The sequence below is a fragment of the Oryx dammah genome, unplaced genomic scaffold, assembly GCF_014754425.2.
Source record: "Oryx dammah isolate SB20612 unplaced genomic scaffold, SCBI_Odam_1.1 HiC_scaffold_11, whole genome shotgun sequence".
Classification (NCBI taxonomy): Eukaryota; Metazoa; Chordata; class Mammalia; order Artiodactyla; family Bovidae; genus Oryx; species Oryx dammah.
In genome coordinates this window covers 25,844,805-25,954,455 of record NW_024070195.1, presented here as the reverse complement: position 1 = coordinate 25,954,455, position 109,651 = coordinate 25,844,805, and the positions used below count along the sequence as shown (strand labels likewise).

Sequence of the window (109,651 nt, the reverse complement as noted above, 5' to 3'; positions counted from 1 at the left end):
AATGCTTAGGGCAGAGAAGACATTCAGAGAACACTTGTGGAAAGAAACAATGAATGATGCTTTGGTTTCTAGCTCCATAAAGATTTGGAGGACATAATAATGAATGGGTTTGTCTTTTATTCTCACAAGCCACACACTTGTAAATGTCACTAGACAGCTGAAAGGCCAGTGGGAGGTTAGGGTTAGCAGATATAAGCTATTACATATAGAATGGATAAACAATGAGGTCCTATTGTATAGCACAGAGAACTATATTCAATATCCTGTGAAAAACCATAAGGGAAAAGAATAGTAAGTAAGAATTATGTATAACTGAAGCACTTTGCTGTATAGCAGAAATTAACATAACACTTGTGAATCAACTATACTTTAACTAAAAAAATACTTTTTTTTTTTTACATTTAAAGAAAGAGGCCAGTGACAACTCAGAAGAGAGGACTGAGATGGATTAATCTGGCAGTAAAAGAAAGTATCCAGAAAAAGTATGTAAAGTAAGAAGAAAAGCAAATAAGAACAGCTGGGCACCCCTAGAACTGGAAGTCATTTTCAAACAGGGATAATAGTATATATTCAATTTCATCTTTCTAATTCTGACTTAACACAGACATTACTCAGTTTGACATAGGTAGGCAAGCCATATTTTTCAGACCTGCTGGAGGTGGTGATCTTTATCATTTTCCTGCTCACCTTTCTGCAAAGATTCACTTTCATTGAACTATACAGGAAAAGCACTATTATCAACTTTGTTGATCAGTTAAACCTCTGTATCTATTTGCTTCTTCTAATTGGTTGAACCGTATCAAATTGCTGGTATTTTACTATTGTCTTCTAACCAAAAATAAAAGACACTTATATGTCCAACCTAATAAATTAGAGGTTACATCATCCTAGCAATCTTGTTTACCTGAAAGAGAAACTAAGCCAATGTCATAAGACTCACTAAACAGGTTTGTGGAGAAAAAAAAAAAATCCTGTTATAATTCTGCCATTCTATGAAAGTACCCTTAGGTCATTCTGCTCCTTGGAAGCCCCTGAAATTATTCTGTTCTTGGAGACCCTTGGAGTTGCTCTCAACCTGGGACAGTCTTATTCACCGTGTCTTTCTACCTACTGGATATATATATTTATATTCAGAGGCCATGGGAACTTGTCTCAGCCTTTGACCCTTCCCCCCAGTAGCAGCTAACATTGCCTTAACAAAAATCAAGAGCTTTAAAAATCAGTTTAAGAGGAGCTTTTGTAAGTAAACATTCTAGAAAGAGTCACAATGGTTTAAATTCAGTCTCAGCTGTTCTAACAGCAGGCTTTGATAGCAGGAAGGATGACTGAGAGCTTGAATCTATGGGGCATCTGAAAAGGTGGAGGGAGGGCTGAGGGGAGATGGGGGGTCACTAGACAAATGGGGTGATGACACACTCAGGTTGGGGGTGTTCTGATAGGCGAGGGCACAAGGTTGATTGGTAAATCATTTTCCCTCAAAATTCTTTCAAGGACTCAAAGAATGTTTGGTAAATGAATTTCCTGTGGAATCCTGTAAGGAATTCATGAAGGTAGGAGCTTCTTTTGAAGGTTTATACTGTACATGTTTATATTGTACATGTGAGTGTATTGTGAAAGCTAGAAAAATACAAGGTAGGTATTTATCATGAAGAAATCAGTAAGAAGCAATTGTTTTGATGTGCTTTTTGTTTTGTTAAAATATTCCTAGTCACCTAATTTGCTAAAAGCTAAATTTAAATAGTCTTCACATTGCAAAATACCGCTTCCTACTGCTGGTCTAAGTATATGCTACCAATTTCACCGCAGTAAACACTCTAATAGGTATTAAGTTATATGAAAATTTCAAATTAGGAAATAGTACTGTTATTGTTTGATGGAAGAACATAACAAGAAAAACAGAACACTCAAATCAATTTTTCTTAAACTGTAACTTTATTTGGAGCAGAATTTTCCTTAAGTAAAGTTAACGTTTTTAGACACCTTAGGACAAACTATTCAAAAAGGAACATTTTATTTCAGAAGGGGCTTGAGTACAGAGTTTTCGGTCCTCCTATCTTCTCATCATTATGAATATTTGCTTTATAATTAAATATATTCTTAGTTGCTCCCTTGTAATCAAGTCAAGTGACGAAATTGCTGTCAGTACTGAAATGTCCAAGATCAGAAGACTATTCAGGCCATTTTAAATTCACATTAGCAGTGTCTGTAAGAAACTGATAATACAGATTAATGTGATATTTGCCCCCCAGTTTGTCTTCTGTTGGTTTCCATGAGAAGGTCCTCACAATAAATTATATAAAATACAGTACTTTGGTTGGAAATTGTAAAAATAATTCTAAAAATTAACCACATATCTTAAACAAGTTGCTACAGTATGCTTTAAATGATAGAAAATAATTAGTACATCAAACATTTTCTTATAAACATATTGCTTTGGATCACACACTGAGCTAAAACATACAGCCTGTATTCTTTTTCTCTCCTAAATGGCACAAAACAATGGCTTGATGCCACTTCGTAAGAAAACATGGTGCCTGTGAACTCCAACAGTACTGGTGATTTGTACTTAAAAACAATTCTGTTTTACATGGCTTGTCTGGAGTCAAGTGTTTTTTATCATTCCAGAATATGACACAGCATCCGTTTACTAGATGTTTATGGTCCTTGAAGCAAGAGATCTGTAAGAAACTGCTTGAGAAAATCGGTTTTCTTCCTATTTAAATCATATATGAGCTGGGTGAGGGCTTAGTAATTAATGGCAGCTTACTGTGAAATGAACAATCACATGAAGAATATCTTTTAGCTCATGCAACTTTCCCTGCAGTTCACACACGTACCCTTTGGCATAACCACTGTCACCGAACCCTTGGGCACTATACCATCTCCTGACGTCCCATAAAACTTTATGCCTGACATGAGGTACAGTCATGGATAGGTATAGTTAAACTTATCATTCCTCTTGGTGTCTTGTAGTAGATTTTATAATCTTATAGTAACTAAAAATACAGGCAACAGGCAGTATTTTCTTTTTACTTAACAAAGTATTGGTGACTTTTCCCTTTCTATAGTAAACAGCTTGTATGCTCAATGCATCCTTTACCCATTTCAGGGTGAGAATCAAAGAGAACTTTAGAGGATTTTGCTAGTTCTTTAGAACTGACCTTGTTTTTTTTCAGCCTTCTAGTTTACTCAATGCAGTCAGCTTCTTGACTTTCAAATGAATAAGGGAAACTGCTGATAAACAAAGGAAAGAGGAAGAGGACGAAAAGAAATATTTTCTGCATTGAGGCCCTACAAAAGTAATAGAAAAACAATTTTATAATGTATAGTAACCAGGTAAGTAGGTTTTTCAATTAAAATGTAATGACCTTAACATAAGCTAGAGGACCAAGAATATGGCATTCATAATCCATCTGGTTCTCTAGAGGGTATTTATTATTTTAAACCAGCTTTCTAGCAAGGTGGGTAAGCTTTCAGATTAACTTTTATTCCTAATACAGAAAGGGGAAATAAATATTAACTGCATAGTAAAGGACTCATCTCTGAAAACACATTCTCTGTTGACTGAGATAATGAGAATATAGTACAGAAATAAATTCAGCTTCAAGTTGTGCTTACATATACATATTTATTTCCTGAAGCTTTGCTGCCAGTTTGTTAACAGGAAAATATGACCTCTGAAATGCACATCCATCATTTGCTTTTTGCATGCCCCCAGCAATCATGGTGCTTGGTCAAGTACCTTTTTGAGTCAGATTCTCGAAAACACAAATTGCTCCCTGATTTTAGGTGAGGGCCCTTTGGGAACCTTGGGCTGCAACATATTATTAATACATCAACACAAAAATTTACCCACTTATTAGGCTGAACCCTATCAAAGTACCAATATTCATTTTCATTTAACATTTTAACTTACAAAAATGACAATTTCATTGACTCCACTTGCTATATCCTAGAACCAAACAAAAGTGACTTGAGCCCTGGGAGAAAGTGAGTCTATGCACTCTAGAGATGACGTCATGTTCACTGGCAGTGACCTTCTTTCTTGTCTTTCAGATAATCACGAGTGGAGGCGAGTGTGCCTGACAGAGGTGGATCAGAGTGGACTTCCTTTTTCTGTCTCCAAACTAGCTTTGTCATTTTCAAAACTGCTGTAAACATTCCTCTCAATGGGACAGCCTCTGCCCAATGGAGTTCTCACTGTTGAAAGAAACTACACAAGGGTTTAGAGTTCTTCAAACGTGGCACATGATGGACACTTGACATCATGGTAACTGTGGCTTCACAGACCAGTGGGACCTCTGCCATCTATTTTTTCTTGCTCCCCAAATTGCCCTGATAATTGGACCAGAGGGCAGACAATGATTATTCATCGTCTGTCTCTGGCCAGGCCTGGAGAACTGAGCTAAATGCAACATTCTAAGGGTTGTGCTACTTTGAAACTTTACTTCTGGGTCATGCATCTTGGCAGGGATGTAAGTTTAAGTCACTGTGTTAACCTTTATGTGGAGAACCTTTTGGCTTCAAAAGCTTCCCTTTTATGGGTACTTATAGAAAGTGACTTCAAAAATGGAAGAAAATAGAATGTGATGGCATAGCTTGGTTTCAGCTGGATTATCACCAGCCACCAATACACGTGTTGTAAACATTTCTAAAAATATTTACTTAGACTTCTTTCATCTGGGGAGTAAAAAGAAAACAAAGTGAATTATGTAATAGTACTTTCAGAACAGCACAGCGGTATTAAAAAGTCAAACCAATAACACGGTATTGAGAAACGGCAGATGGTCAGTTTTCTAGCACTGACGTCAGTCCAGAAAAGCTTAAAGTACCGAATATGCCACATTTAAAATTTAACCACTTCACAAATATCCACACACGTTGAGGAAATAACCCTTTATCGCGTAGCTGTAAATTGCACCCCTGTTGCAATACTGCATCAATATTATTATATTTTTAAAAATCTGTATAAAATATTATCTGGAACCCCAAAGGAAAATCAATTAATCTTTAAAAAGTTCCTTACAAAGTTGACTGTATAAAATGCTAAAACATAATCCATATATACAAAATGCTGCTGTTTAAGAAAATAATGGGACCCAGTTTTAGAATAAAATAACTTTGTACAAAAAAAAAGTACTGCATTCAAATCAATATTAAAAAAAAAAACTTTAAAAAAGAATATTGAAATGTCTCAGTTCAGAAGAATAACTATAAAATGTTTGCTTTTCCACCAACTGAAAGTCTCTTGCAGGTGGAATACCAGCTGGCCAAGGGACAGGGTCCTACTGTTCCCTACAAAAGGTTTCATGACAGTCATCGCCGAGACGCGTACTTAGCGATCCAGTCCGTCCTGCCGTGTACAGGCTGGGCGGCTGGAGGCCGGGGCAGCAACCCAGGAGTGCTTCTAGGTTGGGTGTGGAAAAACGGTCGCCCAGGGTGAGGTCTTACAGCCTTCAAGGAAGAATAGCCTGTAGGGAAAGAGAAAGGTGGGTCTGATTGATTGGGCCCACACAAAGTACAGCAAAGAGCATCTCGGTGACATAAATATCAGAAAAGCAGAGCTCAAGAGAAGCCACATTCCTGGAGTTGGCCCTCCCAATTAAGGACAACCTCGTCCTATAGCAGTCAGGCCAGAAACACTCGTGTCATTCCTGCGTGTGCTCAGTTGCGCAGTCATGTCCAGCTCTCTGCAGCTCAATGGACGGTAGCTCCCCAGGCTCCTCTGCCCATGGAATTTGTGGTGGTTTAGTCGCTGAGTTGTGTACAACTCTTGCAAACCCTTGGACTGCAGACCCTCAGGCTCCTCTGCCCAAGGAATTTTCCAGGCAAGAATACTGTAAGTGGGTTGCCATTTCCTTGCATCTGCCAGGCCCGTTCTGCCTGCAGGCCCATGCACTAACAGCCCAAAATACAGAGTTTGCTTGTTCACCTCCTGTAGATTTTTACCCGATGGCCCCTCTGCAGTGAGGTCTCCCTCGGCCGCCCTGTGTAAAATGCCCGTCTGCACCCTACACTCCTGCCCCGTGCTCCCTGTTCCCCGCTTTCTTTTCCCCTTAGCACTGTGGAGCATCTTATTTGGTTTACTTGCTGTCTGTGGAGTACAGGTTCCAGGAGGACAAGGAATTTTGTTGTCTTCTTCATTTGTGGACCCTAGGCCTACCATGTTTGGCACAAAGCACTTGTTTAATAACTATGTTTGAATAAATTCACAAATAATAATAATCCCAAATAGAACTTACCCGGGGAAGGATCGGGAATAGGTGCCAAGTGGACCCTCTGCAGAGCAGAACTGATTTCTTTTTTCAGAAAGGAAGGGATATAGTTTCCAGCCAGTCCACTAGAACTTGTAGAGCTGGAACCAACTGATTTGCAAAAGAAAATGCTCATTACTGGAAAGACATGCACAGGACACCAACAAGGGTAAAGGACAAGGGCACAGGGCAACAGAGAACTAGGTTTTGATTTTCAAGGGGAAAAGCATTAGGATAAAGAGTGAATTCGGAGCAGAACATTCTACCACACCACACTGTTAGAAAGACAGGGGGATGGGGTGTGAGGTGTACAGACAGTGTTGAGACTGTGGCCTGTACCCGCAAGGAGGCTGGTGGGTTGGTTTGTTAAAAAAAAGGAGACATTTAGAATTTTCTTTCTGTTTGTAATAATCAGTTTAGCCTGTTCTGGAATTTTCTTTTTTCCACTCAATAATATAGAAGAGTTAGCCTTCCATGTTAGTATGGACGAATTTCAGAGTATGGTTAAACCATAACTCATTTAACCGTTCTCTTATTGATCAGCATATAGGTTCCTCTTATTGATTTGCATACAGGTTATGTTAATTGTTTAGCCATTATAAGTAATTCTAACCAGAGCTATTCTTGTCCAGAACCAGAAAATTAGTCATTATTAAAATTCACTAAATACATTCACTTTTTATGTCATTTCCGCCTTGAGAGTGTTTTAAGGGCAGGAACTGGGTCCTACTCATCTTAGTGTTCCAGGCGGTCCATGGAAAGCCTTATTCATAGCAAGTAAACAATACATGTTGTATGGGTAAGTATCTATAATGAGCCTTATTACAAAGGCTTAAAGGTGCATGTGGAATAATGAAGGCTGTTATACAAATAACACAGATCCATTAGGAAGTTAGACCCGTTAGGAAGAGCACATGAGAGGAAGAGTTGTTCTGTGTCTTCCCAACACAGAGCATTCTTGGCAACTACTTAAGGCAGAGTGGAAAAAACAGTCTGGAGCTCATGTATCGGGAGCTGTGTTGGTCAGCTGAAGCACCTTTTGCAACTCTGGTGACTAAATAAGAAAAATGGAAAGAGGATCAGAACAAGGAAATCACAGACAGAAAAAAGGTAGAATCAGTAAACACAAGAGAAAATGCTCAACCCTCGTTAGTCAATGGGACATGCGGGTTGACGCCATAGTAAGATGCCATTGCACACCCTCAGATGAGCACACATCTGCAATCCTGACGGTATCAAGAGGCATCAAGGACACGGCACAACTCCTGCACCCTGCCAGACAGCAGTTGGGCAGAATCTGTGAAGTCAAAGATGAGCACAGCCTTTAACCTAATGTGATCATGTCACAAGTGCACACCTATAGGGGGCGAAAGTGTTCACTCCAGCACTCTTTCTAACTGTAAAAATGATCAACAGCCTTCATGTTCACCAAGAAGAGACCAGATGAGTAAATTATGTTCTAAGTGTCCATCAACAGATGAACGGACAAAGATATGGTACATATATACCATAGAATATTCAGTTCAGTTCAGTTCAGTCGCTCAGAACAAAATCTTGCCATTTGTGGCAACATGGATGGACTTGGAGGGCATTATGCTATGTCAGAGAAAGACAAATACTTTATGATATCACTTACACAAACTAGTGAATATAACAAAAAAGCAGACTGACAGATAGAGAGAACTAATCATTGCCAACAGGGAGAGGGAAGAGGAGAGGGACAAGAGAGGGGCAGGAGATTAAGCAGTATAATTATTAAGTATAAAATAAGTCACAGGATATATTGTACATGACAGAGAATATAGGCAATATTTCATAACTATAAAAGGAACATAACCTTTAAAAACTGTGAATCACTATAACACACACCTGTAACTTATATAATATTGATCAGCAACTATACCTGAACTTTAAAAAAAGTTATATTCTAGTATAAATAATAAATGGTATCATACACATATACATTGCATGTCATCCTACACAAATGTGAAATATATTCTATGTGTGTATAATTGCTGTATATATTATTAATGCATATATGCATTATAATGCATTATTAACATGAGTGGAGATCCAGGATTATATGCATATAAATTTTAAAACATGCAAAACCATGCTAGGTATTTCTTGTATCCTAAAAAAAAAAAAGTTGTGGAAATAATAAACACCCAATTTGGACAGGGTTGGGGGTGGAGGGGAAGGCCACAAAGGAAGGAAAGAAAGGCAATCGTGTGTTTGCAGAGGCTGACTTTACACGCTAGGTGGTGAGTACGTGGGTGTGGATATGTTCTTTCTTTCCCTTTCAAACTCCTTAAAATATATGAACACGGAATGGACAAAGGCAGAGAGAAGAGAAGCCCAGGGGTTTACTTGGCATGTGGAAGGGGAAGACGCACATGGTAGGGGCTGCCTGTGTGGGGTGCATCTGAAATTCATTCATCTACTGAAAAAGCGTGGGCAGCGCCTTCCAAACTGTCTACCTTCCAATGATGCCCTGGGCTGAGGCTGAGCCATGAGATGGAAGGGACAAGAACAAGGCAGACCCTGTGATACCCAGAGGTCGCAGACCACAGAGCAGGGCCTCAGAAACCAGCCTCTGTGCGTGCGTGTGTGCATGTAAATCGCTTCAGTCACCTTTGACTCTTTGTGACCCTATCGACTATAGCCCGCCAGGCTCCTCTGTCCATGGGGATTCTCCAAGCAAGAGTACTGGAGTGGGTTGCCATGCCCTCCTCCAGGGGATCTTCCTGACCCAGGGATCAGACCCAAGTCTCTTATGTCTCCTGCATGGGTGGGTGGGTTCTTTACCACTAGCGCCACCTGGTAAGCCCACCAGACTCTGTAAGACTGTTTTTCCCTCAAGCCAGGGAATTCTGCTGTCCTCCCCTGCTACTCCCGATGGCAGAGCCCAAGGGAGCTGGTCAAGCCCCCAGGGCCTGCTCCCATGTGAGAGAAAGGGGCACAGGCCTGCAAAAAAGGTCAGGGTTTCCACACAGAGAGGCCCTCATGGTTCCATAGCTTGTCATCCTGTCTCTCTGCACTCACCCAGCCACACCGGGAGAACCTGCTTCTTATCATTTAGGGAGTAAACGTCATTACTCACCTGAAGTTATTTTGCTGATCACTGATACGGTCCCTGAAGATTTTCCAGACAAACCAGAACTGGACCACGGATTAGGTGGAATAAAATCCTTGCCTGGATTCGGGAGTACACCGTTTCTTATATTTATTCCTAATAGGGCAAAAATGTTTTTTCAAATGCAAAATTTATCTTCAGTCTTGTACTACATGTCAGAGATGAGATGAATGCAGAGTCCAATTTGTCAAAGACCTCCTATGGTTCAACAATCAAAAACTAACCGTGATGATGCCACTGGATAGGTGGCAGAGGAAAGATGCTGTCTCTGGGGTGAGTGGGTTGTCTCACTGGTGGGTGGCCTGACAGAAGTGTCTTCACCATCTACCAACAGATCTGTCCACATCTGCTGTCTTGACCTCCTGGTGCCTTCCTGGGCTCCAGTGCCCCATGGCCTTCCTACTCACCTACCTTCGCAGACCACTGCCTTTCCATCAGCTGCCCAAGTTCTTCTCTGTCCCTCCAGAACCCCACGCCTAGCTCTGCAGACCTCTGCTCGCCTCCTTCTGAATTCTGAGATTCCATCCCCTCACCTCACATGGACCATCATCACTGTGCTGATTCTGGTCTCTACCAACAACCATCACTGACTCCCTCACTTCTCAGGCTGCCTTGATCTCAGCTGCAAGACAAACCGCTGCACCCCCCCCACCCCCCAGACCACCCACTTCCCACGGCCATCGGGCATCACAGCCATCTTTCAGAACAGAAAGACTGAATCCATTCTTTATCCTTCTTCTTCCTCTAGAGTCAAGAAGAAATAGGTCTCCCTTCAGGCCAGTCTCCTAAGGCCACAGTGCCATCCCTGACGAGGTCTGGCAGTATTTAGGAGGCCTGTTCCCAATCAAGGCAGAAGGCAGGGGGTAAGCAGTGAGTCAGCCAGGCCTCCATCCCCTGCCCTGGGACTCCACCCCCTCAACCTGAGCACCACTGCCCCGACCTGGATGACAGTGACAACCTGTGGGTCCCTCGCCCACACAGCACACAGACGTCGCTAACACCGTGTCACTCCTCCAGTCACAACCATTCAAGAGCTTCCTGTTGCTCATGAAATAAAATCCAAATTTCTTACGAGACCCCAAAGATGCCTCCTATGTCCTAACACATCCTCCACCTCTGACAGTGATCGGGCCATGCGGCCTCTCACAAGCCAAGCCCTTTCCTGCCTCCTGGCCTTTGCACTGGCTGTTCCCTCTCCCAGGCATGCTGTTCTCACATCCCTCTGCACATGGAGTTCCCTCCTAATCTCTGGGGCCCAGCTCCTGCCACCATTACATCACCCTTAACAACTGCTGTCACCATCTGCAACTACTGTGTACATACTTATTTAGGGTCTGTCTCCCACCACTAGAATATATGAGGATGAGGATACTGTCTACAGGTTGCTGGCTAAAGTCACTGCATAGACTGTAATGTGAACAGAGACCCTGGAAGATGGGCAACCCAGTGGCCCCAGTTGGCTGTTTTGTCCACCATATTCTCAGCGCCCAGCACAAAATGATGTCAATACAAATTGACTGATGGAATGAATCCGTGAATGAACAGTGGGCTAATGTTATATGTTTACAATACAGAGAAACTGGAGAGACGCTTGGGCACTCTCCAACTAGAGTGTCTTCATTTAACCCCTGGGGTACATAAAGCCAGACCGGGGCGCTAAGCTCCCATCTGGTTCCCTGAGAGCACTCAGGGCTGGAGAGACCCCAGGCGAACTGCCTGGCTCTCCCTGGTTCCTCACTCGCTCGGACTGGATCCCATTTCCTCTACCGAATTTCTTATCTTAGGCAAGAAAAGAATGGGAAGCCTGGGACTTCCCTGGCAGTCTAGTGGTTAGGACTCTGAGTTCCCACTGCAGAGGACACGGATTCCATCCCTGGTCAGGAAACTAAGATCCCTCGTGCAATGAGGTGCAGCCAAAAAGAAAAAGAAAATACAAAGCCTGTGTGTACTAAGTGGCTTCAGTCGTGTCCATCTCTTTGTGGCCCTATGGACTATAGCCTGCCAGGCCCCTCTGTCCATGGGATCCTCCAGGTCTGAATACTGAAGCCAGGTTGACTGTGCCCTCCTCCAGGGGATCTTTTCTATTCCAGGGATCGAACCTGCGTCTCTTACATCTCCTGCACTGGCAAGCGGATTCTTTACTACTAGCACCACCTGGGAAGCCCAGCAAATATTTCTACGGTGGTGCCACCACCGTCCAAAACAGAAGCTTTGCAAAACTCGAGATTCCGGGGACACGATTTCTCATCAGTGACCAGAGCACGGGCAGGAAGTGTTATTACCAGGCAGGTACCGAGAGTGCTTCAGGTAGTGTTGCTTGGCCGCCGACCTCAGGGTGGGCGTGTCACGCCGGGGATAGGACGTCTGGGTGGGGGCGCTGTTTCCGGTGCCCACAGGCTCCGAGGGCTTCAGGTCCAGAATGCTCTCAAATCTGAACGGGGAGAAAGAAGGTTCTGGTCAGCACAAGCTGGGCAGCGCATGGGATGTGAAGACAACCTCACAAACCCAGAGGCAGTCGGTGCGCAGATGGGAGCCCACACTTGCCTGCACAGCGTCTCGTCGCTCTGTCTCTTCTTATTTTTCAGGTCAATCCTGGTGAAGGATGGACTGAAGTCTGAGTCATCCAAGTCAGCCCAGTCATCGGAATCCTTCGTTGACCTGGAAACGAGACCCCACCTTCTCCTACTCTTTGGCTTCATCTCACCATTTTTGTGCTCCAGACCAGTGAGAATTTTCTGTGTATACAAGGGGGTAGAGAGGTGGGGAGGAGAAGCAATACTTGGCATTAGTGAAGCTCACCCATGAGTAAGCCCCATTCTGAACTTCCTCGGTTGTGTAGAGGAAGGTCCTGGGGTGTAGTCTTCCCCAATACGCACTGCTTATTGGAAAAGGCAATGGTGGGAAACAGTCTCCAACCTCTCTCACTTATCCTGCACAGGTTACATCAGTTTCCATTCAATGGGGACACTAAGCTGTGTAAGTAAGGCTTTAAAAAAGGACATTTAGGGTACTTCTTGCATACGAGGAAGGTAGCTGGATTCTCATCCAGGGCTCATCTCTGAAACAGCATGATTGACACTGTCCTAAATAGAATGTAAGAGAATGTAACTAAAGTGTCAATCACCTGCTCTTTTATAGAAAACAATGCAATTAATACCTTATTTGCCTTCTCAGCAGACCTGGATCCTACTTAAATACAGAATTAGCTACAATAGGAAATTTATAAACACACACTGCTGCTTTAGGTGGGTTGGGGTCAAGTGGACAGTCTGCAGACACCACCCCCATAATTCACAGGCAGAGCTAGAACCTGAATTTAGACCTTTAACTACAAAGCCAAGGCTCTTTTCACAGTTCCATGAAATCAAAAAGATCAATCTATTATAATTAGACCTTACATGCTGAAAAGAAAATATTCCATGCAAGAAGTACGGTCAGGGCCTTCCCTGGTAGCTCAATGATGAAGAATCCGCCTGCCAGTGCAGGAGACATGGGTTGGATCTCTGATCTGGGAAGATCCCACATGCCACAGAGCAACTAAGCTGTGTACCACAACTACTGAGCCTGAGCTCTACCAGAGAAGTGACTGCAGTGAGAAGCCCATGCGCGGCAACCAGAGAAAAGCCCACCCAAGCAGTGAAGACCCAGTACAGTCAAAATGAATAAATAAAATTATTAAAAGAAGAAGAAGAAGTGGGGTCAGCAAAGGAACAGCCAGACAGGGCTCCTGAGGGAACTGTCCTGCTTACTGCCTGAGGATGCTTGGGGTGGAGTGACGGCAAGAGCAAAGGGCTGGGCTTGTCCTCTGGTAGGTGGTCCGTCCTGGGAGCCTCGGCTTTATAAGGGTACACGAGATGCTGAGGGGGCTGGCTGGCTTGATGCTGTCTGGAAGAAATGCGTGTGTGTGGCTTGGCTGGGGGCTGGGCAGGAGGGACTGGCTTTACGTGAGGTGGTGCGGCTGCCTTTTCCAGAACGTCCTTCTGAGATTTTCCTGACTCCTGGAGGCTGTGCGTGGTGCTGCCCAGGGGGTGCCCCACCTGGAAGTAAGGATATCGAAGAGCCTGGAATGACACATGAGGCTGTTTCAGAAGAAGAGTCTGGCTGGGAAGGTTGACACCATTCAGGGTCACAGGCTAGGTTTCGCATTAACCAGTCTGCTGCAGTAGTTTGCCCAAACCAACTAGAAAACAGCACCCTGAATCTGTCACACCCCTTGTGAGTCTCCTTGTCCTAAATAGTATAAAATGTATGGGCTGGTTGCCACACTCAAAGTTATCTGGGTAAAGCAGCCAGGTTCACTGCTATGCCCTCTGCTACTTCTGCCAATATTCTGGCTTTGTAACTTATTTGCTTTGTGTCTTAAATACAATATTTCACCATTCTAAGTCCATTTCTTCATTCCATAGAAAGAAAATAAATAAGATGGAGAGAGCCAACATAATGATCCAAGAGGACTCTGAAAATCAAATATAAAATAAGAAGATACGGCAGACAACAAGGGTTTGCCGTGTGTCACAGGGAACTGTCTCCAATATCTTGTATCAACCTGTCATGGAAAAGAATTGAGACAAAAATATGCAAAACTATCACTTTGCTGTATACCTGAAATTAACACAATACTGTAAATCAGCTATACTATAATAAAAATAAAAATAAGCAGGTACATCTGCTTTAACATCAGAAATGCCAAGAGTGTCAAACATACTATAGTTAAACCTTGTCCATCAAGATAACTGTGATTTCTGCATCACCAAGGAATAAATCGTAAAGTGCTGGGGTTTGCAATTCTCTCTGAAATACTCCCTAGTCTTTTTGAGTGGAAGTCACTGAATATAACGTAACCTTTCTCAGTGACTCTGGGACCTAGCCATAAACACCTGTAATGATGATAAGGAAGTGCAGATATAGATGCAAATAACATGGATACTCCCACAGAGGTCCTGGACTCTGACGTCTAGCTCAGGAAGTCTTCTCTTTAGTCCCAGGTATTTTTTGCAAGTCTCAACTGAATTCGGGGTATTTTTAGCTTTTCTGATACTATTCCTAAAAAGTAAACATTCTCTCTTGGTTCCTTGTTACTGAATCTTTTTATTTTCATAGCCCCTGTTTATTCTTTAGAAAGCTGGGTTCATCAGACAGCTTCCTTCCGTGGCCTGAAAACACTTGTGAATTTCATCACCAGAAGTGCATTTCTGAGCACTCTCTAACCTTCTTGAGCCATCTAGAGTTCTTGGCTCTCTCTTCTTTGAACCATTGGAAAGCTGCTTTCTCCCCATACCTCAATCCCCCCCAACTGTCAGCTCTCAGCTCTCACAAATTCTAACATCACATGGGCCCTGTCCTCAAGTGACTCTGTCCGTCACTTTTGCTCAGCCAAGTCGTTGAACCTGATTACAACTGGTCTCCTTTTTCGTCCTCTGGGTATGGATTTATCAATGAGACAAGCTGAGAAGGGGCCAGGTACAACACAAAAAGAGGCTGGCAGGGGGTCTAGGAGTGGTTGAAGTCCACAGCACCACATGCTTCCTTTGGGTGTGCTTTATACTCTAAGTCAAAATGGCCTGAAGGAGGACAGGTTGGAGAAACAGGAGCCAGAAGGCATGTCAGCCACATGACGGAACTGTTGTTGATGGTACACTGTCTGCACTAGCTACTGGTGGAGTTAATAAGGCAAATCACACTAACTTCCTTTTTTTTTTTTTTTGCAAATCACTTAAACTTTCTGAGATTTAATTTTCTCGTTTATAGAATGAAACCAGTAACACCTATCTCATGGAGCCTTCATGGGATTAATATCACAGAAAAACAAACAAAAGCATCTGCAAACTGTCAAGTGCTATAAAATGCTAATTACAGTTATTATTAGCTCTCTCCCTCCGTCATCTATAAAATGAGTGATATGTATCTTACAAGATATTTTCAAACTACCTTTCAATAACCAGTCCTGCGTTATAAACACACTGTTACATATCACCCTAACTCAGAATATATTAGAAAACATTTGCCAAAGACAGATGTATATATCTATTTTCATTTCCATGTATTATTGTTATATGACGTGAACTGTACAGCAATTTTCAAAGGAACTATGTTGTTTACACCTTTACTGCTTTAGACATAAAGAGTTTCAAACTATTTTGAATTCTTACACCTTATATAGTTCACGATTAGTGGTATTCAGTACTATTTTTCACCCATATTACCTAATAAAGCACTTCCCATAATCTATATAGGAATCATTCACAATTAGACATGAACTTCATGAGGAATGCATCAGAAGAAAATGGAAGGAAACCTGACTAGCTGTTGGCCGTTTCTTGGGATCCCACTGTAGCATGTCTCTCAGGAGCTGAACTGCTTCGCTGCTGGCATTTGGAATGAGGGTCTTCAAGTTATTGGGCACACACTGGGGCCAGCGGAAGTTCATCGCATTTGACAGTTGGTAGCCTTCAGGCCAGTCAGTCTGAAAGGAAAAGGTAGAGAACATTCCCTAGCCAGCTGCTGAAATAAGGACTTTATATTCCGGCACACGTGCCCATAACAGACCGGTGACTTGTCACTGCCACACCCTACTCACTATGGTGGGCCATCCCAGAGGCAGGTGTCAATCTGTGACTGGGGTTATAAAGGAGCGGAGGAGGGCTACGGATCACATTAGGGGACTTCTGCATGGATAAGAGATGTGGCCATGAGTGCACAGAAGGGAGCAGAGAGCAGAGAGGCATGGGGAGAAAAGCAGAGGGAGCCAGGAAGTTTTCCACTGCAGGGTAGGAGGAGCAGGCGGAAGACTACCAGGGCGAGGAAGACTCCAGAACGAGCCCGTGCTGCCCAGGGAGGCGGCCGGGAGCACGGGAGGCTGCTGCTTTGGCCCACATCATTTACCTTCTTGGGTGTCCCCAGTACTTGGCAGATTTTGAAGATAGTATCGATCTCACTGGCCCCGGGGAAGAGCGGCCGGAGGGTGTACACCTCTGCCATGATGCAGCCCACGGCCCAGATGTCGATGGGCGAGCTGTAGCTGGTGGACCGCAGGAGCACCTCTGGAGCCCGGTACCTGCAGGACAGAGGAGAAGCTAGTTCCCATCCAATAGCCAGGAGAAAACTAAACACACAATGAGCTCTCCAGGAGAGCATTTGTGTATTTCTGTTTTCTGTCTTGTTCAGGGCGGTGTGTTAACTTGTAAAGCCAACAGCTGTGGCTGCAGCATAAAGCTGGGCTCTTCTATATCACAAAATTTTCTGTTGAGCATTTCTCAACAGGTCTCTTCTCTACAGCATCTTTGAGAAATACAGATAGTGAGAGAGAGCAGGCAGAGAGCGAGCGAGAGAGAATATAGAGCTCATCATCTGTAGGCTCTTCTTGGTCATGGCCAACTGCTTAAATCAAATGCTTAGGGTCTGAAAGTTTTAATAACACCAGTTAGCTGATTTTCCAACAGGCCTTTAGAGAATCTTTTACACAACTCTTTTAGGAAACAGTCTTTAGGATGCTCTATATACAGACTATTTAGATTATAGAAAAGCATAATGGATTTCCTATAATATTTTTTATTGAAGTATAGTTTATTTACAATGTTGTGTTAGTTTCTGGTATACAGCAAAGTGATTCAGATACATATACATTCTTTTTCAGATTCTTTTCTATTATAGTTTACTACAAGATACTGAATATAGTTCCCTGTCGGACTTGCTTCTAAAATTATTTACAACACAAGCTTTTAAAGCTTGTACAATACCAACATTCCTACACATAGGTGTTTTCAAATGGTGCTCTTGGTGGAAAGTTAGTATTTGTGACATTAATACTCTCCTCAGTATAATCGCATGGTCTTTAAATATAAGAAATGCAATTAAATCCTCTTGAGGAAGAGTGTACTCACCATCTGGTAGATACATAGTCTGTGTATGGAGGTCTTGATCGGATTTCTCGGGCCAATCCAAAGTCTGCAATTTTCACAAGTTCGGGTCCCATACAAAGGAGGTTCTCTGGCTTTAAGTCCCGATGGAAAAAGCCTGCAGAGGAAGTAGAAAAGGAATTCAGAGGCAGATCGTGTCTGCATCACTCTTTAAAGCTTTATTGCTCTTTTCATGACAGTGATAGTTTGGTATGACACCGAAGGCTCAGTCCATTCATCCCAGTGATGATAATACAAAGCCCTTTGGGCCATTCATTTTCCTTGGATGAATTCAAAATGTCAAGTCCTTCAAAGTTGTCTTCATAATTTTTTTTTTTCCCCAGAGAACAAACTTCTTTTAAAATACCAAAACTCCATTATGGGCTGAGATAACCTGGCAAAAAGAAATTGTCACTCTAGGGAAAAATACCATGCGTATGTTGCCCAAGTCAGCCAGAAAGAATTTGAGATTAAAACCATTAAAACCATGGTACTGGGATACTAGGAGTTTACACTGCTGCAGAAACACAATTACAGTTTTCGTTTAAGAAACAAGGGATTTACGAATATGACCTACTCATATCTGAGATCATGATGTGTATTGCAAATATGTTTAAATGTCAAATACTGATTACTTTGCCCAGTGAAAAAGCACAATGTGGATCTGTAATCCACATTGTGAAAGGCAGAGATAACTCATCAAGTGTGAAGCCTGTCTCAGCTACAGCAGGGCTTCAGGGGTACAGGCAGGAGAGACCCAAACACCCACTGATCAGCATCACATGCCTTCCTCCTGCAGAGAGTATCACTGGCAGACATCATTCTGCATGAGTCTAAACCTGAATGGGTCACCAAAACAGGGAATACAACTCTGTCAGTGCTGCTGATGGGGTTATTTGTCACCTACTATCACAACCAATGCTGAGAAGCTGGATTCAAAGTAGCACATTATGGGAGGAAGTAAGAGCCATCCCTGACATGCTGACTGTTCCTCAACCACCTCTGTGCTCATGTGGTCACATTTGCATCTCTAATGTGCCTGCTGCCCCTCTTCAGACTCCTATCTTTGATAGGAGGGACAACAGCTGATGTCACCTCCATATTAACCTGTCCCAAACCACTCTTCTCCTCTCCCAAATCATCTCTCATTCTCAAACTTTTGATATGACATCCAGGTTGCTTATAGTTATGTTGGATCGATCTTTCCCCAGACAATAACAGACTTGGGTCACAGTTTTCATCAAAATACTTCCTTTGGGTCCTTTCTGCCCTTTCTATGACTTAAAAATGTGTAAATATGCATGCAGTTATGAGAATGGGATCTTTTGCCAGTGCACCCAGGAAGCCTCCACGACCCCTGAAACATACGATCTATAGATGATGGTTTCTCTTCCTAAACACTCAGAGCATCAAAAGCATGAAAAAAAGAGACCACAAACGTCATTTGCTTACCGAACAGATGGGGAAAGTGAGTCACAAGGGGATGAGGGCTGAATTAGTCACAATCCCACCAAGCAGTGTGTCAGAGCTCTTGTACTCTCTGGCTCTGTTCTGTCCCTCTCAATCCAGATGGCAAAACCTTGATTTGTGGGGCTGGTCCTTTCCAGTCCGGATTAACCCTGTTTCTCCTTAGACTGCCCTTTTCTCCTCTAGTTGGGCTACATTGTTATTTCCAAACTTAAGTGGCATTTCTCCGACACTGAAATGTCCTCCACATCCAGGTGCCACTGCCACCTTCCCTGCCACCAACCATAACACTCACTCAACAATCCTGCATCTTCTCTTATCCAGTGCATCCTATCGTATCAACTGTACTCGGATACAAGCATCATTCCTGCACTCCAGACCCTGTTAACTTGCTTCCACCCAGGTCATGCTCTGGTACACACCGACAAACTGCTCCCATCAGTCAAGCTTTATCCTTTCCTGCTAACTGGTCTTTAATCCTACTTCCACAGAGAAGGTGAGCACTAATGAAATGAGGAGGGGTAAGATTCTGATTCCTCATATCTCCCTCTAAACAGCTTTCCTTTGATCCGGAAGGATCAAACTTCAGACCCCAAATAAAGTATCAGAGAAAAAATGGCTAGGGAAAAAGTTTAATTGCAAACAGACTCTTAAAAATGACTAATGAAAACTGTATTTGTCAGTTGACATATGTCATCTGTCATACAGTATTTGAAGATAAGCCTTTATAACTAGGAAGCATTTGTGCATATGTCTGTAGAATATCTGGCCTGAGTAATAGCAACAACTATGATCAACCTTAAACTCATGAGTTCTATTCATTAATTAAAGGTCTAAGGCCCTCTTGTCAGGTACCTTTACTTTTCATCTCTATTTTAACAAAGCATCACTATTTGATCACTATGAGAGGCAATGCTTCGTAATAGTTAAGTAGGCAGAGTGATTGGGTTGCCTGATTTCAAATCCCAGTTGTGTTCACTGGCTGGGAAATGAGTTGCCCCCCATAAAATGGGGACATAACAGCATCTACTTTGTGGGGTTGTTTTGCAGGATTCATGTGTTAATATTTTGCAGAGCTTTTAGTGCAGTGCTTGGCACATCAGCACCTTGCAGGAGCTTGTCATTGTCTGTAGTACCTCTCCTCTCATTTCATAGTCTCGACAACCTGGCAAAGGGGGCAGGCAGACACCCTAGCTCCATTTTTTTGCAAAAAGAATTAAAGTTCATGAAGCTGGTGATGTGCCGCCCCATCCCCGCCCCGCCCCCCCCCCCCCCCCCCCACCTGTGAGGAGGTGGCGCTAAGCTCTGATCTGATTCCTGGCCCAATCCATGTTCTGCTGCTGTGTGCACTCGGGCTTGTAACAATGAGCCCACGTCTTCCTCTGCACTTCTGATTCACAATGAAAACCCTTATAGCGGGGTTGTTCAGAGATCATGAAACAGCAAAGTGCTATTAACACAGAATCTTCCTGTTCGAAACTGTTTGGCTTTCAGAACACAGGAACAGACCTTCAATTTAATTTCAGGGTACCCCACATCAGTGGAATAACAGAGGGATTTTCTCTTTCATCCTGGCAGAAAATGTGTTGTGCTTTCTTTTTCACTAACAACCCTTGGGCAAGAAAAACATCATGCCACAAAGAAGGCTTTCTCCTCTCCACATTCTGTTCATGAGGAATCTGATAGGAATACGTGAAAATAACCAGAGAATACTTAAACACTATGGATTTCTATAGTGCACTTTCCTCCTGGGGAAGTTGTAATTTCACAGATATTACCGAATTTAAACCGGCAGTGCTTTTATCAAGAAGGCCAGGAGGGATACCAACACACAGAAAGGCCAAGGGCTGACTCAAGGCCATGTACAGCAAGACAGGGCTGAAACACGAAGCAGAGAACCACCTCTTCGGGCCAAACATTTTCCTTTACGCCACCCAAGGCACTTCAGATTCCCTGCAGGGATATTTTTAAGTGCAGGGCAAGGATGAAACTCACTTTGCATTCATTATTTAACTTCTGCAAAGTACATATGCCTTGGCATTGCTCTCAGCACCAATGGAGCTGTGTTTTCATTCCCAGTAGGGGGAGGTAGTCACTGACACGGCCATAGCAACCACCTGCGGCTCTGTGCTCTGCTCCCCAAGGAGTCTGTTCCCAGGGACAGACAGCACCTTCACACAGTGAGAACCAGCCAGCAGGGAAGGGCCTGGAACTCACAGAAAAAAATCTGTGAAGTGCTTTCAATTATTTTTTTTTCCATGACTGGGTGAAAGGAACAGTATAAAGCTCCAAAGTTCAGTCAACACCATACAAACACCATTCAAAAGTTTTCAAAAATCATTTATGAATGAAAAGGAGATAGAACCCGCAAAATAAGTATCTATCCCACCTCCAATTATGTTTAGTTAATTTTAAAAATCAATTAATTGATTTTATTATTTATTTTTGGCTGCACTGGGTCTTCGTTGCTGCGCATGGGCTTTCTCCAATTGCAGCGCACAGGGGCTACTCTCTAGCTGCGGTGCTTGGGCTTCTCACTGCGGTGACTTCTCTGGTTCTAGACAGCCGGCTCAGCAGACACGTGGTCTCAGCTGCCCCATGGCATATGGAATCTTTCCAAGTCAGGGATTGAACTGTGTCCCCTGCATCGGCAGATGGATTCTTTACCACAGGACCCCTAGGGCAAGTTCCCCCACCTCAATTATCATCACGACTTTCTTCACCTCTGATTCTCTGCTCTCTGTGAGAACAGGCAGGTTTTTCTAGAGAAGCATGGCAAATGGACACAGATATGGGAACTAGTCTCCACTCTACTGCTCTAAGGCAGTGGGGCCTTTGGCACGTCTTTAAACCTCTCTGAACCTCTTCCTCTTCTTTGAAAGGAAAAGACGCCATTTGTTCTCTCTACCTGAGAACCTGGCAAGGAAACACAATAGGCAATGGATGAAATAACATTAAGCTCAAACCAGAACTGGCAGTTAGCTGGGGGAGAGTGTCCACAAGAATCTGAGGAAGAAGCATGGTGCTGGGATTAGAAGAGCAAAGGAGGTCTGACCACCATAAACTGAGCCTTCTCTTGCACCATTTCCAAGACAATTCAAGTGTGTAAGGCATGCAAGGGAGACTGATAATGCAAGGTTCCAAAGAGCTGTTTTCACACAATCATTTATGGATGCTAAATTACTAGATATGACTATGCATTGTGTGTGTGTGCATATATGTGCCCTGGTGGGTGTTGGGGGAGAGCATATATGTAGATGCATGTGTGCTCACAGATGTGTGCATGTGTGTGCAAATATGGGTGCATGTCTGTGTGAGCATATGTGGGTTGATTTGATGGGATTTGGTAGAGACCTGAATAAAAGGATGTAAGTTCTTCCTGGCAACAACCAAGCCTCACAAAAAGCAACAAAAAGGAAAGGAAGAGAAAGCCAACACATATTAACTTTCTTACAGACCCACCACGCAGTCCTCTGAGCAAAGAGCCCCGGTAACTGAGACACTCTGATGGGTCCCTATTGGAACATGTCTAGTTGACCCTTCTCTTTGGAGATTCCCTTTGATTTCTCACCATTTCTTTCTCCTGAACTCTCTGATCTAGTAAGTGCTCCTTCTCCTCCTGTCTGTCTGTAAGACACCACACCAGAAGTTTTCAGCATTTTGCAAACTCATACCATCCCTTGGGATTTTTGTGTTACAAGTGTTCCTTCAACCTGTGTCAGTGGAATCAGAGATGATACCTTTTACTGAAGACTTTTTATAGAATTGGTTTAATGGCTTGCATATCACTCTTGAATTATTCAGCACATACCCGCAGCTTCCACAGATGGACAGCCTCTGTCTGTCTGTGTTTCGTTTGACCTCTAAGTGTGAGGTGCTGCTTAGGGGTCTTAGAGAAGACTGGGAAGGGTCCCAGACTTACCATGTGGCACAATGCCTTTTCCCCTCACTGCCAATTTGCGTCAAATCTGAACTGACTATCATCATCGGGCTTCTGCCCAGCTTCCTTGTTGGGTAATGAATTGGTAATATTGCATTTGCTGGTGCAATATTTGCAGTGGCAGTGATACCTTTAGACTGGGAGGGAACAGATTTCTGCCTGTGTAATATCAGCTTGTCCATCTGTCTGGAAGTCAAAGCCACCCCAAATGGCCTCCTGAGGGACTCCTTACTCCCCTGGTAGACACATATGTCCATCTCGAGGCTCTGTGTTCATAAGAAGGTATCAACCCAACCTCAGCTGGGTCTGTGGCCAGTTAATAACCCAGACTAGTAATGCCTACTAATGACTACTAATCCTACTCAATACTGTACAAAAGCCCAGCTAAGAACAACAGTGATAGAGGATTTCCTGATGGGTATGTGACCATCCATTCCTCTGGATGCTCTAAATCTCTCCCTGGGCTAATCAGACCATCCCTAGAGTGAGTCATACTGGACCCCAGTAGGACCATTTTCTCTGATCAGGTGACGTAATTGGCCTGTGTTGAGGGGGATGACCTGGAACTATCTCATGCAACCCATTGCTGTGTTTACTGTGGGGGTAACATTACATAAAGATCCATGAGAGAAACCTCTCTGGTATCAGTACCAGGAACAGCTCTACTTCTCTTGGGCAACTGAACCGTTTATACATTGGAGAGACAAAGTAGGTTGCAATTGGTCGTGTTTCATGTTCTGCATTGTCTGACAACAGACGCAGACTCACAGAGGTAGTCTGTTTCTTCTACTTAAATAAGACTTGCTGACATGTATTTCATGGAGTAACCTCACCCCTGGCTATATCCATGTCTTGTTTTGCTTTTTCTTTGCTTATTTTAAGTGTATTTTATTTTCCTGGTGCATAAATCTTATTAGACCACTTTGCACCCTTCTGAACAAGCTGAAATTAAATATACTAAGAAAATGAGAAACCACAACAAAGCAGTGCTAGTTAAGGGGGGTTAAACATCATATGTGGATGGAGCTTGTCTGAATTCTAAATGAGGCTTCTCATTAATACACCCGTTAATGGTCAGGAATAATTCTTCAACATATAACTAACAAGCTTGATGTTAAAGCCTACAGAATAAGAACATGCAGAAATGATAAATAATGAGGGAAATTCAGAAATCAAGCTACAGGAGATAACATATTCCAAAATCCATTATCAGCCTCACAACTCTTCAACTTCTTCTGGGAGTCAGTTACAAAAGACACTGATGCATCCTACACCTTCTACCTGAGGACAGCATTTCATTGCTATTCAAAAGCACAATACTCCAATCACCTACCGTGTTTGTGAATAAATGCAAGTCCTTGCAGTATCTGATACATGATATTTCTTATAGCAGACTCAGGAAACAACTTATTTCTGTGTGGGGCAGAGGAAAAAAAGTTATAAATCTCGATTTATGAAATTTGTTTATCAAAACAAATCCCCTGTCCTCAAATTCTTAGCATAACCAAAAGAACATAAGAAAACACTTGCTCACATGCTAATTTGTTCAGATCCTTGGATCAGAAAGACCAACGAAAAGCAAATGCTTATCCATGTAACAGAGCATACCTTATAAGTACCAAATATATTCAGTTATGTTACAAAGAAGAAACAATTAAACATTTAATAATAAACCTAGAAAAATTCCTTCCAATATATCTTATAAAAAATCGCCTCTCTCCATAATATAATTAAAGTGTAACCAATTTTTGATGGGCAAGATCTGAGGTCTTTCACTTGAAGGTCTTAGGAGATGCAGTGGATAGTGACATTTTCCCTTGGTTGTGCAAGCCATACAGCTTCATTGCTATTCCTGACAATGAAAATGCTATTTGTTCACTGAAATTACTCAGAGGGATGCTCCAAATGGCATTCACCTGCTACCAAGAAAATGTGCCCAACAGGTTCCACACGGTTCACTTTTAAAGTTCAAAATGACCATTGCAGGTGAATTTTTTATTTGTTTCTTTGTCTTCCCAGCATGCGAGCCCTGAGCACTGTAGCAAGACAGGCACTGTAAGGGGCCTGGAAGTATCCGACGGATGGCTCAGAATGAATGAATGTGCTGCACTTTTCACCTTTAGTCACTCAGCCCATACTATCCCGTGGAAAGGAGACCTGCAGAGTTATCTGCAAAACCTCTGAGTCTGTTTGGATAAATCACCCATTAAGACATTCATAATGACTACTCTGAAAGCAGTTTTCTCCCCAGCTATCCCAGGGCCTCCCAAGCAGGACTGCAGGTGGGGGCCCCTCATCTCCTGGCAGCTTTAAACAGCCAAGCTCAAGCAGCATGCCCACAATAAACAAAAGCAGAAGGAAAACACATGCACATTGCAACATTTATTTCTAAGAATATGTTGACCACCCTGTACCTTTCTTTAATGAGCTGGTAAAGATTCTCCTTCATGTACTCAAAGATAAAATAAAGATGATCATTTTCCCTGATAACTTCTTTTAATTTTACTACATTGGCATGGTTGAGCTTCTTTAAAGACTGAAAGGCAATGAAAAAAAAAACATAAAAATTAGAGTTAATTTTTGAATTTTAATGTTGTTGAAAAAAGAAAAGCAATCCCACAAATCAAATCCAGAGTTGGACTACAAAGAAAGCTGAGCACCGAAGAATTGATGCTTTTGAACTGTGGTGTTGGAGAAGACTCTTGAGAGTCCCTTGGACTGCAAGGAGATCCAACCAGTCCATCCTAAAGGAGATCAGTCCTGGGTGTTCAATGGAAGGACTTATGTTGAAGCTGAAACTCTAATACTTTGACCATCTGATGCAAAGACCTGACTCATTGGAAAAGACCCTGATGCTGGGCAAGATTGAAGGCAGGAGGAGAAGGGGATGACAGAGGATGAGATGGTTGGATGGTATCATCAATTCGATGGACATGGGTTTGGGTGGACTCCGGGAGTTGGTGATGGACAGGGAGGCCTGGCATGCTGCGGTTCATGGGGTCGCAAAGAGTCAGACACGACTGAGCTACTGAACTGAACTGAATCCCACAAACAGGAAGAAGCACCTAATTCTAGAACTGCAGCAAAGTGGCACAATTCATATTATACTGACAATATTTTAATAAAAGGTATTTCTCTGAATTGGTAGTAACTTTACATAGAAAAACTATTTCAATTGATGAACCAGGAGATGAGAACGTGAGAATAACTGGAGCTGCTGGCTTCCCCTAGCACAAGGTACAGGGCCAGGGCTATTTTAGGTGTACTCCCTCCAGGTGATGGAACTCACGCCATGAAAGTGACCAGAGAGGAAACCACTGAGAGTGTGATTGATATTGGAGAGGCAGCTGCTGGGAACTGAGGTCACCAGCCAGCAGTCTGCAGACATGCTGAGCAGGAAATTGCTCAAATAGACAGAGGCTGACAACCCAGTTTTCTCAACTTTCTTCTGACTCATGTGTGTCCCTGGGACGTATAGCTCTTCTTACAAGGTAAGCGTTAAAGAAGAAGGCAAAGAAGGAGAGGAGAAGGAGGAGAAATTTCATTGGCAAGACTGTGAAGTGAGATGAGAGAGACCTTTGCTTCCAAGAACAACAAAGGCAAAAAAGTCAAGCGGGGGATGAGGAACAGAGTGGGTAGCTCAGAAAACGGTGAGTGACCTTCTGATTATTCCCCATGCACATGTGTGGTTTCCTCTTCCTGGAACATACATGTGAGTGCAGCCACGTGCAAGCTACTTTCTGTTTGCATCACTAGCTCTGTCTACAGTGAACAAATATGCTTTCCTAACGGTGAGCAGCAATTCAGTTCATGTGCGATGACCAGACACCCAACTGCAGGTTTGCTCACCAGCTGATCTGAATTTGACGGACCGTCTCTTTCAAGAATGCCTCAAGGAGTCACTGTGGCAGTGGGTTAAGCCCTTTAACTCAAAAACCCTTTTCCTCATGGAGACGTGAGTCTGACAATAATAAATTGTAAAGCCCTCTTTATCTGTGAACTTCCTTCAAAAGAACATTCCTTCTATAAAACAAACAACCAGAACGTTTGAAGATGAAAGTGTTAACGTGAGTGTCCAAACCTGGAAGGGCACTCAATAACAAGGCACCCAAGGGGAATGTGTAATGTGACCGAGTTACTTAAGCAGCTGGGAAGAGGCAGGAAATACGGCCAGTGAACAGGAACAAAATAAGACGTCTGGAACCTCTTCCCTGAAAGACAAGCTTTTGCCAAGCGCCTCTCTGGCAGGAAATCCTCAGCTGTTTTGGCCAAATGGCCAGATCCTGATTACTGCTTCTAGCTGGGTTGGATTTCTGGTTCTCCGCTGAGTAGCAAACATTGCTAACTCATAAGCATTCACCAGACTCTCATGGACTGCAGTGTGCCTTTCCGTCTCTTTGCTTAAAATGCACCACCAGCCATGGCTGAGGCCTCTGGTGGACGAGCAGCAGGATGAACTGGGCAGATTCATTCGGAGGAAGACGAAGTCGGTTTTAGAGCTTTGAGAGAAGAGACTTCCAGGCAAGGAGTAGGGTACCTTCTGCTTTTAGCCAGATGTTTGTTTGAGCGTGAATTACCAGTCCAAGTCTAAGAGTGGCTGCAGCTCTCGCATCTAAGTGAGGTTCAGGGGCCAATTAAAGTCTCTATCAGTTTAACAGAAAAAGAAGTAATATAAAAAAAGGACCAATTTTGTGAAGGACCTCATGTGACTCATTTTCGAGAGACATACTTCCAGAAAGAAGGCATCTTGTTTTGGCTTTGCATCAGGCAGAGAAGGAGCACAACAGAGATGCTTCAGGGAGGAGTAACCTGCAGGCTCTTGAGTGGTCGGTGAGTCTCATCCATATCACTTAAAGAGTCAGGCCCAGATAAGCTAGGTAGGGGGCAACAATGTGTCAGGAGGGAGACCCTCAGAGGTCGGGTGAGGGAGCAAGCGGCCACCCAGTGTCTGACGGAAGAGAACTGCTTGGATGCCAGACCCTGGGCTTGAGACCAAGCCTCGCTGCCGAGAGCTGTGTTTCCCTCCAGCAAATGACTGAGTCTCTGGGTCTCAGGTCTTGTCATCATGAAACTCAAGATGCTAAGACTTTCCTCATCAGGTGGTTGTGGGGATGAAATAAGACCGAGTGTGTAAAGCACCTAAGGTGCTGCCTGGCCCATAACAGCTACTCAGTAAATGGTAGATGGTGTGTGAATAGCTGAGTGCTGGGGAGATGAGATGTGTGGGGAGTGGGGTCACACAGGCCATGCCGTGAGCTGTGGTTTCTGAGTGGAGGAGTAAATGGTAATTAAGACAGAAGAGGGAGCAATGATGAGCCCTGGGGGAGGCAGACAATCTAGAAAATTCAGGCACTCGTGTCCACTAAGCAGTTGGATATATGAAGCAGGGGTCGGCAAACTTTTCTGTCAAGGGACAGACAGTATATATCTTAGGCTTTCCTGGTCATATATAGTCCCCACTGCAACTACTCAGCTTGGCCAGTGTAGCATGAAATCAGCCATTGATAATATGCAAACAAATGGACATGGCTGCATCCTAACGATTTTTTAAAATAAAAACAGGCAGCAGGCTATTTATTGACCCCTGATCTAAACGCATAAGTAAGATAAAAGATGTGAAGGGGCTGCTGAAGGAAGGGGAGTGAATAAAATCCCTTGGGAGGAGAAGTCAAAGCAAAGGAAAAAGAACTGCTGAGAAGAGAGTGTGAGAAATTATCATTATTTAAAGGGTGAACCCATACAACCATTGGTGAAAGGCAAGAAAGAAGGAGAAGAGGTGGGTCAAAGCAGAGTCCACAGACATGGGAGAGGAGGGGAGGAGAGGAGGAAGTGGTCCACAGACAAGAAAATGCCTGAGAAAATGATCCTGGACTTGGCAGCTAGGAGAGCAGCTTGTGGCTGTTAGAAGAGCAGCTTCAGCAGAAGGCCTGATTCAGTGAAGTGGAAAGTCAGTGGTGGGGGGAAGTGATGGCGGAAGGGGAACCTGGAAAGTGAGGTCAGGAAGAGGGATGGGTGGGAGGTCCAGGGGAGGGAGGGTTGAGTCTGGTTAGAGAGAACAATGGGCACATTGATGGATGGAAGACAAGGAGCCAGTGGAAAGGAGTTTAAAGATACAGGAAGGTTCATAATAGGCAAAGGAGTCTCAGTGTCCATCGATGGAGGAATAGATAAACAATATATAACAGATCCACACAATGGGCTGTTAATCAGCCTTAAAAAGGAAGGAGATCCTGACACAGGGATGAATCTTGAAGACATTCTAAGACATTCTGAAATAAGCCAGTCACAAAAAAGACAAATACTGTATGATTGCACTTATATGAAGGACCTAGTGTAGTTGAATTCACAGACAGAATGTAGAATGGTGCTGGCCAGAGGCTGGGGGGAGGGATTCATGGGGAATTTTTGTTTAATGGATGAAGAGTTTCAGCTTTGCAAGATGACAAGAGTCCCGGAGGTGGATGCTGCTGATGGCAGTACAATAATGTATATACTTAATGCCACTGAACTGTACCATTTTTAGGTCAAATATGCAATTCTGAATCTATTCTGAGCCCTCTGGGTTCTAGCATGGGACACTTTTGTCATTCCAAGAGTGCCCGCTATTTCTCCGACTATCTACCTGGCAACCTGCCGTTTTCCTTTGAGTTTCTGTTAACCTTAATGCACAGGCTTTGTTTGTGGAAAATGTGCAAAAAAGCTTTCCTCAGAGACGACTATACAATATGATTACTGCATATTTCAATTTCTGGATGGTACGACAGATTTTCTAATACTGTTTAGTTTTTACTATGTAAACAAAGTGGTGCAAATCTTTTAAGAAGTGTTTAAAAAGGAAAATATTATGTTATGTACATTTCATCATAACTTGAAAGAAAAGGGACATTAGTGAGAAACTAGTGAAAGCTGAATAAATCTGTGGTTAACAGTCTATTACCAAGATTTAAATAAAGTACATGAATACACACGAAAAAAACTTTTACAAAAAGTACACGCACTAATAGAATACCACAATCTTCTTCTCTTAGCTGTTAACTGTATTGTTATCATCTGCCTCCTTTTCCAGCTTCAGTGAAACAATTCTAACTGTATCAACTATAAATCTACTGTGTATAAAGCAATTTTAATCAACCATATGTAAATTATTCCCTCGTGTGTTAATAAATACCTTGACCTCCCGAAGGTTCATGCATTCTTCCCAGGAATAAAACTTTCTTTTCATTCTAAAAGAGAAGAGAGAAACAAACAGCATGCTTACTCCCAGTAACAGGCTATGCTTTATCTTAAAAAAAAAAAAAAAAAGTTTTCATTCTGGACCTAATGAACAGTGCTTAAAGTGGGTTCCAATTTCTACCAAATAGTATACTATCCAAAACAGCACTTAACTTAGAAACCTGGCAGTGCAATCAATTTTGCAGCAGAAAAGTTCCCCAGGAGAGTTAGTACAGGGTACTGCAAAGAGGTCTGGACTGATGTCTTGCTCTGTCACTAATTAGCTGACCATGGGAAAATTCCATGGGCTTATTTTATCTAGACCAGAGCTGTCCAATCGAACTTTCTGTATTGGTGGGAATGTTCTGTGCTGTCCAGTATGGGAGCCATTAGACGCACGTGACTACTGAGCAGTTGGAGTGAGGCTAGTTAAACACAGAAACTGAATTCTTAATTTAAATTTTAAATTTAAATAACACATGATTACTTGTCGCCATGTTGGACTGCACAAGGATAGGCCCTCTGGTACAGGGGTTGGCAAACTATGACCCATGAGCCAGCTCCCCCCGACCATCTAATTTGATATAGCCCACAAGACAAGAAGGGCACTCATCTTTTGTTTTATTTTATTGTAAAAATATGTATTTATTTGGGTCTTAGTTGCTGCACATGGGACCTTCACTCTTCACTGTGGAATGTGGGACCTAGTTCCCTGACCAGGGATTGAACTTGCATTGGGAGCAGGGAGTCTTAGCCACTCACCCACCAGGGAAGTCCCTCACCGATGTTTCTAAATGGTTGTAGAAAACAGAAGAAAAATAGTAAATCATGACATGTGAAAGTGATCTGAAATTCAAGCTTCAGTTTCCACAAATGAAGTTTTGCTGGAACACAATCACACCCGTTTGCTTCTATATGATCTGTGGCTGCCTTCCCACCAGGACAGCAGAGCTGGGCTGTGATGGAGACGTATGGCCTACAAAACCCAAAATATTTACTGCTTGGCCCTTTGCAGGAAAAGTGTGCCAACCCCTGGCCCAGAGCCTGAGGAGAGAGACAGAGAGCCCGGTGAGCTGGCCAGAAAGCTAAGGGTTCCCGCTTTCACAGCACTTCAACCACATCCTCTCATTTGAATCTTATGGCAGCCCCACGAGACAGATGGGATGGGAAGAAACAGAGAAGTTATGCCATTTCCCCAAGGTCTCATCGCTGGCTACTGAAAGACCAACTCTCATCTCTCCTTCTCACTCTGACAAGTCTGTCCCCAATGTCACATTGCTCCTCAGTTCAGTGACCAGTCCCTTTATTCATGCCCTAGGTATTTTTTTAGCCCCTGCTACGTGGCAGAGGCCCAGGAACTAGACAGACATTCCTCATGGCACCGACCTCGGAGCAGGAAGGCAGGTGATCGACCATCGTCTGTGTTGAGTGCTATGGAGGAGAGGGTCAGGGCATCGTGAAACTGGGTCCCAAAGCGACCTAACCTTGTCTAAGGTATCAGGGAACAGTTGTCCAGGGAAGTGGTATTAAACCGAGACCTGAAGGATCAGGGGAATTTGGCCCAGTTGGTGCGTGGAGTAGGGAATTGCATAGGAAGGCACAGGGCAGAAAGGGATCTGCTGAGTTCAAGAAGCCAAAGGCCAGAGTGGCTGGGATGAAGCAGACAAAGTGGTTAGTGGGAGGAGATGCACCAAGGAAAACAGGAAAGGGCAGATTTGTAAAACTGGGGGTTTGATCCTACAACTGACAGGAAGAGATTAAAAGCTCCTAGTTTGGGTTCTTTGAAAGCACAGTCTGAGGCAAGGACTTGGATGCAGGGAGTTTACTGGGAAGTTAATTCCAAGAAACCAGGGCAGGGAGCAGGGAATCTAAGAACAGACATCTGGGGTAAGAACCTCAAGTATGAAGGATAAAACTCACTTTTTAATAGCAATCAGTTCCCCAGACTCGATGCTTCTTCCCAGCAGGACGGAACCATAGGTTCCATCCCCGAGTTGCTTGATGGTTGTGTATCTATTCATGGTGTGCCCGCTCAGGCCGGACACTCATCTCAGGGCCGAGGTGGATCAGTCCTGCAGCCGCAGCCGACCTCCCCAGAGTGTAACCAGATTTTTCTATGGCAGCACCAGCACAAGGTATTCAATAGAACGTGACTATCTTCCAAATACATATTTTCCAAGATGAGTCTTCTGCCTGTGGAGAATGGTAAGAGACAAGGATAAATGTTAATGGACATTTCTGAGTCTGTCTAAATCAGGAGCCGGCTGTAACCCCCCAGCTCACCATCCGTTATTTGTAAATACAGTTTTATTGGCACACAGTCATGCCCACTGCATATTATTGGCAGCTGTTTTCATGCTACACAGCCAAGTAGCATGTGACATGGACTGCATAGTCCACAAAGCCTAAGGGACGTATTACTGTGCCCTTTACAAAAATATGTTTGTCCACTTCTGGTCTAAATAATGCTCTTTTCTAATTTTTTATAAAACAAGAGATAGAATTCTTGGAAAGTGATTTCACCACTGACTCAGAAATTAATCAGCTGCAATTTAATACCTTTCTGCTGACTAACCACTGTAGGCAAATACTACATGGTAACTACAGCCGATGGAAATTGCTGAACTACAAAACTCCATGCTAAATATGCTGTGTTCTGTGTAATTCAGCTACAATTAACAATGTAAACACACAAAAGCCAAGAAATGCTTAAATTAAGGTTCTCCTGGTATAGAACTTACATGTGCCCCATGAACTGTTTGTGGCTAGGCAAAGATAGTATTTTAATATTTTTATTACTAGACGTTTGGAAGCTGAACAAAGAACTAGTAATTTTTTTAAGGCCTGCATGCTGGGTGTGTCTCTTTTAAAGTCATTCATTTGTGTTTTTTTAAAAAGATAAGTCATTGATTTGTTCATTTATAAAACTAAGTGTCATTCAGTCTGCCTATAATGAAGAAAACGTAGTACATAACTTATGTGATTGCAATGCCTTTAATAATAAAATGTAAATACTTTAAATTAGAATGCTAAAGGCATTAAAAATACATCTGTCAAACTAATAATCTGAAAATTCAAAAGATCAGAAAAGAATGGTTAGAAGTACGTGACATTCTGCAACTAAATCCAGTCAATGCAACTTCTTCTTCCAAAAGAATTCCAATCAATAAATGTAGAAGGAAAGAGGGAATTAAGAAATTCACTATTAGCAAACTTCACAATTTGTTACAGACAAGATTCACAGATGGATGCAAATATTGGTCGATGAATGTTTGGGGAGAAACAGGGGACATAAAATCAGGTGAAACAAGTCCGAGAAAGATAAAGACTGTATGATATCACTTAAGGTGAATCAGGGAAAAGGTGTCTAGGTATTCTTTGTACTGTTCCAGCAACTGTGTAGTATGTTTGAATTATTACAGACTAAAAGTTGAAAAAAATTCTCAAAATGGTAGAGGAATGAAATCTTTAAAAAGAAAATATGTATCTTAAGCATTTTTTTTGGCCTAAAATATTTTAATGTAGATTTACTTAATAAAACCTAATGTGAACTTGTTTGTAAGACAGAACACATCATACGTCATGGCTTCTCCACTTCACGATTAGTGCACTATGGACTATTTTGGATTCAAGCTGTGTCTCAACATAGAAACAGCATTTGGGCCACAACATAAGCAATTTGGGGCTCTGTGTTTTTCCTTCTTGTTTATATTTATCTCCATCTATTTTTTATATGGGGTTTCCCAGGTGGCTCAGGGGTAAAGAGTCTGCCTGTCAAAGCAGGAGACACATGAGATTCTAGTTCAGTTCCTGGAGAATCCCATGGACAGACAAGACTGGCAGGCTACAGTCCACGGGGTCACAAAGAGTCAGAGATGACTTAGAGACTAGACAACATTTTTGATACGACAATATGGTTTTTGCATGATTCATAATTTCATTTTCCAAGTTAAAATTCCCAAACCATTGTTGTATGTCATCTTCCTTAAAAAAAAAGAAAATCACTGGAACTTTGATCTGTCAAAAATCAGCTAACTAATAAATTACATGCTTTTTTTTTTTTTAAAGTAGCCTTTGACCTAGAACAGTGGGAAACCATTTTTTTTAACAAGAAAATAACACGATCAGATTTGCATTTAGTAATCCAGTTAGTTAGAATATTCTTCTTAATGTCCAACTTAAACTTGACTATTCTAATTTCTTCATGCTGCAATTTTGGGGACATAAAAAAAAACTATGTCATGAAAATGTGTATGATCATCAAATTAGTAATCAGATGTGTACCTCTCAGTCTCCTCTTGCTGTAATTACACAACCTTTCCTCATAGGACCCATTTTTCCACTCCTTTAATTATCTTTGCATTCATCTCTGAATCCTCACACAGTTTTCCATCTCCTTGATGAACTATGGTGACCAAAATTTAATAACGATCTACATTCCAGTAGCATGTGGGCTTTCCTTTTTTTTTTGGGGGGGGGGGACAATGGGCATTATACTATAATAATAATAATTCATATCTATTATTAATCATAGAAGCCTTTCTTTGATAGTTACTTCCTCATCAACTACAATTGTATAATTGGGAACATGTCTTCCTAGATTACCGTTGAGAAAGCTCTCTGGAAAAAATTAAGAGCTTTATCAAAATCATGATAGAGTGGGTCATTCAGTATACAGTCCCCCTATGATTCCTCCTTGCTACCATCAGTCACATTATCATAGAACAAAACTCAATTACTCTGGCAAGATTTGACCCTCAACACACCATAGCAGTTGCTTTTTAATTTTATTTCGAGTAATCACATACTGTTGTAAAATGGATCCGACTAGAGTCTCTTCGGGCACTGAAGTCAGGTTGACAGAGTCTAATTTTATTCATACCGAGATGTCAAGCACTATGCAAGGCTTCTGGGGTATATTATGGATAAGGGAAGGTCCTTCCTTTAAATGACTCACAACTGTCACGTACGTGGAAGTTGCTGGAAACACTCTGAGCCCACAGTAGAGAGAGCAGCCAATTCTTGGGAGGAGGGAGAGATCTGACAACCCTTCAGAGCAAAAGCAGTATTGAGGTTTGAAGAATGAGCGAAGTTTTATTATACAGAAAAGGGAGAGAAAGGAATTACAGATGGGAAAAAAAACTCTGCCAAAGGTTAGTGGGTATTAGAGCTTGGCATGCTCACAAGGGGGCAAATGCCTAGTCGTTCCTACCCTGTGTAAACTGTAGAATCACTTGGGAAATTTTTAACAGATATTGATGCCCAAGTCCCATTTCTAAGAGAAGGTCAAGGGTAGGGGCTGAGTTCTGGTAGTTTAGAAAGCCCTCCAGGGGATTCCAATGTGCAACCCAACTGTGAAGTACAAGGCTAGGGCATAAATGCCACGGAGGGCAGTAAGGAAATGCAGGCTACTTTGAGTGGGGTCTAGAGAAAAGGTATATTTGTCATGCAGGAATTTGGTCTTTACCCTGCCACAGGGGAACTCTCTGGGGTTTTTAAGCAGGGAAATCACATGAGGAAGACCCCCCTTGACTATTCAAACTGATGTTAGAATAGAGAGACTTGAGGCAGACAGACAAGTTTGAGAGTACTGCAATAGTTAGATGAACTATGTGGAAGGTCTGAACAAAGGTACTGGACAGGATGAAAGTTAGAGTAGGAGATACTATGGGATCTATTTTCTATGCTGTTGAATTTGAAGTGTGTACAAAACCTCTCACTGGAGATGCTCTTAGGCTGCCCTATTTTTTTCCCCCAAAGATAGTGTCTTATTGGAGTTCTTATTAGGAGGACAGCATTCAGACAAGGCTAATATATTGCAAAACTCTGGGGTATCATAGAGCACTACATGAATGGTGTCCACTGGAATTTTGCAACATGGCAGTTGTGGGTCCAGAATAAGGGACGTGTTGACAGTCTGAACATACACCTGAAATACTGTTCAACTCTGGATGACAAACCTCAAGAAAGATATTAAAGAACATACTAAGGGTCTAAATGAAAGCATAAGAAGAGTAGCTGAAAAAACAGAAGAAAAGGAGACTTAGGAAGCCATGTTGATTATTTCAAGTATACAGAGGGGTACTGGAGAGAAGGATTAGTTGCATTATATATGAATCCAGAGGACAGAACCATGACAGCTATCTGAGTTGTCTATGCTCTAGTAAATTATTTCCTATCCTAAAAAAAAAAAAGAAGTGGCATTATGCAAATTAACATTAGACAAAAAGTATCACTTGACCACAGTCAATTCTGAACATAACCTAGCAAGAAGTGGTTAATGACATTTGAGATCAGTATTGTTCAGTTGTTCATCATTTTTGTGGTGGCCTGAATGTAATGACTCACGTTATGCTCTGAAAGGAAACGACAAAAACTCACTGCCACTGATGGACAACACGCTAGGAGAAAGAAGGACCGTATGAGACGCCAACACCCGACAGCCATGCTCCTCTTGCTGCGTAATTTATAGAGCTCTGATTTTATTCAAGATTCAGTATAAGCAGGGATGGCAGCCCCCTACTACAGCCTCAAGGCATGAACTAGGATCAGTCGAAGCCAAGCCAAGCAATTCCACTTCCTACTGAAGGCTGTTTAGGAGTGGGACGATGGGAAGGGAAAAGTGAGCCGGCGAGGGAAGAGAAAGTCTTCTGAGGGGGAGTCTGCTCCCTGATAGACACAGTTGGGGCTTCCCTGGCGGCTCAGCGGTAAAGAATCTGCTTTAGACCCGGGTTTGATCCCTGGGTCAGGAAGATCCCCTGGAGGAGGGCATGGCAACCCACTCCAGTATCCTTGCCTGGAGAATCCCGATGGACAGAGGAGCCTGGTGGGTTACAGTCCACGGAGTCGCACAGAGTTGGACATGACTGAAGCGACTAAGCAGCAGCAGCAGCAGAGACAGTTGACCAAGAGGTTGCCCTGTGTTTCTGCCTTGAACATGGTTGTATAAAGCTGTGATGTTTAGAGCTGAGAGTCTTCTGGTGACGATGAGATGCCAGCTCTCAAGATGAGAATCCCAACTGCTGAGGATGGATGCAAAGAAAGAAGCTGAGTCCTGGACGACACCACTGGGCTACTGCATGATCCCTGAAAATATCTGCTTTACATTTCTTGTTCTATGACCTAATCAAAAGTCTGGGTGCTGAAGCCACCATCAGGTATTCCATCAAGGACAAATGAAAGCATTCCTGTGGAACGCGTACAGTGACCGGGGCACGGCAGCTGGGATAAGTTCCTGGTGGGGTGGAGACGACCACGGTGCTACAGCTGCACAAGGAAGAAGTCACCATGTGGACCACTGGCCAGGAACCTCAAGGAAGGCGCAGGGCCACTGATTTCTAAATAATGGCTCATTTCTCTTGTCAAGGACATGTCAGTTACTGATCCATGCATCACTGACAAAAACCAATTTTTAAAAATTTTCCTTACCAATGACGTTAGTTTCCCACAGCGGCTGTTCACAAATTACCATAAATTTGGTGACTTAAAACATCAGAAGTGTATTCTCTCACGTTTCTGGAGGCCAAAGCTTGCAACCACGATCACTGGACTGAGGTCAAGGTATTGGAACTTTCTCCAGAGGCTCATGGAGGAATTCATTTGTTGTCTCTTCCAGCAACTGGTGGCTGCCGGTGCTCCTCAGTGCATGGCCACATCATCCCAATCCCTGCCTCTGTGGCCGCACTACCTTCACTCTCTGTGTCAAATCTCCCTTTTCTCTCTTATGAAGACTGCTGCTGCTGCTGCTGAGTTGCTTCAGTCATATCCGACTCTGTGCAACTCCAAAGACGGCAGCCCACCAGGCTCCCCCGTCCCTGGGATCCTCCAGGCAAGAACACTGGAGTGGGTTGCCATTTCCTTCTCCAATGCACGAAAGTGAAAAGTGAAAGGGAAGTCGCTCAGTCGTGTCCGACCCTCAGCGAATCCCATGGGCTGCAGCCTGACAGGTCCTCCGCCCATGGGATTTTCCAGGCAAGAATACTGGAGTGGGGTGCCATTTGCTTCTTCAATGCATGAAAGTGAAAAGTGAAAGTGAAGTCGCTCAGTCGTGTTTGACTCTTCACGACCCCATGGGCTGCAGCCTACCAGGCTCCTCTGTCCATGGGATTTTCCAGGCAAGAGCACTGGAGTGGGTTGCCATTTCCTTCTCCAATGCATGAAAGTGAAAAGTGAAAGTGAAGTCACTCAGTTGTGTTCGACCCTCAGCGAATCCCATGGACTGCAGCCTGACAGGTCCTCCGTCCAGGAGATTCTCCAGGCAAGAGTCCTGGAGTGGGGCACCATTGCCCTCTCCACTTATGAAGACTAGTGTTTGCAGTTAGGGTTCACTCTGATAGGGCTTCTTCGGTGGCTCAGTGGTACCGAATCTGCCTGCCAGTGCAGGAGACACAGGAGAGGCGGGTTCGATCCCTGAGTCAGGAAGGTCCCCTGGAGGAGGGCTTGGCAACCCACTCCACAGTATTTTTGCCTGGAGAATCCCACAGTCAGAGGAGCCTGGCGGGCTACAGTCCATAGGGTTGCAAAGAGTCGGACATGACTGAAGCGACTAAGCACACACACTCACCCACTCAGTTAACCGAGGTTTATCTCCCCATCTCAAATAATTTAATCACATCTACAAATAAGCCAAAAGGGTGGTAATAATAATTCTAGAACTTACTATATATACAGTAGTATGATAAGTGCTTTGTATATAATCTATTCAGTCCTCACAATGGTGGCAGGTAGGTACTATTATTATTGCCCTATTTTACAGATAAGGAACTGGAGACACAGCTACTTGTTCAAGGTTATGCAACTAATCAGCGATGGCATTGAGACAGGAACCCAGGCCGACTGCACTAAACTCAAGGGAGCGATTGCAAAAGATCCAAAGGTCATGAAATCTTTTGAGGATCTGAAAACGAGAGGAATTAAAAGGCGTACTTTGTAGCTCAAAGTTCAAATACGGAAACCACTGATGTGGCCATGCTCCAGTTGGCCCCATTCTACAATCAAGCTTCGGCGGACCCAGCGGGGATCTTGCCAGCACCCACTGCTTATAGCAGAAGTAACTGATTGTGGACAAAGAGGGACCGAGTTCCAGTTTCCACCTGGCTCAGACCCCCTGTGCCTCAGAGCATCTCTCGGTCCTCGGGTTAATTTCCGTGAAGTTAGGAAGACAGACTTGATGAAGTGAGGTTGTTTCCTGCTCTAATGCTCTGTGGTTCTGTGACTCTCTGGGTCAGGAATCAAGCTAGCACTTGACTAGGAGGAAAAAAAAAAGGATCGACGTTTCCACCTTTCTAATCACACGCACAAAAGCTAGCGAAGGGCAGATGATTCCCCAGAGGGACCCCATGTCATCGCCCATCCAGAGCGGGACAAGAGTCCCACTGCCTCAGCCAGACCCCAAAGCTCCAAATCTACTCCTTCTCCCCCTCCGAGTCCTGAGACTCCTGTCATATGCTATGACATGAATGAAATTTGAGATGTTCATGCTCAGTAAGTAGCTCAGTTACGTCTGACTCTGAGACCGCATGGACTGTAGCCTGCCAGGCTCCTCTGTCCATGGGATTCTCCAGGCGAGAATGCTGCAGCGGATTGTCATTTCCTCCTCCAGAGGATCTTCCCGACCCAGGGATCGAACTCACGTCTACTGAGTCTTCTGCATTGCAGGTGGACTGTTTATATCACCTCCTCAGGGCCTCCTGTCCCAACCCACACAGACACAGCCAACAGCTCCACGAGAGGTCACAGCACCCTGTCCCCCACCTCCTCAGTGGTCAGTAACACACAACCCCACCCCAGACACTCACCATACTTCCTTCATCTCTGTTCTGACACTTCCTGATTTGCTTTCACCAGCAGGTTCTCATGGTTTGAATGGTCAGAATATGAATTTCAATTGTTGCTAGGTATGTCTTATACCACCCTTGATAAGTACCTCAAAACACAGTGCTTCTATTTCTTCATGTGCAAAGTCATGGCAACCAGAGGGTCTGCCCTGAGCAGCAATGTTCTGAAGTTCTGAGACAGGAGAATAGTAAATACTGCAGAAAGATTGGAGAAGGCAATGGCAACCCACTCCAGTGCTCTTGCCTGGAGAATCCCATGGGCAAAGGAGCCTGGTGGGCTGCAGTCCACGGGGTCGCAAAGAGTCGGGCACGACTGAGCAACTTCACTTTCGCTTTTCACTTTCATGCATTGGAGAAGGAAATGGCAACCCACTCCACTATTCTTGCTTGGAGAATCCCAGGGATGGGGGAGCCTGGTGAGTTGCCGTCTATGGGGTCGCACAGAGTCGGACACGACTGAAGCGACTTGGCAGCAGTAGCAGCAGGAAGATTAAAGTAGGCAGGCTGCCTGAGACCTCTCATCACAGTGCTGGAATTACTGGGTCACAGAGAATCACAGCAAAGCCCCTGCAGGGTAGTCAGATCAGGCCTGTGGCCTCTGGGCTAGGCTGTACCCAACTCACAGAGTGATACAGCTATATTTTGATTTCAAAGGGTTCCAGTCAAACTTTGAAATGAATGCTATGGATTTGGGGGCTAGGTGACTTTGGGGAAACTTCCCTGCAGTCTGTCCCAATTGCCCCTCACTGCTGGTTCCATCCTCAGAAGGACACTCCACCTGCTCATGGCCAGCAGTGCATGCCAGGTGCCCTGCTCATCCCCAGCCTGGGAAACCGTCTGGACACAGGATGGTCCACTCTTTATTTTTGAAAACTTGAGAGCCACTGAGTAAATGACACAATTACTCATTTTTTAAAGATAGGAGGCAGCAAACTATATGCACAAGTGGGCATCTTGGAAATTGCAGTTTACCAGCCCCTCTTCTCCCATTCAGACTTGTATGGCATGCTCTTCTCTCTGAGCCTTGATTGTTTTCCACTGAAAAGATGCCACTGCTTTCACCTGTCCTCACAGGAAAACTGGAACATGTGCAGAATAACTCAAGGGCCCTTCTCCTGGAAACTCTGAGTTCCGTTTTACCACCTCAAGTGGCATGAAGCCTAGGTTCCTTTACAAGAGTAAAGTTAATACTGTTACACTTCTTTTAAAAGGGTACTAAAAGTAGTACATCTATTTCCTTTTTTTTCCCCTGGGACCTAATTCTGCTCCCCATATATATTTCAGCAAAAATGTCCTTTGGGTATTTTGCCTCTTGGACTAGTGCTTTTTTCTGTACTGGGGGCAGCAGCTACACGGCCAAAAGAGTCTTCTTTATTGTGGGTCTTGCTGTGCCATTTCTGTGCCAAGGAGCATATTAGAGATGCTTCCGGGTACTGTCTTGAGCCTCCCTGGTGGCTCAGTGGTAAAGAATCCACCTACAGTGCAGGAGATGTGGGTTCGATCTCTGGGCTGGGAAGATCCCCTGGAGAAGGAAATGGGAACCTGCTCCAGTTCTTGCCTGGAAAATCCCATGGACAGAGAAGCTTTTTGGGCTACAGTCCATGAGGTCGCAGAAGTCAGACACGATTGAGCACCCAATCATGCACACACTGCCTTTAACTGGAAGGATGGAAGAAGCAAACCGTTACCTGGGTTGCCCTCTGCTGTTCCACAGAGGCTGTTTCATACCCTGACCTCCCTTTCCTCCTTCAACCTGAGCTCCTGAGAGAAGAACTCACACACCAGGTCTTGGGTCCCCGGAGAAAGTTCTAGAACCTTCTATCACTTCTCCTGCAAAGGGCCAGATGCGTTGATCCCAAAGGAAAGTCTTCCACTGCTTGTAGATTATTTCTAGACTAGGACCCATAGAAGCTCCAATACTTTGACCACCTGATGCAAAGAGCCAACTCATTGGAAAAGACCCTGATGCTGGGGAAGACTGAAGGCAAAAGGAGAAGAGGGCGACAGAGGATGGGATGGTTGGATGGCATCACCTACTCAATGGACATGAATCTAAGCAAACTCTGGAAGACAGTCAAAGAAAAAGGAGCCTGGTGTGATGTAGTCCATAGGGTTGCAAAGAGTCGAACATGACTTAGCAACTGAACAACAATAGGAACCTTCATTCTATGCAGGTTGTGGGCTGTGAAGAACCAAAGAGAAAGGAAATATTGAAGACCCAGAGGAAGAATAACTTGCCCCTGACTAATGGGAAATTGTGTATGAGCCTGGGTGACAGTCTCCCAGCTTCAGGGAGGCGGTGGTCGTGGTCTGGGCCTCAGCTGCTCACTTGTTGACCACCCTCTGTTCTAAGGCTGGGCAAGAAAGGTTGAGGTGAAGATGAGGGAGGGAGTCATAACATGTCTCATATTCAAGCTCTACTCAAATATCACAGCACGTTTAAATCACAGCAGAGCTCATGCAACATTAAGATGCTTCACAATCATGCATAATAACAAAACAAATGAATGACACGTGTTAAGGAAGAAAATGCTTAACATAAAAATAAAACAGAGCAGTGGTCCGCAAATGTTTTCTGTGAAGGGCCAGTAAACACGTTGGGCTGTGAGGGTGACATGTCTCTGTCACAACTACTCAAGTCCTCTGCTGTAGCACAAAAGCCATCACAGATGACACGCAAACTAATGGGGATGGCTGCATCCAGCACAAGTCTGTTTTCAAAAACAGGCAGCAGGCAGGACATGCAAGGCATGGTGTGTGGACCCTTTAAACACAGGGAAACCCTGCAAGGAGGCAGACGCACTTGAGCCTTTTCTGCATAACCCGCGTTTACCCCTGAGTCACAGGGTTACATATACAGACTGTGTGTATCTTGGGAATATAAGCTCCCTAAGGGCAGAGGTTTTGTTCCTTTCACAACTGTACTCCTAGCACCCAGATAGATACCTGGCATCCAGTTGGCCTGAATAGGTGCTCATAATAATGATGTGTTGAATGGATTAATGAATGAATGAGTAACTTACGGGTTTGTAAAGGGTCATTCTGACTGTTGTAAACTTGGGGGTGCTAGTGGTTTCCCTGGTGGCTCAGATGGTAAAGAATCTGCCTGCAATGTGGGAGACCTGGTTTGATCCCTGGGTCGGGAAGATCCCCTGGAGGAGGGCATGGCAACCCACTCCAGTATTCTTGCCTGGAAAATCCCCATAGACAGAGGAACCTGGAGGTGTACAATTCATGGGGTCGCAAAGAGTCGGACACAATGACTGACCAAGCACAGGTCACAGTGGTAAAGAACCCTCCAGCCCCTGCAGGAAATGTAAGAGATGCGGATTCAATCCCTGGGTCAGGAAGATTCCCTGGAGGAGGAAATGGCAACGCACTCCAGTATTCTTGCCTGGAGAGTCCTATGGACAGAGGAGCCTGGTGGGCTACAGTCCATAAGAGTCTCGAAGAGCTGGCTCTCAAAGAGTTGGAGACGACTGAAGCGACTTAACACAATTTTCCTATACCATCAACCCCACTTCTGCTGCCATCCCTCATATATACTTTGCAAAACTGAACAGCTCTGTAGAGACCAGGGCATAAAAATTATGAATCCTTCTCAAAAGTTTCACAACAATTTAGGAAAACATGTGCTTTTTAACAGCCAAGGTAATATGTATATATGGCTTACTGTTTCCTCACTCACTTTTGTGAGTTAAATCGATCATTAATAAATTCACTTTCAAAGCAAAGGGTGTCCAGGAGGACACTCGGACACTGTTTCCATAGGCGATTAAAAATGCCCACTTCCTCTTTTGTAAAAAGTATAGGAAGGCTCCTGCTGCTGCTAAGTCACGTCAGTAGTGTTCGACTCTGTACGACCCCATGGACTGAGGCCTACCAGGCTCCTCCATCCATGGGATTTCCCACGGAAGAGTACTGGAGTGGGTTGCTATTGCCTTCTCCGATAGGAAGGCTGCTGCTGCTACTGCTGAAAAGTCACTTCAGTCGTGTCTGACTCTGTGCGACCCCATAGACGGCAGCCCACCAGGCTCCCCGTCCCTGGGATTCTCCAGGCAAGAATACTGGAGTGGGTTGCCATTTCCTTCTCCAATGCATGAAAGTGAAAAGTGAAAGTGAAGTCGCTCAGTCATGTCCAACCCTCAGTGACCCCATGGACTGCAGCCTTCCAGACTCCTCTGTCCATGGGATTTTCCAGGGAAGAGTACTGGAGTGGGTTGCCATTGCCTTCTCCAGATAGGAAGGCTACTAACCCTGAAATGACATACAAAAAAAGTGACAGCTCTCCAAAGATGTGTTTTTTTTTCAAACTCTGAGTTGGCTTTACAAGTCAGGGCTCCCAGGATCTGAAGCCAGCTGCACACATGAGTTCAAATCCAGGCGCCCTTTCTATGAAAGTTTCAACTTTCAAATCACAGCGAGCCAGGTACTTAATGCGCAAGGATGCTTGTTTCCTTGCAAGGAATCAAGAAAGGAAGCTCTCTGCTTGGACTGAGTATTTCCCTTGGATTCTAGTAAGCAGCAGAATTTTCCTAGCATCGGACAGCACCTCACGAAGAGCAGAGACAGTGAGTGTGAATTTTACATCAGCCTTGGTTACCATCTCGAAAGGACTCTCTGCTGCTGCTTCTACTTCTTGGCTACCAGTAAAGGTGTTTCTGATTTCTACCTGCCATAACAGCATTTCAATGTAATTTGCCCCTTAAATTTGATTTGCTTCAGTAAATTGTTTTCACCAGGTAATTTTCTCAAACACTCTGTACACATAAAGATGTTAAAACTGTTTCAAGGTAAGCACAGTCAGTCTAGAACCCAGTTACACTGTGTAAGTCACCTGGCACACATCTCTCTTTGTACATTTTCCCAGTCACCCACAGAAACCACAAACACTGAGGTCCACAGATAGGAGGTTTCTGATGCTCTAGTTACAGGCCTTTCTCAGAAGGCCATGGTCATCCAAGAGAGCTGATGAAACAATTTATGGTTAAGTAAGACCCTATCCACAGGCTGACAGATCAACATGCACAGAAAGGTCACTGTGCCCAAAATTCTGCCCAGAAACCGCTAGGCAACTTGCCCTTCCATAAATACACACACTCACACATACCCCCACGATCAGAAAGACAGAAACGCTATGTACAACTCCAACTCAGCAAGATCCTGCAAAATGAAATGGAGGAGCTTGCTGCAAAGAAGCAGTGAAAAAGAAGAAAAAATTTAAAGGCGTCCTTGTTCCTGGCAAGGTTCACATGGAAAAACAGCAGCAGATCCCAGAAACAGAGCTGTAGCCAGGAATAACCTAAGCTCAAGCCATTTTAAGTAAGGGCAGGATAACACTTACTGAGGATTCTACATGGTTGTCATCATCGAGGCCTCCAAGCCGAGCCATGACTTGACTCCAAGTCAGTTGACAAACATCTACCAAATATCTGCTACCTGTTCAGGGCTCTTCCAGTCACTGTGGAGGGATGAGCAGATTTTTTGTCAGGTGTGTTCCAGGAAGTGTTCAGATACCTAGACCATCTCCACACTGCAGCCAGATGGGGAGGCAGCTCCCCTATCTTACATATGACGACTGGCTTCCCAGGTAGCTCAGTGATAAAGAGTCTGCCTGCCAAAGCAGGAGATGTACGAGACCCGGGTTTGATCCCTGTGTCCAGAAGATCCCCTGGAGGAGGAAATGGCAACCTGCTCCTGTATTCTTGCCAGGAAAATCCCAGGGACAGGGGAGCCTGGAGGGCTACAGCCCATGGAGTCACAAAGAGTCCAACACAACTTAGCAACTGAGCATGAACATGCAACCTAATGCTTGAAGAATCCATAAGGCCACACGAGTACAGAGGATGAGCCCCAATCTCAATTCTGCTTGCGTTCAAAGCCCACAACCCCACCTTACCATGCAGAAAAATACCACTCCAACCCTAAAGAGACTTCCCTGGTGGCTCAGATGGTAAAGCATCTGCCTACAACGTGGGAGACCTGGATTCGATCCCTGGGTCGGGAAGATCCTCTGCAGAAGGCAATGGCAACCCACTCCAGTATTCTTGCCTGGAAAATCCCATGGACGGAGGAGCCTGATAGGCTACAGTCCATGGGGTCGCAAAGAGTCGGACACGACTGAGTGACTAAACTAAAACTAACCCTAAAGAGGCTTAAAATAACCTAAATCAATTAGAGATCAATACAGTCAAAATAACAAAGGCCTAACAAACAAATATCTGGAAACTTGCTAGAGAAATGAACAGAGAAGATGTTATAAAAGAAGTGAAGACTTAGGTTCTTTCCCCGAAGAAGGGTAAGATTAGCACAGGAGAGAGGGGAGAAGTGTGGGGGTTTCTAGGCCAGTGATCTAAGCAGGGACTACTCTGGCCCCCTTTAGTAGAACAGGCCAGTGAGAAGACTACGCCCACAGAGTGCAAAGATGTATGCTGACCTGAAAATCAGACTTAGATGGGAAGGGTGAGGCCTGGTTATGAAAGGCTTCAAAAAATCAGGCAAATTATTTTAGACTTGGGATAGTTGAGAAGGGAGAGAACCTGAGGGTTGCAAGGCAAGGAGAGACATGAGGAAGTGATAGTTTTAAGAGACTAGATGGACAAGAAGCTGAAGAGACCAGAAAGGGGGTGGTGTGTCTCACTCATTCATTCACTCATTTATCCATCCACCCACCTATCCATCCACTCACTCAGCAAACATTTAATGAGGACTTATAAGAGCTGGGCTTCCCTTGTGGCTCCGCTGCCTGCAATGTGGGAGATGTGGGTTCAATCCCTGGGTTGGGAAGATCCTGTGGAGACGGGAAAGCCTACCCACTCCAGTATGGGGTTGCAAAGAGTCAAGTGACTCTTAGTTTTACTTTACTGAGCCAGCTAGGGAGGCTGCCCCAATCTGCTGAGGAGGAAGGGTGAGGCTCTGGATTAGAATATGGAGGAAGGGTTCTATATAAACCACAGGTCAAAGGTCTTGATGACTCATTGACAGAAAGGATGAAGGAAATGAAGGAAAAGATGGCTAAAGATAATTCCAAACGTTCAAGACTGACAGGATTTCCACCATTACTAGGAACCTCAAAAAACAATGAGAAGAAAACAACGGGAATAGAAAAAAGAGCTTTGATGATGTGCAATAGTCAACAAATAAAACCCCCAAAGGCTGTTTTTTTTAGCTTCTTTACACACAGAATATAGGTAAGAAGTCTCAGTGAGAAAAACCATTTCTCTGTGACTAAATATTGAGTTCCCTTGGCTAGGACAGACCTCTGCCCACTCAGACAGGCTCCATCAACTCTCCAACACATCCTTCCATCATCTGAAATTAAATTGGTCTCACTTAGAAATGTGGCTGCCCATTCCTGCCCAGCCATTAGTTTTAACTTTGGAGAAGGGGACAAGGCAAAATGGACAGGCAGGGTCAATGCAGAGGGCTGGACCTTAGGGAGCAAGCAGTGGTATATTATTTTAAATAAAGAATCCCAACACGGCTCTTATTTCTACACCCACAATTACTTGTTCTCAAACAGACAGGAAGGCCAAATTCTTTACCAAATTGCAGTGCTTTGTTCAGAACTATTTCAAATGTGCATATTTATGAATACATTAACTTCTAGCACAGCTAACATATGGTTGAGGCACAAATTCTTCTTAATAATTTATATGTTAACTACACAAATTTAAAACTCGGTTTAATTTTATATTCGGCAATAGTACAATTCATTTTGGAGGCACATCCTGAAAACCCACTCACTGGAAAATGTGAGAAATGAAAACTATAGCTATCAAACTGTACAAAAAGTGCTCCAGGCTAAAATAAAAAACACAAGTGCCAATACCTTAGAGAAATCTAGCCCTGGATGCAAAATTCAGGGTGATATTTTCTCTCTATAATCCAGCTTCAGCAAGAGCAGCTCTTTATTTAGTTATAAGTGGAAACGAATACTCTTTTCCGAAAAATAAGGCATTCAGCTACTTTTTTATTTAAAAGTAAAAGCCCTCAATGCTACTGTCAAACTTTAAAAGGTGCATTACAAAAGAAACGGCGGTTCTGAAAAATCCTTCAACATCTCTCTCATAACATCTACTCAGATTAGTAAGAAAGAAATCAGAGCAGAAAGAAACCCAGTGAAAAATGGTTGCACAGAAATGTGTGAAGATTTGCTCAGACCCCTTGCGGGACAGCCAAAGGCCTAGTCGGGTAAATTCCAAAAGCAAGTCCCTCCACCTTCTACTGAAGGGGCTTCAAATCCGGCCGGGATCTTTCCCCTCCTTTAACGCTAAAAGGTAAACACCCAGCAAAATCTTCCAGACTCGGAGGAAATTCGGAGTTTTTCTACCAAGGAGAGACCCACAGGACCGCGGAGAAAAACTACAACCCGAGAGCCTCCCTCTCGCCCTCCATTCCCTCGTGGGGCCACCGCAGAGGGTGGGGTGGGGACCCTCGCGGCTCGGGTCCATCACCCCGAGTGACAGGTCACCCGGCAGAAGCCCCTCATCCCCGACCCCACTTACCGGCGCCGCGGCACAGGAGAGGGCCCGCCCCTGCGGGGAGCGCGGTTCCTTGGAGGGCAGGCGCGGGGCCGGCCAGGGAGCTGAAGCCTGTCAGGGCGACCCCCGCTAGGACGGGCCGAGGGGTCCGCGCAGGGACGCCCGGGGGCGCCGGCGAGGGGCGCGGGCCGCCCGGCGCATGGTGAGCAGCGGGGATCCGGCCGCTCTCCAGCCTCCGGCAGGAAAACAAACAAAAGGCTGAGAGGCTTGTGGTGGGGACGACCGGTCGCTTTCCCTGGGAAAAGTTACCCTGCAGCTCCCCTCGCTGGCCCCGCGCGTCCCTGCACCGCGGCCGGACCGCCTGGGGCGCCGAGCCGCGCGCTCCGCTCTCCACCCGGGCCCGCGGTAGCCTAGGGGCCCTGTGTCCCGCCTACCGCCGAGGAGCTCTCCAGCTCCACACGGCTGCCTAGGGCATCAGGATGGAGAGATGCAGGCCGAGGACGCACGTTCGGACACCCCATTACAGATGATCATGGTGGACACGCTTTCCTGGCTTTAAAAAACATATCTGTAATGCCACCGAAACGTGGTTAAAGATGGCAAATTGCATCATACTTAACCATAATAAAAAATATTTAAAATAAAAACCAGACTGCGTGTTAGCATCCATTGGAACTTCAAGAGCTTTTATGTTGTGAGCAACTTTAGTTTGGAAAACTGGATTGTTACTCAGGTGGAGAACACACTAGGTAACGCTCTACAGATTGGTCTCAGGGTGTAACTAGTTATTTGAAATTTAACACTGCTTAAACGCCATCACTTGTGTCCTTAGTTATATTGCAAAGGTAAATCATCCCTGTGAAGACTGGCTCTGAACCACTTTGAAAAAAGAAATTGCTTTGAGGTCCTCGATTTAAATTCACATAATTGCCCCAAGCCAAGGGTTCTCATACTTTTAACTGGAGGCATCAGAATCACCCCCAAGAGCTTGTGAAAACAGACTGCTGGGTCCTCTCCCCAGATCAGGAGAAACACACTGCCCTAAGTAACACAATTTAAATTAATAAAGCAGTAATCCTTTCTCTGAGTTTAGATCTCCCAGCTCATATCAGTTTTCTCTCACTTTGCTTTTAAATTCTAAGAACTGAAAAAATTATTTCCAAAAAGAATCTATGCAAAAGGCCCAAATCCCTCTTTTCTCTTGCTTCTGTTGAAGAAACAAGATACAAGACTGCCAAGCTTCCTTAGACTTCCTGTACCAAATGGGCAAGGGTCATCTGTCCACTTGGCAATTGTATAACATTTATCTACATTCACGTTTACCTACATAACACCCAAACCATATGGCAAATGAGAACTGAAAGTCATTATCAATGAAAAGATATGGAGACAGGAAGCAGCCTAACAAATCATATAACCACCCCCATGAAAAGTGATTTTTGAAGTATTTAAAATGATCAGTTTTAGTCAAACTCAGTTGATCAAGCAATTGGCAAATGGACTGTCCTGATCTACCTTTAACAAGGGTCCGCTGGGCTAGTAAGTGGCTTAGGTCAGTAGTCCTAGCCTAGGGAAAATTATAACCATGTGAGTATTACATAATATGATGAAATAATACAACCCTGTAAAAAGGTCCAGTAGATAGAGTGGATACTTATCTAAAATTTTAGATAACATAACAGCACTTTAATAAAGTAGATGCTCAATTTATTGTTACAAATACTAATTATTTTATTAAACTTTTTTACTAGAATAATAGAAATAATGTCATGAGCCTTCAACCAGTTTAATGAAATAGACTAGTTCTGAAAATACTTCAATACCCCATTCCTCATTTGCAAAACCGATCTTTTGTATTCATGAATCACATATAGCATTTCCTTCTATTTCTTGACTACATCTAGTCTTTCTCCCATTTTAATTTCAAAATATGATTTAGAAGAGGTCATGGGGTGGAAAATCATCATTAAAAGACCTAAGCCCTAGAGTCTCCTTTAAAAACTACAAACTGGTAAATTTTTAGTCTCCCTTAAGTAAGAACGTACTTTTTACAGGTAGCTGACTTAGGCAAATGAAAACATACCCATCAGAACGATGGATCCTAATATTAAAAGATAGTAGTTGGGGCTTCCATAATGTAGCTCACCATTCTGCACCCCTCACTTTCTTTTGCCTGTTTTTCTGCAGAAAAATGTACTGCATTACTAAGATCTAAATAAACAGAATAAAATAACGGATAAGAGATTTAAACTCTTGTGAATTCGTGCAATTACGAGTAGGGTCTTGGAAACCTGGTGACTATTAGTAACCCACACCTAGTAGAAACCTCAGAAACTCCATAAATATTCGCTGAAAGAAGGTATGACGCTCCAAGGCTAGGTTTACACATAGCATGCCAAAGTCAGTATTTAAAACAATGTCAAGTGTTGGAAAGTAATATACCGCCAGCCAAACCGGAATGCCTTCTGCGGAAGTGAAATCAGCTGTTTGGGCTTTAAGAGGCGGAGCCAGAATAGCGTGTGACTACAGGCGCTCTACGTGGAACGGCTGACTACAAATCCCAGTGTGCCACGGGAGCCGTCGCCTCAGTCTATCGGGGCTGTAGAGCCCCAGCGTCCTCCTCGCGTTGCATGATGGGGTTTGCAGTGCGACGTGCGTTGCGAGGGGTGGGGGGCTAAGTTTTCTCTCCTGCTATTTTCCTGAGTGCCTCTTTTTCTCATCCTCCAGAACCGTGTTTTTGAGAAGCTTAGTAATTATGACAGCCTTACGACAGTGGAATTCCACTGTTTCCTTGCAGTCCTGGATTGGGATTCTAGCCACTGTCGCCGAAAACCGAGTAGCGACCATCCCGAGCACCCAATTCGATGCCTTAGGACCGCTTGCCTGAGGGTCTTAACTCGAAGTTTGAGCACCCCACTCCAGTACTCTTGCCTGGAAAATCCCATGGATGGAGGAGCCTGATGGGTTACAGTCCATGAGGTCGCTAAGAATCGGGCACGACTGAGCGACTTCACTTTCACGCATTGGAGAAAGAAATGGCAACCCACTCCAGTCTTATTGCCTGGAGAATCCCAGGGACGGGGGAGCCTGCTGGGCTGCCGTCTATGGGGTCGCATAGAGTCGGACACGACTGAAGCGACTTAGCAGCAGCAGCAAGTTTGCATAAGTTCACTGAACCGAACACTAGGTCGAGTTTGGCCTTCGGACACCCGATGACCTACCCCGGGCTGTGCCTCGCGCGTAAACCAAGCGAATGTCCCTCACGCTCCACCGGGCTGCGAGGGGGCCGCGGAGCCCTGCGACGGCAGGTCGGCAGTGCGCATGCTCGCCGCGCCGGCGCAGGTTTCCGCAGCAGACGAGCAGCTCCGCTGCGGCGTCCGGGGTTTCCAGCAGGGCCGGCACTCCGGTTCGCGCAGAGTCCTTGGTCTCGGCGGGCCCCCGGCGTCCCTGCGCTCCGCGAGTCCCCGGCCGCCGCCCAGCGCGCCACGATCTGGCCCTCTGCCCCGCGAAGATGGCTGCCGTACGCCGGGCCCGCAGTTACTGCCGATGCCTGGTGCGCTTCTCCGACCGAGAACTCTGCTAAGCCCCGCTGCAGCAGACGGCAGGAGTAGACACCGGACTCCCAGCGCACCTCCTCGCGGGGGCGGTGCCGAGGGGGCGCCGAGAGCCCATCGGCCGCGGCCGGCCGGCCAGCCAGCATGGTAAAGCGCCCAGGGGCTCGGGCGGACGGCGGGCGGGCCTGCGGGGAGCCCCAGGGAAGTGGGGAGGAGGAACCTGCGAGGGGTGGGGTCTGCAAGGCTACCACCATCCTGGGGTCCTGGCCTGAGGGAGAGGGAAAGGATGGTGCCAGCCTTGCTGGATCCCCGGAGTTACTTCTGCGGAGACCCCCCCCTCCCCCCACCGCCCACACACGCCGGTGGGGACTCCAGGTTAGCAGAGAGGGATTGCTGGACGGCCGAGAAAAATGCCTCTCTTCGGCCTGATGAGGACATTGAACCAATCTCTTGCCTTTATTAAAAGCAGCGAACATAGATTGAGGTGAGCCGTCGCAGTATCTGAAATCTGGAGGGAGCTTTGGCAAGTGGAGACACTTGTTGATCTCCGCCCCTCCCCGCAAAAAAAAACAGAAACAAAACCTGCCCAGGGAGCCGCCGTTCTAGCCTTTTAAGGCGTCTTGAGTTTAGGACGCACTTGTCCCAGGACGCGGCGGTGCCTGGGGCAGGGTTTTGGCTGGCGGTTTGAGGGATTCTGTCGCATTTCTATTGCGTGCTGGCACAGGTAGTCTCTGTCCCATGCTACTTTGCTTTGGCTTCCAATAAATTGTCGATGCGAGAAACTAATCTCTGGCCAAGTTGAATCTTCAAGAGTGAAATGATGCCAAACTCATTAGTTTATAGTAAACACCCAGTGTTTATGAATGTATGAATGGTTGAATGAGTTTATGAAGTCAATTTGGAGAGTAAAAAACGCTAATTAACTCTGCTTCTAAACTTTTAGAGAGTTCCCTGACCAGGATTAAGCGCTTAACTTTGAGTATTAACCCCATCTGTGAAACAGTAAAATGATGAACCCATGAGCTACTCTGGTGAAAAGTGGTGTTAGGTCAAACTCAATTATGTAAAACAAAGTGAAAATCTCTTCGTGATAGCCGAAGACCTGCTTATTTCAAGTGGTATTTGAGTTGAAAAATGCAGTAAAACCCCAAATTTGATTTGTTTTTGTCATCGTACTGTCAAAATCAAAGTCACAGTGGATTAGAGCTCTATTATAACACAACTCAGGGAAGAAGAAAGATGCTGTCTGTATTATCCATTTCCTGTCTCCTTACCTCATCCTTGAGATACGCATTATATATTTTCATGGCATTTTATTTGTTAATTCAGCCAATATTTCGAGCACTTATCAGCTTGGCATAGTGCCAGACCCCAGATCTTGTTGCCAGTGCACTAATTCTAGTGAAAGAGATGAAATCTCAACAAAATTCTTCAGTGCTGTGATACCAGCACAAGTGTAATGGGAAAACAAAAGATGCAAGTAAAGGGATCAGAAAATGTTTCCTACTGGGGTAGTCCCTGAGCTGAGTCTTGAAGGATGAGCAGCAGTCACCAAGTGGGAGGAAGAGGACACTGGCATTCCAGATGCTGAGAGAAGGAACGTGCAAAAATTGGGTGAGGGGTGGCAGGAGAGAGAGCAGGGGGAGCTCTTGAGGGCAGTTTGGGAGGACTTGTTGGGTTGGAGGTGGAGGCTGAATTACTGAGATACACCAGGGACTAAGGTCCCCTTCCATTAGCTGTCCTTAAAGTTTACAGTAATAAAGCAGACCCTTATTTGGGAGAGAAATACACTTGTTAGATCTATAAATTCAAACTCTTTTATTGTGTAATTTGCATTAGTGATGTTCTTAGTAAGGGGCTTCCCTGGTGGCTCAGAGGGTAAAGTGTCTGCCTGCAGTGCAGGAAACCTGGGTTTGATCCCTGGGTCAGAAAGATCCCCTGGAGAATGAAATGGCAACCCACTCTAGTACTTTTGCCTGGAAAATCCCATGGACAGAGAAGCCTGGTAGACTACAGTCCATGGGATCGCAAAGAGTCGGACACGACTGAGCAAGTTCTCAGCTTAAAGAGACCGAAAAAAAAAATGTATTTGACAATACTTATATTTTCCAGTTTTCTGGAAGTTCATCTGAGTCTCTGGCCTTTCTCGTTTATTTTTTCACCAACTCAGCCTTCCCAGAGTGCCAAACACTTTAGCATATATTAACTAGTTCACCTCTTACAGGCCCCTCTGTGGTAAGTTCTGCTTGCAAGAGATAAGATGGGAAGCCAGGCTTGTTTGTGTTGTGCTATGAAGTAGTACAAGTGTATCTCGTTGCTGTGCTTAAAGATAGGTGCTAATACAAACATCTTAGTCCCAGGAGCAAATTAGAACCCAAACTGTCAACTGTAAAACTTACTGTGTTTGAAATGAGTAACATTAAATAGATTGTATTATTTTTATTTATAACTAACTTTCTAGATCACTTCCCTGATTGCGGCATTTCTTTATAGGATTGAACACTTAAAGTGTTGAGCAAGTCTTATTTGCTAAGAGGTGTGTTAGGTAACAGACTGCACCTGGGCAGCATTTCATTTTCAGTGGAAGGTAGGATTCAGTTTTATTTAGCAAACGTTTATGGAGACTAAAAGGATAAAATGGAAGGATACTGACCTGGGGCCTCTGTTAAGTCCTAAGCCAGGCACAGTAATTCCAGCCCTTTATTCCACTTTAAGTTAATCCAATATATAATAAACCTGGATTTATTTTTTAAAAAGGAAGGGTCTTCTTTATAAAAAACCTTCACTGTTAACATGTCTTTGATTTTAATGAGTTTTTCTAGTACATTTAAGATATTAACAAAGTCATTCACACATTAATAACATTCCATTTATATAAAGAAAGGACAATCATATATGGGCTATATGTTGTTGTCCAGTCACCCAGTGGTGTCTGACTCTTCACGACCCCATGGACTGCAGCATGCCAGGCCTCCCTGTCCTTCACCATCTCCTGGAGTTTGCCCAAGTTCATGTCCATTGCGTCAGTGATGCCATCCAGCCATCTCATCCTCTAATGCCCTCTTCTCCTTCTACACTCAGTCTTTCCCAGCATCAGGGTCTTTTCCAATGAGTTGGCTCTTTGCCTCAGATCATCAAAATATTGGAGGGCTATATATCCTCTTTTAAATGATCCATGAAACAAAAGCTGTTTGTTGAACTCTGTACTGCCACTAACTGTTACTTTCTGAAACAAATCTGAAACAAAGTGTTCTTTTTAACCACCTACCAAACATTTTAAGCTGGAGACCAGTGAAGTAGTTTATTCTACAGTATTAAAAAGTTAAAGTACCAGATTTTTCCAACTGGAATCATTTTCCTCATCTGTGAAGAATTTATCTAGAGAGAGACAACTATGTGTTTCGCTGGGCAGGTAGCTCAGTAGGCAGTGTAGGTTACCCAGGGAAACTGGTGTCTTGCATGTTCTTCAGCTTTGTTTGTTTCCCTTCTCCTTAGGCAGAAGCTGAGGAAGATTGTCATTCCGAAGCTGTCAGGGAAGGAGATGATGATGATGAAAACGAAAGCCCTGCTGAGACGGATTTGCAGGTATGTTTCTTCATTTGTGCTTCAGTTCTTATTCTGTTGCTTTCCATACATAAGCAGAAGTTGGTCATAATTACGAAGATTCTTAGGTCCTTATTTGCATTGACTGTAGCTGTATTTTCATACTGGTTTTTGAAATGCTTCAGTTATAACTATGTTATGGATTTCCTTTCCTGTAAAAAGGAATATCAGTGGCTACTATGTCATTCAGTATATGGATTTAAAGTGTTCAAGGCATAAGCATGAGTAACACCCATCACCTTAAAAACACTGACAGATTTGACCATCTAAAAGTTTGAGACCTAGGTATAGCAAAAGATCTTCTAAATCAAGAGAAATAATTAGCTGGAAAAACTATTTACCATGTAGAGAGAGAGGGTTGATCTCTCTCATGTAGATATAATATCCTTATAAAATTAGTAAGAACATAAGATAGATGAAAATGGACAACTAATGGACAAAATATATAATTAATTTATAATATATAATATATTAAACATTTATTAAACATTTGAAGAGATAATCAGCCACAAGAAGAATTTTATCAGTCACTGATCACTTTTATTGATTAGTCCTTAGGTGGGGCCCACCTGGGAAGAAGGTGTGGTCTTGCTGAGGCCTTAACCACAGGGCAGACAGCTGAGGGCTATTTTCTGGTAGCATACCCAACAGTTCCAGATGTGGAGGTGGGTATCTAGGCAGCACACCAGAGCCCATCACACTGGAAGGCTTCACTTATTCTATATTAAAAAAATTTTTTAATGATGCATATTTAGAAAAAAATAATTTCTTAAAAAAAGAATGGTTATTACAGAGTTGAGGCTTACCCACAGAATTTTGAGATGATGTATTCCAAGTAGAAAGCTTGAAAACATCAAGTGATGGCTTATATTTTCAATTCCAGTTAAAATTTGATTTCCCTGTACCATTAGATTTCTCCTGTATATAAAATCTTATTTTAGCAAACTTTCACTATTTCTTCAAAGTCTTAAGCAAAAATTATCTTGGAAGATAACAAGTATTTAGTGGTAGTAATTTAAAGACTGTGTTTTCTCATCCAAGAATATGTATGTGTGTGGACATTAGGGTTGGACTATTGACAGATTGTTCCAGAGGTGAGCTCCTCTTCCTCGGCAGGTCCTAAGGCATCCTTCTCCCCGTCCCAGGCACAACTCCAGAGGTTCCGAGCTCAGTGGATGTTTGAACTTGCCCCGGGTGGAGGCTCAGGCAATTTAGAATCTCGACCGTGCAGAGCAGCGCGAGGCTCTTTGCTGAGAGCAGCGGACACCAGAGGAAAGCAGGAGCTGGCGAAAGAAGAAAAGGTGAGTGTTATGGGCGTTGTACATGGAAAGATGTCGACGTGTGTGCCAGTGTCTCCATCCCTCAGGACTTCTTGTAGGTCTTTGGATGATATGTTACTCCTCCTTTGCTACAGGTACACTGTCTTGCTGGGACTCTTTAGTAATACATCTGGTCTCTAAAAGATAGATTCCTTTGAATTTATTCCCCAAAGAGGAAAACTTTGTACAAATGCTAACACCTTCCCAAAGGCCTTAATGTAGTATTTGGTTATATTTTGAATTGAATAAATTTAGTGATGCAGTGATCACTTCTTTGTCTTGGAAAATTTCAGATGCTTTCTAGTGGTTCACCTCTTTCTCATACTTGATCACACAAAGCACACACAGCCCACCATTTCAGATTTCACCACGTTGGTCCCTCTGTGTCCTTGGTTGCTCACCTTCCTTGTATGATACAGTGTAGTGTTTGTGTGTAAGCTTGTAAATCCTCTAGTATATGTTAAATCCTTTCTAGCTTACTTGTAATACCCAGTGCAATGTAAATGCTCTGTGAATAGTTACAAGTACAATGTCAGTGCTACATAAATAGTTGCTAGTGTGCAGCAAATTCAAGTCTTGCTTTTCAAAACTTTCCGGAATTCTTTTCAAACATCTCTGATCTGCAGATGGTTGAGCCTGAGAATGCGGAGCCCAGGGATGTAGGGGGATTACTATTATCCTGTTACTCCACAGGGGCTGTCATCTTCACACTCTTAGACCCAAGTTTTCATTTACAAAAATTTGCTGTTAAATAATCAACATTACCGTGACAACAAAAGGCGTCCATATTTGCTTTATTTCAGTTTAGTTTGGACATACTCACAGGTTCATGACCCAGGAGAGTCTTGTGCACGCCTCCCATCCTCCCTTGACGATGATGCCTTCCTCAGCTAGACTTACTGGAAGTAGATAGAACCCTGGTACAATCCAGAGCTTATTCAGATTTCCAGGCACTTGACTGTGGGAGTGTATATAAATAGTTCTCTGCAACTTTTATTACACACGTCCCTTTATGTAGCTACCATCAAAATCAAGATATAGAACTGCTTTGTCACCACAAGGCCCCCTTTCCCTACCTCCTTAGTTATATGCTCTCTTCCTCACCTCCCCCACCAGCCCTTCCTAACCCCTGGCAACCTCTACTCTGGTGCCTCTTTCTGTAATATTCATATGATATTCAAGAAAATGTGTAATTCCTTTGCGGTCCCTCCCAGTTGTTGTGTGTGTCAGTAGCTTGCCACTTTCTTCCTGCTCAGTCGTGTTGCATGGTGTGTACATACCCCACTTTGAGGGACCCCTCACCTGTTGAGGGACCTGTTGAGGTTTCCAGTCAGGGGCTGCTCTTGCTGGCGCCACTATGAATATTCATGTGCGGGGTTTTGCATGAACACACGTTTTCACCTCTCTGGCCTATGTAAGTGCAGTTGCTGAGTTTTGCGGAAAGTGCCTATTTGGTGAAAAGCAGCTGCACTCTGTTTTCCTGGGCTTCTGCACCGTTTTGTGTTCCCTCCAGCCGTGTATGAGCGACTCAGTGTCTCCGCATCCCCATCACCCTTGGTGTTGTCATTACTTTTTAATATTAGCCTTTCTGATAGGTCCTTGTGTCTCCCTAATGGCTAATGATGTTACAAAACTTTTCATGTGCTGTTTCCCATCTTTATAGGCCCCTCTGTGAAAAAATGTTTGTCTTTTCTAATCAGATTTGCTCATGTTTTTACTGTTGGATTTTAAGAGTTCTTTATGCATGCCAAATACAAGTCCTTTGTTGAATATGTGGCTTGTAAGTTCTTTCACTTTGTAGCTTGTCTTCATTTTCTTAAGAGAGCATCACAGAGCAAAAGTTTTTAATTTTGATGAGGTTCAATTTATTAACTTTTCCTTTTATGGATTGTGCTTTTGGTGTCAAGTATAAGAACGCCTCACCCAAGTCTCCAGGTTTTTTTTTCTTTCTAAAGGTTTTTAAAGTTTTACTTTTGAGTCCTTGATCCATTTTTGAGTTACCTTTTTCTGTAAGCTGTGAAGTTGAGGTTGAAATTCACTGTTTTGCTAGTAGATATGTAACTGCTGTAGCATGATTGTTGAAAAGGCCATCCGTACACCACTCAAACTCATTTTTAATACAGATTTTCAAATATTGTTTTTCACTGCTTGTTTTTATAGGCTCGAGAACTCTTCCTAAAAGCAGTAGAAGAAGAACAAAATGGAGCTCTTTATGAAGGTAAAAAATTCAGATCCCAGGTCATCTTGTCCTGACATTTCTGAATAACATCTCTTCATTACTGACCAGTTTTTTAAAAAACTGGAATATATGAGAACATCAGTCTCTAAATTTGAGATTTTTTTTAAGGCATGCAAAATAAAAATTGTACTTTTATATAACCCATCTCTTTCCAAAAAATATTGCTAAGAAACATTGTCATATGGGTAGAATGAGTAAAATAGCCTTTTCTAATTTAGAGTTTAACATTTATTAATTATTAAAGTCTTAAAAATATTGTTACTTAGTGAAAAATAGGATATGCTTATTTTATAGGTAAGTGTTTCTTCAGAGCAGGAGAATATACAGGACAGGTTGAGGAACGTGTACATTTTTTCTCAATTTTAATTTACATTATACAAAAAGGAATACCCTTTAGCCTTTATTATCTGTTTTTTTGGGTCTGTAGAAATATGTAAGTAAACCAAGAGATGAGGCTGTTTACCAGATTAGGTTTATAATTAGGCTTTCATTTCGTGATAGAAAAGCTATTAATTGGGGCATGGAAAAAATGCTAGTGCTTGAGTCGTTGGAAAATGCCCCCCAGATAACATTTTCAAAATTGTTGCATTTATTTGCAAGTTTCTTCTAGTGGTGTTTTCACTCTGACATATGAAAAGGGCCCAAATGATGACATCCCTCCTCAGTCTTTATTAGCCTGTGAGAGCCCTATCTCTGCGTAGTGTACAGTAACTCACCCCAAGTGGCAGAACACGGTAGAGTGGATGAAATGAATGGGCTTGGTCTGAGGGAAAAGAACTAACCAGCTTCTGCAGCCCCAAGTTATATGATTTCTCACTGGTCTAGTTCTAAACCACTGGCCAGGAGATTTATTTAAAAACAAGTTTATAGGTTATTTAGCTAAATAACAGGCAGCTGGAGTAAAAGAAGATGGAGTTGAAGGATAAATTAAAAAAAAAAAAAAAAACCTTATCCTACTCAGGAGGAAGCATTTGATTTTCCTAAGCTCCGCAACCCAGAAAGTAGTTTGCTTAAAGTTGTTTTTGCTGGGGCTACAGCAGTGGCATTTTCAAAGCCCAGAGAAAGACAACTACCTATAAAATCACTTCTGACAATATGTGAGAGGCTGAGGAAAAAGATGGGCTAAGAGATAAGGGTAAAATGCAACATCTTAAGTTTCTGTAATGTGAGTGCTTCAGAAAAAGACTATTTCTGAACTAGTAGGGTTTGAAAATGAGTTTGTTCACTGCTCATGTTGCATGTAGAAAAGGGGAATTTGGCTGTTTGTAAAGAAAGTTACCAAATTAAACCACAGTTAGCGTAATCAAAGGAAATGACAAAAATGTGTGGTCATAGCTAATTTAGCTTTATTTCTTCTTTTAGCCATCAAGTTTTATCGTAGGGCTATGCAACTTGTACCTGATATAGAGTTCAAGATTACTTATACCCGGTCTCCAGATGGTGATGGCGTTGGAAACAGCTAGTGCGTATATAATTTGATAGACAGTAATATATAGAATTTGTTAAAGTTAAGCGTCTTTGCCCTGTTGACTCTTAGTGTGATAAGAAGACAGTGCTAATTCTGTTAAGTTTCATATTCTTTAGTATGAAGACTTGTTTATAAAGTTGTAGACATTTTTTAATTAGGGAAATTTTAAGATTAAAGTATAGAAATGCACATTTTAAACAAATATAACAAAAATAAGGTAATAAAAGAGGTTTTTTTTTCCTTTTAATAAAAGCAGTGATTACTAAAAAGAGTAAATTAATGGACATGTTTCAACTTTCTGAAATCTATAAAGTCAAATGATTAAAATGTAATCAGGCCAAAGCTGAAAAAGGTTAATAATGGTTGAAATTGGGTACATGGGGTTTTATTACACTAGTCTTTCTCCTTTTGTATCTGTTTGAAACCATACATTTTTAAAAAGGTTTTTTATTAGGAAAATGCTAGACTCTAGTCAGACTTGGTTGTAGATAGAATATTGTTAAGACTAACATCTCTTTAAAAGCACAAGGGCCAGATATGCTTTAGTATGAAGACTTGTTTATAAAGTTGTAGAAATTTTTTAATTAGGGAAATTTTAAGATTAAAATATAGAAATGCACATTTTAAACATACAACAAAAATAAGATGATGAAAGAGTTTTTTCTTTCTTTTTTTCTTGTAATAATAGCAGTAATTACTGAAAGGAGTAAATTAACATATTTTTAAGCCAATACTTTGAAGTTGCTCATAAAAGAAACCTAGAAAAGTAGAATTTTTGTAATAAGATATTATATCAGTCAGTCTTACGTTACCTCTGGCATGAAACGGTTAAGAAGTTACCTTTATCGATAACTTATGCTGACTGCCTTTTTTAACTGCTCATAGTATTAACACTTAAGCTTTGACTAAGCCATATTAAAAATATCCCATTGAAGTCAGCATTTGTTGCCTGTTTGAACTTTGGTGCTAATAATAATTGTTCACCAAGTTAGATTTAACAACATGAGGTAGTTCATACTCAAAAAGACTTGTTCAAGGTTTTTCTAAACCTTCTTTAAATTTAGGGAGAGTCATTTAGACCCAGGTCTTAGCCAGTTTTATAAATAGATGCCAGGTGCTGTTAAGAAAGGTTGTATTAAAACATTAAAACAGCATTTCTTTCTCTCATATCCTGTCATACAGACCCAGATATTCTAAAAATTCTTTCAAAATAATAGTTGTTTCTTATCAGACCTAATAGGCCCTATAAGCCTCTGCTGGTTTTTTGCCTCCTGTAAAGGGCTGGTAGCAGAGCCCTGCAATCCCTCCAGCCTCAGCCACATGTCCATTTTGTTGTCTTTTAATAAGCCCTTCCTGGTTTTCTAACTTCATCCTCATCCAGCTTTTTTGTAAGTCTGATCATTTTTAATGTTACCCTCAGCAAAACTGGAAAGCTAGATATTTTTCTAGAACTCCTAACTACACATTTGTTTATGCTGATAGATTACTCATGGACCCCGCTTTTTTAAATTATATATTTTCCTCTAAAGGAAGGGTTATAAGGTACCTATATTAGAAAGCCTTCCTGGTAAGTAAGTACCTCAGATGACATCTGTATATTTTATTTTTATTCAATTAGAATGGATTATGGTCACTTAAAAGGATATATTTACATATGATTTTTAAAAAATCATTTCAAATTATCTTTTTTACTAATTCATGAAATTCTACCTTATCATAAAACTAATTAATTAAATCTCAACACCTATATCCAAAAATTTTTAATTCTTCCTCTGTGGGAATTGCTGAAGCTTTTTTCTTCAAAAAGTTGGTATGGTATCCCTTTGCAGGGCAGGGTAAACTTTTACCATTTTTTTTTAACCATATTTTTGAAAAAGAGTAGTAAGAAGTTTGCTTTTAGATGACTTTTTCTAAAGCAAATTTGAAAGTACTGTGAAAAATCAGTTTCAAAGCTGTGTTGTATAGACTGGGGCACTGGGTTTATTCACCTCCCTTCTTTTCTTAGCATTGAAGATACTGATGATGACAGTAAGATGGCAGACCTCCTGTCCTACTTCCAACAGCAGCTCACGTTTCAAGAGTCTGTGCTCAAACTGTGTCAGCCTGAACTCGAGAGCAGTCAGACCCATATATCAGGTGTGACTTCATGCTCCTTGTAACTCAGAAATACTTTTCCTTAGATTTGTTTTCCAAACTTATAAGGTCAGATAACTGTCATACAGCTGCTTTAGTTCCAAGGATAGTGGGGAGTCTAATTATAATTAATTTGTGTAGACAAGCTTCTCAAGGTCTGAAGTAGAGTAGAATTTGTAGTGTAGTTGATTGAGGGTGCCATCCTCTTTATGGTGATGGTCTAAGAGGGTGAATATCTTGAGTTGGTGGGGCAGCCCTAGGAAAACTGGAGAAATGCTGGTATCTTCAGGCACTTCAGCCAAGTTGGACAGGAGTCCTGAAACAGGCTGAGTGTTTAAAAATGAATGTTTTCTCTTTCTTTTCATGTGTTGAGTGTTGTTTAATTAGCTATGGGAACTTTTCAAGGGAGGACAATTGAAAATTTTCAAGGAGATGAAAATAATTTTTTAATGTTAGCATATGCAGTGCAGATCATACATATGTATACATACTAGATTATTTTTGTAGCATTTTTATATATCTTGACAATGAAATGATCTTCCACAGGAAAGGGGAAAGTAGCTTCAGAGATGTTATATATTGAAAAGACAAAGATATTTGTGTCTTGATGTTAGGAGCCATTATTTGTTTTGGGTAGTTAAATACACTTCTCAGCTCTGAGACAATCTGAAGGGTGGTTTATAAAATTTTAGGAGTAAAAATATCTGCACTGAGAATGTGACAGTCAAGTGACAGGTAGGAAGGAGAGAAGGAGAGTCACTGAGGATGGTTTCCTTTGCAGCACTGCCAATGGAGGTCCTGATGTACGTCTTCCGTTGGGTGGTGTCCAGCGACCTGGACCTCAGATCATTAGAGCAGTTGTCACAGGTGTGCAGAGGATTCTATATCTGTGCCAGGTATTTACTTTTTTTTTTTTTTTTTTTTAAAGCAACTCTGGCTGTGGTGAAAACCATGAAAAAGCAACCAATGAACTGGGAAAAAATATTTTCAAACCAGATATTTGATGGAGATTGATATCCAAAGCATATAAAGAACTCATACAGCAGTTGCAAAAATCCCCAAGGAACCTGATTAAAAAGTAGACAAAAGACCTTAGATGTTTTTTCAAAAAAAGATATTCATGGCCAACAGGTATACGAAAAGTTGCTTAGCATCAATAGTCATTAGGGAAATGCAAATCAAAACCATAGTGAGATATTAGTTCACTCCTGTTTGGCCATCATTCAAAAGACAAGAGATAAATATGGATGTTGGTGGGATTGTAAGTTGGTATAGCTACTATGGGAAACAGTATGGAAGTTCCTCAAAAAATTAAAAGTAGATTTACCATGTGAGCCAGCAATTCCACTTCTAAGTATATATAAAAAGGAAATGAAAACACTAATTCTGAAAGGCGTCTGCACCTCTCGTTCATAGAAACATTATTTATAGTAACCAAGACTTGGAAACAACCAAAGTGTGCATGGATGGATGAATGGATAAAGAAAATCCACATATGTAAACAATGGAATATTATTGAGCCTTAAAAATGGAGAAATCCTGCCATTTGTGGTCATGGATAGACTTCTAAGGCTTTATGTTAAGTGAAATTAAGTCAGACAGAGAAAGACAAATACTATGTGATCTTACATATAGTAATCTACATAGAAAAAGAGAATTTGTGGATTTGTGGCTACCAGGGGTGAGGGAATAGGGATTAGAGGAAGATGGTTAAAAGGTACAAGCTTCCTTTGAAGGTAAGTACTAGGGATGTGATGTACAGCCTGGTGGCTATGGTTACCATCACTCTATGATAGAAGGTTGTTAAGAGAGTGGACCCTAAGAGTCGTGATCACAGGAGACCTTTTCTTATCACTGTAGCTCTATGAGATGATGGATGTTCACTAAACCTATGGTGGTTTATTTCACAATAGATGTTAATCAAACCGTCATGCTATATACCTTAAATTTTTACAGTGATGTATGTCAAATATTTTTCAATAAAACTGGGGAAAAGTTATCCTGTACTTTTAAAATCTTGCATGTGAAGAATAATTGTAGTTGAGTATAACATTTAAGACAGGTAATCTTTTATGAGGGCCGAGTGCCTTATATAAAAATATATACTTTGTCCTTAGCATCTAGAACATTTTTTAGATATTTATTTATTTTACTTTACTTATTTGGCCATGCCAGGTGTTAGTTGTGGCGCTCAGGAACTTTAGTTGTGGCGTGTGAGATCTAGTTCCCTGACCAGGGATCGATCCTGGGTCACTGGATCACTGAGAAATCCCTAGAACTTTTTATAATTTTGGTTCTTAAAATTCAGATGCATTGTTTTAAAATAACCTAATTTCAGTTGAAGTCCTGTCTTTTGGGTAAAACATTTGAACTGCTTGAAGGCTTTGTTCTCAGAGGTTAAAGCGTCTGCCTGGAATTTGGGAGACCCGGGTTCGATCCCTGTGTCGGGAAGATCCCCTGGAGAAGGAAATGGCAACCCACTCCAGTACTTTTGCCTGGAGAATCCCATGGAGGGAGAAGCCTGGTAGGACTAGTAAGTCCATGGGGTCACAAAGAGTCGGATACGACTGAGCGACTTCACTTATGTGTATTTCTATTTAACAAGTACCTGTCAAGCTCTCTAGTTACTCCGTTAATTTTTCTTTTAATTATACATGAGAAAACATTGTAAAAAGGGAATTAAAACAGATCTTCAGGGGTAGGATAAAACTTGGTTGAAGAAGTATTCATAAAAAAAAAAAATACATTGTGGTGGGTGTTTGGGGGATGTCTCTCTTTGCAGTCTGGCTTCTGTATAAATAGTTCTGTGTCTTATTTCAAGTTACAGATGAATTTAAAATTATTTTATGTTGTGTTAGAATCAAGTCCGTTGCTTTGCTTTTTGCAGTAATCCTGTAGCAAAGTCTTGTTACGGTTAGGGTTGGTGCCATCTTCAAAATCTACCTCCAGTCTGCGCATTTCACTGTTTCTCTAAGTACCATTTTGGCTCAGCCACCGTTAGGCCTGCTCTGGGTTATGGCATTGGCATCCAGTGTGGTCTCTAGACTTCCGCTCTTACACTTGAGCTCATTCTCCATAGACTACCAGGGTCATTTTTTAAAAGCATCAGTTGTACTTAGAACCGTCTAGTGGCCTCCTCTTCGCTCAGACAGCCACTCCCACCTGCAAAACCTCCACCTCCCCGTCCCTAACCACCTCTCCACAGATGCAGTCTGCACTTCACCTGGTCACTTTGCTGCAGCCACACCATCCTCCTTGCCCCCTGTTGAGCACGCTGGCCACACTCCAGCCTTTGGGCCTCGCCTGCCGTGGCGTCTGCCAGGATGCCCTTCCTCGTCACGGTAGACACCTGCCCGGAAAAGAGAGTCTGTTTCCCAGCCCCTTGTCCTTGTCCTTTACCCAGCTTTGTTTCTTCTCACACTGAGCACACTGCCTAAAACTTTTTTCTCATTTTCTTGTTTTTCGTTTGCTTTCTCTGTAAAAAGGCAGGGCCTCTGCCCTGTCCATCAGTCTGTCCCAGTGCTCAGCACGATGCCTGGCTGGTGTGCAGCCAATGTCACTGACTAGAAGATGCCTGTTAGCAGAAATGTTTCTCTTGTCTGAGTGCAGATAGGGCTTACCTGTTAAATATATTGATGTTGTGCTTTTATTCCCTAGAGACCCTGAAATATGGCGTTTGGCCTGCTTGAAAGTTTGGGGCAGAAGCTGTATTAAGCTTGTTCCGTACACCTCCTGGAGAGAGATGTTTTTGGAAAGGCCCCGTGTTCGATTTGATGGTAAGTTGAACTCTTTAGAGCAACAGAGATCTGTTGTGCTGATTTTGATAAATACATAAGTCTTCATTTTCTATATCAGACCTGAGTACTATCAGCATATTTAGAGGAAACCGCAATAAAAATAAAGCTGGAAACGTGTTACATGATGGTAAAAGTTTTTTTATTAAGTTCTTTTTTAAAAATCTGTTTCTTTCTATAGGCGTGTATATCAGTAAAACCACCTATATTCGTCAAGGGGAGCAGTCTCTTGATGGTTTCTATAGAGCCTGGCACCAAGTGGAATATTACAGGTACAACTGTAGTAATTCAGTGAGTGAAAATTTTCTCTCTCCAAGTGTTAGTGCATTAGTTATCAGACATTGAATTCGCGTGGCTTTTGCATTTATAGACAGAATGGCCCTCGGTGTTTTTATCCAGTTTGTAACAGGAACTGCAGTCAAAGAGCCAACAGGTTAAGATAGATCAGGGAATTCTCCTTGGCCTCCGGATCTAGAATTACTTTGTATTTTGGAGCTCCTCCTTATCTTCTGTCTTTTCAGAGCCCTTGGGCTGCTATTTAGGTTCATCCTCACCAGATAGCCATGTCACTGAGGAAGAAGTCGGCTGTGCTGACTACCGTGGAGTAGACAGCATTGGGCCTCACTCTTGTATGACATTAGGTAGTGCTTTAAGGAGAAACACGCAGAACTTTAACAGAGCAATCTTTAATTCAATTTATTTCTATTCAGTGAGTGACACTAAAAGTTCCATGGCTCCCTCTAAGGAGAGTAATAAAAGGCTTTGTTTCTCTGCTTCCGGCCTCACGGGTCACATTCGTGTCAGTGATGTTTTGCCAGTCCTTTGGCCCGAGGCATCTCCCTTTTGGTCTCACAGCAGTGAAGAAGTAGGTCTAGGGACCAGGAAATAGGGACACGATTCATGTCCGCGTGTGGTGTTTCGGCGTCTGCCTTGTCCTGCAGGTATGTAAGGTTCTTCCCGGATGGCCACGTGATGATGCTCACCACCCCCGAGGAGCCCCAGTCCATTGTTCCACGCTTACGAACCAGGAATAGCAGGTAGCGGCTCTCTGTAGTGTTCTGTCCGCTTCGCATTTCAGGTGGTGGCTTGCAGATGATGTGACTTAATACTGGATGATTAAAGAAGCAACCATCTGGGGCACTTGTGGAAAATAACTGATTCTGTGACTTACCTGCCAGTCCTGTGGTTGGGACTTGGTGTTTTCACTGCTGAGAGCCTGTGTTCAATCCCTGGTCAGGGAACTAGGATCCCACAGATGGCACAGTGTAGCTCCCCACCAGGCCCCCTACCCCCACCCCCGCCACCCCAAACAACAACAAATACCAATCCCTGGGCCTCTCCCTAAAGGCACCCTTCAGTAAGTCTGGGGCCTTGGAAACTAGGTTTACTCACATCGTACCTGATTGTCCTCAGGCTAATTGAGTGAATACTTCTAACCCATTACTTTCTCAGTTACTTAAATATACATAACAGATAAATAGATTTAAAGTGTTTTTTGTTTTTACTTTTAGAACTGATGCAATTCTACTGGGTCATTATCGCTTGTCACAAGATACAGACAATCAGACCAAAGTATTTGCTGTGATAACTAAGAAGAAAGAAGAAGTAAGTATGCAAGGTGGAACTGGCAGTTTTCTTTTAATTTCCTTACCCTGCTCATTCAAGTCTTCTTAAAATTTTTTTCTTAAAGTATAGTTGATTTACAGTGTTGTATTTAATCATTCAAACATTCTCAGTTAGAAAGGATGAAATGTACTCTTTTTTACTATTACACAAAATGAGCGTTGACTTAACAGCGTATCTCTGAAGAGAACTGGAAGGTTTCTAAAATGTGGTTATTTTTTATCAGATCAACTTATTCTCCAAGTTTCCTTTTTTGGCCCAGGTTTTTTACATGTAAAATGTAAAACCAGGATTTCCTGTGAAATAACTAGTACGATTACATATGACTGTGTTTTTGGCTTTTCTCATTTTGAATCATAGGAGATTTTCTTTCTAAATTGTCTCATATGGATAATTCTTTCACAGAGATATTTTTAGAATTTCAGTTTCTACTGGAAATAAGCTAAAGTGAGATAATTTCCTTCTTGCAAAAGGAAAAAAATGCCAAGCAAATACAATGGCAGAATCATGACATTCCAGAGTATTTTAAACTCTCTTATCAGATTAAGGGACTGATTTTTTTCCAGCTTTTCTCCATGTGCATTTTTTTAACCCTGGTTAAAAACCACAATGTGGACCCAAGAAGTTGTAAGGTAGTTGGAATAAATATTTCTGCATTGTTCTTATAATGAATATAGTTTCTGAACGAAGTTTTGTCTTTTGTTGAGTCCCACTCCCAGCGACCACATATGGAAATAGTTGTTGTTTTTGTTCAGTTGCTCAGTTGTGTCCAACTCTTTGTGACCCCATGGACTACAAGCTTCCCTGTCCTTTACTATCTCCTGGCATTTGCTCAGACTCATGTCCATTGTGTCAGTGATGCCATCCAACCATCTCATCCTCTGTCACCTGCTTCTCCTCCTGCCGTCAGTCTTTCCCAGCATTAGGGTCTTTTCCAGTGAGTCAACTCTTTGAATCAGGTGGCCAAAGTATTGGAGCTTCAGCTTCAGCATCGGTCCTTCCAATGGGAATAGTTAGTCCTTCATCTGTGAGTCCTGTGGCCCTTGGCTGTGGCTTCTCCAGCTCCCTCTGGCTCCTGGAATCAGGAGCTACAGTCTGAAGGGCAGAGATTCTTACAATCACGGTGATCATGGACTTGAGTTTCTTGAGATCAGAGCTGGGGAGTTGTGAGGGCCCCACTGTTAAAATGTTACCTAATAAGAGAGTTTAGGCACTCCCATGCTGATGACCAGTTTTCACTCCAGACTATGACACAGTGAAACCGTATGTAGTGTCGACATTCTTATGTTTTAGCAACATTCACAGAAGTGTGGTTCCAGTGAACCTTGTCACATCTGTTTCTCCGCAGACTAGTTTTCTGTTATTGCAAAAGATAAGTCATACTCTGTGCTCTTTCTGCCCCACTATTTTCGAGTAGAAGGAAATATTAGGCCTAGAGATGGATGGGATTTGAGTTCCCATCTCCGACACTGACCCTGGGCTGCCCATCCTGGGTCCTCATCCCCTCAACCGTCACACAGCTACCATGTGGTTACATGTCATACCTAAGGTCGTCATCTCGATTGAGATAATGTGATGGAGGCAAAAGCCTTCTGTTTTTAGAGGCTCTCATGTATTTCCAGGCATTCATACACATACCCTCATACACAAAGGTTTGTCTAGTCAAAGCTATGGTTTTTCCAGTAGCGATGTATGGATGTGAGAATTGGACCATAAGGAATGCTGAGCACCGAAGAATTGATGCTTTTAAACTGTGGTGTTGGAGAAGACTCTTGAGAGTCCCTTGGACTGCAAGGAGATCCAACCAGTCCATCCTAAAGGAAATCAGTCCTAAATATTCATTGTAAGGACTGATGCTGAAGCTGAAACTCCAATACTTTGGCCACCTGATACGAAGAATTGACTCACTGGAAAAGACCCTGATGCTGGGAAAGATTGAAGGCAGGAGGAGAAGGGGATGACAGAGGATGAGATAGTTGGGTAGTATCACTGACTCGATGGACATGAGTTTGAGCAAGCTCTGGGAGTTGGTGATGGACAGGGACGCCTGGCATGCTGCAGTCCATGGAGTCACAGAGTCAGACACAACTGAGCGACTGAACTGAACTGATACACATTGGCAGTTGATAACCAGTATAGCTGTCTATCCTGTGTGCAGATAACTCTGTGACTTAACACGTTGCTCAGGTATTTCCGTATAGATGCAGCTCTGTCCGTCTCTGTGTCTGTCCGTGAAGTGAGGCTCCACTGTTGCTCACGCATCTCCCCTCTTACAGAAAGCACTTGACCATAAATACCGGTATTTTCGCCGTGCCCCTGTGCAAGAAGCCGATCAGAACTTTCACGTGGGGCTACAGCTGTGTTCCAGTGGCCACCAGAGCTTCAACAAACTCATCTGGATACACCACTCTTGTCACATTACTTACAAGTAGGTGAATGCCGTAAAAACCTCAAGGGTACAGATTCCATGTGCCCTTCCTGTCTAGCTGAGAACCCAGGGAGGGTTTGATTCCTCACAGTTAATGTTCGATCACAAAGGAAAACCACAGTATAATCTTCTGCAAACCAAAGAAACAGCTAACCTGAAGAAAACTGAAAGTGGGCCAGGTGAAGTGTCCAGAGCTCCCACTAAGGGTCCATGGACACGTAGGTGGGCACCTCCCCTGTGAGGTTGAGAGCAGCCTCCATGAGTCTGTCGGTGCCTGGCCACTAAGCTGTGCGAGTGTGGCTTCAGGCACTGGCTTTCCAAGGCAGCTGTGAAACACCAGAGCATCTTTCTTCTCCCATGTTTTAGCCTCATCATTTTTCACCTTATTTCCATTCGGTTTATCCCCAGGGATTATGCACAGATTTTAAAGTAAATTGTAGCTAGGAAAGGAAGTCTGCTGGGATGATCACCAGTGTTTCAAAGCCAAATTAGTGGTTCCTGTTTAAAGCCATTAGTGGTTCCTATGTTAAACTTTTTATCCTGTGAGTTAGGATTTACTAGTGTGAAACAGTGAGTGAACAGATGAGAATGTGTGAGAAAGGAACAGTACTGAAATGAGTAAAATGTAAGAATTAGGAAAGTGAAACTCCAGTTCACGTAGATACTGATGTTAGCTGTTGGAGGTTTGAAAGAATATTGGTGTGTGCCCGAGGGTCATTCCGTGCCAGTTGAGTCCAGAGTTCTGAGAGGCAGGTTGGAGGTCGGTCACCTTCCATCAGCCTCTCTGATGACCTCAGTCAGGTTGCTGAAGGCTTCCTAGTCATGTTTCCACCTTAGGAGTAACTCTTCCCACTCATCTGGGAGGTCTTGACAGAAAGACCGTTTTTTCTTGCTTCTCTCTCTTATCTACTGGTCCTCCTGTCTTCTTTCTGCTTCTCTGAATAATTGTGAAGTTCTTCTTTTTTCTTCTTTCCAAAGAAACCAAACCCAGAAGTAGAGCCAAGCAAATGATATTTATGAAGTCACTGGAATTTTCTGTTTTTGTTTATTTCTTTTCTTTTCTTTTTTTTTTAGGCGAAAAATAAAAGGCTGTGGTAATATGTCACCTCCTTCCCCCTCAACCTGAAATTATGCTGTTGATTATGCAAATATTAAATCATTAAATTCTCTTCTAGGATTATAATTCTTTCTAAAATACATTTTAACAAGAACCATAAAATATCTAGAGCCTCTGACTTAGAAATTGTTCCTTGGGAATCTTCAAAGGGCATAATGAAAGATATCAAAATCATTTACAATTGCCAAACACTGAAAACTAAATCCTCCAGCAAAGGGGGAATTAAGTAAATGTGGTAAAAAGCAAACAGTGAAATATGCAGCCACAAAAATGGCTTCTGAAGAAGGTTTAATGATGTGAGGCAATGCTTTATGTCATGATGTATAAAGCAGCAAAGTATGATCTCAGCAGTGAAGCTCAGTATCAAGGTTGAGGCCCTATCTGAGTGGGAATGAGTGATTTTTCTTTACACTTTTCTAATATTTTTCGAATTTTCCAAAATGCACCTATTTTATTTAGAATTGACTGAGATGAACTAAAAATGAAAAAAAAAAGGCTAATGCCTAAAATTAAACTACCCCCCCCCCAAATGTAGACAAGAATTTTAAATGAGCTGAAATCTCCTTGTGATGAGTGACTGTGGGCTCTCTTTCCAGATCTACTGGAGAGACTGCGGTCACAGCATTCGAAATCGACAAGATGTACACGCCGCTGCTGTTCGCCAGGGTGAGGAGCTACACCGCATTCTCAGAGAGGCCGCTGTAGCCCTCACGTCCACCCCTACCGCGTTGCATGAGTAAAAGTATATAGAGAAACAGAGCAACCTAAGTTATAAATGTATATATATATATGATATATATATATGGAATTGGAACTTATTTTACATTGTCGGAGTTCTTTCAAGAAGAGTATTAAATTGATTATTTTTTTTATTTAAAGGGAAAGTTGATTCTTGGGGTGTTTGTTTTGAAATTAAGTTGAAATTATTTTAAGTTTCAGGACACTTATGTTGTGAAAAACCACATGAGGTTTTAAATCATGCCCTTTTTCAAGCAGACCTCAGGGCAGGCTTCTGTCACATAGGCTGTCTTCTGACCGCTCAGCCCAGTATTGAAACGCGTCAGGGGAGCACCCCCACGGGATCAGCATCTATTTCACGCATGACATAGCGTCTTTTAACTAAAAGCTCAAAATGTGAACCCCTGTTCTGAATTTGTTTGAAACTGTTTGACCATTGAAGATCATAAATAAAAGGTTTCTTTCAATAAAATGTATTTGGATAGCCTTTCTCAAACGTCAGAGTAATGAACGGTCCTAAGGCAGCCAGCGAAGGCTCACAGATAAAGGAGTCATCTCAGTCTTTATAGGCAGCTACAGTCTGTAGTGTCTGTACCAGGACGCCCTCCAGGCCCCCTACATATGTGTGACATTAGGTGAGAAGGGAGGACTCCCTCGAGGCCAAAACTCTGAAAGAACAGAAAGTGAAGTGAAAGTTGCTCAGCCGTGTCCAGATTCTGCAACCCATGGACTGTAGCCCACCAGGCTCTATCCATGGAATTCTCCAGGCAAGAATACTGGAGGAGGTAGCCACTTCCTTCTCCAGGGGATCTTCCCAACCCAGGGATTGAACCCAGGTCTCCTGCATTGCAGACAGGTTCTTTACTGTCTGAGGCGCCAGGGAAAGAGCAGGAAAGGATCCTATAAACCCAGGCCTAGCTCCTCCAGATCTCAAGCTGAGAAAAGAGCTGGCCTTGACCTGTATGTTAGCACCCTAGCTGCAATGCTGAGTATTTCATTTCAGAGTTTGTGTCTGGCACAGTTCTACCAGGTTCAGATTTGGTTTTGACTCAAATACAGCTCAAGTCTAGTATTGCGTACTTTCAGAAGTTGACACCTGCCACCACGGTTGCTTTCCAAGTTCAGAGTGGCATTAAAAGATTCTTCATAAGTTCCTACAATTCAGTGTGGGGACAGCCTTTTTAAAAGCTAATGTAGTATTAAACATGAAAACTGGACTTCCCTGCCCATTCAGTGGTTCAGAGACTTCATGCTTCCAATGCAAGTTCAATCCCTGGTCAGGGAACTGAGATGAACATGCTGCAAGGCACAACCAAAAAAAAAAAAAAGATGAAAACCATCCATCCGGTTGTGTTTAGGGAAAAGCATTCCATTTAGGTTGGCTTTCTGCAGCGGTCTGAGAAATGAGGAATGTAGGCACATTGCAAGCAAGTGCAAGCCAGTGAATTCTGTGCCAAGCTCAACCTCCACAGGAATGGGTGAGCCAAGACTGGAGCTAATTAACAGTTAGGCTCAGTGCCTTTGTGACACATTTCCTGATTCCACCAGGGAGGGTCCCTTTTTTGTTTTCCCAAAATACCCCATATTCCAACTATCCCAGCAGTTATCACACTGGTTTTTTGTTTGTGTTTTTTTAACATGTCAGCCTCCCTCCATAAAACTGAGTTCTTTGAGAACAGAGGGCTATTTGTCTTAAATTCCTGATCCCAAAGCACCCCTGTGCTGTGAACATTAAATGAAATAATCCCTAGAAAATGGTACACATTCCAATGGGGCTCTGCTGCTGCTGCTGCTAAGTTGCTTCAGTCGTGTTCGCCTCTGTGCGACCCCATAGATGGCAGCCCACCAGGCTCCCCTATCCCTGGGATTCTCCAGGCAAGAACACTGGAGTGGGTTGCCATTTCCTTCTCCAATGCATGAAAGTGAAAATTGAAAGTGAAGTCACTGAGTCGTGTCCAACTCTCAGCGACCCCATGGACTGCAGCCTTTCAGGCTCCTCCACCCATGGGAGTTTCCAGGTAAGAGTACTGGAGTGGGGTGCCATTGCCTTCTCCAATGGGGCTCTAGATCTTTCAAATTGAATGCACTTTTTGACACTAGGGGGCGCTCTTGTACAATTGTTAGGTTTTTTTTTTCCTGATCATGGTGAGGGAGGGAGCTGGTTTACACATTCACAGGAAAACGGATTTGGGGCATCCCAAATCCTTCTGATTGGCCTCCAAAGCTTCATATGATAGGAGCTAAGACAAGGGCTGTGTCCAGAATGAAACTCCATCCTGAGGACAGAGCCCTGACTCCGGCTATGCATAACTCCTCAATCACCAGCCAAGAACCCCCACTTTTCTTGGCCAGTGTTTATCTGGCAGTTTGTCTTGGCTGTTGGAGGAAACTGAATATTCTATTTGGAATGAATACAAAAAGGATCCTGGGATGAGTCATCTTGGGTCAGGTTAGAGGGGGTAGGCAAGATGGGAAGGGGCACAGAGTGGCCAGCCTATCCCCATTTCACACAGAAAGGGCCTGATTGATAATTATTGTGTACTTGGAAGGCCCTGAGCCCTACTTCCCAAAGTCTTTTGCCCAGTGCATCACCCCTAAATCCGCTCAAAGCTTCCATAGCTGCACCTCTGCTTCTGACTCCAATAGACATGTGATTGTGGAATTGAGATTCACAAAAGCTTGCAAGACTGATCTAAGATTTGACTGATGCCAGTGTCTGGGTGGGTGTGTGGGTGGGTGCAGCAGAGTGAGGGGGAGAGTGTGAAAATTTCCTCAACAGTATAGGCTTCTTTGTGTGTGTGTGTGTGTGTGTGCGTGCGTTTAGTATTTAATTAATGATGTTAATCCCCTAGGTCAGACCTTTGTCATTCTCCTTTATGTTTTTTTTTTTTTTTTAAATATACGTTTATTTTGGTTGCACCACGCGGTGTGTGGGGTCTTAGTTATCCGACCAGGGCTCAAACCCATGCCCCCTGCAATGGACGCGTGTAGTCTTAACCACTGGATCATCAGAGAAGTCCCCTAGGCTTCTTGCTAATGAAATGGATTTCTGTGCAGACTCACTTTTATTGCAAACGCTGGAAATACATTCAACCCAGTTAACTGCAGAGGCCAAAGGGGCAGGAAGTTGAAACCTGCTGTGGAAGCAAAGGTAACTATATAGTCATTTTATCGTCAAAATCAGGACACTTTTCAGGGGAAAGGAGAGTGTGTTTTGTAATTAGGCTGAGACAACCAGCTAACTCGAGACTGTCCTGGGCAAGTGGGAATGGACGGTCATTCTACATACCAGGCATTGCCAAGGCTCTTCCACCAGCTTTTCATCAGATTTCACTTGTAATGAGCTTATTTGTCCTTATCTCTTTTTCTTCCTCTTGACAGCAAAGATGCTAATGGTTTCCTAGTATGTGAAGTGACTGCTTTGGGCTCTAATAACTTCCCTCAGAATGTCACCAACGCCTGCATTTGATTGATGGGCAGGAATCACTGACCGCATGAAAAAGTGCTGAGTCTGTCCGTTTCTACTTTTCTCACATCTCGGATTCTGTTCGGAATCCCAGGTTACTGTGGACGGCTGCCAAAAGCTGTCTTCTTTTTGCCCTGTGACTCGAATTCCCTCCAAGTGTCCGGCTAGAAGCCAGGTTTCCTGCCTTGTCCCTGCCTTCTTCTCTATTTGTTCCCGTCTGTGTGCACCTGCTCTGCATGACCATCGGGAGGAGTGGGCTTATTGGGAGCTCTGTGACATAGTGTGGTACACAGACCACAGACTGGATGGAGGGCTTGAGCTCAGAGCGCCTGGCGCAGAGCCTGAGGCATAGTAGGTGCTTGATAGCCAACTCCCATCAGACCACCCTCATCACTGCAGGACCGGGGAGCAGAGGAGGGGCGGCCTCTCTGGCATCTCTACCAGCACCATGTCAGAGGATGAGTTCCCTGCCCAGGGCCCCCAAGTCAAGCCTCCAGAAATAGATGCTTGTACCATTCAGAGCAAGTGATAGTTACAAACACCCAGGCTTCTCTAGATTAAGGGTCTTTTGGTTAAGCATCCTTCAGACTTAAACGATTGCTTTGGGTCCCTGGGGTCTCAACAGAAGGGAAAGGATCTTATTCCATCAAGTGTGAAGGCATAACGTTTCTCCCTAATTCAGAACTTAAAGGAAGAAGTAAGGAAATAGTGTAAAACAGTAGAAATGCCCTGGACTTTGGAGCTGGATAGCTCTGAGTTTGAACATCACTCTTACTGGCACTTATTATCTTAGTCAAAAACACTTAGCACCTAGAGCTGTATTTGTAAACTAGGGATAATGGTAACTAACCTGCAGGGTTGCCATGACAATGAAGTACTACACATCTTAAGCCTTGGCACAAAATAGGCTTCTATAAATGGAAACTATTATTACCTAGGATTATCTAAAAGAACAGTAACACTCACATAAGTGGGGAAAATAGCTCTGCAATTGTGAGCCCCCAGAAAGATTCTGAAACCATCAATCTTGAAACAAACAAACAAACAAAGCCCAAAGACTATACTTGTGACCTAATCTCAACTGGGCAGTTTATATCAGAAATCCTCTTATCCTAGGGGAAGTCAGCTTATGACAAATCCATGACTGGACTTGATCAGTTGGTAGGGTTGCCTGGAGCGTGGTCGAGAAAGATTTTGATGCTGAGTCTGAACTCAGGGAAGCATGCCGTGACTGACTGATTAGTGATGCCTGCCCGGGTGCAGGACTGGGGGGCACGTGGTTACCCCCTGTTCCTCACTGCTGCTGCTGCTGCTGCTGCTGCTAAATCACTTCAGTCGTGTCTGACTCTGTGCGACCCCATGGATGACAGCCCACCAGGCTCCCCCATCCCTGGGATTCTCCAGGCAAGAACACTGGAGTGGGTTGCCAGTTTCTTCTCCAATGCATGAAAGTGAGAAGTGAAAGTGAAGTCGTTCAGTCGTGTCCGATTCTTTGCGACCCTATGGACTGCAGCCTACCAGGCTCCTCCGTCCACGGGATTTTCCAGGCAAGAGTACTGGAGTGGGTTGCCATTACCTTCTCCAGTTTCTCACTGACTGATGCATAAAAATGCTCTTAACACAGGCAAGAGTCTGGACACCTAGAGCAGCACTCAGGCTTTGGGCAGCTCAGGGGAAGTAAATGGAAGGTAGTGATGCTCCAGAGGCTGATAGAAAAGGAATGGTGTGGAGATCGTAGGAAATCCTTGACAGTATGCTGGGCAAATTTTCAGTGGTTTCCTAATTCCACTCAAGAGCAGCCCAAATGAGGTAAGCAGAAGAGCCTGAGAAATCACCTGGGAGAGACAAGAAAAAACAAGTTTAGCGCCCATGATTATCCCAGCCGGCATCACACAAACTTGCTTCGCTCTCCTCTGGCGGGGTCCCAGGAGGGCACAAATGAGCCACAGTGGACCAGGTAGGCATATAGTGGCTAGTGGGTCTCTGGGTGGCTTGTCTGAAAGGAATCAGCTACTGGACTCCTGCTGACTGTCTCCAAGAGGCCAGATCTTCCCATGTCTAAAGAAGCTGGGTTATTTGTGAAATATTTATACCTTAAAAATTCGGATCAAATTAAAAAGACACACAAGTGCTATATAAGCCGAACAAAAACCATCTGCAGGATGAATGGAAGCAACCAGTATTTGACCTTCGGGGCTAAATCCAAAATCATGAGCTTTGCACTCTAGGCTCAGATGACTTCACAGTGACCTACCTTTCCAGGAGCCCTTCCTGCTTACATCCTCAGCCAGCCAAGAGTAGTTCTGGTTCCCAGGACACTCGAGGCAGCTCCCTTCCTCTGCATCTTTGCTCTGCTGGCTCTGGAACGTCTTTTCTCCCAGCTCCTGCAGCTCCACCTTGAAAGTTCTATTCCTCTTCCTGGAAGTCTTCTCTGATTTGCCTCCAGCCAATGAATGATTAAATAATTACACACAATCTACTTGTGCTGGATGCTCTCAAAGGGCGATATTTCATCTCTGTTGTAGTTTCTATCACCCAGGCATGACCTACCCATCAGAATGCTTCAGAGAAAAGGTTTGATAATTATAAGCGACTTATGGGCAGAGCTCCCTTCTCCAGCTCACCCCCCAACCACCACCACCACTGTTAAACCCCAGGATCTGCCATGTGAGTGCCAGATGAATGTCAAGGCTTCTTGAGAGCTTCGATGGGGACTAAACTGAGTTTATCCCAGCCAGGCTGAACTTGAACCTGGAAGACCATGGCTGATTGCCTCACTGGGCAACCCCTCCACCCCATCTCTCTGCCATTCCTCCGCAGTGCTCCACTCTCCCACAGCATGGCCAGCATCTCTTAGCTGTGTCCTTGGTCACTCGGGGGCTCAGGCCAGGGAAGGTGACTGAACAAAGCACCACCCCCCACCCCAGGAAGTAGACCCAGATGCCAGTCCTGCTGAACTGATGGTGGGACACCAGCATCATCGGGAACAGGAAGAGACGCCTGAGGGAGCAGATCCTGGATTTGGTTCATTCAAATTAGTACTGATGCAACCACCTTAAAGCATTACACCTGGACTTCCGTGGTACCGTGGATAAGAATCCGCCTGCCAACACAGGGGATGTGGGCTCAATCCCTGGTCTGGGAAGATTCCACATTCGCTGGAGCAACTAAACCCGCGCACCACAACTACTGAACCTGTGTGCCTAGAGCCTGTTCTCTGCAACAAGAGAAGCGCCCACAGTGAGACGTCTATGCCCTGCAATGAAGAGTAGCCCCCCGGCTGAAGCTAGAGAGCCCATGGGCAGCAACAAAGATACAGCGCAACCAAAAAAAAAAAACAAAATTAGACCCACGAGGGCCCTAGACATTAAGATCAAAGGAAGAAACTGTGGCCCAGAGAAGTGTGGCTTGCTTGAAGGAGGACAAGGCAGAGAATGTCTTCAATAGGATCCAGGATGCCTAACTCCAAATGTGAGGACCCATTTTCCACTAAGCCAGAGATTTGCCACTAATGTTTGAAACGTTCTGATAAAAACACAAGTGAGATATTTCAAGGCCACATTTTCCAACAAGTCCATTCTGCAGCTGTGCAAAGCTGGGACGCTGATTTGCCTTCTGGCCTTGGTGAATAGAGCGTCTGGAGAGTATCATCTGCTGTCCCAGCCATCCCCACCCTTGGGCCATCTCCTTACCAGAAGGGATATGAGTGTGGCGTGTCTGCATCCACACGGTCCAAACTCTGAGCCAAACCTCGGTCACAAGAGTGGACGAAATGAGAAAATGCTCCCAAGTATTTTGTTGTGATGAGTCTTGCTCTGCTCTCCATCACATCTTGCCATGTTTCCCTGGGAACATTCAGATAAAGAAGAAGTGTGTTAGTTGCTTAGTCGTGTCCAACTCTTTGCAACCCCATGTAGCCTGCTAGGCTCCCCTGCACAAGGGATTCTCCAGGCAAGAATACTGGAGTGGGTTGCCATTTCCTTCCCCAGGGGATCTTCCTGACCCAGGGATTGAACCCAGGTCTCCCGCATTGCAGGCAGATTCTTTACCCTCTGAGCCACCAGAGAAGCCCCCATCTAAGGACGAGCTTCCATTTAAATCAAGAAAAAAGATTAAACTGTTTCCTTCTCGTGACCAACCTGGGAACCTCTGCTGCAGAGTATAGCAATGCAGGAAGGGATCTTTGGATGCTAAGACAAGACCTTTATGTTCATCTTCTTGTTTTAGTTGCTAAGTTGTATTTGGCTCTCTGAGACCCCAAAGACCAGATCCTGCCAGACTCCTCTGTCCATGGGATTTCCCAGACAAGAATACTAGAGTGGGTTGCCATTTCCTTCTCCAGGAGATCTTCCTGACCCAGGGATCAAACTCACATCTCCTGCTTTGGCAGGCAGATTCTTTACTGCTGAGCCACCTGGGCAGCACTATCATCACCTTATAGACAAGGAAACGGAGACTCAGAGCAGCTCAAAGCCATTCACCCATTAATTAGCGGTCAAACAAATGGGCCAGGCCCTGTGCTGGGGTCTGGAGAACAAACAGACCCAGTCCTACCCTCAAATTGCTTCCAGCATAGCAGGGAAGAGACTGTCAGTAAGTTACAAGAAGCTGAAGGAACACAGACTGTGCCTCCCCAAATATGCCACTTTGACATAAAGATTGGTTTGAGCTGAATGCAGTTGAGAAACAACGGACTGCAGGAAAAGCTCTCTGCCTTCCCCCTGATTACCTAAAAGTTGGGCATAAATTTCCCATGTGAAGGTGCCACCCTCCCCTCCAGCACCAGGAAGAGCCAAATGACTTTTCATCACTGGAGAGGACTCTAGACTCTCATTAGTTCAGGGATGGCATGGAGAGGAATCCACATCACAAACCTTCCTAAAATGACCCTCATCTTCCATGAGTTTTCCTGTATGTCTACCACCCCATAATGCACCACGCCTGGAAGCTCAGAGCCCTTCTCTGCCTTGTCACTTCTTCACAAATGTATTGTTCTTTGTATTAACCTCTGGGTCTGACCACCTCTTTGGGGTTTTCCTTTCATTCTGTGAGGCCCTCAGTATGCATTTGAAATAAGTCACTTTATTCTGTTCAACTGGCTTCAGCAGTTTTATCTCCAGGCCCCCAGCAAGAGTACTAGAATGGGTTGCCATTTCCTTCTCCAGGAGATCTTCCCAACCCAGGGATTGAACCCAGGTCTCCCGCACTGTAGGCAGACGCTTTACCATCTGAGCCACCAAGGAAGCTCAAAGATCTGAGAGGGTAGAGGAAAAAGTTCCCCTCTCCCATGGAATCTCTGACACCCAGTCCTGTGTTCTTTCTACTTCTCCAATACACTGACACCATACTCCTGAGTCAGGAGACTGGGAGTGCCCAGATCCGTTATTTAATCTTCAGTCTTTATCTGCTTCTTTCACCCAAAACTGACCTTGTCACCACCCCAGATGCTTCCCCAAAGCGTGATTTGTTTCATGAGGCGAAGATGAAGACCTAGATCTCCATGGCCAGTGTTTCATGGGTTTCCCAGCAGCATCTTTCAGGGCTACTAAGAGCCCAAAGCACGCTGCTCCGCCTATATCTCATCCATGTCATGATGATGTGACTGGGCCAAAGAAACTGGAAGCCGAAGAGAGAGACAGCTTCAGATTTTGCTTATAAGACAGTCATTTAGCCATGCAAACTATGCCAGGCTCTGATGGCTTCTGAGAAATGCTGAGCATTTCTGAAAAAAAAAAAGCTATCATTAAGAGTCATCCTTTTGATCGCTATTCACCTGAAGCATGTTTCCACACCCTGCCCAGAATTCTTCACCTCAACCCATGGAGTGCCTTGTTTCTATCCCATGGTTAAGCCCTGGTGGCTTTTGCTACCACAGAACCAATAAAATGCTGCTGGAGGAGCCACAGAGATTCTGATGAAACAGCAGCCAGCATAACAGTTGATGTGCAGAGGTGTGTGTGTTTGCATGGGAACCTCGGGGACACCGAGGAGTACTGTGGTGGGGGGGGGGGGTTGCCAGGTTCTCATGGCCCTTAATGAACGTCACTGGATGTTGTGAGTGTTCAACTGCAGCCCTGAGTCCTCTCAGCACTGAGTGACCGTTGCAGCCCTGATGTGCCTTAAGCTCACAAGCTTGGGTATCAAGGATGCTGATAACATTAGCAGTTTGCCCTGAAGTCTACCTTGCCTGCTGTAGACTTCTGCCTCCCCAGAACTTATCCATCCTTTCTCTGCAAGGATGACCAACATCTCCCGATCCCCCACCCCCCTTGAAAGCTCCTTCTCCTGACTGATGCTTACTCAACACTGTCTCCTGGGTGTCCTTCTAACTTACAGAACATCTTAGAGCTCAGTTCTCTTGTTTGTGAAATGAAGACAATCACACTTTCTGAATCATTGTTTAAAGGAATAAATAATGTCTAGAAAGCATTTGGAACAATGTCTGGCACGTTCTACATTCTCAATAAAAAAACATCTCAGAGTATTTCTATCAATAGATGAATGGATAAAGAAGATGCTGTTTTCCAGTCACTCAGTCATCGCTGGTGTATATACAAACACACACAATGAAATACTACGTGGCCATAAAAAGAATGAAATCTTGTCATGTGCAGCAACATGGACTGACTTGGAAGGCACTGTGCTAAGTGAAGTAAGTCAGAAAGGAAAGTTCAAATGCTATATGATATCATTTATATGTGGAATCTAAAAAATACAACAAACCAGTGAATATAACAAAAAAGAAGCAGACTCACAGACAATAGAGGACAAAATAGTGGTTACCAGTGGAGGGGGACAGGCAACAGAGGTATGAGACTGGGTGGTACAAACTGTCTGGTGTAAGGTAGCTTCAAGAATATATTGTAAAACATGGGGAATAAAGCCAATATATTGCAGTTACTATAAATGGAATGTAACCTTTAAAATCGTATAAAAAAATAAAAATTATGTTTAAAAGTCTCAAAGTATTTAACCTTCTCTCCCAGCCTTCATGAAAAGCTTTCAGCATCTTAGGATGGAGTTGGATGGAGTCTGGACAGTTCAGACTTGAGTTCCTCTCAAGGCAGTTTTCCATCTGCCTTATAACCAGAGCAAAACCAAATGGTTCCTAAGAGGTGGGAAAAAGCAAGTCCATGGAAGGTCTGCTGGGGGCGTATGAGGAGCCTGAGCTGGTAGCAAACTAGACACAAGCTCTTTACTCTCTTGGGGAAAAGAGAACAGGGTTCTGTTCCATTGTGTGCACAAGCAGAAAATGCTGACGTGAGGTCACACAAAAGGAACACGAAGGAATGAGAATGCCAGGCTGCGCATCTCAGCCTGCGTCAGCCTGAAGGACTCTGTGTCTCCCGGTTACTGTCCAGTTCTTGTATTTTATTTTGTGCCAGAAGGAGAACAAGCTCTCTGTGATAGCTAGATAAACAACCCCGAAGCTGAGCAAATGATGCTCAGATTTCCAAAAGAATTTTTTCTTTGCAGGGCAACGGAAGCTAGGAGAAGAGACCGGTCAGATATGATTCTTCTCTCCTGGTCAAGGGAAAAACTTCCCTGGAGAAAGTGTCCAGATATTTGTGGGATGGGAGGATAAACCACTGAAATCCCCTAGGCCAGTCGCCTCCTCTCCTCATCGGACAATGCTCTCAATTTGAGGGAGGGATTCTGGTCAAAATCCCTGTGGACGATGAGTCTTTCTATTTGAACAACAGGATGAAAATTTGAGAGTTGGTTCTGGTTTTAAAATTCATTCCCTCCTCTGTTCCTCAATCCCACATGCAATTATTTATCCTCCATTCCATCTCCTCTAACCTTCCCCATCACCCACTCTTTTAATTGAAATTATAGTAGCTCAGTCACCTGCCAATGCAGGAGACCTGGGTTTGATACCTGGGTTGGAAAGATTTCCTGGAGAAGGGAATGGCTACCCACTCTAGTATTCTTGCCTGGGAAAACCCGTGGACAGAGGAACCTGGTGGGCTACAGTCCCAGGGCTGCCAAAGAGTCAGACGTAACTGAGCTCAGTTCAGTTCAGTTTAGTCGCTCAGTCGTGTCCGACTCTTTGCGACCCCATGAATCACAGCACGCCAGGCCTCCTTGTCCATCACCATCTCCTGGGGTTCACTCAGACTCACGCCCATCGAGTCAGTGATGCCATCCAGCCATCTCATCCTGGGTCTTCCCCTTCTCCTCCTGCCCCCAATCTCTCCCAGCATCAGAGTCTTTTCCAATGAGTCAACTCTTCACATGAGGTGTCCAAAGTACTGGAGCTTCAGCTTCAGCATCATTCCTTCCAAAGAAATCCCAGAGTTGATCTCCTTCAGAATGGACTGGTTGGATCTCCTTGCAGTCCAAGGGACTCTCAAGAGTCTCCTCCATCACCACAGTTCAAAAGCATTAATTCTTCGGCGCTCAGCCTTCTTCACAGTCCAACTCTCACATCCATACATGACCACAGGAAAAATCATAGCCTTGACTAGATGGACCTTAGTCGGCAAAGTAATGTCTCTGCTTTTGAATATACTATCTAGGTTGGTCATAACTTTTCTTCCAAGGAGTAAGTGTCTTTTAATTTCATGGCTGCAGTCACCATCTGCAGTGATTTTGGAGCCCATAAAAATAAAGTCTGACACTGTTTCTACTGTTTCCCCTAAATCAAATTCCTTATGGTTATACAGTGGAAGTGAGAAATAGATTTAAGGGTCTAGATCTGATAGATAGAGTGCCTGATGAACTGTGGAATGAGGTTCGTGACATTGTACAGGAGACAGGGATCAAGACCATCCCCATGGAAAAGAAATGCAAAAAAGCAAAATGGCTGTCTGGGGAGGCCTTACAAATAGCTGTGAAAAGAAGAGAGGCGAAAAGCAAAGGAGAAAAGGAAAGATATAAGTATCTGAATGCAGAGTTCCAAAGAATAGCAAGGAGAGATAAGAAAGCCTTCTTCAGCGATCAACGCAAAGAAATAGAGGAAAACAACAGAATGGGAAAGACTAGAGATCTCTTCAAGAAAATTAGAGATACCAAGGGAACATTTCATGCAAAGACGGGCTCGATAAAGGACAGAAAGGGTCTGGACCTAACAGAAGCAGAAGATATTAAGAAGAGGTGGCAAGAATACACAGAAGAACTGTACAAAAAAGATCTTCACGACCCAGATAATCATGATGATGTGATCACTCATCTAGAGCCAGACATCTTGGAATGTGAAGTCAAGTGGGCCTTAGAAAGCATCACTACGAACAAAGCTAGTAGAGGTGATGGAATTCCAGTTGAGCTGTTTCAAATCCTGAAAGATGATGCTGTGAAAGTCCTGCACTCAATATGCCAGCAAGTTTGGAAAACTCAGCAATGGCCACAGGACTGGAAAAGGTCAGTTTTCATTCCAATTCCAAAGAAAGGCAATGCAAAAGAATGCTCAAACTACCATACAATTGCACACATCTCACACGCTAGTAAAGTAATGCTCAAAATTCTCCAAGCCAGACTTCAGCAATATGTGAACCGTGAACTCCCTGATGTTCAAGCTGGTTTTAGAAAAGGCAGAGGAACCAGATATCAAATTGCCAACATCTGCCGGATCATGTAAAAAGCAAGAGAGTTCCAGAAAAACATCTATTTCTGCTTTATTGACTATGCCAAAGCCTTTGAATGTGTGGATCACAATAAACTGTGGAAAATTCTGAGAGAGATGGGAATACCAGGCCACCTAACCTGCCTCTTGAGAAATCTGTATGCAGGTCAGGAAGCAACAGTTAGAACTGGACATGGAACAACAGAATGGTTCCAAATAGGAAAAGGAGTACGTCAAGGCTGTATATTGTCACCCTGCTTAGTTAAATTCTATGCAAAGTACATCATGAGAAACCCTGGACTGGAAGAAACACAAGCTGGAATCAAGATTGCCGGGAGAAATATCAATAACCGCAGATATGCAGATGACACCACCCTTATGACAGAAAATGAAGAGGAGCTAAAAAGCCTCTTGATGAAAGTGAAAGAGGAGAGTGAAAAAGTTGGCTTAAAGCTCAACATTCAGAAAACGAAGATCATGGCATCTGGTCCCATCACTTCATGGGAAATAGATGGGGAAACAGTAGAAACAGTAACTGAGCTACTAACACTTTTACGTTCACAGTTGATTTACAATGTTGTGCCAATCTCCATTGTACAGCAAAGTGACTGAGACATACACATACATATTTTTTTTAAAAAATATTCTCTTCCAATATGTTTCATTCCAGGAGATTAAATATAGTTCCCTGTGCTATACAGTAGGACCTTGCAGTTTAGCCATTCTAAATGTAATAGTTTGCATTTACCAAACCCAAACACCCAGTCCATCCCTCTCCCTCCTCTTTGGCAACCACAAGTCTGATCTCTATGTCCCCCTCACCCACTCCTGAAGAGTCTCTGCATCTCACTCATGCCGTGAGCTTGGAGGCACCTAATTGGCCACCAAGACAGTCATCTTTCAACCAAGCCCCGATATCCAGGTCCAGTTTACCTTTGACTTCTACTGGTAGGGCTGGTTGACAAAAGAAAGCAATGGCTGATAAAACATCGGAGTCAAGGCCACTTAGAGCCAGGTAACACCTAAACCAAATGCCATCAGCTAAAAAACTGAAAGCTATGGGGCTTCCCTCATAGCTCAGTTGGTAAATCATCTCCCTGCAATGCAGGAGACCCAGGTTCCATTCCTGGGTGGGGAAGATCCCCTGGAGAAGGGAAATGGCAATCCACTCCAGTATTCTTGCCTGGAGAATCCCATGGACGGAGGAGCCTGACAGGCTACAGTCCATGGGATCACAACAGTCGGAAGCGACTTAGCGACTAAACTACTACCACCACTAAAAAGTGAAGCATGGGAAAAGGACTTGGGATTGGGGAGGGGTGGGTAGGGATGGCCATGATTTGTAAAAGGTTTTTTGGTCCCATCTGATGTTTCAGGCTCTGTTCTTGTTTTGCTAAATATCCAGATTGTCATTTTCTAGAGATAAGGTTTGGGGCAGGGAGTGGGCAGTGTGCCTAGTTTGGCACGTGTGAACTATCCGAAATATCCAGAAAGCCTTGGGCCAAACAGAAACTAAAGTTCCCACCCAGGTAGGGGCTGTTCCTTGACAATTTCTTGAGGTGCAGGGGAAGCCTCCCAGACCCAAGAGTGTCCACCATGCCCATGGCCTCACCCCATACATAGCCTGCTCCACCCTAAGCCTGTCTTTTCTTTTTTGCCTTTTGAATATCCAATGGAGCCTAATTTAAAAGGCCCGTCTTTGCGATAGCTGTGGCTGCCAAACAGTCCCCACTCTAAAATGTACTTTGGATTCTGTGCAGAAGTTTGAAATTCCATGTGTTGTGGTCAGTGCCTGTGTTAGGCTGTTTTGACCACTGCGTCATTGTAGTAAGGACTAGCCCTCAGGGCCTTCCCTCGCTTTTGTGAGTTACACAGATTCAGATGTCTCGCTACTTGGGTATATATAGTAGGCTTGTAATATTTTTCAACTGAAGACCTAGTCCTTGTCCTCAGGGAACAGTAAGGCATCCTTGAAATGACCTGAATTCAAAGCACCTGATGAAATTGTGATTCTGATTGTGCTCTAAAGGAAAGAATTTCTCTTCTATGCAAAGATATAAACATGGGCTGGATAAGTTTCTATTTAAGAAGTTATCAAGTAGATTCATGTCTGTTCAGATACTTGCACAAACAACCTTTAAACTTTGTTCCAACCGTTGGATCCAACGGTTACATGTCTCTAATTGGTTTTTTACACTCAAGGGCCAGACAGGATGGGGGGCTGCAAACTCCTGGGGCTCTCCAAGTAGTAGTGAATTTCATGAGACACTTGGTCCTAGAAGTTTGAGCCAAAATGTTTAGCGAGCAGAGACACCTGTCTTAGAGCATGGAGGAAAGGCATTTTAGGTGCAAATAAATTTAATGCAGCAATGAAAATACCAAAGTTCAGCTACACACAACAATATGATGATCCTTCTGGCTTCCTAGCCAGGATGTGAATCACCCCTCTGTCCAGGGGCTCCATACACTATATGCTTCCCACCCGTTAGTCACTTGGTGGCCATGTTGGTTATCAGATCAACTGTTACACTATCACCGTCCTTGTGTTCAAATAACCCTTATTTTACTTAATAATGGTCCCAAAGTGTAACAATAATGATGCCAGCAATTCAGACATTATCTTACTGAACCTAATTTATGATTTAAGCTTTGTCATAGGGTATGTATGGTCTTCCCTGGTAGCTCAGTTGGTAAAGAATCCACTTGCAATGCAGGAAATCCAAATTCATTCCCTGAGTCAGGAAGGTCCCCTGGAGTAGAAAATGGCAACCCACTCCAGTATTCTTGCCTGGCAAATCCCATGGATAGAGGAGCCTAGCGGACTACAGTCCATGGGGTCCAAGAGTCAGACACGACTTAGTGACTAAACCTCCATAGGCATATATGTATAGGGAAAACTTAGTACATAGAGAGTTTAGTACTCTCTGTGATTTCAGGCATCCATTGGGGGTTTTGGAACATACCCACGCCATGGATAAGGGAGGGTGACTGTATGCAGAGAATATCTCTAATCTTTGGAAAGCAGAGAATAGTTGCCTTAAGAAGGACACTAGGAGTCCAATTTTGTATCACGTGCATTTGTTACTATTCAAATAGAAAAGAGCATTTATTTTGAAAATATTTGCTGATTGCATGGTTCTTTCCTGATTTTATGTCTGGGCGCACCTTTATTGTAAAGTACTTCAGCAAAAAAACGAACTGGCATGCAAATAAACTGCCTGACCGTGGCCATGTTAATTATACAAGGACTCTTCTAAGCAAACATTTTCAAGCACATATTTGGAAACTGCTGTTCAACACTGTAAAGATAAAGACAAATGGGACAAAAGTGGAGCCCTCATGGAAGGGGAAGACAGGGAGGAGAGGAGGAAGGAAAGGAGACTGTTTGGTGCCCCTGGAATGTCTCTTCATGCAGCCGTTTAATTTTGCTGCTCTTTGTCTTTAGGAAATAGGGTTGGGTCTTATCCCTTGTCTTGATGAGTCTTAAAAATCAACTAGGGGACACATTTTATAAACCAATTCTATATGTTTCATACTAGACAAAGTGCTAACTACTTCATCTTTCTGCTCCTCTGAAGCTCTTTCACTCTCTCTGGTCCTTCGTTCCATTTCCAAGAAGGCTTAGCTGAGATCCTGGGTAGCTGGCTTTTCATATCTGCTTGGTTTGAGGTCATTTAAAGGACATTGAAAATTGAACAGATAATGCAGCTTAGGTGCTGAGAGTCCCAAATATTGTGGGGGAAAAAGGAGCAGAGGAAATTGCCTGTCACAGGTTGGACAAGTTTTCAATCCTCACTGTGGAGCACTCTAGTACTCCTGAGGACTCCCCTAATACTCTAGTACTCCTGAAGACTACTCTAGTACTCCTGAGGACCCCCTTAGTACCCCAGTACTCCTGAGGACTGCCTTAGTACTCTAGTACCCCTAAAGACTCCTCTAATACTCCTATTAGAGTGGAGGAGGACAGGCCAAGATTTTACTCACATTAAGAAAGAAGTCTTGCCTTCTGCTTGCCATCTTGATTCTGACTTATCTGTGGTTGGTTGCCTTTTGAAAACTACTTCCTACAGAAATTCTTTCAGCTATCCCCTCCAGTTTTTTAAATGGCTATAAAAGATTTCAGCCATTTTTCTCCCCCAGTTTTATTGAGATATAATTTTATTGATATAATTGACAAATAACATTGTATAAGTTTAAAGTGTACACCATAATGCCCTGATACATGCATATACTGCAAAATGTTTACCACATTAAGAGTGGTTAATAGTCATCACCAGACAGTTATATTTTTTTTCCCCTTGCGATACTTTTTAAGCTCTATTCTCTTAACTTTCAAATATATGGTACAGTCTTGTTAACTATGGTACAGACTTGTTAACAGTCATGTTGTACCTCACATCTCCAGAACTTATTTATATTAAAACTGGAAGTTTCTACCTCTTGATCACTTTCACCTACTTTTCCCACCCCTCACCCTCTGCTTCTGAAAATCACAAATCTGATCTTTGTTTCTTATAAATTTGGGTTTTTTAATATTCCACATGTAAGCGAGATCATACAATATTTGTCTTTCTCTTTCTGGCTTAGCATAATGCTCTCAAGGTCCATCCATATTGTTGCAAATGACTTGATTTCCTTTTTACAGCTCAATGGAATATATATATATATATATACATATTTGTATATATATACACGCCCCACATTTTCTTTACCCATGCACCTGCTTGGGTTGCTCCCATGTCTTGGCTACTGTAACTGAGGCTGCAGTGAGCACGGTGGTGCGGATGTCTCTTCAGGATAGTGATTTGGTTTCATTCTGTTATTCATCTAGGAGTGGGATTACTGATCATCTGGTTTAGTTCTACTTTTAATCTTTTGAGGAAGCTCCATACTGTTTTCCACAGTGGCTGCAAATGACACTCCCGCCAGCAGTGCCCAAGGGTTCTGATTTGGATCATCTTAAAGGACAGAGGTTTAGAAGCATCTCATTGTTGCAGTGATCCAAACCCAGGCACCCCATTTCTTCCTCAAAATCCCATTTGTTGCTCTTGCCAGGCAGGGCATATTGATGATAAGGCTGAGAGGTATGGCTGAGGAGAAGGGGGTCTTCCTGGGGTGAATGACATGTGGTGGGAGGGTGGTAGCTGTTAAAATCCACAGGCACCTTTTCTTCATAAAGTTCACCCCCTTGATTTGGCCATATGGGTGGATAGCTGGATTTGACTGCTGGTGGTTCCACTGGAACGGGCTGGTGGAAGGGTTCTGAAGAGCTCTGGGAAGGGGAGAAGTCATAGGGCCAGCTGGTCAGAGGAAATGGGTAACTTGGACAACTGTTGTCATTCAGAGGACTTCGTCCCAAAGACACATTCTTATTCCATGCCTGCAGATCACTGTAATCAGAGAAGACTCCAGAGATGGAGGGCTGGAGCAGGTCTCCACTGCTGGAGACCCGACTGTGGGACAAATCCCATTTGTCGTAGAGCTGAGGGGGGCCCAGGGTGGGAGTGAGGTTTGCCAGCTCAGAGGTACCCCCCAAACCATAGCTCTCGGGGAAGGATGAGCCATCATTCCATGACTTCTGCTGGGGAGTGTAACCTATCACATGTCCGCTGTAACTAGGAGGCAGTTGGACAGCTTCCTGGAAAGACCAAGTTAAATTTTCCCAACTCTGTGTTTCACCTGGAAGAGGCTGGAAAGACAAAAGCTTGTGTTAATAAGTTAAACTCACCCTATTACCCGAGGCACCCATGAGTGACCCTGCACGAGTAAGTGCTCTGTGCATTTTCCTCATTCCCTACATACTCAAAGCACAAACACACACAGGGCTTTGCACAAGCACACGAGGCCTGCAAGAACTCAAGGCTGCTGCCATTTCAATGCGAGATCTGACCAACCAGGAAGGGCCGCATGGGCCTTCTTTTACTTAGACGGGAGAATGTTTAGAACATTCCACCTCAAATGCAAATCTGAAACCCTAATTGCCTCTGTGAGAAACTTGTAAGGGGCTATCTAAGACAAATCAAACCACAGCTTCAGAGTTTTACATTATCCTCAGGGGAATCTCAACTTCTTCCCTGACTTCTCTCCTTTTTAGTGGATTCCAAGAGTTTATTTGTTTTTTCTCAAAAAACTCCGAGCTCACTTTGTTGAATCACAGACCTCTGGCATATGACGTGGTCAACTTCTCCTAAATGGAGAAGGTATATCATTCTCCAGTTAATCACAAGAAAAGAATCTGCTTAAGGACTCAGTTATCTTCTTGTTTATGTAAAACTATTGCCTAATAGGGCTTTCCTGGTGGCTCAGTGGTAAAGAATCTGCCTGCCAACGCAGGAGACGCAAGTTTGACCCCTGGGTTGAGAAGATCTGAGAAAGAAATGCCAACCCACTCCAGTAGTCTTGCCTGGAAAATGCTATGGACAGAGGAGCCTGCAGGCTACAGTCCATGGGGTCACAAAAGAGTCGGACACGACTTAGCAACTACACAACCACAACAACTGAGGAATAAGAGGATGGAGTTGGAAAGACTGACCAGGAAGGGTGAGTGAGAAGAAAGCCCCTGCAACTTCTGCCAAGCTTGGTAGGTGGGATTCAGGGACTCCTATTTCCCTGAAATTATGACTCAAATTATGACTTTTCCCCTTAAGGTACATTAGAACCTCCAAGGATGGACTGGCTCAATTTCTGTGCTCCTGAAACGTGGACCATTGACCAGCAGAAAAAGTATGCTGCATGCTTGTTCAGTCACTTCAGTTGTGTCCAACTCTTTGTGACCTTATGGACTCTAGCCCACCAGGCTCCTCTGTCCATGGGATTCTCCAGGCAAGAATACTGGAATGAGTTGCCATGCCCTCCTCCAAGGGATCTTCCCCACCCAGGGATTGAACCGCATCTCTTATGTCTCCTGCATTGGCAGGCGGGTTCTTTACCACTAGCAGCACCTGGGAAGCCTAGGAAAAAGTATAGGAATTAGTAAAACACTATAAGCAGACAAACCCTACCTACAGTGTGACACCCAGAAAGCCGTGAACATCACAGCGCAGTTTGACTGTGGGGAGAAGTGGGCACCCCTACATCCCCAGATGGCCACTGTTTTCAAAAACTGCCTGGTTATTTCATCTTGGTGAAGCGCGCTAAGGAAATCATCGGCTTCGGGGGAGAGTAAAGAAGTATGAGGCTGAGATTTTATGCAGATCATTTCTTTTTGGTTCTAGCAGAAATAGAGAGAGTGCCAAACACAGGTTAAGTACTAATTCAGGTCTTTTTTTAACTACAGTAGGGAAGACGATTCTGAAATTATATGGACTTTATGGTTGAGAGCATGCTACAAAGATGGTAGACATTAAGAGGAAAAGTATTCATATTCACATATTCAGTTTCTTTGCCAGATGCTAGCTTATAGGTGAGCCTGAAGATATATGATTTGGGGCTCTCCTTTGTAGGTTCAAAGACCTGCTAAGAGCATGCTTAATCCATCACAGATAAACTCTGCCTAGGAATTTGTCCTCAGTCGTGTCTGACTTGCAACCCCATGGACTGCACCTTCTAGGCTCTTCTGTCCATGGAATTTTCCAGGTAGGCATATTGGAATGGGTTGCCATTTCCTATTCCAGGGGATCTTCCTGACCCAGGGGTAGAACCCATTTCTCTTGGGTCTCCTGTATTAGCAGACGGATTCTTTACTGCTAGCGGCATGTGTAAAGCCCTCATTTGTAGGTGATGACAGGGAAATCTAAGGCTGCCACCACAGGGATGGCAAGTCCCCACATATTTTGAAGATGCATGGAGCAAGGTTACCTTTATCTCTGGGCTCTGTTTCAGCTTCGAGGAGACTGAGGAAGACGCCGAGTGTGTTTTCTTCACTGCTCTTCTGGCCTCGGCTTCCAATTTGGTTTCTGGCTTTGGATGGTCATGCTCTCCCTTTGACTTAAAGGAGAAGAAGCAGTGAGATAAACAACTAGATGTACCTCACGGTATCTAAAGTCTTATCCTGTTCTCTGCTGTCGGACTGGGTGCTGTTGCAGTTGACTGTTGTCACAAGATCAGAGCAACCTTTTAAGATCCTCCCAGGGTTGGATAGCATCACCGATTCAACGGATAGGAGGTTGAGCAAACTCCGGGAAACAGTGAGGGACAGGGAAGCCTGGCATACTGCAGTCCGTGGGGTTGAAAAGAGTCAGACACAACTTAGAGACTGAACAAGAAGCCCACCCACCCGCCAGTCTTTGCTGATGGCATACCTTCTTTGCACGGTGCCTCTCCCCAGCCCTGCCACGTCACACCCATAATGAGTAACACTGATTACTCATAGTCTTGAGTCTTCAGTGCAATGCTGTGAGGACCACACCATTACCATCATCCCTAGCTTACAGAGTAGGAGGAGATAGAGGCATGGAAACCTCCTCTAGTAAAGTGGGGGAACTGGGATCCAGAGTGTGCCAGAGCCAGCCAGGTGGAGACCCAATTGTTGGCCATTCAGGTATTTTGTGAGCTGGTTGTTAAAAATGTTTTGACACTTTGCTGTACATCTGAAATTAACACTACACTGTAAATCAACTATGGGTGTGCGTGCATGTTCAGTCATGTCCGACTGTTTGTGACTCCACGGACTACTAGGTTTCTCTGTCTGTGGGATTTTCTAAGCAAGAATACTGGAGTGGGTTGCCATTTCCTCCTCCAAGGTACCTTCCTCCAGGGATCAAACCCGTGTCTCTTGTGTCTCCTGCACTGACAAGCAGCTTCTCTAACACTAGCGCCACCTGGGAAGCCACCCCCCCGCAAATCAACTATACTCCAATAGAATTAAAATTTTTTTAAATATATTTGTTAGAGATACTGAATGAACAAAGAGGAAAGCAAGTAAAAAAAATTTCAGGTCGTCTTACACAGTTCTACCAAAGACTCTTTCCAGAGAATTTCTATCAAGCTTAATATCTTCATTCTCTATTACATTCAATATTAATTTTTGATGTGCTTTTGCCATGAAACCCTGTATTCAACCTTATGATCATGTAAGTATTATGAAAAAAATGTATACTAAAATAATTAACTTAAAGAAAACCAACTTGAAATCACCCATGATGAGAATAGATAGTTATATTCCAGAAGTTGGCAAACCCTATACATTCAGAGCATTTTCTTTTCAGAGGCAGGTTTAGCAAGGACTCAGATCCAAACAGTCCAGCTCTCAGAGTCCACTGTTTCTACCACCTCCCTGAAGAGGACCCCTTAAAACCACATTTTACCAAAAACTAGGGCTTAGGGGAGTAAAGCAACGTGTCCATGTTTACAGAGCTGGGTCTGCGGAAGGCCAGTGCATGGGGGCTCATGTTCCTGACAGCAGTCGCCCCCGTGGAGCCTGGGCTCCACCCTTGGCTCCTTTCTCGAGGTTCGGGGTACAGACGTTCGTTTGCCCAGAGGGTTCCCCCAGGGAGGGTGCAGACTCCCCTCCACCTGTGCCTCTCCCAGAGGCAAGTCTCCCTCATGCTCTGGGAACAGTTCCTGAAATAAAAAGAAACGGAATCTCTAACATAAATCCAACCTGGAAAAATATGAAGCGTCCGTCGTGCCTCCAGAAGTTGGTGACGGGAAAGCCCCCGTGGCCCCGGCAGGGAATGAGCTTCAGGGGCCCGTCGCAGTTGGGACAGCGTTTCCCTACAAAAGAGCAGAGGAAGGTGACCACGCCTGGCAGAGCCCGGCCAGCGGACCCCTGAGTCTGTGCAGCTCTGTCTGTGTCAGACTTGACTCCTGCACAGCAGAGAGTCCACCTGGGCACAGTGTTACAGACTTTCACCCACTGGGCATGACTCCTGGGCCTAGGAGACCAGACCACTCAAGCAGCCCAGGTCACTCTCACAGGCGGTAGAGGAAGCAGTTATTTACTGAGTGGAATATTTTACAGGTCGGGGGTGGGCAGGGGGTGGGAGCTCTTTTAAGCAAAAAAACAAAAAACCCTCTCTCCGTATTTACTGATACTTCAAATTCTTTGTAAAGAGGAAAAAATCCTTTCACTTCACAATTTGAACTAAGGGTCAAGGAGCAAAACCACACAACAGAGAGAATGCAGCTACTAAATTTCCACTAACGTGTAAATGACTGATACCGCCCTGCTCTGAGAGCAAGTTTGGAAAACAAAGGACAAGGAAAGAACATGAAGTAACTTGAGGTCTGAAGTGGGCAATGCACAGGGAATGGTGAATGCATCTATTTCACAATCTGATGAATATGATTAAAAAAAAAAAAAAGAATTAGCATGTGATGATGGCCTGAACCTAAATGGCATGGAATTGAGTCTAACCTCAGATTTAGTCCTGGGTCCCCCTTCAGATCAAAGCACTCACTGAGATCATTTGGGGGACCCCATTCTCCAAGGTGTAGAGTGGCAAGCCTGATGCACAACTTTCTCTTACACTATTCATATATGTGACTGCGCTGATGAGCTAATGTTTGTCCCCTGAGTGATGCATCCTCCTTTTAATAGAGGCCCCAAACCCTAGGGAGCAGTGTTAGTGGTGGGTGCAGCGGGCACGGCAGACCTATGGGAATACAGGGGCCCAAGGGGCTGGCTGGTTCTCCTTAAAATGATGTCTAGAAACGGCCTTGGTCTCCTCCACCCTCCAGCACGAAGGCTGGGCCCCTGGGGGAGCGAGAACTTTAAGGCCCCTCAGGGCGGGAACGCCACTCACTCTGCTGCTTCTGCCGGGCCTTGTCGCAGATGGCTGGCCTCAGGTAGACCTTGCGGCCCTCGGCGACCGAGCAGTCGCGGCCGCACACCACCACTCCCAGGCAGGACTTCTTGAGGATGCGGGAGTTGTGGTTGTTGGTGTTGCGCATGGCCCAGCTGCTCAGGTGGCGCTGTGCGTTCCTGTCGTCGGAGCTGTAGATGTGTTTCTCGTAGGCGTCGGGCCACTCCTGGAACCAGTCCGTCTTTTTCACGTTCTGATGAAAACACAAAGGAGATTATTACAGTTCCAGTTGAAGTCACCACTGGGCATAAAGGTGGCCTGGTGTGCAGCTCCTCTGGGCGCTGTATCTCTGGCAAAGACCAAGCTGGATCTTACCACGTGGTCTGAGCGTGCACAGCCCGGCTGCGGCCACGTGACCACTGGGTCCATCCCACATCTGCCCCCTGGACCAGAATGGCTTATGATGCAGCCCTCTGCATGACTGATGCTCCTCTAGCCTCTGGTGATGAGAGTGAGGACCACTGCTCACTGAGAATGTTGGAAGGTGAAGCAACACGATGGTACTCTTGCACAGTGGCTATGGACGGCACTGGGACAGGGCAGTGAGATAGTGTCACACTCCCCGTGGTGCTTAGCTTGTTGAGAAAGTGGAGGGTTTAGTGCGAAACCACCTGAGAATCGCGGTGGAAGGCTGGAGAGCCACTTCCTCCTCTGCGGAAACTCTCTCCCCTTTGCTCTACTCTCATGTTCATGCGCCTCAAACAGGGTGGAGGAGTAAGGACAAGTTGAGCTCGATTGAAAACTTTCATGTTCCTGCCCGGGACTGACACAGTTCCTTGCCCATGGTACCTAACTAAACAAAACTCTCCTCTTTAAGTGGGCAGGGACACAGGACACTCAATCCTCATAGCATAAGTTATTTGACTTTCTTTGCCTCTGTTTCTACATCTACATAATAGAAATAACCAGACCTACCTACCTCGAGTGGGTCTGAGAGTTACACAGGATAACATATAAAAAGTATTTAGCACATCACCTGGCATGCAGGGAGCTCTGGCTGAATGTTAGTGAAGTTATGGCTCATGGCCACGTTTGGCCAGTTCTTAGAGTGAGAATCATTAGCAATCTCAGTGGTCAAACTTAAGCAGTGCCCATTCTTGCAGCTTCCAGAGACTTGGTATAAGAAACATTTTTCAACAAGAAGCTTCTGGAAGGTTAGGGTTTAGATTCTAGAAGCTCCAAAGTGTGCTTCTCCTTTGCTCCTCACACAAGAAAACACAGCATAGAATATGAGAAAGGAAAAACAAGATGTTTGAGGAGGAAAAGCAAGCATCAGGATGGAAGGGAAGTTCCAGGAGGTCGTGTCTCTCCAAGTTGGAGTTCAAGTGTAGAAGACGCCAAAGAACTTTGTAACATGAGATTCTGGGTAGGCAGCTGTCTCTGAAGACTCATTTTGTTCTTCTCTTAAATGGGGATATTGATAAAACACTCTTCACAAAACTACTGGGAAGAGCAGATGTGTTGTAAACTGTAAGTTTTATATTGTTAATGATAGTTGTCATTTGTATGGAATTTCATGGAGATTGAAATGGGTCTGAGGAAGTAAAAATGAGAGGTTTTATGTACATGAGAGGTAGTACTAATTAACAGTGAAGAGCTAGGGTCTGCAAGCTAGGACCATGGGCCAAATCCAGTACAATGCCTGTTTTTTTAAAAAATATACTTATTTATTTGACTGTGTCCGGTCTTAGTTTTGACATGTGAACTCTTAGTTGCAGTATGTGGGATCTAGTTTCCTGACCAGGGATCAAACCCAGGCCCCCTGCTTTGGGAGCAGAGTCTTAGCCACTGGACCACCAGGAAGTCCCCAATGCCTGTTTTTGTAAATAAAGTTTTATTGGAACCCAGCCATGTTCATTCATATGTGTTGTCTGTGAAGACATTTACACACCATGACAGAGTCCAGTAGGTGCACTCAAGACTGTATGGCCCACAAAATCTAAAATATTTACTATCTGGCCCTTCACAAAGAGCTTGTCAGCTGCTAGTAGGAGCACAACTTGTGGAGGCCAGGGTGTGGGCCTTATCCTGAGAGGGTTCCTTCCCGCTCAGGGCTCCACTTTCTGCTCTATGAGATGGGGGCCGTGGGAGTACCTGCCCGACAGGGATGTTTGAAGACTGAACAGGTTAACATACACAAAACATTCAAAATAGTGCTTGCTACTCACAGCAGCCAAGACATGGAAGCAACCTAAGTGTCCATTGACAGATGAATGGGTAAAGAAGTTGTAGTACATACATATCATGGAATATTCAGCCATGAAAAGGAATGAAATAACACCATTTGCAGCAGCATGGATAGACCTAGAGGTGATCATACTAAGTTGAAGCAAGTAAAAAAAAAAAAAAAGACAAATATCATATTGCTTATATATAGAATCTAAAAAAAAAAAAAGGATACAGGGAATTGCCTTGGGTTCCGGGGGTTAGGACTTAGTGCTTTCACAGCCGAGGGCCTGGGCTCATTCCCTGGTCAGGAAACTAGGATCCTGCAAGTTGTGTGTAGCAGGGGGGAAAAAAAGGGAAAAAAAAATTGATACAAATGAATTTATCTACAAAATAAAAATAAACTCACAGACATAGAAAACAAACTTGGTTACCAAAGAGGAAAGCAGAGAGGGCTAAATTAGGAGTTTGGAGTTAGCAGATGCAAACTACTATATATGTAAAATATATTAAAAAAGAAAAAGGTCCTACTGTATAGCACAGGGAACTCTATTTGATTTCCTGTAATAAACTGTAATGGAAAGGAATATGGAAAAGAATATACATTGATAAATGTGTACCTGAATCACTTTGCTGTATACCAGAAACTAGAGCAGCATGGCAAATCTACTATACATCAATAAAAAATAAAGCCAGTGCCTGGCACACAGCAAGTTCCACATCAGTGTTAGCTGTTAGTCTTCTGATCTTGGGCAACACACACCAGCCATTGGGTGTGAGGGCCAGCAGCTTTTAGGAGATGACCCCCAGAGAAGTCCCTTGACACTTTAAACCTTGTTTAGACAAATGTAAGACAGGAGTCCAGGCCCCTCTAAAACCAAAGTTTCATTGGCACAGCTCCTGGTTTTGAGCTTCTGTCTCAGAACAGTGACAACGATAGCTCCGCTGTGCCGTCCAGTGGTGAGGAAAGGGGACGCTGCTCCAGAAGGGCAGGGGAAGGGGGGTGGTGTCTCGGGGTGGGGGTCCCCTCTGCTCCAAAGGCGACTGCGTCTGGTTTCTAGGAAAGAGGCAGCCGGGCCAAGGTGCTGAGTGAGCTGTGTTCTCCAGTTCTCTCCCCAACGTCTCTGGTAATTCTGAGTGGTATTAATTCAACACACAGCCTCAGGCAGCCCCCAGAAGTGTCTTCCCCTGTCTGTCTCCTGGTTCCTCCACCCACCTTCTCTTCTCTTCCTTCTGATCCAAAGCTCTAAACAGTACTCTCTTCTGCCACAGACATGCCGCCAAAAGCATAATATTTTATCTTCTGAAGTAATAACAAGGTAGGTTAAAACGTTAAAATGTGGACCTTTAACAATCTGGGCTGCAGAAATCTACCAGTGGATTTGAATTATTCCAATACAAAGTACAGGTGTCAGGGCAGCAGAGACAAGAACAAGGTAGTCTTGAAGGAAAGCTGAGATTTCCGTGTTTTAAAGGTGTGGGATGGGACTTCCCTGGTGGTCCAGTGACTAAGACACCAGGCTCTCACTGCAAGGGGTCTGGATTCAAACCCCAGTTGGGGCACTCGATCCTACATACTGCCACTAAGAGATCCCATGCTGCAATGAAGATGCAACTAAGACCCAGTGCAGCCAAGTAAATACATAATTTTTTTTTAATAAATAAAATAAAGGTGAGGGGCCCCTTCAGTCTGGTCAATGGCGTAGACCCCACAAACCAGAAGGAACCTACAGTGTTTGTGAGAGCAATTCAAATACTCCAGTTAAAGCAAGGACTCCCTGCCAGTGGAGCAAGAAATGCTCTGGACTGTCTTTTCTTTCTCTCTTAGTTTAATGTATGTTTTCACTTCCCTATGAGGTTTTCTCTTTGATGAATTATTTAGAAATATATTGTTTAGTTTCTGTGTATTTACAGAATTTCCTGTTGTCTTCTGTTATTAATGTCTAGTTTGGATCCACTGTAGTTGAACACACTCTGTGTTTTCGATTATTTTAATATTGTTGAGGTTCGTTCTAAAGCCCACATGGTTTGTTCTGCATTCCACGGTATGTTAAACTTTTTTTCCCATCAGCTCCTCCACCAGTACCTTAGTTTTCCAATTCCATTAATAAGCCAGTAATAAGTTTGACAAAGTACAACCTCAAGAAAATTACCAGGAGCAAGAGTATTTACATCAAGATATTTTCTTGGCTATTTACATATGACCAATCTTGTGACTTGGACTTTTGTAGGATTTCTGACATTTTTTGACATTGCAAATATGAGAAAACCTAGATTCCAGTGATGCAAAGGAATCCAGGTATCAAATGAATGATAGGGAACTCTGAAAATCTACTAAAATTTAAGGCACTAGAGCATAAATTTTAAAAGGAAGAACAATTATTTCTTAATCTTGTTTAACAATTCCTCACAAAACATTTCCCTCTTTTCAGATCTTCTGTTTATTTTTATTTCTAAATTTTCATGAGTAACTCTTTGTTTTTCCTCTTGGTTAAGAAGTTTATAATTTAAAGGGAATATTCTTAAGGTTTCCAACATATAAATATAACAATTTTATATTGTATTATATCATGGGTAATATCATTGGTGGTTTAATGAATATTTCTGTGACTTCTGTATGTAATTTTTGTCCCTAAGAGACTTAGTCTTCTAAGTTGCTCAAAACCTTTGAAGCTATGCAATGATAGCACCTTTCATTCCTCCCTCATTCTCATTTATTTAACTACTTGAAGTTTTAATGGGTATCTTAAGAAATATACACTGTTACATAAAACTAATGAACTAAAATCAAAATTCTGAAATGAGATATCAAAAATATTGATATTAGCATGCAATTCTATTAAAAATGATTTTCCCTTGGGATATAATCCACTCTAGTGTAAAACAATTATCTGCCAGGTTTTCTTTAATAAGAATAGCTTATAAATTCCTCAGAAATAAACGTTTCCAAATAAAACAGGGTTAGCAAACAGATACATGTTTAAACAAATCAGAGAGGGAAAAATTAGATATTACTTATGGAGCACAGAAAAAAAAAATTTTATCCAGCATTTTGGTTTACCTTCAACCTTTCGGGAAGTTACCTCTCTGAACCAACTGGAAACCCAACTCCACATGTTTTCAAAGAGAGAAATTCAATTCGACTAAATGCTTTTGAGTTAACTTAAGCATTACTACCTTTGGATAATCTTGCAATTTCCTACCTTTATTAAAAGTCAAGATGCAGGTCAAAAGTTCTATATTTGCGTGGACAACACTAAGGTGGGACAGAGTGCCCCAGCTTTCAAATTCTGTCACCCCCTACCTTTTCTTTTCTCCCTTTCCTTCCCAATTCCACCCGGCTAAGCAAGGGACCTCCTGGCAGGCACCCAACAAGAGTCTCTGCTACCATCCCCACTACCCCAGAAGCAGAGGGCAGCAGAAGAATTCTGGCTCCCAAAGTGGGGGGATCCAATAACCATATAGGGTCCATATAGGTGGAGATGTCCCAGGGAGTTCAAACGACATTGAGAGCAAGGAGAATGCCAGGCAAAGAGGACAAAGTCACGAGTGTCCCCGTCAGACCAACAGCAAGGTGACCTGACCATCCAGTCAGATAATAATTCACCAGAAATGCAGACTCGTATTTACCCCTTAGCTCCCTAGCACCAAGACACATCTGATTACAACTAGCTTGTTCCGATTACATTTATCCACACAAATTCACAGAAGGAGCTCAGAGATTCACTTTTGCCTGTAAGACTGAGGCAGAGGAAATTATGCTTGTTAAAACCATGGTCCAGGAATGAACTCATCAGAGACATGGCCTCTTTGGGGTTGATTCTCCAGGCTTCAAGTGGGCCCGTATTTATGTTTAACCTACGTATAGTTTAAGATTCGCTATACAAAAAGTATATTTAAACCTTGGAATTGTGTGAGTTAACAGCTCCGTGTGGCTTTGGTTGTGGGTTTAATCAGCAAACTGCTCATGTTCAAGGAACAAAATGATTCGGGGTGTTTGTCTGCTGTGGGGCTATTGGACTACCCTGTGTTTCTGCTCAGGGAATCTGGCAGGTGCAGGGAGATAGCAGCGGCTCCCATCTCCCTGTTCAGTGGGTACTATTGAGAAGAAAAAGGAATTGGTTTTCTTCTCAATTTTCAACCAGAAAAAAAAAGAAAGAGATTTCTTTATCATTCAAGGCTCTCAAGTATTACAATCAATGTTAATGAGAAGCATCTTTGTAATGAACCATGTATGTACATGCTAAGTCGCTTCAGTCGTGTCAGAGTTTTTGTGACACTATGGACAGTAGCCCGCCAGGCTTTTCTGTCCATAGGATTCTCCAGGCAAGAATACTGGAGTGGGTTGCCATGCCCTCCTCCAGGAGATCTTCCCAACCCAGGGGTCAAACCTGCGTCTCTTACACCTCCTGCAATTGGAAGGCAGGTTCTTTACCATGAGCACCACCTCGGAAGCCCAATGAACCATGTGGTGAGCATTTTTAACAGAGGTAAGACTAACCCAACCCAGACTTTTGCGGCTTGGATCAAGCAAACCCTACAGCAATTATGTTTGAACTTCTAAAGTAGTTTAAGGGAATAGAAATGGAAAGCAAAACTGGTGTATTACACTGGACTGGAATAAATAGGCATTTATCAATGATGGTTTTGAGTAAGTTAAGTGCCTGCAGTTCTGGGCTGACTCCGTGGAGGCTGGATAAAGTAGAAGTGGTATCAAATTAACCACAAGTTAGACAAGTGATCAGAAATGAGTTCCAAGAAGATTTATAAAGACAAACATGCAGCTGAAAGAAGGGAGGAGGGCACATGAAACAATTCTGCCTCCAAACCACCTTTCAGGCCGCTTGTCTCCCAGATCTCCTTACTGGATGCCTGTGCATGGCTCCCCTGTAGGGAGCCTTTGAACTTCAAAGTGCTCTACTTTGCCTTGTTTGTCTTATCTCCATCTGACCTAATCCTCTCACCTTTTACAATATACTTGTCCAGAGAGAGCCCTTTTGCCAAATGCTCAGCCTTTATCCCCATGCCTGAAAGTAAGTGAAAGTGTTAGTCGCTCAGTCGGGTCAGACTCTTTACGATCCCTGTGGACTGTAGCCCGCCAGGCTCCTCTGTCCATGGGATTTCCCAGGCAAGAATACTGGAGTGGGTTGCCATTCCCTTCTCCAGGAGATCCTTCCAACCCAGGGATCAAACCTGAGTCTCCTGTACTGGAGGTAGATTCTTTACCACCTGAGCCACCAGGGAAGCCACAGCCTGCAGCACTCAGTATTCCCATCCAAGTACTAACCAGGCCTGACACTGCCTAGCTTCCGAGATCAGATGAGATGGGGCACGCTCAGGGTAATACGGCCATAGACATTTCGGAGTCATGCTAAATTATATACGCCTTCCTTCAATGCCTCTGGCATTTTTTTTATATAGTATTGATTCTCTGTTTGGACACTGATCTTGTTCCACTGGCCCAAGTCATCTGTCCTTCCATGAAAGTTAACATGGATTAACAGTCCCTGCATCCAGTGGTATCTGACACATCCCACTGACATCAAAAATCTCTGATGTCCTGATGAGGATGTCATTGTTCACTATTGCCAAAAATTAACTCATAGATCTTGATCTGTGATATAGAAAGGGCCTTTGGAGTTTCCAGGACCAGAAGATGCAATAAGCACTCAGGTAACCACCTTGAAACTTGAAGCAAGTCAGTGGATTAATAAGAAAGAAATTTATCACAAGTTGGAGGAATTTGTAGGAACCGTGGCAAGAACATGCAAATATGAAAAATAAACTATAAATTGTTTGTGTGGGGGGGACAGAGAATGAAATTGGGGAAATGTATAATAGTAGTAAGCCAGTGCTTGCTATTATAGATGGAATTCTTTGAAACATATTTTTTTAACGCTCAAACAGATGGTCTGAGGACCACTCATTGCCTAAGGGGCTCCATGGAAAAACAGAGAGCTTTGTGGTCAAAAATAAGTTAGGGCGACATTGCCAACATAGCCTCCTCTTGGGAGAGCCATACGCAGTAAGAAAGACACTATGTCTGCAGCAGAGAGATTGGCTTAGGGAATTCTCCAGTGGTTAAGACTCTGCATTTCCACTGCAGGGGGCATGAGTTCAAAACTAAGATTCCACATGGCATGGGAAAAAAAAAGAAGAAATTGGCTTAACTTGGTTGAACTTAGTCCTTCTTTCCTTCCTCCACAACATCCATTAAAATTCCTTGTAACTTACACACTGCAGAACACATTTTGAGAACACATCTGTTCTAAACAACTTAGAGATTCAAGCAAGGTGTATGAAGAATTACTACTTTACTTTTACAGAGGAGATAATGAAAACAAGGAAACAGATTTGTTTAGCGTCACCTAGATGATAAGCCATGGACCCCCTCATTCATGAATTTTATACTCATCCTTTCTTGTTTAATAAGTGCCAGGCCCTGTGACTGGCACCCTGTCTCTGTCCTAGGGTGCAAGCCACTTTCTGAATCTCGAGTCACCAGATCCTCCATTGTTAGAACTAAAAGAGTCCGTAAGAGACTATTTAGTGCAACAACTTCATTATCAGAAGAGGAAAGGGGACCTCAGAAATGCTAAATCACTCCATTCTACAGGTAAAATCAACTCAAGTTCTACAGGTAAAAGGAGGCAAGACTGGAATTCAAAGCCTAGGCCTGGTTTCCTTGCCTTGTGCTTCTCATCGTACACTGCTCTGCCTTTAGAAACACTCTCAAAATATAAAACCTACTGTGCTTGGCTTCAACACCTTCTATTTTTCACCTCAGCTGTGTCTTGATATGATTCCACAGCCCCATAAATTCAGATGAGGACTATGTCAACTCTGCTCAGAAAATGTGCGTGCGTGCTTAGTCACTTCAGTCGTGTCTGACTCTTTGCAGCCCCATGGACTGTGGCCCACCAGACTCCTCTGTACATGGGATTCTCCAGGCAAGAATACCGGAGTGGGTTGTCATTTCCTTCTCCAAAATACTAAGGCACCACTTGCTCTTTTAATCATTTCCCTGGCATATTTAACAAACTAAAGGACACTTATCTATTTCCATGAGCAACCAAAGTTTTTCTACAAACTAAAAATGGTACATTTCCAGAATTGAATGTGGACTTTTCTTGTAAATGTCTCTGGTATCCGAGAAGGCTTAAGTTTTGGAAAATTCATGTTGGAACATGAACGTTTATGAACCTTGAGATCCCCTCCAGGGACATGGTTCTTTCTTTTGTCTATAGATTTGATGAATGATATGAATCCTCTGCCCTAGAAAAAATACATGTTAGTACAGTGTTCTTAGACCCCATTAAAGGTCCCGCTCTAGGATGGGAATTTGCGAAATCATCTATATACCTGCTTCCTTCAACTCTTGTTTTTGAAGATGTCCAGTTTCTCTATTTGGGACCTGCAACCATGAATTAGGAATATGGGTCTCTGAGACAGGAATAATTAAAATTTATCTTAAAGTTTCCCCTAAAACAGCTACAACTATTGTAAACCAATTATAAGCAACTATAAACACACACCCTTAAAGTAGATATTTGCATGATTTAGCTGTGGTATATTTAGCCATCCTTAAATGAATGGCAAGTAGGGATTTCATTTAAGCACTTAGTGCTTCCTAGCTCTTCCAAAACCTATCAGGAGAGAATGGGGGAGGAGGTTTAAGGGAAAACATAAAGAGAAGCACTTCACTACAGTGAAATTTGGAGTGATCTGGAAGCCTTCTTTAGAGTGAAATCTGGAATAAGTATAAATCAAAACTAAGGAAAAACAACAACAACAACTGTGGGATCTCCATCCCCTCTCCTCTGCTTGGGATAATTCGAATTTCTCATTCTGCAGAATCAGACCTTCCACTAGATGATTCTGGCAGTCTCATCCTAACTTTCCCAGGCACCTTTCTCAATAACTTCCAGTGAAAACCTTCTTCACTGGAAGAAAGACCAAAACGTGGGGTCAGGGAAATCAGTTTTAAACAACTAATGTTGGAAATTCCCTGGTGGTCCAGTGGTTAAGACTCAATGCTTTCACTGCTGTGACCTGGGATTCAGTTCCCAGTTGGGGAACTAAGATCTCACAAGCCATGTGGCTCAGCAAAAAAAAAAAAAAAAGATAAAAAATAAAACAACTGTTTTCCACCAAAGTAAGAGTTTAAAATGTCAATTGCCAGGTCTTCCCTGGTGGCACAGTAGACAGGAGTCCGCCTATCAATGGAGGGGACATGGGATCAATCCTTGGTCTGGGAAGATTCCACAGGCCGCAGAACAACTAAGCCTGTGTGCCGCAACTACCAAGCCTGTATACTGCAACTACTGAAGCCTGCGCACTTACAGCCGGTGCTCCACAAGAGAAGCCACTGTAATGAGAGGCCAGAGCCCTGCAATGAAACGTAGCCCCGGCTTGCAGTAACTAGAGAAAGTCCGCACAATGCAAGGTAGACCCAGTGCAGCCAAAAATAAACAGAATAAAAAAACCTTTTTAAATGTCATTGCCAAAGATGAAGGCAAAGAAAACATGAAATGGGAGCCACTCTGTTAGCTGGAGAGTAGCCCTATGTGCGTGGACTGTGTAGTAATCACAAAGATTCTAGAAGAGAACTCTCACCGGGACATCCCAAAGACAGATTTAGGGTAAACCCATCACTACCAGCAAATAAGGTTGTATGGGAGCTCGCGTGTTACAGAGAGTCAATCTACAGACACATTATGATGGATTTCATTCTACTAGCTAGCCAGGCGGGTGGCATTGGAGCCAAAACAACTTTGAAAGACAGGGGAAGCAACACTTTCTTGGCTTCAGTCTGTAATCAGGGGAGTCTGGTCTGTGAGGGCCTTCTCAAATCATGGGTTTAGGGATCTCCTCTTAAAAGTCCTCAGTCAGAAGCTTCCCTGGTGACTCAGTGTGAAGAATCTGCCTGCCAATGCAGGAGACAGTTTCCATCCCTGGTCTAGGACAATCCCACATGCCACAGAGCAGCTAAGCCTGTGCACCACAAGTATCAAGCCTGTGCTCTAGAGCCTGGGAGCTGCAGCTACTGAAGGAAAGAGAAGGCACCAAAATGAGACACCTGGGCGCCGCAACTAGAGAAAAGCCCATGCATCAGCGAAGACCCAGCACAGCCAAAAATAAATACATCAGAGTTATACACATGAAAAACGCCCTTGGTCGGATGTCCAACTGAAACCGTAGGAGAGGCATTTACTCAGCTGGGACCCTCATCAAGTTCCTTCCAGGTCTTAGCAAGTTACGTTCAAGGCTTCACGGCCAAATGCTGAACACAGCATGAGAACAAGTACATACCTGTGGCAGTTTCATATCATTAATATCCCAGCTTAGTTCTTTGTCTGAAGAATCCGCGCTCTCAGGTTCCATGATGAAGTCAGGTCGCCCACAGGTTTCCGTCTATCCAGCTGCTCTAGAAGCACTTGAGAATTTTGCTCTCAAAGGCTCTTACAGTTGGATCAGTCCACCCAAGCAGTTTAGACCAGGCGACTGCTTTCCAACACTAAAAAATAAATGACAGTGATACTGATCATTAGAGATAAAAATCAGTGCTCTTGGGTGGAGGGGGAGGGGATGGAGGTTTAAGAGGGAGCGGACATAGGTATACTTGTGGCTGATTCGCATTGTTGTATGGGTAAAACCAGGACAACTCTGTAAAACAGTTATCCTCCAGTTGAAAATGACTTTGAAGAAAAGGAATTCAGAAGAAAATATCATTAAAAATACTAGCACTCATCTGCCAGTAAAGACTGTTTCACTGATATTTTGGGAAGCACCAACATACAAACAAAAACAAAATGTAGGAGCCATTAGTGAGCCTGCTGGAATAAAGCTTGACCATGGGGAAGAACATCACTTTCACCCTCAGATTTGGGTTACCTTCCTGGTTGCTAGCCCCAAGTGCAAAGGCCTCTGTAAGTACCATGGTCACCTGTAGCCAATGGTTAGGACCTTTTCCTCCACCTACCGGGTTGGGGAGGGAGGGATAACTGGCTTGGAGTTGTTTCCATGGATACACCTTCATAAATTAGCTACCCTGTGGGTGTGTTACAAGAGGGGAACATCACAGCCAGATATGTCTAGGAGTCTTTTTAAAATTTAAATTCCCATAGAGATTAATAATCCAGCATATATTTTATATATTGGAGAAGGAAATGGCAACCCACTCCAGGACTCTTGCCTGCAGAATCCCATGGATGGAGGAGTCTGGTAGGCTAAAGTCCATGGGGTCACAAAGAGTTGGGCACAATTGAGTGACTTCATTCGTATATTTTATATCTTCAAATATTCTCAAATGATTATCAGATTCCTCTAAAACCTTGGCACTACTGACATTGATAATCTTTGTTGTGGGGAAGGAAATGGCAACCCACTCCAGTGTTCTTGCCTAGAGAATCCCATGGACGGGGGAGCCTGGTGGGCTGCCGTCTATGGGGTCGCACAGAGTCAGACACAACTGAAGCGACTTAGCAGCAGCAGCAGTGGGGGTTGCATTGCAGGATATTTAACAGCGTCCTTTGGTCTCTTCCCATTAGGTGTTGGCAGCAACCCACCCCTCCTTGTTGACCACCAACTGTATCTCCAGACATTGCCAAATGTCTCCTGGAGGGAAAAACTGAGGACTACTGTTCTAAAATAGTGTTTCTCACCTTTGTTTAATCCAAACCCTTCAAGACTTTCTGACTTTAGCAATCTCACTCTTCCCTGCTCGCCACAAGAAAATTCTGTCTGATCTTACTTTTATTAAATTGTATTTTAGAAATAGTAGATATTAAAAAATGTTTGTGCAAACTGTATTCCATCCCCCCCCCCCACAAGAAATACTAGTTTCTAATGACAATTGGTTAAAGGGGACTTGTTGTTCGGTGGCTCAGTCGTGTCTAACTCTTTGCAACCCCTTGGACTGTAGCACACCAGGCTCCTCTGTCTTCCATCATCTCCCGAAGTTTGCTCAAATTCATATCTATAAAAGGAACTTACCCTCCCCTCCCCCAAAAAAAGTAAAAAGAAGGAAAGATATTTAAAGTGTTCGACTCTGAGGTGGGAAAAGAAACCAATCATTTTGAGATGACATGTGCTTGCTAGTAGAATATAAAGTAAGACATGTTTACATGTGTGACATTTCCATGCCTTGATGCTCTACAGCCATAATGATGTTACATAGAACCACTTAAGAGTCACTCAAACCACAAGTTAGTTGAATAGTCTCAATCTTACAGAGTCCCGTGTACTCTGTTCCTCAGCAGTTTAGCTTTATGTAACCCTAATACTTGTCAGTCACTGAGATGTGCTGAAGTAAAGTGCATAGATATAGATGACTGTTGACCTGAACGTGTAAATGAAGCTCTTGACCACTAAATAGCAAGTTAATAGGAGTCTTTTCCCTCCCTAACATACCTACCCACACTCACCTACAACCTAGTCATCCAAAAAGATGAAACTTCAGTACCCTCAA

The 109,651-nt window shown here is 43.6% G+C and overlaps 3 protein-coding genes across 4 annotated transcripts; 1 reads left to right on the top strand and 2 right to left on the bottom strand.

Moving 5' to 3' along the window:
• Positions 1-1,909: 1,909 nt before the first annotated feature.
• CILK1 (ciliogenesis associated kinase 1) lies at positions 1,910-48,479 on the bottom strand. Of its 2 annotated transcripts, none has more exons than XR_005722702.1 (14): positions 48,248-48,475; positions 31,825-32,097; positions 29,861-29,915; positions 25,107-25,228; positions 24,026-24,105; positions 17,271-17,403; positions 16,273-16,444; positions 15,686-15,853; positions 13,140-13,451; positions 11,935-12,125; positions 11,673-11,821; positions 9,358-9,486; positions 6,243-7,551; positions 1,910-5,471 (listed from the first exon to the last, which is right to left on the bottom strand). XR_005722702.1 is itself a non-coding variant. In XM_040249454.1 (14 exons), the coding sequence occupies exons 2-14, from the start codon at positions 31,923-31,925 to the stop codon at positions 5,317-5,319; spliced, it is 1,890 nt and encodes a 629-aa protein (XP_040105388.1). In that variant the 5' UTR covers positions 31,926-32,097; positions 48,248-48,479; the 3' UTR covers positions 1,910-5,316. The 2 variants fall into 2 exon arrangements, 1 of the variants encoding a protein (XP_040105388.1); XM_040249454.1 differs by having other exon boundaries at positions 6,243-6,365; positions 48,248-48,479.
• Positions 48,480-49,934: 1,455 nt separating this feature from the next.
• On the top strand, positions 49,935-72,715 carry FBXO9 (F-box protein 9). Its single transcript, XM_040249456.1, has 13 exons — positions 49,935-51,924; positions 55,273-55,362; positions 56,526-56,681; positions 58,860-58,917; positions 60,301-60,400; positions 62,412-62,542; positions 63,321-63,435; positions 66,197-66,315; positions 66,515-66,605; positions 67,275-67,370; positions 67,845-67,938; positions 70,233-70,384; positions 72,098-72,715. The coding sequence occupies exons 1-13, from the start codon at positions 51,922-51,924 to the stop codon at positions 72,204-72,206; spliced, it is 1,314 nt and encodes a 437-aa protein (XP_040105390.1). The 5' UTR covers positions 49,935-51,921; the 3' UTR covers positions 72,207-72,715.
• Positions 72,716-89,974: 17,259 nt separating this feature from the next.
• On the bottom strand, positions 89,975-107,565 carry GCM1 (glial cells missing transcription factor 1). Its single transcript, XM_040249457.1, has 5 exons — positions 107,494-107,565; positions 95,956-96,208; positions 94,812-94,924; positions 93,068-93,196; positions 89,975-90,959 (listed from the first exon to the last, which is right to left on the bottom strand). Exons 1-5 carry the CDS (start codon positions 107,563-107,565, stop codon positions 90,225-90,227), a joined length of 1,302 nt encoding a protein of 433 aa, XP_040105391.1. The 3' UTR covers positions 89,975-90,224.
• Between the last annotated feature and the right edge of the window lie 2,086 nt (positions 107,566-109,651).

Excerpts from the sequence above, each read along its gene's own strand:
- FBXO9 (XM_040249456.1), top strand. Across the intron at positions 66,606-67,274 it reads CACCAAGTGGAATATTACAG|GTATGTAAGGTTCTTCCCGG; the intron begins GTACAACTGTAG and ends CTTGTCCTGCAG. Across the intron at positions 67,939-70,232 it reads TAACTAAGAAGAAAGAAGAA|AAAGCACTTGACCATAAATA; the intron begins GTAAGTATGCAA and ends CCCCTCTTACAG.
- CILK1 (XM_040249454.1), bottom strand. The coding sequence starts at position 31,925 with ATGAATAGATACACAACCATCAAGCAACTCGGGGATGGAACCTATGGT. Across the intron at positions 15,854-16,272 it reads TACTGGGGACACCCAAGAAG|ACTGACTGGCCTGAAGGCTA; the intron begins GTAAATGATGTG and ends TTTTCCTTTCAG. Across the intron at positions 11,822-11,934 it reads AGCGACGAGACGCTGTGCAG|ATTTGAGAGCATTCTGGACC; the intron begins GCAAGTGTGGGC and ends CTCCCCGTTCAG.
- GCM1 (XM_040249457.1), bottom strand. The coding sequence starts at position 107,565 with ATGGAACCTGAGAGCGCGGATTCTTCAGACAAAGAACTAAGCTGGGAT. Across the intron at positions 96,209-107,493 it reads ATGATATGAAACTGCCACAG|AACGTGAAAAAGACGGACTG; the intron begins GTATGTACTTGT and ends TGTTTTCATCAG. Across the intron at positions 90,960-93,067 it reads AACAGAGCCCAGAGATAAAG|CCTCTTCCAGGTGAAACACA; the intron begins GTAACCTTGCTC and ends TTGTCTTTCCAG.